The sequence below is a fragment of the Pituophis catenifer genome, unplaced genomic scaffold (genome assembly GCF_029215685.1).
Source record: "Pituophis catenifer annectens isolate HBS135680 unplaced genomic scaffold, rPitCat1.0.hap2 SCAF_2, whole genome shotgun sequence".
In the NCBI taxonomy this organism is placed as follows: Eukaryota; Metazoa; Chordata; class Lepidosauria; order Squamata; family Colubridae; genus Pituophis; species Pituophis catenifer.
Window position 1 is genome coordinate 44,750,943 of NW_027256882.1, and position 137,091 is coordinate 44,888,033.

The following is a 137,091-nucleotide window of genomic DNA, read 5'->3' on the forward strand; positions in this document are numbered from 1 at the left end:
ATGGGATCCCAGGATGCTGCAACCATTGTAAATACATACCAATTGTCAAGTGCCTGAATTTTAATCATGTGATTGTGGGGATGCTGCAATTGTCATAGGTGTGAGAATTGGTCATCACCTTTTCAGTTCCATTGTAACTCCAAATAGTCACTGAACAAAGGGTTGTAAGGTAAGGACTATCTGTAATGCATAATGGTCCACATTATATTCTCTTTGGTTTATGATTTAACTGTGAACTCTTGCTGGCCTATTTGGAAGAAAGCCTCATTGCATTCAAAGATGTTTACTTCCAGGAAAGCATGCAGGTTATAGCACTTTCTTCATTGTGTCTTTTTTGACAACCCACTTAAATTTTGTGGCCCCACCCAGATTTAGTGTTTTGATCTTGCAACAAAATTAGCTTTACTGAATCATTGGTGAGCTGCATTAGAGGTTACAAATTCAGTCCTAAGAGAATCAGAATCGAGTTGAAAGGGACCTTGGAGATCTTCTAGTCCAGCTCCCTGCTCAAGCAGGAGATCCTATACCATTTCAGACAAGTGACTCTTCAGTCTCTTTTTAAAAAGCTCCAGTGAGGAAGCACCTACACAATGTCTGAAGGCAAGCTGTTCCACTGGTTAATTGTCCTCACTGTTAGGAAGTTTCTCCTCAATTCCACGTTGCTTCTCTCCTTGATTAGTTTCCATCCATTGTTTCTTGTCCTGTCCTCTGTTGCTTTGGAAAATAAGTTGATCCCCAGCCCCTCCTCTTTGTGGCAGCCTCAGAAATGCTGGAATACTGCTATCATGTCCCCCCAGTCCTTCTTTTCTCTAGGCTAGCCAAACCCAAATCCTGCAACTGTTTTTCATGTTTTTGTCTCCAGACATTTATTCATCTTAGCTGCTCTTCTCTGCACTTTTTCCAAAGTTTCAACACCTTTTTTGTAATGTGGTGACCAAAACTGGATGCAATATTCCAGGTAAGGTCTTACTAAGGCTTTATAAAACAATACTAATGCTTCACGACGTTCACGTGATTTTGATTCTATGCTTCGGTTTATACAATTTTACTAGTGTTTATATACTATATTTTGATAGGAATATATATACTTTACAGCATTCTTACAAAGATGATCTGATAAGGCTTTTTTTTTTTTTTTGCATAAGCAGCCCAAACCTTTTACCATTCCTTCCCTCCCACCCACCCAAAAAAAAAAGTTAAACCAAGCCTTGGAATTTTCCAGTCTTACAATAGGGCAGTTCATAACGGAAAAACTTTTTGAATAGCGTGCTGTTAAATCGCGCTATTATAAACATAAGACAAAAAAGACCTGCTGCCTACGTAATTTCTTAGCACAGAAGTTTAAATATATCTTCTCTGATTGATGCAACCTGCTGCAACTATAGCCCCACCTCCTGTCAGGCTGCTTCTCTCCGATTTGTCGGAGGACCCGGGAAGGCGTGCACCTAGGAAAGTGTTTCTCATTGGTCAACGAGGAGGACCGCGGTTTGGGATTGGTTTTGCGTTTTTATCGCAGCGTGGAGAAGCCCGTGCCCTCCTGCGGGCGGAAGTAGGCGTGATGGCAGGGGCAGGCGGCAGCATGGCGGCTGATGAATCGGACCCGCTGCGGCTCTTCGTGAGCATTGGGCTGAGCGAGAGCAAGGCTCGCGAGACCCTTCGGAACGAGGCGCTCACCGCGTTGCTCCGCGAGGCAGTCCTGCAGGTCTCAGTAGCCGCCCTTGTTTTCGTCTGGGTAGCCCCTTCACCGTTTCCCCAGCTGTCCGGGGGTAGCCTTGCCACGTTTTCTGCACCCCTTCCGGTAGTGACCCTGCCCTTTAAGAAGAAATTGAAAGGGCGAAGGCTTTCTTCGTCCTTAAATTTCCAGCTTACGTTTCCTATATGTATATGTATATGTATATGTATATGTATATGTATATGTATATGTATATGTATATGTATATGTATATGAGAGCTGTTTCTGCTCATCAGAAAACTACTTTTTCTGTAAAACCAGGGAAACTCTGTCCCGCTTTTCTCAACCACTTTTGTGCTATTAATTCACTTCCAGATATGGGTCTCTTGCTTTCTTACTCAGCGTTTCAATGGGTCCTACCGAGCAATTCATAGTTGGGTTGGTATAATGTACTAAGCTATCTAATGGCTTGGTTTGTGAGACTAACGTGGTGATTTTATTTTGCTTTATAGAACCAGCCTTCTCACATAACGTGACTCTCTGGTTTACATTAGAATAGATTAATAAAATGTATAATATAATATAAAATTAAAAAGAATATCAATTTAATATGGGAATCTCGCCAACTGTGGTTTTATACCATGAGTGAGCAAAATACAGCTTGGCGTATTGTGTGAACACAGCCATTGGGTGGCAAGGATAGATTTAATCAAAAAACTGCCAAAAAGATGTGTTGATTTTAAGCAAAAGGTATTGCACTGGATTTTAGGAGATCGTACCAGATATGGCTTCTGCTTTTACAACATTATGTAATTAGAGGTTGAATTAGCATGATAGTTTTCATACAAACCTATCCATGGGTGTAAATTCCATTGGAATAAAGAAACTGCTACTGTGTAGATAGGTACTTGGAAATCTGTTCCTTGCTTTCCCTAATGTATTTTGCTGTCCATTTCTATCTTGTTCTGTGTAGATTCTGCTCAGTTTATTCTTCCAGTGAATGTTGAAACTAGTTATACCTGTAATTTAAACAATCCTAAAATGTGTCAGTGGGCTGGATTAGTCATGTTGAGATCAATGGAACCGGTTAATCATGCTGCCTTAAATTTAAAATAATTTAAATGGGTCATTTATAAGTATAATTAAGTTCCCAAGCTATGTCTAACACTTACCATATGTTGAGTAAGGAATTGTTTTTTTGGCCCTACCGGTACCATCATTCTAGGAATGCCAATGGTTAATGGAGGTGATTCTTGGGATGCTAAACTGAAAGAGACTCAGATATAAGATCCCCTGAAATCTTCATAGAGATAGATCGGTGTCTCTTGTAGACTGCTTGCAAATTTTATTTGATTCCTGTCTTCTGTTCTAGTATAAATACAAATAGTAAAGATTTAAAGGGTTGGGTTTTTTTGCTGTTCAGTAAAGCTGCAATTTGTGATAATGTCTGCAGGAATGCTAACAGTGTGTTTGATTCACATTGAAGATGTTCACTGAATAGCCATTTCAGTGCTGACATTAGCTGAGTTCAAACACATTAAAGTGGTCCAAGTTTCAATACTGCTGTCATAAAAAAGCCTGTAGAAATGTCTCTAAGATATTAGATAGATAGATAGATAGATAGATAGATAGATAGATAGATAGATCTAGGAATTTGTCTTAGTGCATACGCTCTTAGTGTACATAAAAGATACATTCGTCAAGAATCATAAGGTACAACACTTAATGATAGTCATAGGGAACAAATAAGCAATCAAATCATATTAGGAAACAGTCTATATAAATCGTAAGGATACCAGCAAAAAGGTTACAGTCATACAGTCATAAGTGGGAGGAGATAGGTGATAGGAACAATGAGAAGATTAATAGTATTGCAGATTTAGTAACTAGTTTGACAGTGTTGAGGGAATTATTTGTTTAGCAGAGTGATGGCGTTTGGGAAAAAATGTTCTTGAAGCTCATATCTTAATGCAGGCAACTACTGTATCTCCCAAACCATTTTTCTGCATTGGAATTTCCTTCCTTTGTGTATCTCTCTAGAAGTGAAAGTGTGACTCTATAGAGAATATAAACAGCAAATGAAAAAGAAATCAGACAATTGTTTTTCAGTGTATGTTTTGCTTTTTTTTTTAAGAGGGTGAAGTCATAGGGTGGGACAGATTTAAGATGTATTCTTCTATTGTTAAGAAAGAGGCCTTTGACATTATAATTCCCCCAAATCATGTGATTAGCCCAGCTTAATAGTAAACAAATCTAAAAGTTGTTTTATAGATTTAAAGAATAACAATTGAATTGACTAAGGTTCTTGTGTAGATGCAATAATAATAGTAATCATTATTTAGCCATTATTTATATTCATACATGCAAATACAACAGCTAAAATGAATTAGAAGGACTCCTTGACTTACCACCAATCACTTAGCAACTATTCAAAGTTCCAATGGACCCGTCCCCAAAGATACTTACACTTGGGTTCAAAGTTCTGACAGCAGTCTTCTCTCCCCCACCCCCACCCCCATGGCGACGTTTTGGGCACTCAGCAAACAGCCTGCATTTGTGGCCATTTGTCACATGACTGTGATTTACATGTTTTTTGCCGAAAACTGGAGTTTACTTCTGCTTTTCTGCAAAAAAGCCCTCATAGCAAACAATAGGTTTGCTTAATGAGCTCAGTGTTGTTTTACAGCCACCCCAAAACAGAAATTGACCCATGTTATGACCATAACAACTTATGACTTTACGACATAACAATTTACGAATGGGAAGGCTCCGTTACAGTTGTAAGTTGAGGATTACCTGTATGGATGCTAGTCATTGGATTGTTGGATTGGAACAATTCTGTGACGTTTGTTCTCCAGTTGGAAATATCGGGGTGGAAAATCTGGATTTACCTGGTAGTGACGTGGCTTTCTGTTGTATGAGAGAGAGAAGCTAGAAAAGGCTCTCAATTTTTAAGAGATTTATCGCCTCTTCCTAATATGCACTCTTGCTGTTATCCTGACTTACAATTTCCCCTTTTGACTCCTCTTATTCTTTAGGCACAAGGTATCCTGGGTCCAGTGATTGACAAGACAGTCGGCACCCTGTTGTATAATGTGGCTTCCCGGCTTAAGGACTCAAAGCGTCTTGGTGACCTTGTTGAGTATATTGCTACCAAAAAGATCATCACGGATCTGCAGCTCAATGGTAAAATACTTGGGAATTTCACGGGCTGGAGCCAAGAACCCCCCTGCTATTTTTGATCACTGATGATTGGATTTGGCCCTAAAGGCCTTGTTGCATGTCCTCTTACACCACAATGGACCGGATCAGGGGTGGGTTCTACTTACCTTTACTACCGTTTCGTAATGGGACAGCGCGCGCATGCGCAGAAGCTTCCTGATGACATCAGGGTTGGTGGGCGGAGCCTCCCCCTGGTTTTACTACCGGTTCTTGCAAACCGGTCCAAACCAGGAGCAACCCACCACTGGACCAGATGAAATAAATGATCAGAGCTTGAGAAACAGGAAGCTTTTCCGCTATAGGAATCTTCCTGCTCAAGGTTGTCTCTGTGGTAAGGGAGGCATTTAGGGTGGGTGGAATATATCAAGATTGACACTTATTCCTTGCCATTTTGAATTCTTAAACATTATATGGGATATATGAGTTGGCAATGATATGATAATGGAAGAGCCTTTTTTGAGCAGAGGACGTTTTGACCATGCCTTTGAGAGGAATAATATCTTTCAGGGACCACAAAAGGAAATGGCATATAAAGAATCACCCAGATAATGGTTACAGGAGGGTCACACGTGTTGTGAGTTTTCATGGCAAGTGGTTAGTACAGCACAGTTCAGCTCCATGGTAACAACTGGGAAGATTTATCCTGAGACATCCGGAAAATGCCATGGGTTCTGCTCTGAAAGCTTTACAGGAGCATGGCCTATTTGTTTTTGAAATTTCCCTCTGTCATCGCTCTGATTTATTTTTATCGTCCCATTCTTCATGGTGTATCAAATGGCTTATGAGTGTTTCTCACCCTTGACAGTTTGAAGATGTGTGGACTTCAACTCCCCAAATTCCCCAGGCAGCATAACTGGCAGAGGAACTCTGGGAGTTGGAGTCCACATATCTTCAAACTGCCAAGAGTGAGAAGCACAGATGTAGATTATGCCTCTTTCAATTTGTAAAGGAAGCGAGAATGTAAAATAATGACAGTTGTAGGCTCATTGGCTAGATTTATAGCTGGGTGAAGATTTGAATCGAAATCATCCAGATCCTGATCAAACACATCACCCACTGAAGCACACCACCCTTTCTAATCCATCTGTATTCTTTATACCTGCAGCTGCTCTGGAATACCTTAAAAGTCACCCTGTGGATCCCATTAATGCAGCAGACTTTGACAGAGAGTGTGGCATTGGTGTGGTCGTCACCCCGGAACAGATTGAAGAGGCAGTAAGTTTCAGTCCTATAGGGAGGCCAAAAATAAAACAATCTCCAGGTGAATTATTCCACAGAGCCGCGGTGGCACAGCGATTAGAATGCAGACTACTTCTGCTGACTGCTGGTTGCCAGCAGTTTGGCAGTTCGATTCTCACCGGCTCAAGGTTGACTCAGCCTTCCATCCTTCCGAGGTCGGTAAACTGAGGACCCAGATTGTGGGGGCAATAGGTTTGTTTATGTATGTATGTATGTATGTATGTATGTATGTATGTATTTATTTATTTATTTATTTATTTATTTATTTATTTGTTCCATTTATATGCCGCCCTTCTCCGGAGACTCAGGGCGGCTTACAATGCGTTAAGCAATAGCCTTCATACTTTTGTATATACCTGCTTAGTAGGGCTTTTGCCCCCCACCCCCCAAGCGGTGTTCTTTTTTATACAAAGTCAGCTTATTGCCCTCACAAACCGGGTCCTCATTTTACCTACCTTGGAAGGATGGAAGGCTGAGTCAACCTTGAGCCTGGTGAGATTTGAACTTGCAGTAATTGCAGGCAGTTGGTGCTACTTAATAGCACTTTAGTCTGCTGCGCCACCAACTGCTTAGAGAGGGCTGTAAAGCACTGTGAAGCAGTATATAAGTGCTATTGCTATTCCTAACAAGGCCATTCCTAACAAACCCTACCCAATGCTTCTGACATGGCAAGAGACGAATAAGCCAAGGCTCCTGGTGTAAGGTACAGATAATCCTCGACTTACAACCATTCATTTGGTGGCCGTTCAAAATTACAATGGCACTGAAGAAAGTGACTTAAATCCGGTCCTTGCAGTTATGGCTCTCACAGCATCCCCATGGTCACCTGATCAACATTTGGGCACTTGGCAACCAGCATATATTTACAACAGTTGCAGCATCTGTGGGGGGGGGGGGCACTTAATCTTCATTTGCAGCCTTCCCAGCTGGCTTCTGTCAAGCAAAGTCAATGATGGAAGCCAGATTCACTTAACAGCTGTGTGATTCACTTAACAACTGCCTTGTGTAGCAATGGAAATTCTGGCCTCAATTCTGTTTGTTAGTCAAGGACTGCCTGTAATGCTAAACATATCAATGGACCCTGGAAAGAGCAACTTAATAGACATGCTCTTTTCATGCTATGCAAAAATTCTGGTTTGCAAGTAATAATTGAAAATAGATCCATTTAATATTTCCTTTTCAATGAACACCTGGCTGTTTTAGGCCCTTAAAAATAACCACATTGAATACGATAGTTGTCTGTGTATATAGTTCCCTACTAGCTCATTTCTCCACATTGCCATCGTTTAAATTGATGACAATGCATATATAATACCGCAAGGGAATTTTATAAAACAAAGAATGCTGAATCTTGTCTCTTTCTCTCCTTACACACACACACACACACACACACACACACACACACACACAAAAAGTTTTGCACCTATCTGTTAGTCTTGTAATTTTCTACATCGAAGTGCTTATAGCATCTTATGTTCAGCTTTGTCTGGAAGTCATTTTGAATCCTTCCTCCTTTTCTTAAACGAGAATTTTTTCTTCCTTTCTTTATGTCTAGGTGGAAGCTGCCATCTGCAAACACAGAGTTCGGCTCCTTTCAGAGCGCTATCATTTTAATATGGGGGTTCTGATGGGTGAGTGGAATATGGCATATGTGGATTGTAAAAGAGATAAGGTTACGGTCCATCGAGGCCCCCTCCATCACACATATTCCAAGGAGGCTTCACATTCATTGCAGCAGTGGAACCTCTCCTTAATGTTGGAGGCACTAGTCTTGTCCTGTCATGTGCCCTTTTCAAACTTGGCTCTTTTCTCCTTGTTTCCTGCCCCTGAAAATGTCACCAGCAAATTCAGTGGAGAAATAAATGTGAAGCATAAGAAGAGCTCTGCCTTCTCCTGTGTTTTGTTTCATACCGTAAAGTGGAACGGAGGAAGTAAATCAGTTTTCCTGGGAGCTTTCACTTATAATCCACACAACTTTTTTTAAAAAATGGTTTTTAAAAAGCCAGACTCTCACCAATGTTTGCACAATTATACCATTCTTGCATGATATCAGATGGACTTCAGATGAAGGTGTAAAAGGGATGTTTGGAATTCGCAGAGTTTTGAAATTGATAAGACTTGTGGTTGAAACAATCTGTCCCAACTGTTCGAGCTTGAAATTGATGTGTTTTGAGTTTGAAACAGTTATTCTAAAGTCGAAGAGGTTGCTTCAAGCCCAGAGCACTGCTGGGATGATCAGAACTGCGTATTTCAATTGAAGAGGGATTTTTTTAGATTCAAAATATTTTGCTACTCCTGATCCTGGGGTAAACTCACTGAAATCTTGAAAACCTTGTGAAGTTTTTGTTCAATTTTACATAAAAATGGGTACCCAGTACCTGAAAAATCTGATGAAGCTGAGCATTGCAGTAAGATAGTCCTTGACTTACAGCCCAATTGAACCCAATATTTCTCTTGTTAAATGAGGTGTTTGTTAAGTGAGTTTTGCCCCATTTTATAACCTTTCTTGCCACAGGTCATTACGTGAATCATTGCAGTTGCTAAGTGAGTAACAAGCTTGTTAAGTGAAACTGGCTTTCCCCATTGATTTTTTTTTTGTCAGAAGGTCCCAAAAGCTGATCACATGACTCCAGGACACTGCAACTGTCATAAATATGAACCAGTTGCCAATCTGAATTTTGATCACGTGACTATGGGGATGCTGCAACAGTTGTAAGTGAAAAACTGTCAGAAGTCACTTTTTTTCACTTTGGTCACTAAATGAACTGTTGTAAGTCAAAGACTACCTGTAATTCTTTTCTGCTGCCTTTTCCACGGAATTAGTGGCACATTATCTCTAATGGTGTAGGTAGCATAAATTCACATACTTCAGGTGCTCATGTCAGAGCTTGTCACACATATCACATCCTTCCCCACTCCATTTATAGTAAGAGTCCCAGATAGCTGTCTGTCTTAAGTACCAATTCTAAAAAAAGGCCTCGGCAGTCCTTAAATTCTTTATTTTCTTGCAGGTGAGGCCCGGAGCAAGTTGAAATGGGCAGATGGCAAAATAATTAAAAACGAAGTGGACCTACAGGTACATAGTTGGATCTACCATTTTGGATCATGTACTTGAACATGTCATATGCAAAAATATATACATGGGAATTGACTAAAAATGAAGGATATGCATTTAAAAGGCCCTACTAATTCCAAATGGGAGCTGTTCTTGCAGATTTATTAATCAAATTTATTTATTAATCAAATTTCTATACCGCCCTACTCCCGAAGGACTCAGGGCGGTGAACAGCCAAGATAAAATACAGACAATACAAATATTAAAAATCCCTTAAAATTATTAAATATTTCGGCCGAAACACAGATTAAAACACCCAATTTATAAAATCACGAATTAAAAAATTTAAAATTTAAGAATTTAAAAGAGGGGAGTTAGGCCAGGCCAGATAATTTTGATTGTCATTTCATTTGCCACTTCTGTGGTCCAGTTCCGAATGGGTCAAGGCTGGGAATGGGGCCACGGCCCAGGAGTTGGGGACCCCTGTTCTTGTGTCAGAAGAACCCTTCCTTGATGCAGCTGAAAATAGGAGTTTTGTCTGTTGGCTGAAGAAATAAAGTTTCAACTTGCTATAAGCCATCCAGTACCTCTTCCTATTCTAACATAATTTCTGTCTTTCTCATGCAGGTTCTAAACTTATTAGGCCCAAAGACAGAAGCTGACCTGGAAAAGAAATCCAAGGTAGATTATCTGACTGTTTCCTCCCCTTAGCACACATATATTGGTGTGCTTACATTTCTGATCCATGTACATTTGTCATGTCTGTAGGGATGAGGGATTGGATAGAGGGATGATTTGCCATAGATGGGCACAGAGCTTTTTAGAGGTTGTCCCTAGGGAGGCAGGAACAGTTGCTAGGGAGGGAGGGTATGATGCTACCTCTTTATTGAGGTATACTTATTATTTAGGTATTAATAAATATGCCTAATAAATGTTAATATTAATTTATCATTTAGGACAATCAATCCAAAGACTCTAGGCAGCGTGCAGAGTTAGAACTGTGTTAAAAATATGCAAAACCACGTAGGCAAATACAGAACAATATACATTAAAAATATACATAATTACCAGTCATCCATCCTCCACCAGTTGAGATCATAAATCGCCCTGGCCTTGGGCATATTTGAAAAGCTGGGCTTTTAGAACTTCTCCAAAGGTTAGTAAGGTTCTGGGGGCCAGGCAATCCTGTGGAGGCATATGCATAAATGCTTTGATCATGCCCTTGTTAAAGCGCTTAGGGATGGATCCAAAGGGCCAGTGAAACATCTCTGAATGCTTAAAAAGCCTTTGATTGCTGGAGCCTGTCAGAATGCCATCCTCCCTTAGCTGGGAGTGTAGCTATCTTTCCCTCCCCCTGTTTGTTTCCTGCCAGGAGGCAGGAAAGTTTTCCCAGCATCCTCTCCTTATTCCAGGAGAAAACTTTAGCTGCTAGATTTCTGCTTGTAGTGATCCTGTTCGGAGCTTGTCTTCTGTTAACTATTGAGGCCAGATTGGATGACACCCAGTGGTTATTGTTTGTCTTGTCAGACCCCGAAGGCCCGTAATATTGAGCCAGAGCAGGGGAAATCAGCGGTGATGGAAAATGGTAAGCCCTTTTTTGAAAGGGTGCTTTGCTTTGTATATATCTGGCTGTAAACCAAAGGTAGGCTTCAGCAGGTTCTGACTAGTTCTGGAGAACCGGTAGTGGAAATTTTGAGTAGTTCGGAGAACCAGTAAATACCACCTCTGACTGGCCCCGCCCCCATCTATTCTCTGCCTCCCGAATCCCAGCTGATCAGGAGGAAATGGGGATTTTGCAGTAACCTTCCCCTGGAGTGGGGTGGGAATGGAGATTTTACAGTATCCTTCCCCTGATATGCCCACCAAGCCACACCCACCAAGCCTTGCCACACCCACCAAGCCACGCCACGCCCACCAAGCCCGCCCACAGAACAGGTAGTAAAAAATTTTGAAATCCACCACTGCTATAAACTGCAATTAAGTTCTGTAGTGCTCTATATCCATGATGGCCTCTTTCTGGCCCTTGTAGCCACAGGAATTTGCAGCCTTTCAACATCCACTTGCCCTCTCAGTAAAGGACAGAAAGAATTAACACAGTAGACATCCACAGCGCTTGCTTTTTTCTTTTTTTTTTTAATTCTGCCTTGGAAAATTATTTCTGCCAGTTAAGAAGTCTTCGGCTTCTGATGAAATCAGGGCTGCCCTCTAGTGCACTCTTGGAGAGCAATGGTCTCCCAATTAACCATTGAGAATCTCTTCTAATTTGGAGTTCTCCAGAAGTATCTGGAACTCCACCTTCCAAAATTCCTATCCTAACCCAACACTGGATGGGAATTCTGGGAGTTTTCATCCAACATCTGTGAAGGAAACTGAGCCACCACCAACATCTGAGGCTGTGCAGCTGTGCACAGTACAAAGGATTTTCTCAGGAAAAGCTGCCACTCAGAATTATGTACATTCTTGTTACATAGGAGATTCTAGATTCAGCCTTTAGCCTACTTCTATGAAGATTAGGAAGGGATGCAGTCCGAAATCCTGGAGAATTGCATCCAGTTTGAATAGTACCAGCTAGTTTTTTTTTTTTAATTTGATTTATATGCCGCCCTTCTCCAGAGACTCAAGGCGGCTTACAATGCATTAAGCAATAGCCTTCATACTTTTGTAGATTTATACAAGGTCAGCTTATTGCCCCCACAAACTGGGTCCTCAATTTACCTACCTTAGAAAGGATGGAAGGCTGAGTCATCCTTGAGCCTGGTGAGATTCAAACTTACAGTAATTGCAGACAGCTGGTGTTAATCACAGTGCTTTTAGTCTGCTGAGCCACCAGGCCCAATAGTTAGACTATTGCCAGGACTTTTATAGGGCAGCTTCCCATGCAGTGAGGTCTATTCTATTTGAACCTGAAGACAATTCAACTGATATTAACAATTTAATGACTTGTACCCTGTTTCCCCGAAAATAAGACATCCCCTGATAATAAGCCCAATCGGGCTTTTGAGCATATGTGCTAAAATAAGCCTCCCCCCGAAAATAAGCCTCCCCCTGAAAATAAGCCCACCCCAAAAATATTTAAACGCAGAGCTGGAAATCAGGTAAGATGGCAAGAGGAGCCCCATCTTGCTCCACGCGCCCCAAAATAATAAGACCTCCTCGAAAATAAGGCCAAGCAATTATTTTGGGGTTTAAAAAAATATAAGACAGGGTCTTATTTTGGGGGAAACACGGTATATCTTCAAAATTCCAGTCTAAGACAGGAGTACATAATATCTGGTCTCCAAATAGTGCTGATCTACTGTTGGTTGCATTATAACCAGGGGTGGGTTCTACTTACCTTTACTACCGGCGTGCGCGCCTTCTGCACATGTGCAAATCGCTGATGATGAGATCCGGGCCGGTGGGTGGGGCCTTCCACCAGTTTTACTACCGGTTCCTGTGAACCAGTCCGAACCGGGGGCAACCTACCACTGATTATAACTGTTGGCCATGTTGGCTAGGGCTGCCAAGCATTTGGATTCTTGAAAATAGAGACTATATCAGTTTATGGCTTGTAATAGTGACCAGAAAACTGGGCTTTCAGTCTCCCATTCCCACTAGAAGTTCTTTAGTTCTAGAGCTTCTTCTTGTGATGAATATTCTGCAATGTTTAATATTGCTTCTTCTGTTACTCCTATCCATACTAACAGTATGTCATAATGGTAGACAGCCCTTCGTGTTACAAATAAAATACAAGTAAGAAGAAATCCTGATTTAGGCTAGATATAGGGGGAAAAAAATAGAAGGGCAACTGGGAAAGAAGGTCTGTCAGCTTTGGAAGCCATATTAGGCCGGAAAATTCCATGCTGCCACCTTCTCATGTGTTTTTTCTGGAATGCTGACAAGGTCACCATTAAAGGTAGTGGATGGGGGAGAATATCTATAGTGGCTGTTATAGATGGGAATGCTTCGGAATGCCTGATATTTAATTCTCCGGCTTTTATGCCAGGGTTGCTTCGGATAATGAGATGTGTGGCATAACAATTTAATAAATAAATAAACAATATCCAAATCAATGCTTTTTAGGAGAACCACACCAAGAGACAAAATCACTCCTGGAGCAGCTGAGAGGGGAAGCACTCAAATTCCACAAGCCAGGTAAGCTGCCATGGAGTTCTTGCAATCTTACATTTGGATAAATTACAGATCAGAGAAGGCTCTGCATTTCATCCTTGATGGCCTAAATGTTAGCATTTAGCACACCTGATAGGCAACCAAGAAATCACAGAGAACTTCCATCATTTCAGTTAAGTGCTCAGTAGAATTGTTTGCCAACAAAGTGCATGTTGAGTCCATTTACATGGACTCTAAATTCTCAGTGCTGATGCCTTAAAGGCATCTAATACACCCCCTTAAAATCATCCAAACCCTGACAAAACCAAGCAACTTTTCCCTGTTTGGGGACCAATTTAAGGACCAGGACTTACAGCACTGTTACTGTTGCATACCCATTAACATACACCCCCTTTGAATTTTTTTTTTAAAGAGCTCTACCTGTACATTTTGCTGATGTCATAGATTGGGCACTAAATCACTCTGTGGGCCATAGGATGGGAAAGATTGCCCAAGCCATCAGATACTGATGCTATTTTGTACGCTGAGTTCACTCCTGCTGCTACTAGATAGCCTCTTGTAACAGAGAGCTCCATCAAACAGGATGTGGGAAAAGCTGATTTAAGATGCCCTGATGTAATGGGCTGTGAGAATAACCTTGGGAGACAGGAGGAAGAGCCACAGCCTAGACAACACTCTGATAGGAGAAATCTGAGTCCAGAGGAGGGATGGACTGGAGAAAGTCTCAAAAGAGACCCTCCCTAGTTCTTTGGAAAGTAAAGACAGGAAAGGGGGAAGTGCTTACAGAACTTGGCAAGATTTTGTTACTCTAATCTTACAATACAAGTAGTGTTGGTATTTATGGTTTTGGTTTCCTGCCTGGACTACCTTGAAAGGTTGACATTTAGTCACTGTCAAGCAGTCAGCCAAGAATTTGAGTGGATTAAATCCGGACATTGGACAGGTAGTTTAGTAGAAAATTGTCCCAGCTGTATTTATTAGGGCACAGTTGCATTTATTGCAAAGAAATCCTGCATTCACTGACCATGTTTTACTCTTTTGAGTTCAAGTGTGTTCTCTGCTTTCCAGGTGAGAACTATAAAACTGAAGGCTACATCGTCACACCTAACACCATGAATCTACTGAAGAAACATTTAGAGATCACAGGTGGACAGGTGAGTGATAGGCAGACAGAGATCCTCTAAACTGGAGACTGATTTTGTGCAATCATTGACCTGTGCAATTTAAACTCACAGTCTAAAAATGGAAGCTTAAAAAAAAGAAGCTAAACTTTTTAACATGTAAAAAGTGTTAATTCTAAGTGCTAAAAAGTAAAACCATATTAAAATGTCAATTAAATAGTTCTGTTGCAGATAATGAATTATATATTAATAAACCTAAAAGAAAGCCTTTTCCGGATTTAAGATGAATTCTCTTCCCCTAAGATGATTGGACAGAGAAAACTAAAAGGAATAAACATACTGGTGTACTTCTCGAATTGAGCTTTTGGGAGGAGGGAGGAGGGCAACACCCTTCCATGTCTCAGCATGGTGTGGGGGGGAAGCAGCTGGATTGATTGTTAGCTTTGGAGAGGAAGGATGATTGTGAAAGAGCGTTCCTTCAAATATTGTGACACCAAATTGTGAAGATTCCCCAGCTAAAGAGCCACTTTGGTGTAGTGGTTAAGACATCAGGCTCTGGGAGACTGAGAGTTCTAGTCCCACCTTAGGCACAAAGCCAACTGGGTGACCTAAGGCCAGTCATTCACTCTCAGCCCTATAGAGTAATGCCAAGAGTTTATTAAGGTGGGATTCATGTTCACTGAACCCTCTAGAGCAGGGGTGGGCAAATGTGGCTCTTTTACAACCTGTGGACTTCAACTCCCAGAATTCCTGAGACAGCTGGCTCAGGAATTCTGGGAGTTGAAGTCCACAGGTTGTAAAAGAGCCACATTTGCCCACCCCTGCTCTAGAACATGTTCTTATGAATATGTATATATGAGCACTGCTGATTTATTCCGTTACGCTCTCACCTGTAGAAAGAATCAGTATAAGTTGCCTGGAACAGTTCAGTTGTACATTATTATTGAGGATCTTTAACCTAAAGAGATTCTGTAGTTATAAATAAATTTGGCATAGTAAGCAGGCATGGGATCTGTTGAAGAGAATCTTTGTTGACATAATCTAAATGTGTTTGCCTAGGTCCGTACACGATTCCCTCCTGAACCCAATGGCATTCTGCACATCGGTCACGCCAAAGCAATCAATTTCAATTTTGGCTTTGCCAAGGTGAGAGACTTGAGCCTCTTTCCACTCTCTGAACTGCTGGTGTGTTTGAATATTCCTCTTCTTCTTGAGTGGGAGGGCGGGATGTATCCTGACAGATGCTCATGACCACCTCATTGATGTAATGTACCTCTCCCAGAAGTGTGAGCAAATCATAGCTCAATAGTACCGTGTTTCCCCAAAAATAAGACATCCCCTGATAATAAGCCCAATCGGGCGTTTGAGCGCATGTGCTCAAATAAGCCCTCCCCAAAAATATTTAAATGCATGCGCAACCGGTCCCTGCCATTTCCTCTGGTTAGGGTTAGGGAGACAGAGCTGAAATTAGGTAAGGCGGCAAGAGGAGCCCCGTCTTGTTCCATGTGCCCCAAAATAATAAGACCTCCCCGAAAATAAGGCCAAGCGCTTACCTTTTTTCCAGTCCCGTTTCAAATGCTAATGAAAAATCCTGGATTGTTTTGCTTGTGTGTTTAAACCTTAAGACTTTCTAATTCATAATTAACAATTACATAACCACAATGAAAGAAACGTAAAACAAAGGTTGGATGTTGGGTAACTTTTTTCCCAACCGTGCGGGAGAGGTGGGGCTGGGGGGGGGGGAAGAGATGAATTTACTTTCTTTGGGCTCACAAAAGTTCATCTGCAGGGCAGTAAAATGCCTAGGAAGATAGCTTGAAGAAATAGTGGTTGGTGGTTTTCCCGGAAGATTGAATGGATTTTAATTTTATGTTTTTGACTACTGGGAAAGTAGCCCCATATTTTACGGCAAATTCATTTGTTTGCTGATTTTATTGAGGTACTGTTTTTCTGATGCTGCTCTGTCTGGAACCCGCACTGCCTATCGGACATGAATACAATTGAGCGTGTCCAGAAATATTTCACAAGAAGAGTCCTCCACTCCTCTGCTCATAACAAAATGCCCTATGCCACCAGACTTGAAATTCTGGGTTTAGAAAATTTAGAACGACGCCACCTTCGGTATGACCTAAGCATAGCTCATAAAATCATCTGCTACAATGTCCTACCTGTCAATGACTACTTCAGCTTCAACCACAACAATACAAGAGCACACAATAGATACAAACTTAAAGTGAACCGCTCCAAACTCGATTGCAGAAAATATGACTTCAGTAACAGAGTGGTCAATGCCTGGAATGCACTACCAGACTCTGTGGTCTCATCCCAAAACCCCCAAATCCTTAACTTAAAACTGTCTACTGTTGACCTCACCCCATTCCTAAGAGGTCTGTAAGGGGCGTGCATAAGAGCACCAGCGTGCGTGCGTGCCTACCGTCCCTGTCCTAATATATTACATTTACATTTATATATAAATACATTTATATATAAATGTTCCCTTTAATTGTACTCATTTTATGTACTCAATTCATGCTTATACTTATATATATTATCTAATATGTACTTGACAAAATAAATAAATAAATTTGGGAAGAAAAATAAGTTTTTTGATGAATTGGGGGATTGGTTGACTGTGTGTTGTTTAATTCCTCTCTCCCTGCACCCCCCCCAAAACCAGGCAAACGATGGAATATGCTTCCTGCGTTATGATGACACAAACCCTGAAAAAGAAGAGGAGAAGTATTTTACGGGCATCCTAGATATAGTGGAGTGGCTAGGTATGCGTGCTCGGGACAAGGGAGGTGGAGGTGCTCAGCGGGAGGAAAAGCTTTATTTGCTGGATGGGCCTAAAGTTGAAATGGCAAGGAAACCTCTTGGCTTTTTCAGAGTCTATGGAAGGCTGCCATGTTTTACACCAGAGGTGGGGAACTATGGCCCCTTGCTGGTTCAGGAATTCTGGGAGTTGAAGTCCACAAGTCATAAAAGGGCCATAGTTCCCTACCCGTTTTACACCAGGCCTTCTGGCTTTTGTGCTGCAATTGAGGGGTGACTACTTTTATGCTGGTGTCTTTTTATGGGAGTCCTTTAGTGGGGAGGGTTTAGCAATTTCTTGAAAAGCCTTGAATTTTCCTTTTCTATGATAATGGGACTGATCAAATATGGCCTTATCACATTTTAGTAGTGTTTTTCCTTTAGGATACACTCCATATGCAGTGACGCATGCCTCTGACTACTTTGATGAGTTATATGCCTTGGCAGTGGATCTCATTAAAAGGTGAGGAGGCCCAAGTAGCATCAAAAATGCTGGAAAAGTGCCCATCCCAACTTGTTCATGTACTTCCCCAAAGTGTCCTTGGTTCTAATCTTCCTTTTTTTTACAGAGGGGATTATGGAAAGTCTTACTGTAACGCATGGCCATTCCTTCATACTCCTTGTCTCTGTAGTTGATGTCTTTTTTTCCCCCTTCCCAGGGGCCATGCTTATGTTTGCCACCAGAAGGTGGAAGAAATCAAAGGACACAATCCACCTCCTTCTCCATGGCGAGACCGGCTGATTGAAGAGTCTCTCCTTCTTTTTGAGGTATGGTGTCTGTATCCACTAAGACGGCCTGTCCAGCAAGAAAAAGCATGGGTCTCCTGCTTGAGCAGGGGGTTGGACTAGATGACCTACAAGGTGCCTTCCAACTCTGTTATTCTAAATCCAGCATCCTGAATCTCCAGGGCTTCTCAGAATGGGTCTAAGGCGGGTCGATATTGTTTGCAGGAGTTAGGGTTGTGTTATCAACTTCTTTATTATTCATGTTTTATAACTTCCTGTTTCTGACCCTCCTGTTTATTTATTATCCTGCCTTTATTATTTTTTTATAAATAACTCAAGACAGCGAATATACCTATTACTTCTTCCTCCTATTTTCCCCACAACAACACCTCTGTTAGTTGAGTTGTGCTAAGAGGGAAGGACTGACCGAAAATCACTCAGCCAGCTTTCATGCCTAAGGCAGGACTAGAACTCGCAGTCTCCTAGTGATTGGCCCAAAGTCACCCAGTCAACTTTCATGCCTAAGGCAGGACTAGAACTCTTGGTCTCCTGGTTTGTAGCCTGGTGCCTCAACCAGCAAACCAAACTGGCTCTTAGTTGGGGAATCTTCACAGTTTGGAGCTACAGTATTTGAAGGAACACTGCTTTACAACTATTTTTCACAACCATTGTCCTGTACTATCTGATGAAGACTCAGAAAAAAATCTAGCAGTGCTTTCAGAAATCAATAGCATTGCTATGTACATGTTCTTCTCTCCTTTCAGTGGTCGAATTCACTGCCCTGCTATTTTAAGTGGCCCCCTTTTTCATGTTTCCTTCTGCCAGCCCTCTTTCCTTGCCCCAAAGTGTCATATTCTTTGAAGCAACTCTTTCTAGCACTGCAATCAAACATATCAACTTGTATTCATTTTGGTTGTTGCATGATACTGATTCTATTCACAGAAGTGTGGTGTATTATTTTGGAAACTGATTACATAGATCAGATCAGAGAAATTATACTTCGTGACATTTGATGACAAATTACTATCTTATTTATCTATCTATCTATCTATCCATCCATCCATCCATCCATCCATCCATCCATCCATCTTACCATAGGATAACTCTGGGCGGGGCTATGAGTTACTTTAAAAAAAAAAAAAACTAAAATGTAAAATATTTTGCCCAACCTCCTGTTTTGTGCCATCTTTGTCACCCTCATTAGACATCTGTCTATCGTAGCTTCTTCTAAAGAAGTAGGAATGGTCTTAGTAAAAGCTTGCAATACTGCTCTATAGGAGGTTTTCCTGTCTGAGTGATTTGAAACTGGTATGCATTATGTTTCTTCAGGACATGCGCAAAGGAAAGTTTGGAGAGGGAGAGGCCACGTTGCGCATGAAAATGGTGATGGAGGATGGAAAAATGGATCCTGTTGCTTATCGCATTAAATATACACCACACCACCGCAGTGGTGACAAATGGTATGTGGGGATAGATGTCTAGTGTGGTCATTTTGGGGACTGGGATTGGATAGTGTGGAAGTTTTCTTTCTGATTAGCGAAGTGAGGTAGTTGTCCTTGTTCTCATTGGGTTGGATGTACTCCGGTGCTTAATCTTGGACTCTGGCTTCAGAGGTATTAAGCCTTTGGTGTTATTGCTGAAGTTTGGAATTTGTGGAACAAGTTGCCCCCTCCTCCCAACATCTTTGGGACTCCTCTGATGGGAGCATTGCCTCCCACCACTTCCAGGATAAGTACAATTTTTGCACATAAAAAATTAAATTAAAACTGTAGAAAAGAAAGTACTATGAAAGCATTTTAAGGGATAATACAGGTAGTCCTCAAATTACGATCACAATTGGTGGCGCGGCAGACTAAAGCACTGTTATTAACATCAGCTGCCTGCAATTACTGCAAGTTCAAATCTCACCAGGCTCAAGGTTGACTCAGCTTTCCATCCTTTCTAAGGTAGGTAAAATGAGGACCCAGACTGTGGGGGCAATAAGCTGACTTTGTATAAATATACAAAAGTATGAAGGCTATTGCTTAACGCATTGTAAGCCGCCCTGAGTCTCCGGAGAAGGGCGGCATATAAATCTAACCAAAAAAAAAATTGAGCTAAAAATGTATGTTGCTAATGTTGTTAAATGGGTTTCCCCCATTTTACAACTTTTCTTGCCACAGTTGCTAAATGAATCACTGTAGTTGTTCAATTAGTAACACGGTTGTTAAGTCAGTCTGGCTTCCCCATTGACTTTGCTTGTCAAAAGGTCGCAAAAGGTGATGATATCACCCCGGGACAGTGTAACCGTCATAAATATGAACCCATTGCCAAGCTTCCTAATTTTGATCGTGTGACTGTGGGGATGCTTGCAAAGGTCGTAAGTGTGAAAAACGGCCATAAGTCACTTTTGTGTTGTAATTTTGAACGGTCACTAAACAAATGGCCGTCAGTCGAAATGGCAGATTTGGGTTTTCCCAGATGTGCCAATATGTCATCTCTAATAAAATGGAACTTTGAGGAAACTCAATCCTTGGAGTTTTCTTTTGTTGGGGGTGTTACTTGGAACCCTGACATGAGGACTATCTGTAATGACCAACAATGCTAAAAAAGTATCCCTAGGAGGATAGGATGATTGTTTGCGGAAGCCACTAAGAGCTTTGGAGGTGAGCTTTTGGTTTTCTCTGGCATCACAGGTGCATTTATCCCACCTATGACTACACGCACTGCCTCTGTGATTCACTGGAGAACATTACTCACTCACTCTGCACCAAAGAATTTCAAGCCAGGTAAGACTATGCTCTTTAAAAGGATCCCTTATCTCAAGGGTTGGGGGAATCTAATTCCCTTCAAATATTGTTCATCTTCTATCAGATGGTAACATGGCTCATGGTGAAGGACATAAAGAGTTGTGGTCCTTCAGTCACTTCTCTTCTTTCCTGCCTTTTCCTATAGACAGAAGTACTGCCAAAAATTTAGGAGGTTTCCACCTTATGCATATAGATTCTTTGAGTTCCCTGAACAGAAGTAGAATTTACCATTTAATGTTCCTTATCCAGAGAATTCTATTTCTTAGCTTTAATGAGCCTTAAACAATTGACTAGGTCTCAACTTCCCTCGTTCGGGTTCTTGCTCCTGGGCTCCTCAAAACAAAGAGCTCTTGCTTGAAAACATATGCAGACAGTCCCCAGGTTAAGAATGAGTTCCAGTCCTAAATCTCTTTAACTCGGATTCGTATGTAAGTTGGAACTTGTAAATACGAATGCAGTGCCAATTACTAAAAATGGTGGACGATGTTTTCCTTCCTCGAGTCAACAAATTACTCAGTGTTTCCATGAACCACTGAAAACAGGCTGCATATTAAATATGTATGGTTTCAGCAGTTCGTGAAAACATTGTGTAGCTTCAGCAGTTCACTGGCTTAAGGAAGGACAGCACCATCCACCATTTTTAACAACTGGCAGCATGTTTGTAAGTAGGGGTTGTCCGAGTAGGTAGGTAGGTAGTAAGTAGGAGTTAATTTTCTTAACCCGGGAAGTGTCTCTACCATAGAAGCCCAGGCAAAATTCACAGATTGAAATCACAAAATTTCATTGCTCATGTTAGCCTGAAAATGGAATCAATTCTACTTCTTGAATGTGACCTCATATATGTCATTTTCCTCTATCCTGTTAGACGGTCTTCCTATTTCTGGCTCTGCAATGCCTTGGATGTGTACTGCCCAGTGCAGTGGGAATACGGACGACTCAATCTCGTTTACACGGTGGTCTCGAAACGTAAAATCATCCGCCTGGTTGAGGCAGGGGCTGTCAGGTGAGAGGGCAGGTTTGATCATGTGCGTGTGGTGGTGTGGTGTGGGCAAAGTTCAGCAGAATTAAGAAGGTTCAATCATTACATTCGTTGCTGATGTTGACATTGCAGGGACTGGGATGACCCAAGACTTTTTACTTTGACTGCTCTTCGCCGCCGAGGCTTTCCACCGGAGGCAATCAACAACTTCTGTGCAAAGGTAAAAGATCCTATGTTCAGCCAGTGGTCTGTCAGATGTCTTATCTATGGGCTGGGATATTAACACAGAGAGAGACCCTGATCTCAATCCTTACAGTTCAGTTGTACATTTGCTTCATGAACTTAATTCATTTGCCTCATGATTTAATGGGCATCATTTCAATCTGGATTATCTCTCACTAACTGTTGAGTTCTTGAAGGCCCACAACTATGTTATCAGTGATAGTATTTAGCATATTTGTCTTTTGTAGACCCCTTCTTTAATTGCCTTCTAGGGACCCAGTTGTACTGGGATACAGTGTGAACAACAGGATGCATTGAAAATGTTCCTACTTTTAGATGTCACAAAAGTGGCATTGGAACGGGGGGCAGGGAGGGCATTCTGTAGTCTGATTGCTAGATTCTTCTGCAAGCAGCTGGTCTGAATTGAAGAGAAAATTCTTCTGACAATAGAACTGTGTGCCTTTTCTGGGTGTTCTCCTTGGAGAAGAAAAGAGGGAAGCGATGTCCATGCTCACTGTAAACTATGATTTCACATCCCCACCTTCAACAAATTCTGTCTATAAACAGCCTTTTCCAACTAGTGCAGGGCTGTCAAACTCGCGACCTGCAGGCCAGATGCGCCACAAGCTGGCCATGCCCACACCCAGTTTAGTGAAGAGGGAAAAAGTCTCGATATGTCATGTGATGCCGCCGTGACGTCATGAGTTTGACACCCCTGAACTAGTGCATGCCAGATCTTCTAGAATATTATTCCTTCAACCATGGCCAGCATAGAGAATGATACTAGGTTAGGAACAATTGCCCAAAGGAGTGTGATCTTAGAGAGAGGGAGGGAAAGAGAGAGAGGGGGGGGGGAGAGAGAGAGAGAACCTGCTTTAGAAGTTGGAACTGATTAATAGAATTACTAAGCAACCACAAGGGGCACTTTTTCTTGATTTTTTTTTCTGTCCCACTTCAGTCAGCCTCAGTCATAAATTTTGACTCTCCAGACACTGAATCACATACTCGGGAATTTACTTCCAGCAGACAGATATGATATGGACAGATTAGTTGCTTTATTGCGGAGAAAATAGAAGCCATATCTACTTACACATTCTCTCACCTGAAGAACTTGGAAATCAGGCTGTTTCGAGATATGTTTGCTTTCGTGACTAAATCCTAGGCCGTTTTCTCTCACTGTTTTAAAACAATGGAAATCTGGCCGTGCTGTTTCCAGCTTGAAATCGGGGAACATCTGCTTTGGATTTATAAAAACAGTTCTGTCTGGCCTGAGAAACACTGGCTGTCTCCTCATCAGTGTCAATCCTTATATCCTCTTCCCAATTGTCCTGAAATAAGGGCAAGGGTGATACTCCACAGCAACACCATGACAAGAACATGTTGTAAATGTAGCTCCTGAAAACCTCCTCCAAGCTGCTTGTTGGTACATTTCCTGAACCTAACATAAAGCTCCTGAAGCTTCTTTGGCTGATTCCGTATTTTTTTTTTTAATTTATTTTACTTCAAATTTATATACCGCCCTTCTCCCTAGGGACTCAGGGCGGTGTACAGCCAGATAAAAACACATAATACAAACATTAAGAACAGATTAAAAGGAAATATCTCAATTTGGCCCAAAATTTAAAAGACATACGAATTTAAAATCATTTAAAAGGATTTGTTAGGCCAGCCTGGCTTGTTGGAAAAGGAAAGTTTTAAGGGCATGGCGGAAGGCATGGAGGTCTTGGATTCTCCTTATCTCTGGGGGCAGCTGATTCCAGAGGGTGGGTGCCCCCACAGAGAAGGCCCTCCCCCTGGGGGTCACCAGCCTGCATTGCTTGGCTGATGGCACCCCGAGGAGGCCCTCTCTGTGGGAGCGCACAGGTCGATGGGAGGTCGTCGGTGGCAGAAGGCGGTCTCGAAGATAACTATTCCCAACCTGTTGTATTCCCAACAGGTGGGTGTAACGGTTGCCCAGTGCACCACGGAGCCTCATATGCTGGAAGCTTGTGTACGGGAAGTACTGAACGAACAGGCGCCTCGTGTCATGGCTGTCCTGGAACCACTACGGGTGACCATCACTAATTTTCCAGCACCACACAAAGTAAGCCAAAGTGATCCAATGGGGTGGGATTGGGGGGGGGGACAAAAGAAAAGATGGGCCATCTATCCTGCTCACCTCTTGGGAGGAGTCTGGGGTTTTCCTCATGGCTATGGAACCCACCCCAGTGCCTCTGTCTTCCTTCTAGACCTTAATCATCCTTGTGCCCAATTTCCCTGCTGACGAGACCAAAGGCTTCCATGAAGTCCCATTCCAGCCAACCCTCTATATTGAGCAAAGTGACTTCCGAGAGGTGAGCCCAATAGAAAGACACTGCAAGTTATGGAAGAGGAGGATGTTTGAGTTTAATGTGTAATTGGGAACGGGGAGCTACTGCAAAATGGAAGGCATGTTCACCAGCTCAGCACCTATTACTTGGCTAGAAGTTGGATTTGATCAATGGCTTACTTTAATCCTGCCTAATTCCGTATCTTATCCACTCTTACTTTAGGAATGGCTCTTGACATGCCACCTGAAAGCCAAAAAAAAAAGCAATGTGCCATATTTTAAGTAGAATAAAATAGAATAGAATAGAATTCTTTATTGGCCAAAAGTGATTGGACACACAAGGAATTCGTCTTTGGTGCATATGCTCTCAGTGTACATAAAAAGAAAAGATACATTCGTCAAGAACGGGCCTGGTGGCTCAGCAGACTGATAGCATTGTGATTAACACCAGCTGTCTACAATTACTGTAAATTCGAATCTTGCCAGGCTCAAGGTTGACTCAGCCTTCCATCCTTTCTAAGGTAGGTAAATTGAGGACCCGGTTTGTGGAGGCAATAAGCTGACTTTGTATAAAATAAACAAAAGTATGAAGGCTATTGCTTAACGCATTGTAAGCCACCCTGAGTCTCCGGAGAAGGGCGGCATATAAATCAAATTTAAAAAAAAAAGAATCATAAGGTACAACACTTAATGATAGTCATAAGGTACAAATAAGCAATCAAATCATGCTAGGAAACAATATAAAGCGTAAGGATACAAGCAACAAAGTTACAGTCATGTAGTCGTAAGTGGGAGGAGATGGATGATAGGAACGATGAGAAGATTAATAGTAATGCAGACTTAGTGAATAGTTTGACAAGTGTTGAGGGAATTATTTGTTTAGCAGAGTGATGGCGTTTGGGAAAAAAACTGTTCTTGTGTCTAGTTGTCTTGGTGTGCAGTGCTTTATAGTGTGGTTTTGAATGTAGGAGTTGAAATAATTTGAGGAATCATAATTCACAGTTTATCCATAGCTTCTGAAGCCCTCTTTGTGCAGGCATCTTGGAGGTCCTAAGGATTCAAAGGAGAGAGGACTCTGCTTAAATGCCTCATCTGTGTGCTTTCATTTTACAAGCCTTGCTCTGTTTAAGCAACAGAGTCTCAAAGGAATTTCAAATGGCATTCAGCTGAATATAGGTTCTTCTTCCCACATAACCACAGACACAGTTTTATATGAGGAACATGAGTAGAATTTCATTCTGATCTCGAAGACCGAAATGGTGTGTCAGGAGGGGGATGCTTGGAGAATGCAGGGGACAGTACTAGCACTCATAGTCCCTTCTGAATTCTGAAGAACGTCTAAAAAGCCATTTATCTGCTGTTTGCAATCCCCTTTGTTGTTTCTTGCTTGATATTGTATGTAGTTTGCGCAGTACCTGGATAAGAGCCATGCCCGCACTGCGGATTAATTCAATTCTCCTTGATGAAATGTTGGCTCTTATGATTTGCAGTGTACTTTGTTCTGGCCCTGGCGGTTCCCATTTTCAGATATTTGAAAGAGACTCGTGATTGTATTTATGATGCCAGAACAGCAAGATTATATTTGAATGACAGAATCGTAGAGTTGGAAGAGGCCTTGTTGGGTTGCTTCCTGCTTGATGCAAGATTTCAGATCTAGAGCATCATCAACAGATGGTTCTCCTGCCTGGTTTAAGCCTCGGGGGAAATCTATTCTATTGTTTAACTGCTCTGACTCAATTTATTCTCACTTTTATTTATTTGCCTTTTAGTGAGAAGTATGCACATAACCACAACAAAAAAGTCTGCTGAATATGACCCAAATGTACTGTAGCTCCTTTGGGTTTTCTTCTCTCAAAGTCATACTAGAACAGGTGTGTCGTACTCAAGGCCTGCGGGCCTGATCTGGCCCACGGGTGCTTAGATCTGGCCCGCAGGCCGCCCTGTAAACAGCAAAGGAGCAGCCCACGGTGCCTCTGACAGCAAAAATGGAGCTTGGGAGGGCCCCGAGCTCTGTTTTCGCTGGCAGAGGGCTGCAGGAGGCCGTCCCAGCCGAAAACAGAGATTGGGAGCCTGTTTTCACTGGCAGAGTGCTCGGGCCTCCACAGGTGCCCCCTGACACAAGTGACGTCAAGCTGGCCATGCATACCCTGGCCTTGCCCACCCCCAGGTCAAACACATCCCTGATGCGGCCCTCAGTGAAATTGAGATTGACACCCTTGTGCTAGACTGTTAATGAACTGCAGAATAAATTGGGGTCTTACATATTCTTATTTTAAAAGTGGCTTGGCACCCTCTTTATGGATGTGACTTTAGTATAAGTACATATTTAAAAAGAGGCTTTCCCCATTTCTCATGCCCTTCTCTTTTAGGCTTCTTTCTCTGGAAATTTTTTCCCATTCTTTCTAACTTCCATTCAAAAAGGAAAAAAAACACAATATAAATGTATCTGTCTACCTTCGAAACTGAAGGCAACTGCATGCTGTATTAGCTGGAGTACAGACTTGTTTAAGTTCTTAATCACTGCTGAGGGAACATCCAGCTATTCTGCCATCACATTAACCGTATTCACTTCCGTCAGATGCTATCATAAATCATAACTTTTCTGGGTTTCCAAGATGGGGCAAATCCTGAGCTGAGACAATATTTGCCTTTTCAAAGCATTGGAAGTTCTGGTGGTTGAATAGGTTAAACCATCAGCTCTCCTCTGGGTAATTGAAGTGAACTGGGAGGCTTTCTTGTGGCCCACAGATCTTCATTTGATCCCTGCTAATGTTAATATTTCCTCTCTGACAGGTTCCAGATAAAGGCTACAAGCGGTTAGCACTGGGTCAGCCAGTGGGTTTGAGGCACACTGGCTATGTCATTGCTGTTCAGAATATCATTAAGGTGAGTAGAGGTCACAGCATCTTCTAAGACCATTAGTTCCATTTGTAGACTAAGATGGAGTGGCCAGTTTTTCCTGACCTGAAGGCCATTAATATGGATCAGAGGGTGCATATCCATGTGAATTGCATAAACTAAGCCTGGGTGCCTAATATGTGGATTTCTGGCAGGGTGGATTTGATTTAAATCACTAGTAAAAAGGCTTGATTTAAATCAACTCGATTTAAATCATAATTTTTAAAGAGCAACTGTCATCTCTGCTACTCCTTTGACCCACTGTTGACTCACCGATAGTCCCAGTGTTGCAGAATATACAGCCTCATGCTACATAACTAAGCTCCATTTCATGCTGAATAAACTAAATTATTTATGTATCTTAAATAGGAAACTATCTTACGATAGATTTTTACCCCAAAAGTTTTTTATTAAAATAAATTCGATAAAAATCAAAAAAATCCGATTTAAATTAAAAAAATCTGATTCTTTTGATTTTTTTAAAAAAATCATTGATTTTTATCCACCCTGGTTTCTGGATGCTTAGATGCTTTTTACAGGTAATTCTTTACTTATGACCGATCCTTTAATGACTGTTCAAAGTTGTGATGGGTTGACCCCCTTCCCCAAAGGTACTTACGACCCTTTTCCCATCCCCACCCTCATGGTCACATGACTATATCTCAGCTGCTGAATAACCTGCATTTACAGCCATTCGCAACATCCTGTCACATGATCACAATTTACAATGTTTTTGCTGAAAACCAGCATTTACTTCGTTTTTGGCAAAAACACCTCATAACAGAGGTGGGTTTCAGCAGATTCTGACCAGTTCTGGAGAACCGGTAGCGGAAATTATGAGTAGTTCGGAGAACCGGTAATAAAAATTCTGACTAGCCCTGCCCCCATCTATTCTCTGCCTCCCAAGTCCCAGCTGATCAGGAGAAAATGGGGATTCTGCAGTAACCTTCCCCTGGATTGGGGAGGGAATGGAGATTTTACAATATCCTTCCGCTGGAGTGGGGTTGGAATGGAGATTTTGCAGTATCCTTCCCCTGGAGTGGGGTGGGAATGGAGATTTTACAGTATCCTTGCCATGCCATGCCCACCAAGCCACACCCACAGAACCGGTAGTAAAAAATTTTGAAACCCACCACTGCCTCATAATGAATAATTAATTCACTTAAAGATTTTGGCATTCACTTAATGACCACAGCTTAATTTAACAGCCATGGTGATATGTGTAATGACTGCCACAAAAAAGGTTTATCAAATCGGGTCGGTCACATTATGATTATGATTTATGACTGTCATCAGTTATGACCATAATGGGCAAGGCTCCATTAAAGATTACCTGTATTGTTTGGAAAATTTAGGTGCAAACTGCTTAGAATAATTCTAGAGTTGGGCAGTTTAAATCTGTGAAATAAATGAATTGGTGCGCACATTGGCACATTATTGTGTTATAATGTATTATTACACATTATAATGTTAATAATAGAGTCAGTGACAATTCCTGTTGTTTTACTAAACAGAGTATTCATTCGCAGGGCTTGAGGGGCTATTGAATAATGACAACTCTAGATGTTTACAGTTCTGGATAACTCCCCACTTGCGTTCTGTTCCATGTTCCTTCCTTCAGCTGAATATTTTATCCCTGAGTTTAAGATGGAAAAAAAGAAAACGGATGTTGCCACTGCTTTCTCAAATACATAAAAAGATCTTACATAATACATTAATCCTAGGAAAATAGTAGGGCTTTCTTGATGGTAACTGCAGTCCGATAAATGAAATACTGTTGAGGCCGAGTTTATAATTTCTTTAGAACAGTGTTTCTCAACCTTGGAAGCTTGAAGATGGGTGGACTTCAACTCCCAGAATCCCCCAGCCAGCACTGCTGGCTGGGGGATTCTGGGAGTTGAAGTCCACCCATCTTCAAGCTACCAAGGCTGAGAAACACTGCTTTAGAACATCCTCTCTTTACTCAGATATTCCTGATGCGATGATTGGGATTTTAGTGGTCCTAAAATCTATTTCATTTGTTCTCCGTCAGAAAGGATGCTTCAAGTCAAACAATAATATTTATGTCTGTCAGGTCATCTCACAAGTAATTTTGGGGTTATCCTGAAATTAGCCACCAGAGTTCTTTTTCTGCGATTCCAAAGAACAAAATGTTGCCTTGGGGAGAAATGTGGAATGAGGGAAAAATAAAGATAGTCCTCAAGTTACAACCACAATTGGGACTGGAATTTCCATGATAAGGCAATGCGGTCGTTAAGTCAAGATGGACCCGATTTTATGACAATTTTTACGGTGGTCCTTAAGCAAATCGCCACAACATTAAGTGAATCATGCAATTATTAAGAAAATCCAGTTCCCCAATAGGTGATTTATGCCCGAAATTATGGTAGCAAAAAAGGTTGTAAATGGTGATCACGTGATGTCAGGAACCTGCATCCGATTGTAAATGTGAGCTGGTTGTCAAATCCCCAAATTACAATCGTGTGACTACCGGCAGTGGTAGGATTCTACTGATTCAGACCGGTTCAGGTGAACCATTAGCTCTGACTTTCAGCCGTGAGTGAACTGGTTCTCTCTTTGAAATGGGCCTGCCCGCCTGCCCCTGCGTTATACTCACCTATATTTCTGCTTCTGAAGCCCAGCTGATCGGGGCGGCAGAGTGGATTGCTGCTCCTCAGCTGTTTTCCTTGCTCTCAGCAATGCGGAAGTTCAATTTTTTGCAAATTGTGCACATGCGTGTAGCGCGCGTCTGGCGCACGCACTCAGTGAACCGGTTGTTAAACCGGTAGGATCCCACCACTGACTACGGGGGTGGTGTGACAGTCGTAAAGGTGAGTTCAGGCCTTAGGTCACTCTTTCCCAGTTGTAGTACCTTTGAAGAATTGTTAAAATTAACAAGAGCCTTGGTAGTACAGTGGTCTAAAGCACCCTGTTATTAAGACCAGCTGCCTGCAATTACTGCAGGTTCGAATCTTGCCAGACTCAAGGTTGACTCAGCCTTCCATCCTTTCTAAGGTAGGTAAATTGAGGACCCAGTTGTGGGGGCAATAAGCTGACTTTGTATAAATATACAAAAAGGATGAAGGCTATTGCTTAGCGCATTGTAAGCCGCCCTGAGTCTCCGGAGAAGGGTGGCATATAAATCAAATTAAAAAAAATAATGAATGGGTAAGTTGAGGTCTACCAGTAAGGAGAATGCCGAACGATAGATATATGGCTGTATAAAGTCAAGAAATGTAACTTCTAAATCAGAGTAAAAACAGGCAGAGCTGAATGTAGCAAAGGCATAGGGCAGAAGTAGGGAACGATTACCCTTGTTTATTATGATTATGACTTGTGGACTTCAACTCCCAGAATTCCTAAGCCAGCATGGCTGACTTAGGAATTCTGGGAGTTGAAGTCCAAAAGTCATAAAAAGGCCATTGTTTCCCCCCAGCATAGGGAAAGAAGAGAGATTGTGAAGCCCGAGATGGAAACAAGAATATCACAACTTTCATGTTTATGCCCAGGATACCAATGGACAGGTCAAAGAGCTAGAAGTGACTTGCACGAAGTCAGAGGCAGCAGAGAAGCCCAAGGCCTTTATCCACTGGGTGTCAGATCCTCTTGTGTGTGAGGTGCGCCAGTATGAACAGCTGTGAGTATTACAGTAGAGGATTGTTAAATTGTTCTTATTGTATGGGGGAGGCGGGAGACGTCATATTAAACTCAGCCTCTTCCTTATGCTGTGGAAATTCTATCTGAATTTTGCCCTTGAAGAGACTTAATGACACAGGAATTAATTTTTCTGTCTCAATTCTGGTCTTTCTCTTTCCCAAATTAACTACATATATTCCCCGGTTGTTCTCCAGAAATTTAGGATTGTCACATTCAAGAGGTAGTCACTTAGAAGTCTCTTAGCTTCTTTTTTTATTATTATTATTTTTATTTATTTGTATATTGTCTTTATTATTTTCACAAATAAGGTGGCGAACATATCCAACACACATTCCTCCTCCTTTTCCCCACAACAACAACAACCCTGTGAGGTGGGTTGGACCAGGGGTGAAATGTAAAATTTGTTACTACTGGTTCTGTGGGTATGGCTTGGTGTGTGTGTGTGTGGGGGGGTGTTAATGTGACTGGGTGGGCGTGGCCAACTTTTTTTTTTTAACTTTTCAAAGCATTTTTTCTAATGCTTTGAAAAGCCTCTGCCGATCAGGCAACTCAGCTGGGATCGTCAGAGACTTTTCAAAGCATTTTTTTTACCACCTCTTCGGCCAAGAGGTTGCATAAAAAAGACACTGACGATCCCAGCTGAGCCGCGCGATCATCAGAGGCTTTTTTTTTACTTTTAAAAGCATTTTTTCGTCGGAAGAGGTTGTAGAAAAAAATGCTTTTAAAAGCATTTTATGCTTTTTGATGATCGTGCGGCTCAGCTGGACATGGGGGGGAGGGGCCTGCAGGGATTTTTGCTACTGGTTCTCCAAACCACCCGCCATCATTGCTACCGGATCAGGTGATCCAGTCAGAACCGGGAGCATTTCACCCCTGGGTTGGACTGAGAAAGAGTGACTAGCCCAAAGTCACCCAGCTGGATTTCATGGCTAAGAGTGGACTTGAACTCACAGTCTCTTAGTTTCTAGCCTGGTGCTTTCACTACTAAACCAAACTGGCTCTCTTTTCCTATCTCCATTGTAACAGTGATCTAACTTTTTGACTTACAGGTTCCTGCATAAGAATCCTGAAGACTCCACAGAAGTGCCAGGAGGGTTCCTGAGTGACATCAATCCTGTGAGTTCTGATTGAACAAGAACAATTGTTAACACACAGGACTGGAGTGGGCAGACTTAAGATAAAGCTAGACTGCTGTTCCTCAGTGTGAGGAAGATAGTAAGCTGCAATTGAGGAAGTATGGTTTTTGTCATTCAAAAGTAAAACATTGCAACAATTAAAAAAACAAGGGATTCTATGTTTGTAATAAACAAGTTTCAAGTGTAAAAGTAGAGACAAAAAGTTGATTACAAAAAAATAATACTCAAGAACCCAGATTGTGGGGGCAATAAGCTGACTTTGTATAAATATACAAAAGTATGAAGGCTATTGCTTAACGCATTGTAAGCCGCCCTGAGTCTTCGGAGAAGGGCGGCATATAAATTAAAGCAAAAAAAAAAAAAAAAGAAAAGAAAAGAAAATTCCAAAGAATGCAGGCTCCAATCAGGAGAGAAGAAAAATTCAATTTTGAATCTTACTGAGTGCCAGCAACCATTCTAGGAATATACTGTAGAGTTTGGAAATATTTATGAAGTGTGCTAATCAAAACGAGTCTGCTTACTCCTACACCTGTCCTAATTTAAAGTGTATTTCTTGAGAAGTCAGACACACCAATACTAGTGAAGACATATCAGAATATTGATATGAAGCAGGGGTGAAATCCAGCAGGTTCTGGAGAACCGGTAGCGAAAATTTTGAGCAGTTCGGAGAACCGGCAAATACCACCTCTGGCTGGCCCCAGAGTGGGGTGGGAATGGAGATTTTGCAGTATCCTTCTCCTGTCATGCTCACCAAGCCACACCATGCCCACCAAGCCACACCCACAGAACCAGTAGTAAAACAATTTGGATTTCACCACTGGTATGAAGAATTAAGACTTTAGAGAAGTTGCAAATTTTATACTGTAGGGATGAAGAACATTAAGCAAATCTGCCAGGGAAGAAAAAGAAATTATTTTAACTTCAGCTTTGTCTTCCTTTTTCCTTCCACTCCAGGACTCCCTTCATGTGATTGAAGAGGCTCTGGTGGATCGATCTGTACATGGAGCCAAGCCGTTCACCAAATTCCAATTTGAGCGGCTGGGGTACTTTTCACTAGATCCTGACAGCACAAATGCAAAGGTAGGTTTCACGAAGTTGCAAGAGCTGGAGGAGACTTTTCTTATAAAGCAGAGATTGGCAACTTTCGTCTGTGTAGAAGCCAGAAACTAGAACTAGAATTAGAACTAGAATTCTTTATTGGCCAAGTGTAATTAGACACACAAGGAATTTGTTTCCGATGCATAAGCTCTCAATGTACATACAACAATAGTGATAAGCAACAAAGTTATAGTCATAAGAAGATAAGGAAATAGGTAATAGAGAAGATGAGAATAATGATGGTAATACTGCCTTTTTAGATAGTTTGACAGTGTTGTGGGAATTAGTTGTTTAGCAGAGTGATGGCATGGGGGGGAACTGTCCTTGTGTCTAGTTTTTCTGACGTGCAGTGCTCTATAGCCTTGTTTTGAGGTAGGAGTTGAAACAGTTTATGTCCAAGATGCGTGGGATTTGTAGATATTTTCACAGCCCTTTTTATGGCTTGTGGAGAATACAGGCCCTCAACGGAAGGCAGATTGGTAGCAATTGTTTTTTCTGCAGTTCTAATTATCTGTTGAAGTCTGTGTTTGTCTTGATTGGTTGCAGTGCAAAACCAGACAGATATAGAGGTGCAGATGACAGATTCAATAATGTAGAACTGAATTAGCAGCTCTTTGGGCAGCCTGAGCTTTCTGAGTTGGCGCAGGAAGAACATTCTTTGTTGTGCTTTTTTGATGACATATTTGATGTTAGGTGTCCATTTTAAGTCTTGAGATGTAATAGAATCTAGAAACTTGAAGGTCTCTACAGTTGCTATTGTGTTGTCTAGTATTGTGAGTGGTGGTAGTGTAGGAGAGCTTCTCCTAAAATCTACTATCATTTCTACAGTTTTAAACCATGCTCCCACTGCCATTTTTATCTGGGCCTAATGGCCCACTCCCACCAGTACCAGGCAGGGCACTTGTTCCACCACGCTGAGGCAGCCAGTGTAGCAACCTCTCCCTCATTCTTGGGGTCAGATGATTACAGTACATTTCTTTTTGGGGCCATGGACCAGTTTGATATGGGTTATAGGCCACTTTTGGCCCATGGGCTGTAGGTTGCTGACCCGTTTATGAAGTTTTAGGAACAGGAAGCAAGGGTCATTCTCTAAAATGGACATGAAGATGGAGGAGAGGATACTGATGGCCTTTGTTTCTTCTACAGCTGGTGTTCAATCGGACAGTGACCTTGAAGGAGGATCCAGGGAAAGCATGATGGTGTTTCCCTAGCAATTTCTCAACATAGATAAAATTGCTCGGATATTATTTCTCCTTCTTTCTCTGGAGGGAGAGGGTGGAATACAGCCCAAACACAGTTTTCTACTATAATGCTACTGTTGCCTTAATGCACATCCTGAATACACAATCGATTGCACCAATAATCATCATAATAAAAATGAGTTTGGAGAAATTCTGTGTTAACAATGACGGGATGGGAGATTGTGGGTGCAATGGGATAGCAGTCAAGATTGTTCAGACATCCTTTGATGTTCGCCTTTGCCTGGTTAACTTCCACATGACAGAAATCAAAAAAGAGTATTTACACTATACAGGTGTCTGGCAAAAAAGAAGTTTGTTCTTACCTTCAGGTAAGAAAGAAACCACCCACCTCTTGCAAAGCTGCCAGCCAGTTTTAACAGCCCATTTGATTAATCCCATTCTCACATTTTCTATAATCTATTTTACATGCTTTTTATTAAAAATAGTTTTCATATAGTATAGGGGTGCCAAATACAAGGCTGGTGGGCTGGGTTGGATATGGCCTATGGGGCCATCCTGGAAAATGTAAGGGGCTGGCCCATGTCTCTTTGGCCTGGTCTACCCGCATTGCTTTGGCCCGGTCTACCCAATGCGAAGAGGAAACATGCCAGCAGTTTGGGAAGTGGTGTCAAGCTTGGCCACACCCACCCAGTTGGCCACGCCTCCCCCCAAGTCAACCACAGCCCTGATGCGGCCATCAATGAAATTGAGTTTGACTCCCCTGATATAGTATAATGTGATATATTATCCTCTTTCTTTCAATATTCTGTCTTCTCTCTCTGCCCACTTTCTCACCATACAGGATCAGCTACTTCAAGAAGAAACCATTCATTTCTTTCTTCAATGTCTTAAAGTTTGTAATGTTGAATAGAATAGAATAGAATAGAATAGAATAGAATAGAATAGAATAGAATAGAATAGAATAGAATAGAATAGAATAGAATAGAATAGCAGAGTTGGAAGGGATCTTGGAGGTCTTCTAGTCCAACCCCCTGCTCAGGTAGAAACCCTGTACCATGTCAGACAAATGGTTTTCCAATCTCTTCTTGAAAACTTCCAGTGTTGGAGCATTTACAATTTCTGGAGGCAAGTTATTCCTCTGATTAATTGTTCTGTCAGGAAATTTCTCCTTAGTTCTAGGTTGCTTCTCTCCTTTTCTTCCTCCTAGGGAAGCTAGATTCACTTAACCGGGTTACCAACTTATCAACTGATTCACTTAACAACTGAGGCAAGATTATAAAATAGGGCAAATTTAACTCAGTTAACAACAGAAATTTTGAGCTTAATTGTAGTCATAAGGACTACCTGTATCTGTTCTTCTAAATCAATTGACAGCTCTTGTGCGACCACGATGTTATACCAAAAAAAAAAAAAAGCCCTTGATACAATGAAAGGATTCCAATAGTCTGTAGTTCACGCTTAGGATTGTTGCGGCGTCCCCGCAGTCACATGATCAAACTGGGTGCTTGGCAACCGACGTATTTACGATGGTTGCAGTGTCCTGGATTGTCATTTGGAACCTTGGGAGCTTCTGAGAAGCAGAGTCAATGGGTGGGGAGGGGAGTCAGATTCATTTAACAACTACATCATTCAGTTAATAACTAGTGATTTGCTTAACTGTGGGAAAAGGTTAAAATGGGGCACGGCTCATTTAACAACTGTCTTGCTTAGCAAAAAAAAAAAAAAGAAAAATTGGGCTCAATTGTGGTCATAATTCAACGTCTACCTGCTTCCTGATAATACCTATCCCTGAACTAATGGATAACCTTCCCATGGCCTCAAATAGATGTTAAAGAGGAGTGTCAGCAGAGGTCTTCAAACTTGGCAGCTTTAAGACTTGTGGACTTCAACTTCCAGAATTCTCCAGCCAGCATAGCATAGCATAGCTGGCTGGAGAATTCTGGGAGTTGAAGTCCACAAGTCTTAAAGCTGCCAAGTTTGAAGACCTCTGGACTATCAGAACCCAGAGGTTCTGAGTTGGACTTCTCTCCTATCAACATTGATCTGAACCATCTGCCCAGAAAGGAAGAGAACTATCACAACTATCACCCCACTTCTGTACCCTACAGCCAATTCAAAAGGATATCCCAATCAGTGATGAAACCATCAAAGCATCTGGGAGGATCAGAGCAATTGCACCACTCCCTTTCCCCTGGCTCTTAACAAAAGATAATTGACAATGTGATCTGTCTGAAATCAGTAAGAGAGTTGGAAGAGACCTTGGAGGTCATCTAGTCCAACCCCCTGCTCATGCAGGAGACCTGTACTAGGGATTTGACCCGCCGACCTTTCTGATCTACAAGCTCAGCGTCTTAGCCACTAAGCCACCTAGTCAATAAAATACATTGTTTTTAAAAAAAAAACACACAACCAACAAACCTGGTCTAGTGTAAAAATAGTGGGGGGGAGGGGAATTCTCATCTATTGTAGCTACTACCAAGAGAGACAAAAAGACTACTGCTGTGTATGTACATCTTATAAACAAAGCCACGATCCCCCAAGGGGCCGAGCAGATCGGGAAACCTGCCCAAGCTAATGAAACGAGGACGGTGGGAAGTTAAGGGAGGTGGAGGTGTAAGTAAGGTCGTGCGGACAAAACAAAAGCACCTCCAACCAGCGCGCAATGCACAAGCAACGATAGTAGGCCTATATCCTACTCGCATTATGAACAAGCATAACCGATGTCCGGATGCCCCAAATTTCGCTCTCCTTTCCTCTTTCCTTTTGTGTAGTCAAGCAGGCGCGATCAGGTGCGCGGCTCCCCCCCGGGAGGAACACCGAGTGACCTTTTTCCTCCGACAGAGAAGGGGGTGGAAGTGAGCGACAACACCCGGCGGCTCATCTGCACGTCTTTCCAGGCTGGATTGCCGCTTGGATCGTCTTTCCGCCGCTAACCTTTTACCCTTTCGCGAAGCGGCGGGGCCCAGAGTTGGACTTGCTCTTGGCTCGTTTGCGCTCCTCTCCCCCGCCCGCCCTCCTTCTCTTCTCCCAGGAATGCTCGGGTCACTGCACCTTTAACGCCTTGCACATTTTCTGCTGTGTACAAACACCAAAGTCTAGACGGAAAGTTAGTAACTCTGGGCCCTATTTAAGGTGGACTGGACAGGGTTGTTAGCCAGCAGGGTGAAAGTACCGGGCCGAATGGTACTGGCTAAAGTAGACTCGGGATCTCTGGCAAAATCTCACTCTGGCTCCCGTGGTGCTGTAGTCAGAGGACTGAAGCAGAGTCTTTGGGTGGTGCGACCTGTGAAGCATCACCTGTTAAGGATGGCATGGGCCACCTTAAGGAGCAGTTGTTGGTGCTGTGAAGTGGGAGGTTGTTAGCGAGCACATGGGGATTTTAAAGCAGCCTGGTGTTGCCTTTAGCTAGGCTGGTCTCTTGGGGACAAGAGACGTGGGACCCTTTCCTTGAAGAGGTTTTCCTCACTAGCATTCCTCACTCTGGTTGTATACAATGAACATCTGCTGCCAAAGGGCAAATGTATAGCTGGCATACCTCCGCTTTTGTCCTGAAGAAATCTGGTGGGTCAGGATAGTGAAACATCTAAGAATTCCTGCCAGAGATATCAGCCTGTGCCAGTATCACCTCCCACAGTATTTGAACGTGTGCTGCACAGCAGGTACCCATTCTTTTTAAAAAACCATTTTGTCTTTAAGAGTAGAATCTGCAGTATGCGGATAACTTTATTGTGTCTTCTCCTAACAGCACTGAGACGATATTCATAGCGAAGTCAGGGAAAGAGCTGAATGCAGAATGCAGCATGCATGAAAAGTAATTTTGAGTATTTGCCATCCATCCAAAATACCTTATTATCCATCTCCCTTTAATGTTCTGTCCGATAGGCTAATAAATTAATCCCAAGAAAAAAAGGGGGGAGTTTGCATTCTCTGGCTAAACAATTTTTGTTTTTAAATGGAAAGGCCACCCTTTGGTCAGGCTTATTAATTTCTCAGTGCTGGTATTAGATCTCTTTTCTGTGGTCAATCACTGGATTTTGCTTCGGGAAGACACTTCCAGAAAGACAGCTGTGGTGCAATTATGTATCTGAACTGCAGCTTTTGGGATATGAAATATATGCACCTCTTAATAAGGCTGTGTTCCTGCACTTGACAGCTTGAGTCTTTTGGGGATTATTAATGATTTGATTTTCTGCAGAATAGTCTCTAAGCCTTGATAAATTTGGGCCTGTCTGTTTCCAAAAGTTGGTTCTTTAAAGCTCTTTACAAAGCCCCCATTGCTGCCCAAATTTATCAGATTAAAAAAAAATGTTACAATTTAGTAACACAAATGGCTCAATTAGGCTGACATGGGAGATACCCTGAGGTAAGTTTGCTGAGGGGAAGTTTTTCTCTGCAAGAAAAAAGGGAGAGGAAATGCTTAGAAATTCTGTGCTAATTTCTCCTTTGTGGTGTAGAATTTATTTTGCTACCTTGCAAAGTTCTCCATTCCCCTGTATTAAGGCTGTTAGAAATGGTACTATGCTAAGACTGTAATCCTACCTATCCCCTTTCCAGATGTTTTGTAAATAGTATTTTGTATTTAATATGAGCTGTATCCTACATCTGGATGTTTTTTTTTATTTGCATGCATTTCAAATGAGCAAGCAGGCTTCCTGTAATTGCTAATATTGGAAAAAGTGAGGAACATTTTAAATTGTATGTAAACAAAGATGAACCCACACTCTTTTAACCTATTAATTGGTATATTTTGTTGAGCCTGAGGACAGGTTTTCACTTAGGAGAAATGTAATATTATAAAGATTCCCAGAAAAGACTGTAAAATAAAGTTTTCCTTTTTTGGTACAGGTATCCTTTCATTTCTGAGTCAGTTGCAATGTGGCCTAGTGAGATGCTTCTATATGTTGCTCCAATTAGTAACTAATGGACTGTTTCTCAAACATGAGAACTATATTTCTAAATCTTTTGACAAGGCTGTTCCTTTTTTGCCTACTAGAAAGTTTTTCCTCCCTCTCTACTCCCAGTGAGTTTCATGCACCTATCAATGATGTCCATTTATTCTGGTTTACTTTTTTTTTTCTTGATAAATGGGTTAGGCCTGATGGTTACCTCTGTGAATGTAGGTACCCACATTATAATTGCAACAAAGGTATCACATCAATTATGTCTGAGGCAAGCACAAACATTTGGATTATCAGATTTTAGCACTATAGGGAAAAAAAGGAATAAGAACTTCTGACAATGTGTACATTTTCCTAAGCAGAACTTCTCTTTGAACTCCTGTAGATTATTTTCTTAGTGCTGCTGAAATCCAATACCTTCAGTATAATGCTTCAGAACAGACACAACTTCAGTGAAAATTGCTGATTGGAAGGTAATTTGCCAGAGTGGAAACAGCAGACTTTAATTCCTTACTATTTCCTTCACTCCCAAATTGGAATTCATCTTAAGAGGGCAGAAAGAAAGCACCACTCTGCTCTGCAATTGCATTACCAATATTAATATGCATATGGTATCTTGCTCATGGATTACAAATTGTGGGGCTTTTCTTGGATGGCAAATGAATAGAAATATTCTAAGTATTGAGTATGACACAGATAAAATGTATGAGCTCTGTTAAGCCTTTAGATGTGTTAGAACTTAACTCCAGAAATTGTAAATTGCTGGAACAGGATGCCGAGGCCATCATAAGAAATAAATCCAATTCCATGATTAAATTGTAATAGGCTGTGTACAGTATTTAGCCCCTCCAAGAGGGGAGCAGTTCTTTCTATGATTCTTCCAATCCCTCGACTTTAAACATGTTATAGAATTTTTATTATTAATTTCCATGGTGGCGAATGTGTATTTGAGAAAGTGCTTTTTGCAGAAACTTTCTGCAAAATTCTTAGTATTACAATTTGATGTTCCATGGACTGGAAAAAGGGAAAACTCGTGTGATCTCTCTCCCCTGCCCCCATTTTAGTTCCCAGGGCGCTTTAAATTCTCTTTGCCCGAGGCTCACACTTATAATACGGGTGGAGTTTCTTGTGCGAGAGGTAGTATTTTATTTTTAGGAGTGGTTCACAATGTATACGAGAAAATGTTGTAATATATGGAGTAATCACTGGGAGAAGAGGACACCTGTCTAGGGCAGAATAGAATGACCACATCAAGAAGTAAAATACTCGCAAATCTAGAGGAGGAAGCGAGAGGGACCAATAAGCCTAACGAAAGAGAGAGAGAGAGAGAGAGAGAGAAGGGGGGGGGCTACAATCACCTTCCCGCAAGCTCGTTTTGTTCTTTAAACTTACTCCTAAAGCGCTCCTCGTTGCGCGTCCCCCCTCAAATTACCCCCCCCCTCCCCGCTCCCAACGCAGGCGCTCGTCCACTTTAAGGCAAGGGGCGTGGCTCGGTTTGTAGGTCTCGCGCGGCTTGGAGGCGGCGCTGTCGCGAGCTTCAAGGCGGGCGCCGATTGGTTGCGGCGGGTTGAATGTAAGATGGCGCCCAGGGATCTGTGAGGGGGAAAAAAGACGCGGGGCCTGAGGTGGTGACGGCGCGAGGCGACAGAGGGGCCGGGGTGAGGCGGAGCTGAACTCAGTTGGGGGGATGCCGAGCCGCCTTTAAACGGGAACGTGAGGCGCGGTATTCCGGAGGGAGGCGCAACATTTGGTTTGGTGAAGTGTTGTATGTGTGTGTGGGGGGGGGGCGGGAGAACGGCGACGGGAGGAGGTGGCGGTAGCGGCATAGAAGTGGAGGGAGGGAGGGAGGGGGGAGGAGGCACGGGAGCGCGCTCCCGCGAGCCCGGCCCTGGCTGTTGTGTGGCGCCGCCGCCGCCGCCAGCGCGTGCACGCGTGGAGAGATTGGCGGCTGACAGGGCGGGATCCACTCGAGGCCTGCGCCGTTTCCCCGGGCAGGGCCCCGCCTTGCGTTCCCAAGCCTTCCTCCGCGCCCCCGCCCACTGGCACCCAAGGTGGGGAGGAGGGCCTTCTCGCCGCCTGTTAACGCGTCGTCGGGGTGGGGGGGGGGAGGAAGGAAGCCGAGGTGGAGAATTTATCGACGCGTGAGTGGGGGCGCGATTTCTCTCGCCCGGGCGCCGACACTCCGGAGCAGCGGCCAGGAGTAGGCGAAATTCCAGGATGAGGCCGGTAGGCCCTGGTGCGGCAGAACCCCGGGGAGAGGCGCGTGTGTGGAGGGGGAGGGGGCGGTGAGCCTCATGGTGCCGTGCCGGCTGCAGCCAAATTTCCTTGCCGCCGGTCATCGCGCTGGCTGTGGTGCTTACCTCCACCCTCGGCCTGGAGGCTGCAATAACGAAGGCAAGGCGGGGCCCTTGAGGTCCGGGCCTTGTTCAAGAACCAATAGTATTTGTCAGGAGCTTTAAACTGTTGTATTAAATATTATACAGTGAGCTAATTTGTATTATGGAAGAAAGCTTCGAATAAGCAAGTGGGATTCTCAACATGTAATTAACTTTTATCTCTACCTCCCCCCCCCTCAAAAAAACACCTCCAACTATTTGTTCCAGGTTTCAAGTATTATTTATTTATTTATTGCTTCGATTTATATGCCGCCTTTCTCCGGAGACTCAGGGCGGCATACAATGCGTTAAGCAGTAGCCTTCATACTTTTTGTATATATCTGCTTAGTAGGGCTTTCGGGGCCCCCCCATAAACGGTGTTCTTTTTTTTATACAAAGTTAGCTTATTGCCCCCACAATCCGGGTCCTCATTTTACCTACCTTCGAAAGGATGGAAGGTTGAGTCAACCTTGAGCCTGGTGAGATTCGAACTCACAGTAATTGCAGGCAGCTGGTGCTACTTTAACAGCACTTTAGTCTGCTGCGCCACCAAGGCTCTTATGGTCTCCTTTAATTCACTATAACCTACTAGTTATTACAGTATTTTCAGTAACTTAACTATTTCAGTCCCGGAGAGGATATATAAAGTCGCTGAGAGTGGTAGCCAACTCCTCAACATATTTAAACGTATTTTGTTTATTATGGGCAATGATAATAGACATGCAAAAGAACCTGCTGAACTTTTTTTTTTTTTTTGCTTCCTTGCTTTCAGTCTGTGAGCCTGTATCTTTGGCATTGCTCCCTCTTGTGTAACTTTGAAAAGGAAATAGATGTGTTGGTTGCTCAGTTTTATAAACTGGTGCCAACTTAATGGACTTTTATCCTGTCAGCCCTTTGGTTAGAGGGTAAGATATATACGATACACAATGCACTATAGTATGCAAACACTGTACCAGCTTGCCTTGCGCTTTGTTTCACAAAATGACTTGATTAATGAATTCAATAAGGAGTTGGCTCAGATGGATCTGTGTCCTGTTTTAGTTATCTAATTAGGTACCTAGAAGAGCAGTACTGTAGAAAGTACTATGGTATATTATTGTTGGCTTATTCAAAGTTCCAGAAATCTTGCAATCTAGTGTATAAATGTGTAAAGTAATATAGCCATATAATATTTTCTACTATTGAAGTAAAATCATATTGCATAGGTTTCTCAAGCTTTGGGAACTCATCCAAAAATTGAATGGACCCATTTACTTATCAGAAACATGTACAGTGTGCTGTCTGGTTAGACTACATTGCCCATATACTTAATGTGTGTGTGACTTTATTAATGTCTAAAATTTTCTGATTTAACTGCTTACTAATCTACTTTTTCTACCCACCCTAATGTTATATATCTAGTTCCTCAGCCAGCCATGCTGACTGGGGAATTCTGGGAGTTAAAATCCACAAGTCTTAAAGGTTAATGTTTGGAGAATGCTGAATAGACCTCCAGATATGTTGGGGTTTTCATTTTTATCTGTGATAGTTAGAAATGCTGATAAATGTAACATTTATCTAGATACAATACAGGTAGTCCTCAATTTACAACAATTGATTTAGTGACCATTCAAAGTTACAATGGCACTGAAAAGTGACATATGACGGTTTTTTATAATTACAGTCTTTGCAGCATCCCCATGATCATGTGATCAAAATTCAGATGCTTGGCAACTGGTTCATACTTATAACCATTGCAGTGTCCCAGGGTCATGTGATCACTTTTTGCAACCTTCTGACTAGCAAAGTCAATGGGGAAGCCAGATTCATTTAACAACCAGGTTACTAACTTAATAACTGCAGTGATTCACTTAACAATTGTGGCAAGAAATATCATAAAATCTTAACAAATTCTCACAACATAAATTTTGGGCTCAATTGTGGTAAGTTAGGACTACCTGTAGTATCAGAAATGTAACATATATCTAGATACAATAGTACCAGATTGGGATAGGGTGAAATAGGCTGCCTTCACTTTCTATTATCTGAAGGCTTTAATGGATAAAAGATAAATGGACAATTTCAAGAAGTTAAAATTGCTTAGGTTAGATAATCTTGAATTATCAGATGGATATGTTTCTAAAAAAATGTCCTAGCAGAACTTGATCATACAGTTTAATCTAACTTAAACTACTACTCTCCTTATTTCCTGTTTCAGCACTGCAATAATTTGCTTCAAAATAGTTTATTTTTAAAATTTCTGTTCTTAATGTAAGAATGTATAATTGCATGTGCAAAAAACTTCTACAGGATTATAGAAGGTAATATTAACATGAATGTTAGTTATTAGCTAGCAGATAACTTGAAAAAATGTAAAATTGTCAAAATGCTCCCTATTTAATATTGTTATATGATAGTTCAAGCCATGATGTGGTCTTAATTCTTTGCTATGATGGATCATAAACTAGTGATTGGAGATGTGATGGCTCTCCTCATACTAAATCACAAATCTTAGCACTTCTGAGGAATATAAGCAAGCTGACTGCAATTGCTAGAATTCAGTTAAGTACAAAAATTCTATATCTTGGTTATAAATTAGTTACTAATAGTTTAAACCTGCATTAAAATATATTAATAGTTTTGTTAACTAAATTATAGATTTTTGATTGGAGGGAGAAAAAGATAGTAACAATGTGGGGAGATTTGTATGAGGGAAGAGAGAACTTAAGAGTTGTATTTCTGTGTAGTGTGTTTCATTGTATATGACTTGTCTTTGTTTTACTTCCTTTGTATTTTAAAGGAAGCATGTGAAATGTTAAAAGTTCTTTTCTTGGATAGTGTTTTTATTTATAAGTGATCCTAGTACAATAATTTTATTTGGATTTCCCATGTTTTCATATAACCTTTAAGTAATCATTAAGTTTATTCCCTAGAAATACAGCACTATGTTTTATTTTCTCCCAATTCTGCAGTTTATTCTTGATTTCTTTTGATTTTTCAGAATTAAGACTAAGTGGCACAGTTTTCAAGGACAGAATACTATCCCAATACTTACTACTTTTTCTCAGTTCCACAGTGATTTGTTTATTCGCACAAGTAAGGTATATTAAAAGTCCCCTGGGCAATAATATGAAGGCTGTATACAAGCCCTTACAGTACGTGTATTGACAAATATTCACAGTCTTCTTTTGGATAATCATATGCTTCTTATTTCTTCAACTTGCAGTTCAAGTAAACTTACAAAAACCAAACGTTTCCTTTTTCCCAAAACTCATATTTATTACATGAAATTTACTCGATTTTAAAATAATTAGTAAATAGATTTGAAGGCATGGCCCTTATAACTCATACATATTAAGGGAAGATGGATAAATGTTAAGTTTCTCCAAAACTATACCTATGCTTGAAATATGTATTGGTAATATTTATTTACTATATTTGCTCCTGCTTTTTTACTAAACTAAAATTAACTTTAACATTAGAGTGACTAAATAGATTAACAGAATTGGAAGAGATCTTGTAGGTCATCTAGTCTAACACACACACACACACACACACACACCCCACTCAAGCAGGAGACCCTACACAATTACATTCAGATTCTGTGCTTATAGGGGGAAAACTTTAATAGTACTTTAGATTCCAATCTTTGCCGGCTCTAGGAATAAATAGGTTAAATAATTTATGGCAAACAGTTTTAACCCAAGCCAGACTTTTCTACCTAGCCATATCTTTTATAATTTGCCTTGGGGGCATGTGGAGATTTTTTTTTTTTAATTTGATTTATATGCCGCCCTTCTCCGGAGACTCAGGGCGGCTTACAATGCGTTAAGCAATAGCCTTCATACTTTTGTATATTTTTATACAAAGTCAGCTTATTGCCCCCACAAACTGGGTCCTCATTTAACCTACCTTAGAAAGGATGGAAGGCTGAGTCAACCTTGAGCCTGGTAAGATTCGAACCTGCAGTAATTGCAGGCAGCTGTGTTAATAACAGGGTGCTTTAAACCACTGTACTACCAAGGCTCTTTGAAACATTGTGAATAAAATACTAAGACATATTTGTAAGTGGGATTCCATATGTAGGGGTAGAATTAGCATCACGATACAACTTTATCCATATTATTTTAAGACAGTCTCAGTTTGGTGTGAGCATCTGTGTAAATCCTACTAAACTTCTATTTTATTCAAATTTATATAGCCACCTAACTCACAAAAAAGTAACTCTGGACAGCATACAATAACTATTCATATTCATAACTATTCCAATTCAAAATATAGCTTTCTTCTAAACTTACATTTTTATTTGGAAGAACCATCATACATTTGTCAAAATATATTTAAAAAACTATTAGTTCATTGATTTTTAGTTAGGGTTGCCAACTCTTCCCTTTGACACACTATTTATTTCTAAGCAAAAGTGTAGATGATACACTTAATCTTCATTCCTCTTGGGAAATTGTGCTTACTGGGTCAGCAGCTAGGGGAATAGAATCATTAGTTTTGGCTTGCAAGAGAAAGCTTTATCAACTGAAAATGTCATTGGAAGATTTTTTTTTAAATTAAGAATTTTAATTTTAATATGTGCAGCTGAAATATAGAAGTGGTATTTGATTTACTGCTTTATAGAGTGAATCAGTTATATGAGTTACCTATAAAGTAACATTTCAATCTGATGATTCATTCATTACATCTACATATGAAATATAGCAATATTCAGTAATGCCTTAATACATTAAAAATGGTATTGTATCAGAAACAAATTATGTTAAGTATTGTTGTAGATTGTTAATGTATATAGTAGGAGTAGGCTGTAATAGGAGATTACTAAATTTAATGTAATGGGTTAGATCCAGATGTGTATGTGTACATGTTTGATGATCACTTCTGCACACTAATGATTGTAACCTTTCTATCCTTTTTATTACCTGGTTATTGCCAAAGTCAGAGAAGAAACATAGTATTACATGCATTAGAATTTTCAGAAAAGGCTATATTTACTATAACTTTGTTTTGATTGACAGTGGCCAAGCAATGTCTTGCATGTAATTGCATTTTTAAGGCCTGGATGTAATCCATATTGAAGAATATTCAATGGTTTAAACAGTGTAGGTTAATTAATTTGCCTTAATTTAACTTTCTCCAGTTCTACTAATCATAATGAGGAAGATGAAACTAGATAGAACAGTGAATCCTACTCATCCCCTAAAGGAGCTTTTCTGGGTGCTCCCTTTCCTGTTCTTTCAAAGGATTAAATGGTGTGTTCGTATATATTTTAATAGAAACTTAAATATCAGAAAAATGAATTCTTGCACAGAAGTCATATAAATGGCTGTCAAACATTTTTAATTGTGCGGTTAATATATATGTATGGTTAGTCTTGTCCCCTGGGGTGAGGCAAACCCTCATTCTTCTCGGGGTCTTCTGACTCTGTCAACTAGCCTGGAGATCCAGTGGTGGTGTATGATCCAGGGGGTGGTTTATTTATTTATTTATTCAATTTCTATGGCTACTCCTCTCAGTCAATGACTGGGTGATTTACAATTCAGAAAATATATTATGATTAAAACATTTAAAACAAAAACAATAAAATCAGGGAAAACATTAAAAAAACATCCAATTCAACACACACAAGAGCAAGATATTTGGCCAGTTAATAATATAGATAGGAAATGGAGACTTTGGCACAATCGTTGCCCCAGGCTCAGATACATAGCCAGATTTTTAGGACCTTACGAAAGGCTAACAGAGTTGGGGCCATTCTGATTTCCAAAGGGAGGATGTTCTGTAGAACAGGGCCACTGCAGAAAGCTCACCTTCTGGGCCTCATCAGCCAACATTCTTTGGCTAATGGGATCTGCAGCACGGCCGTTCTGTTTGACTAGTTGGACAAGTAGAGACTCTTGGGAAAGGGGATCACTTAGGTAATCCAGTCCCAAGCCATATTGGGCTTGTAGTAACCACCACCACCTTGAATTGCATCAAAACACACCAGTAACCATTGCAGTGCAGTTTGGTTGGTTGAGTGTGTTCCCTTCATCTTTTTAAGTTTGTCTGTTTAACTGTCTATATTTGTATGAATTTCTTTATTTGTAAATCACTCAATCATTTAGTGTGATGGGCGATGTATAAATTTGAATAATAAATAAAAGTCAATGACTCGCTTCTAGAAATTCCCATAAATAAAATCCCTTGATTTAAGTAATGTTTTATACTTTTTCTGTTTTCTGAATCAGAATTGCATTGACAGTCAAGAACATTTATCCTTTTGAATTTGGAATAATTAAAATATGAAAGAAATATAGCAAGTTCCTTTTACATCCATTTACCATTGTTTTCCAAGGCATTTAACGCTGAGGTGCTATTTTGCTGTAGTTATTAAAATTAGTTAATTACTTGTGCAGCTTTTTTGAAGTTTTAAAGAGACCTCAAATAGTTGCAATTTTTTTTAATTGCTTGATTTGATTTGCTTTAGTTTTATTCAGTTTTGAAAAGAGGCAATAGAGTGATGACAGATTTCAGGTTATGGTGAACTTCATATATTATTCATAATTATTTCAATAGGTTTCTTGATAGTTAATAGTGAATAGCTGTATGGAACTGATCTGAAGAAAGATTCTGGTTTATAAGGACGACAGATATGAAGCCAGTGGTCTAGAGTTTAAACTCAGAATTAATAAATTATTGGCTTTTTCTTCTAAGGAACCCTGAGGACTTTGCAATATGAATAATTCTTTGGAGAACACAATTTCCTTTGAAGAATACATCCGTGTGAAAGCACGAACAATCCCCCAACATAGGATGAAGGAATTCCTGGACTCCCTTGCCTCCAAGGGCCCTGAAGCCCTACAGGAATTTCAGCAGACAGCTGCTACCACAACCATGGTATATCAGCAAGGAGGCAACTGCATTTATACAGATAGCACGGAAGTGGCTGGATCTTTGCTTGAACTTGCTTGTCCTGTTACAACTAGTGTCCAGCAACAAACCCAACAAGAGCAACAAATACAAGTGCAACAACCCCAACAAGTCCAGGTAATGTTAACATTGCATGTCTTTGGAGATTCTCAGTCATCCAGGTCACGGTTTTCTCAAAGATGCTTTTCAAAAGGAAACTGAACCAGAGCTGTGGAGTCGGGAGATAAATGTTCCGACTCCGACTCCTCAGTTTTTTGTACTTCCGACTCCGACTCCGACTCCCCGACTCCGACTCCTCTGTATTAATATGCGAATGTATTTTATACATTCCTTGAAGGAAAGAAAGGCAACATACATGTCATTACCACAGGACTACTGGCTGGGAAGCCAACAGTCTACTGTATTGAACAGTTTAAGCAAAAGACAAACACAATGAAAACAACAAAGTTTTATTAATTTTTTTTTATTAATTTAATTAATCAAGTTGCTGGATAGTAGCAGCAGGCATAAACATCAGGAACAGGAACTTTACCAGTTCAAAAATACAAACCACATTATTTGGTTGTTTTAGAACAAAAACAAAGCTTATCTATATGAACCAAAAACAAAATCTGTAAAACCTAGAAATGGTTTATATTAATCTTGAAATGTAGTTATAGGCTTAGCAAATGCAAATCAATTCAATGTAGAGTTCTAAGGAAGAGAATTGCCTCTGCCAGATCCTCTTTCATAGAGGCTTTTAAGTCAGACTTTATTATTTTTAGGGCTGAAAATAATCTTTCGACACTGACTTGGGTGGGTGGCATTGCAGTAACTATTCTGGCCACATCACTAACGATCTCTGGATAAACAAGGATTGCTTCTTCAACAGTAAGTTTTGATGAGCGATCATACTTTTCAACTTCTTTTAGTGCTTTATAAAACTCCTGTTGGAATTTTTTTATTTGGACATTTACTGGTTCTGTAACGCTTATGCGACGTCGCTTTCCTTTAGCAACTTCCATTTTGTCTAAGAAGGAATCAAAGTCTAATTCTTCGTTTGAAGAAGATGATTCTGAGTTACCACTATTGCTTAAAAGAACTCCATCCTCCTGTGGAGGTATTTCAGGTCGTAATCCCTTCATGCGAACTGCTACATCATAGAGGGCCTTTTTCCCAGTAGCAATCTGTTTACTGTTCAATAAAAGTCGGCTCATTGGGTCGACATAAATAGCCGCTAACAAGATTTCATTTTCCAGCAAAAGACTCTCTCTTTTCATCATTGAAGATGCAATGCCCTCAGCTATTAACCCTCCATTTTTGTTCAGGCGATATAACAGGCTCTTCCATTCCAAGAGGAATTTACCCGGGGTTAGATCATCACATTGCAACCTCTTGGTGACAGTGAAGGGGTGAGAAAGAAGGTTCTCCAGCTCTTTTGTTTGTGTCCACTGGCTTGCAGTTAATGCAAGATTTTCATTGTCCATTTCTTCTATGAAGTCTTTAAGTTCAAGCAAACGCTTCACCATTAAATAAGTGCTTCCCCAGCGAGTTGTTTGATCCAAAATGGCTCCTTTTCCTGCACGTCTTTTCAAAATTGCATCTGTTTTTGGGGCCCTGGCTGCAACAGTTACTTGCCGTAATTTGCCAATTAATGTAGCTGCATGGCGATCTTTTAATCCATCTCTTATGGCAAGTTGCAGTGTATGAACAGCACATCGCATATGATGAATAGTAGCAAGCTTCAATGCTTCTTCAACAAAGTTGTCTAAAAAAATGTCAGCATTCTCTTCAGTTTCTAAACTTTCTCTAATACTTGCAGAGCTGTCTTCCTCTAAGTCTAATATCTGTTTGATACCTTCTTCATCTGCCTTCATCTTCTCAATTGTGCTCAACATGTTAGAAGCGTTATCTGTCACAACACATAAAATCTGTTCCTTTTTAATTTCAAAATCTTCTAGAACACCCTCCACTAACTTCTGAAGGTAATCACTGGTGTGATGTGCCTGAGTGTCCTTTACTCCGAGGGTCCGTGTTATTGTTTTGTTATTTTCATCCACAAATCTAACATTAATAGCGAAATAATTGACTCTGTGACGTGTGCATGCATCCATTTTAAGGAAGACAAAACGTCCTTTCATAACTTTCTGTAGTTCTTCCTTTTTACATTTGGCCTCCTCAATTATAAGTTTCCTTATACTTTCTCTTTCCAGAGAAACACCAAGTTTTTTTGCCATTTCTCCATTTAGGCCTAAAAAGGCTGTCTGTGAAAAGAAGGATAGTGGTACACTATTCTTTACTACCATTTCAATAATGTGGTGTTTGAATTTTTCTGGTGTCATCCTTATGGTAACTTTGTCAGATATAAAGAATTTTCTTATTTGTGATTGTTCTCCAGTAGATTTCTGAACGTTTTTTGTCACAGAAGTAGATGCAATGTTTTCATTGCTATCTTTCTCATTCACGGCTTCTAACACTTTGGGATGAAAACGCTGTAAGTGTCTTTTCAAATTTGATGCTCTTGTAGGTGCATTTTTATTAGGCCCACTGAAACTGCTAATTTTTGCATCACATTGTTTTTCACCATCATCATCTTTTCTAATACATTGGCACACGTAATGTTTTCCATCACTTGATAATGCAAAGTGCTCATAAACAGTAGACTTTGTTGTGTTTGTTGTTAGCAGTCTTTTTGCCATTGTTTAGGATGCCTCTTTCCCTAAAATATAAAATATGTTATACTAACTGGCATATAATTAGATTTTTAATATCAACATACACAGTCTTGTAAGTTGTACGTACATGGCTTTATACAAACAAATAAGCTATATATCCCAGCACTAAACCTAGACATGATTTGTCCTATACAATATAAACACTTACAGTTGAATCCAAGAAGCTGTTCCACCAAGTTCTTCTAAGCCAGTGGTTCTCAACCTTCCTAATGCCGCGACCCTTTAATACAGTTCCTCATGTTGTGGTGACCCCCAACCAGGGGTGGGTTCTAAATTTTTTTACTACCGGTTCTGTGGGCGTGGCTTATTTTGTGGGCATGGCTTGGAGGTTATGTGACTGGGTGGGTGTGGCTAGCTGGTCATGTGACCGGGTGGCCATGGCTATGTGTATAGAGGGCTGAAAAAAGTCATTTCTGACAGGTCCTCGCACTTTTGACTGGTCCTCACACTTATGACCATCCTCACATTTATGCCCGTGCAGCATTTTTAACAACCATGTCACTCATTTCACAACTGCTTCTCTTCACCATGGTGACAAGATAGGGCAAAAACGTAAAATGTGAGGACAGTCGTAAGTTCGAGGACTGGTCAAAAGGGAGAGGACCAGTCAGAAATAACTTTTTCAGCCCTCTGAGTAGTCCATATACATAAAAGGATACAGCAATAGAGAGGGATGAAGGAAGGGAAGGGAAATTAGAGTAGGAGTGAGGGTAAGAGAGGGAGGAAGAGAGGAGGAGAAGGAGAAAGGAAGAGGAAGTAGGGAGGAGAAGAAGAGGGTGAGGAAGAGAAAGTAAGAAGGAAAGAAAAGAGAGAGGTGGTAGGTTTGAGGAGAAAGATTGCTGTACAATAAAAAAGATGAAAGGGAAGAAAGCCAACCCCAAACAAATATAAAGATATTAAGATAAAGAATGAATTGTTAAACTTTAAAGAATAAAAGAGAACAAATATGAATAAATAACAATAATTAGAAACACACATACAAACATACAATGTATTTTCTTTGAACAGAGTATTTGGCCGGTTCATAAATTTAAACAGTGTTTAGTCATGTTTAAAGTTTAAGCTAACAATCAGAGTTACAAGTTTTTATAGCCTTAGCTGAATGACAGCAGTTTTTCCAATGGTTTACAGCTTCAGTCTTGAACTATTGACCCTCCATTCCCTTCACTTATGCAAGTGTCTCTAGTCCTGCAAAAAACATATTTACTTAATCCCTTATCAGTGAGAGGCTAGGTTACCCATGGGCGCTGCGTTCCCTGTAACAGCAGAACACAACACTATGGAAAGTATAAGTATTGCCACTCCTAATTGTGCGTTGCGTGCCTTATAGTGAAGCACATGAAAAGCATGCTTCTTCACGGTCACTTAACGTGTTCATTTTGCGGTTACGTGAGGCACTGCATGCATTGGTCTTTATTCTTACAGTAGAGAAGTCATTAATTATAACTTTTTGTGAATTGGGACATTTAAACTTGCTTTTTTTAAAATTCCAATCTAAATTTAGTAGGAGTCGGAGTCGGAGTCGGTGCATTGTTTGCCGACGCCGACTCCGACTCCGACTCCAGGTACCCAAAATTTCCTCCGACTCCGACTCCTCGACTCCGACTCCGACTCCGACTCCACAGCACTGAACTGAACTTCCTTGTTTTTTTTTTCCTTAACATTTCACTTCTCATCCAAGATGCTTCTTCAGTTCTTCAGAGAGAAAGAAGTACAGAAATATAAGGCAATATTTTGTAATCTAAACTCTGATGGTTTTTAAATTGTAAGATTCCAGTTGCATTGTTTATAGATCATATGAATAAGTTGAACAATATTCTGTTTGCTAATGATAAGAATTGTAATGAGAAAATATGTTCTGCCCAAATAATGTTAGAACTTCTTTCATTTAATTTGCTTCAAAGGGCATTTACAATAGAAATCGCAAAGGGCATTTACAATAGAAATAGAAATCACAGAATATGTAGGTGCCCTTGACATTTACTTAAAACCAACAATAACTAGGCATAGCACTGCGTATTCTTACAATACTACAGAGAATTCTGATTTTAGTTGTGCTGCCTTGTTTGGATACTACTTAATTACCAGAAAAGTAGCTTCTATGTAGCATTTATAATAGTATTGTAAGTTTTTTGCTGTACAATACTGTATAATACAGTACAAAGAAAAGTAGTAAAAATTGTATTTGCAGGCAATGGCAAACTGGATATAAGGATGATCCATATAGGTTGATTGTTGCCAGCTGGCTTTTGTTGTCAGTGGCCATAGATCAGGGGTCCCCAACCCCTGGGCTGCAGCCCACTACCAGACCGAGGCCTATTTGGAATTGGGCCATGTGAGTGGCTGGCATGTGCACACGCACACAACTTACACAAGCGGCAGGCTTGCGGGCACTCATGCACATACACGCCAGTCCACTGCTCTTGTAAGTTGTGCACACAGGCTGGCCCACCATTCATGCAGCACAGTTCCCCTCTTCACACACCCCCGGCGGGGCCACCAAGCTGCAAAGATTGGGAACCCCTGCCATAGATTGCACACCTAACAGTTTAATTTGTGATTTATTTAATATTTATGTAAATGAAGACTGTTGGCTTGTTTTTTTAAGGAAGTTACAGTCCTCAGCCATACTTCTTTTTCGTTTATGACTATCTTATTAAGACAAGTCAAAGTATATTGATTTAGCGATGCCTATGGATGACTTCACTTTGAGGTTTTCTTCTTTCAGATGAAAGGGCTTTAATAAAGCTAGAAATAAATTTCTTTTGATTAAAAAGTTTATATTCTATTAGAATTTATAGTTCATATAAATACATTTAAATATGCATAAATTTTAATTATATAAAGCTATATACATTATATTAAATTATATAATGTATTTGTAGATATATAATTTATATATACATTTCTCATTGCTTATAGATTGCAGGATTCAAAAACAAAAGCTGTCAAGTTTTTTGAACAGTATTCACAATTAAAGTAAAAGAAGCTGCAATAATGTTTTTCCTTTATGGCATAGACTTGTGGAAAACATTTTAACTGACTTATAAAATAGTTCATATGAACAAATAAATAGCATGCTCTCCTTGCTTGATTATTAAGCATGGACTAAATTAATGCAAAAGAAAATATTTGAATTTCTACAAAACTTCCAGTGTCCTGTAACAATGCATTTGTGAATGCCAGCTTTCTTAAATGTTGCCATCGAGGAGTACAAATTTAGATATGAACAATTCTTATCCCTAGCTTCCTCTTCTTACATTTAGGTTTGAGTTATACATTGGAGGCTTCTTGTGTCATCAGTTTTTCCATCTGTTCTATCATGTACAGCAGGATAACTTTACTTCATATGTTGATGCAGTCTAATATCCATGTGAGAGAGGGAGTTTAATTGTTGCTAAATTGTTTTTGCTTGAACGCTGAAGTGGCTGAAAGCTAATTGGGCAAGAACAGCTTAATGTTATATAAAATATATAAATATATTTATATATATAAAACAAATATGAAAAACAAAAATTAAAATGATCAACTTAATTCCCTGCCCCAAAAAAAGCCAAAGGGGAAAATGATACCACATATTCATCAAATGTCAGTGTGTTCCTAAATTACATTTTTTTTAAAAAAAAAAATGAATTTCTAACATTACAAAATGCCATTTTTTGGATTAGTAATAAAATTGCCTTTAAAAAATACAAATAAGTTATCCAAGAGTATTACTATTTTTCCAGTTTCTCTAAGCAAAACGCATGCCTGACTTAACCGTAACCCCTCAAAGAAAGTTAGATTTCAAAGTCTGTGAACATGACGTTAACATCTTTTAATAAAATCTCCATAAATCTACATTAAAATATTCAAAATTGCTAGTGATTTATAAGATCAAATCAGTAATCTTCCAAACTTTTTACATTGCCAAAAACAATTCTAATATAATTATGTTTATGCACATCCAATTAGGTGTTTTTGGCGTATTTCTAAACAGAGGTTTTCTGCTCCAGAGTGCTTGCTGTTTTTAAGGTCCTCAGAGGAATGTTCGAAGAAGAAAATATTTTTTGGTGATACCTTAAATGTTAAGGATCGAATTGACTATTTTTGAGTAGTGATTCTTGGTCAGTGAGATGCTGATCTTGTATTGGGGTTGCGTGGTGGTCGTATACTTGTAATGCATTTTTTTTTCCTTTGTGATTCTACCAAGATGTATTAACCATTTTTTTTTCCTTTATGGATACTCACATGTAGTTGCTCAGCTGATTGGATGCCTATTATATTTAAGTCCTAATCCTGGTTTATTCATTTATTTGATAAGCTTCCAACCCTCAAAACGTCTCAGGGATTTTGGAGTTGATATACTAACTGCTCATGTGTTGCTTTTGCAGGTGCAGGTTCAAGTTCAGCAGTCCCCTCAACCAGTGTCCACCCAGCAGCTCTCTCCTCAGCTCACTGTTCACCAAGCCTCAGAGCAGCCAATACAAGTCCAGGTGCAGATCCAAGGCCAAACACAGCAGCAAGCATCCCAGACAATACAGGGTCAGGCCCTTCAGAGCCCCAGCCCTTCTCAGTTACAGGCGGCTCAGATCCAGGTGCAGCACGTGCAGACTGCTCAGCAAATCCAGGCTGCAGAAATACAGGAGGAGCACATACAGCATCAGCAGATCCAGGCCCAGCTTGTGGCAGGGCAGGCGATTGCTGGAGGACAGCAAATCCAAATCCAGACAGTTGGGGCACTTTCTCCTCCTCCATCTCAGCAAGGCTCACCACGGGAAGGCGAACGTAGGATCAGCACCGCCAGCGTCCTTCAGCCAGTAAAGAAGCGCAAAGTGGATATGCCTATTACTGTGTCCTATGCTATTTCAGGGCAGCCGGTGGCTACAGTTCTGACCATCCCCCAGGGCCAGCAGCAGAGTTATGTGTCCTTAAGGCCGGACTTGTTAACGGTGGATAGTGCCCACCTGTACAGTGCCACCGGGACCATAACTAGTCCCACTGGGGAGACTTGGACAATCCCTGTTTATTCTGCCCAACCACGCGGTGACCTACAGCAGCAAAACATTACCCATATTGCCATTCCTCAGGAGGCCTACAATGCCGTCCATGTTAGTGGCTCCCCAACAACTTTGGCCACCGTGAAGCTAGAAGATGACAAGGATAAGATGGTGGGAGGTGCCTCAGTAGTGAAAAACTCTCATGAGGAAGTAGTGCAAACTCTTGCCAATTCCCTTTTCCCAGCACAGTTTATGAATGGCAATATCCACATTCCAGTGGCAGTGCAAGCAGTGGCAGGGACCTACCAGAATACAGCACAAACGGTTCATATATGGGACCCACAACAGCAGCAGTCCACGTCACAAGAGCAGGCACAGCAGCAGCAGCAGCAACAACAATTGCAAGTTACTTGCTCTGTAAGTAAGCTATCTTTATGAGGCAAGCCTCTGCAGGGTTGAATAATTGAATACGGGCAGGATTGTCTGTCATCTCTGTAAAAGATAACAGTTTTAAAGCGAAGACTTGTCTACTTAATGTGTTCTGAATACTTAAATTCTGTGCTTTTTAATATATTTTTATCCACGTTTTAAATGCTGTTCTTCAAAAAAATCAATGGGAATATAATTATTGAAATGCTTTTGTCCAAATTGTTAGTGCAGCCATGCTTGGAGTACTGCAGGAAGAAAATAACATCAAAATTAATAAGGAGTCCAATGGAAAGGTTGCAATAATTGAGAATCTTTGCCTTGGGAAAATGAGGAAAAATTTCTGAAGCATATACCATTTTACATGATTTGAAGGAAATGGATGCGGGGGGGGGGAATTGCCCCCTTATAATGATACATTTAAAATACAAATATATTTTAAAGTGGTTGGATTTCTCCAGCTTTTTCAATGCAGTGGTATTCTACCTTTGCTAGAAAGAAAAGTTTAGTATGGCTTATATGGCTTTCCTAAGTAGAACTATTACCAATCTACAGAATTGTAGAAACATTTTGGTGACATATTTCATAAATTACACTAGGTAGAATTTTTAAACCAAATTTTCTTGAACAACCATGGTAGGCACATAAACCACACTAAGCCATTGATATGTGTGCTAACTACAATTTGTTGAAGGAAACATACTGGTAGTTAAAATTTTTGGCTAGTATTAATTTTTGTAAACGTATTCCCTTATTTACCTTCAGAATGTTCCTACAGTGACTATAACCAAAATCATAGAATCCTCATGCAGAAAAATTACACACCTACACTTTGTTTTAGATTTAGAGAAGCTTCCTGGATTGAGCAGAATAATCTCAAAAGTTTTTTGAACTACTATTTGGTTGTTTGTATGTCTGACTTTTAGAAGGCCACATTCTATATGCCCATGATGTTGAACCTATGACACACGTGCCAGAGGTGGCACACAGAGCTCTCTCTGCCATTGCCCCAGGTCAGATCTCTGTGACGTTTCTTTCGTGAGCTTCTGTTTCCCTACAAACGATAAAACAAGAAATTCATGAAAGAAAAAGATCTTGCCTCTTGCTGTGCTGCTGGTGTTGGATGCCCTGCCTCCCGCTGGCCAGCTGGTCTTCAGGTCTCTGCTGCACGTGTGCACATGCCCATGCATGCATGCACTCATGACCATGCATGCGTGCATTCGCACGTGTACCTTTCAGTTTGGGCATGTGCACGGACTTTGGGGACTCAGTGTCTAAAACGTTGGCCATCACTGCTATATGCTGTCTGCCCTTGCTAATACTTAACATTTGAAAAGTTTCTACATTACAATAATGGTTGAGAACTTGTAGTCACCCACAAACTACTGGGTTATAGCCTTTTTGTGTATTTTTCATAATTTAGATTCTTTCTGATTTAGTAGGTTTCTTCATAGTGCTTACTGTACTATTAATTCTAAGTTGGTCCGTTTTAATAAAGGGTAGGTAAGTAAAAGGCAAGTATTCTATAGTTTTTTTCTAATGATGAATGTATATATGATCATTGATAGAGAACTCCTGTAGTTTGATAAATCTCTGCCTTATTTGGCAACCTGGAATGGCAGATTATGATGCTTATAGAAAATGTTGATTATTTTTAATACAAAGTTAAATAAATTTACAAAGAATTTTAATTTGAAGTATGAATGTTATGAAATGGTATAGGGCACCTTTTAGACACTTGAGTGGCCAAACTGCGTGCGCACACATGCCCAAACTGAAAGGTGCGTACATGCATGTGTGGGCATACGTGGGCATGCGTAGCAGAAACCCGAAGTCCAGCTGGCCGGTGGGAGGCATAGTATCCCAACACCAGTAGTGCCACAAGAGGCAGGATCTTTTTCTTTTCTGAGTTTCTGTTTCGTTGTTTGCAGGAAAACAGAAACTCACGAAAGAAACGCCACAGAGATCTGACCTGGGGCAACAGCGTGCCACCTCTGGCATGCGTACCATAGGTTCGCCATCACGGGTATAGGGTTTCCTTCCTGAGTACGGGATTGGACTAGTAGACCTCCCAAGGTTCATTCCAATTCTGTTGTTCTGTTATGATTTGTAAAAGGAAACCATTCCTCTTGTTTTGGGGCCATATATGGATACTTACAAAGTGCCTTTTAATATGTTAGTATTCAGCCAGGCAATAAAGTTCTTTTTGCTTGTTACATGTTACATAAATGTTCATTACAATATATCTTGGTAAAATTTTTCATAAATAGGCATTATAAAAGGCAAACTTATTCATGAGGGGCCCTTGGTATTCTTTGAGCTTGGTTGTTTTCTTGCAGATGTTTCATTACCCAAACTAGGTAACATCATCAATGCTAGTAGGAGGGGGGGTTGCTCTCCGTTTATATTCTAGTCAGTGACATGCCTTGTCTTATTAATGTTAGAACTGAGGTCTTCTTTTGGCAGTGAGGAATCCTTAAATTCCCTAGCTTTTCTTCTTCTGTAGCTTTTGATCTAAAAAAAGTAGTTACTTAAAATGAATAATTAAACAATGTAAATTGTAGTGGAATAGATACAGGCCTTTTTATCTTTTAAAAAAAGGCCTGTATCCCAAGTTTGAGACACAACCTATTGCCAATAGGTGAACAGATAGTTTAGGAGGAAGTGACAATGCAGAGGTCATTGTGGCTTGAAAAACATTTTGTCACTTTAGTTGAAAGGCCAACCCTTCCCCACTCCCAAGTTCAACCGTTATTGATTTACCCCGCCACCCCCAAACACTACTATTTCTGGAATTAAAATTTTAAGAGCCGAAAGGGACATTGAATTTTTCCAGGCCAGATCCTTTATGCATCTAAACTTTTATAGAGAAAGAAGGTTAATGGAAAATGGAATATTGCTTTCCATCTGATAGAATTGCTTTCCATCTGATAGAATTTTAAAAGTATTTTTGCTGAAAGTTAATTCATATGCAGGAAAGATGGGAAATTGCTGTGTGTACGAGCTTTCAGTCCTCAATTTTGAGTCATTCCAGAGCATCCATCCAACTGAGGAATAGATATAACTGTTAAAAAAAAACTACAGTACAATGAAAAAGTTGATTACTAAGGCCTAAGACAATAACTTTCTTAGAGAAAAATCTCTGTAGTCACTAAGAATCAATACCAATATGATGGACATAATCAAAGACAACTTTAGTAGTCTAGACACATTTATATAAATAATAGGCCAAATTCTTGCTGAAACCTAAACCTTGCTGGTAGTAATATCTGCTCTGGGAAATTGCAGATAGTATTATGAGAGGAGGAGGAAGTCATGCTTATTGTATCCACCAATAGCACTCAGCAGCTCTTTTTAGGCAGAGCCACTGTGAAGAATATTATGGTTACTTGGTCACTTAGATCCATTCCTAATTGTAGTTGAGTGGGAGGTCTGACCAAGATATTTGAGACTCAGTATTGTAGTATGAGTTAGGATACGTTTGAGCCAGTGATTCCTGAGGAGATGGATAGGTTTCTGTACCCTGTTAGTTCAGCCACCTCTTAATTGGGCCCAAATCCCTCTTGGGTGTTAAGGTGGTCAGGAAGCTAACTAATTGGCCTTGGAGGGGGACATGCTTTTGGTCTTGTAGGAAGTCCTCAAGAGGACCAGTCTTGGACCGAACAGTTTTAGACAACTATGGTCCTACCTGCAATCTTCTCTTTTTAGGGAAGGTTATTAAGATTGTGGTCAGCTTGCAGAGAAACGGAAGGAAGCAAATTATTAAGACTCATTTCAGTTGGGTTTCAGCTTTAATAGTGCTTACTGATAACCTGTGTGAAATTGGGCTGGAGATGGTGCATGGGCTTCAATATTGCAGCAACCTTCAGTTCTATTGTTCACAATATAGATAGTTCTCAACTTACTACAGTTCATTTAATGACCATTCAAAGTTACAACAGCACTGAAAAAAGTATCTTATGACCATTTTTCACAGTTATAACCTTTGCAGCATCTACATGATGTGATCAAAATTCAGATGCAATTGGTTCATACTTATGACCATTGCAGCATCCCGGGTCATGTGATCCCTTTTGCAACCTTCTGACAGGCAAAGTCAATGGGGAAGCCAGATATACTTAGCAGCCAGGTTACCAACTTATCAACTGCAGTGATTCACTTAACAATTATGGCAAGAAATGTTGTAAAAGGGGACAAAATTCACTTACCAAATCTCTCCCTTAACAACAGAAATTTGGAGCTCAATTGTGGTTGTAAGTTGAGGACTATCTGTATTTTTAAACCAGTAGTGGGAATTGGGGGCAATTTTTTTATGGTGGTTCTCTTCGTTTCATGGCTATTTCCAATCAGTGTTATCAGAGACGAAAGGTCACCCTTCACTTGTCCTATATGGGCTGCCATAGGGTTCACTGCTCACTCCTCTCTAGTAACAGCCACATGAAGTTGTTCTGGTGAATCTGATCATCTGTTTAGGGTTTAATATCAGTATGTCGCTGATGAATTATATATTTCATCCCCAGGCTACTAAGAATCTACCCTAGTGTCTGGAGGCTATGTAGGCCTGGGTGAGGAGTAATCAACTCCACTCAATCCTATCAGGACTGAATGGCTGTGAATATTAGGGCCTCCTGGAGCCAAATATTTTTCACCCATATTCTTGGATGGAGTAGTGCTTCCCCGTTAAAAAACCATGCACAATCCTTGTGTAATCCCAACTCCTGTTTAAAGCTTAAAAAAGCAGCTGATGTTGAGATAAACTTGTCTAATATGAAATGTGTAAAATTAAAGGTAAATTGTTAAAGCTTAAGATTCAGAAATTTATTTATTTATAAATTATAAATTTATAATTTATAAATTTATAATTGAATTTATAAATGGATATAAAAATGAATTAAGGTTTTCTTCTTTAGGAAATTAAATTGGTGGTGATATAATAGAATAGTTCTGATCAAGATACTAGAATTTATGTTTAAAAAGTTTTTTTATGTTCTGATTTTTAATTTTAAAAGATGTAATGGGAAATTGTGAATGGAGTTTCTTTTTTTTCCTTTAAAAAATGTAAGCAATTGTACCTATCTGTGACCAGATCGAGACTTCGCTCTTGAAAGATATATTTTATGTTTATGGTGGGGAAAAAAAAATACTTTTCAAAAAAAAAAAAAATCAGTTGTGACCAAGGGAACCTTTACACACACAGTTCTACCAGTAGCCTTGACTATAGCAATGTGTTCTAAATGGGGCTGTCCTTGAAAGACACTTGGAAGCTTCAACTGGTTAAAAATGCAGTTAACATCGGCAACAGCGGGCATTCCTTGTATGTTTATGTGACATCTCTGCTTCATGAATTGTGCAGTATGCCTCCAAGTGTGATTTATGCTGTTGGTCATTGCTTGTTAAAGCTCTGTATGTCCTAAGGCCAAATCATCTGAGATACTGCCTATTTTAAGTAGTTTCTATCTGCCTGGCACATGCTGCTAGAGTTGGTGCACTCCAGGGTCCTTTGATTAAATAGTGGCATCTGTTGGAAGCCAGGAAAAATCCCCTCTGAAATTTGTGACCACTACACTGTTAGGGTTCTGTAAAGGCCTTGAAAACATGATTGTTTCTCAAGTCTTGAGTTAAGATGGATAGGGCCCCTTGTGAATTTGGTTTTTTTTCTATGCCTTTGCATAGTAACATGTAACAGAATAACACAGTTGGAAAGTGCCTTGGAGGTCTTCTAGTCCAACCCCCTGCTCAAGCAGGAAATCCTATATCATTTCAGACAAATGGTTATCCAACATCTTCTTAAAAACTTCCAGTGTTGGGGTATTCACAACTTCTGGAGGCAAATCATTCCACTAATTAATTGTTCTAACTGTCAGGAAATTTCTCTTTAGTTCTAGGTTGTTTCTCTCCTTGATTAGTTTCCATCTTGCCTTCAGATGCTTTGGAGAATAGGTTGACCCACTCTTCTATATTGGAACACTGTTATCATGTCACTCCTAGTCCTTCTTTTCATTAAATTAGACATAGCCAATTCCAGCAACCTGTCTTCATATGTTTTAGCCTCCAGTTCCCTAATCATCTTTGTTGCTGCTCTTTCCATGTCATCTTGCTTTATACTTTATACTTTATACTGTTTTTATTGTTTATTAGATTATTTATCATATTGTCAGCTGGCCAGAGTAATTTTGGAGTTAGCTGGCACCTAAATTGAAGTAAAATTTATATTAATGGAACTGGAAATCAATTTTACTTTGGAGTATGATTATGTCTCTGTGTTGGAATTGAAAATACTTTGAATACCTCTTGCAATAAAGTTTACTGCATTTTAATTTTTTTGATTATAGAGCAAATAAGAGTTTCTCAGTGAAATCTGCCTAATAATTTGTGGAAGTAAGAAATTCTTTGCAGACATTACAAATGTGTTCGTAAGCAAAACCATATAAAACTGAGACCAAACTTGCGAAAAAATTTTTTTTGCTTTAAAGAAACTCCAGCAGGAATTGCTAAAATGATTTTCTTCCACAGGCACAAACTGTTCAGGTAGCTGAAGTGGAACAGCAACCACAGCCTCAGCCTTCCCCTGAACTTCTCCTTCCGCAGTCTCTCAAGCCAGAGGAAGGACTAGAAGTATGGAAGAGCTGGGCACAGACTAAAAATGCAGAGATGGAAAAAGAATCACAGAACCGGCTTGCACCCATTGGTAGTAAGTGCTTAGGCTTTCCAGTTGACCATGTCCTCAATTGCATTGCATTGATTTTGGTAATGTTTTTTTAATGCACAATAAACCTTCATTATATTGGTTAGACTTGCATTGTAAAATGAGCCTTACCGCCTTAAAAAAAAACCCTAAATGCTGTTTCAAAAAACTATTATGGGTGTATTTTTGGATGACGGCCATACTGGGTGTTTTATGTAAGATACAGGTAGTCCTTGATTTACAACTATTCATTCTAGGACCAGTTGACAGCAGCAGCGCAAAAAGTAATTTACAGCCAATCCTCCCACTTAAAACGATTGCATTTTCCCCACAGTCACGTGATCAAAATTCAGGTGCTTGGCAACTGGCATGTATTTACAACAGTTGCAGCTTTGTGGAATCATGTGGTCACCATTTGCAATCTTCCCATGGGGTTTCAACAAGCATAGTCAATGGAGGAAGCCGGATTTACTTAACATGGTGTAATTCATTTAGTGACCACATCAAAAAAGGTTGTAAAATTGGATGCAACTCACTTAACAACTGCATTGCTTAGTGACAGATGTTCTGGTCCCAGTTGTGGTTGTAAGTAAAGGATTACCTGCCTTGGCCTATATTCCAAAACTTGATGGGGGTAAGACAAAAACTAAATTTGGTAACTTAATGTTATCATACATTTTTATATTGTGTCAGACTAAAAGTTACAATTGGCAGCAAATTTTGGAAGGGTTCTGGATGGCTCCTCAAAAAGTTTGATGAGTACAGGCTGTATATTCAGTATCAAGATTTAAAATATGTATTGGTTACTTATTCACTAGTAAGTATACTGAAGGAGGAAGAGGTTATGATTTTGTAGCAGAGTGGGTTGATTTAAACGGTCAAGAAAAATGAGATTTAAATAGGGATTTTAAATGCCATTTGATGATCTTATCTTCTCGTTTGCAGGACGCCAGTTATTGAGATTCCAAGAAGATCTCATATCTTCAGCTGTAGCAGAATTAAATTACGGATTGTGCTTAATGACTCGTGAAGCTCGCAATAGTGAAGGCGAGCCCTATGATCCAGATGTTCTTTACTATATCTTTCTGTGCATTCAAAAGGTGTGCCATCATGGAAAGTCTTGCTACAAATAGTTTTAATACCGCAAATAGTTTTAGACATGTTTGGAGTGGAAAAACTAAGACTTACACAAAAATTACTCCAAAGCAATAAAACCAAATATATACCTTGTATTATTTTCAAAAAAAAAAAAAATACAATTACAAAATCCTTACCTAACATCTAATTTTGCTAGTAAGGTTTACTAGGAAAAAACTCCCTTAATACCATTTTTATTAAGCTGAAGACTTCAAATCTTTCTTGAATGACTCCAATGATTGTGTGGTGCTGAAGGGGAGGAGTTGGGGGGGAAGAAAAAGAATTCCATAATCCAGTTTTTGAAATGCATGCAAATGAGATAAGCAAGAAAAAGAAACAAAGTTTCTTTCTAGATGTATGCCTTATAAAGAAGCATTTTAAACATACCTAGGTTTTAGAAGTGAAATAGTATTTGTTATACCAGAATTTAGTTCTTCTGAAATTTTATGTCAGTATTTTACAACTTGTTCTTCTGTACTTTTATAGTTAAGAGGGTACTGATATTTCAAACAGTGTTCAGAGAAACCCATAAAACATTGCAAAATCACTATGCATGTATTGTCTGATTTACTTAACCACATGATTCATTTAACGACTATGATAAAAATGGTTGTAAATTAGTCTGTTCACATGATGACTCGCTTTACTGATTTATGATGAAATTTCATTCCGAATTGTGGTTGTAAATTGAGGACTCCCTGTATATTTGAGTGAATACCAAATGTTGCAATGTTCATTACTACAACTGCTGGTTTTAATAGCTGTGAATGTAATTTTAGAAATTTAGCTGAATTAACTATTAACCCTGTTTAATTCAAGCTTGAGACAAATAATGTCTAAGACTTGCCGGCTGCTTGGGTTAATGTGAGGATAATACTCTTGATTTCATAGAAATATATTTTTTTTTAGATTTTTAAAACCCTGGTTAAAATTATATTAAACATAAATCTTTGGAAGTCTGAGGAAAGTAAAGGGCATGTATTTGTTGAGTCCATTTTTCTGAAATTAACTTACTTGAACCTGAACTGAAATGCTTTCACTTAAAAGCACTTTTTACTCCAGACTGATAGGGATTTTGAATATAAAATTAAACATGCAGCCTGTCATTTCATTTCATTAATGAACATCAGGGTAATTTTTTTTTCCTCCCCTGTGTTATTGTTTCTTGCAGTACTTATTTGAAAATGGGCGAGTTGATGACATTTTCTCAGATCTCTATTACATACGGTTCACTGAATGGTTACATGAAGTTCTCAAGGATGTGCAGCCTAGGATCACTTCTTTAGGTAAGAGAATCTTCAAACAGACAGTTGAGTGAAGTATGTAAATATTTAACAATAATTAAACAATTGGTTGAATTTGCTATCACAAGAAACATTATTTTTTGCTCTCTTAATGTTACAATATTGAGAAATGCAATGTTTGTATCTTTTCTTAGGAGGAGCATCAGTTTGGTATCTCTGTATTGATGCTTTTTTTTTTATCTGCACAGGATATGTTCTTCCCAGCCATGTGACAGAAGAGATGTTATGGGAGTGTAAACAGCTGGGAGCTCACTCTCCTGCTACCTTGTTAACCACTCTCATGTTTTTTAATACAAAGTATGTACCAATGGAAGCATTACCTATTTATTTTATTTATTTTTTATTTTATTTTATTAAATTTCTATACCGCCCTTCTCCCGAAAGACTCAGGGCGGTGAACAGCCAAAAGATAAAACACAGAGATACAAAATTTAAAATAGATTAAAACAGATTAAACAATTTGGCTAAATTTTAAAAATATCCCATAATTAAACAAATTAAAATTAGTGTTTAAAATTTAAATTTTAAAATTTTAAAAGGGAGAAGATTTAGGCCAGGCCTAAATCTTTAGACCTAAATAAAACCATTCCAATTATTTTAAAATAGGCAGACTTGCAGCAAAATGTGGAAGAGTCATCTTGTAGGAGAGGGGTGGCATAAAATTTTGATAAGCAAACAAGCAAGTAGACTAAACATAAATCCACAGCTGGTATAGTACATTTACAAAGAAATTATGGACCAATAATTTTGTAGTTCAAATTCTGCTTTCGTCATTAACCATAAGTGGTTTTAAGTCAATCCTCTGTCTGCAGAATGATCAGCCTGTAGTGAGTAGACTTAAGAAATGCAAGTTTGCTCTTTATGGCAACTGGCTTCACATGTTTCAGAAATGTTGGCTGCAGTCCAGCCTTCTGTTTTCTGAAAAGGCCATCCTAATACTTTATAAGAATACATTTTTTTTGCTATAGTGTTTCTATATCATTTGGAGGGCACTTTATTTTTTATTTTGAACATGGACACGGAGCTCCCTCTAGTTGTTGAAGCAAATTGCTCTGATAAATGAATATTTTTCTCTGAAAATGATTTTATCTAGATACAATAGTAAGGCAGCAATCTTTTATAAACTTTGTATAAAAAAATTTAACCAAGTTTTTATACACACATACGCGTGCGCGCGCACCCTCCCCCCTCCTTGATTGTTGAAATCTAGATACTCCATGCCTAGGTCAATAGTCCATAAATGTTTGACCATTGATGGATATGGGGGACATTGGGTTTTTTTTCCAGATTTGGGATGGAGAATATAATTCAATGGGCACTTTTCCTGTGTCTACAGATATTTCCTGTTGAAAACAGTAGATCAACATATGAAACTGGCCTTTTCAAAAGTCTTGAGGCAGACTAAGAAGAACCCTTCTAATCCTAAAGATAAGAGTACAAGCATCCGGTATCTGAAGGCTCTTGGCATCCACCAGGCAGGCCAGAAAGGTAGAAAGAATTTCTGAGGGGGGCGGTGGGGGGGTGGAATTAAAATTTCTAACACTTTCATTTTGCAGAGCTTTTTTAGGTCTATTACATAGACTTCGTGCAATAAATAGAACATAAATTGTCTTGTAAAGACCACATCAATGTGATCTTTTGGAAGTCTGAATATCCCCCTTGCTGTGTGTAAAGTTGCTGCTTTCTGGTAGTCATTCATCAAGCCTTTCATAAATTACATTTCTCCTACATGCAATGTCTTATTAAGAAGGCTCCTATTTATTTTCAAGAACTGTTTGGAAGATAGTATTTGGTAGTATATGCAATAACGAAGATAGCAGAGATTACAAAAAACGTGTTCCATTGATAACATTGACATTAATTTGTTCATCTGCTATAAGTAAGTATTTCATGGTTCTGTATCTCTTGGGGTTGATTTGCAGTTACAGATGACATGTATGCAGAGCAGACAGAGAATCCTGAAAACCCATTGAGGTGTCCTATAAAACTCTATGACTTCTACCTCTTCAAATGGTGAGTTTTCCCATCACAATTGTCCATTGAACATTATCTTCAAAGGCTTTCAGTCTATAGGTAGTTTGGTACAGGTTGTCTTGCAGCATCCAGATAAATGTGGCTATCATTTTTTTTTGCCACCTTCCTAAAAGAAAAGTAAGTGGGGAAGTTGGCAAAAGGTCACAAGTAGTGACACCTGATAGCCTTACTTAATGACACATAGCTATTCACTTAACAATGACAATTGGGAATGTCAGAATTTCTATTGCTAAGCAGTGCAGTCCTGTGACATCAGACTTAGGATTGTGTCACTTAGTTGCAGAAATTCCAGTACCACTTGTCATTAAGTGAGAACAACCTGGAGTCACAGAAATGCTTGATTCATACATTTTATTATGTGGCTGAAGAAAAGTCAGGCAGGGAAAGCATGTTGCAAATCCTGTTAGTTAAAGAATTCCAACTTGAAGAAGCAAGATAGCCTTCTCTGTTGTTGCTCTCACCCTTTGGAACACTCTCCACCTAGGTGAGGTGGGCCCCTAATCTCCTGGCCTTTGGAAAATGCTATAGAACTGGGTCTGCCATCTTGTTTGAGTCTGATAGAAGAGCATGCAGCTGTGGGACTGGTTAGCACTCTGAAGGCCTATTTTATTTGTACACTCAAGACAAGCATTTTCTAAATATAATGAACAAATAAAATAAACAGTCTTTGAACAAGCTTCATTAAATCATACATTAAAGGCTTTGCAAATAGGAATCTCAAGCCTGTAATCTAAATTATTTTCTTGGTTTAATTTATATCCTGAAATAGTTAGTGCAGGCTTAATTCAGTACTAAACCATGGGTTGTTTTTTTTTTGTTTTTTTGTTTTTGGCTTTAATTTATATGCTGCCCTTCTCCGGAGATTCAGGGCGGCTTACAATGCATTAAGCAATAGCCTTCATACTTTTGTATATTTATACAAAGTCAGCTTATTGCCCCCACAATCTGGGTCCTCATTTCACCTACCTTTGAAAGGATGGAAGGCTGAGTCAACCTTGAGCCTGGTGAGATTTGAACTTGCAGTAATTGCAAGCAGCAGATGTTAATCTGTTAATAACAGTGCTTTAGTCCACTGTACTACAGGCTGTAGTACATCCTGTTTCCCACACAAGATGTGTGGGAAACATCCTGATTTATATAGATCTTTTGTTAATCAACTAATTGGGAGTGATTGAACAATATATACTATAGATTTTTACTTGTTTGGAATTGTATCCAGAATAACTATTATCCTATTGCAGCTCAAGCAATTTGAGCTAATAATTTCAGCAGGTAAAAGTCTCTCTTTGACCTTACAGTCTTACTGGCTCTGAGCTGTTGCTGAACAAAGTTGCTGAATATCTTTAAGCAGTTACTTGTAGTGGGGAAGGTTTCTTAAGCAAGCTTCATTTGAAAGTCCTGTGAAATCACCAAGCTAACTGGCAGTCTTCCAATTACTAAAACAGGATTTTTTGACACCATGATACAAAGGAAACATAGGCAATTGATTATATCAAATATGGTGTATGTATTCTATATCCATATTTTTTCAAATTCTTTTAAGTGAATCAACAGAGACGGGGAGAAAAAAAGAAAAATTAGAGTAAGAAAGATGTAGCATATGCTTAAAGTTTCTATTGATAAGAATTATTCTTACTTTTATTCTAATTACAGATGACCTTTAATCTGATTTCATAATCTACAACAAACCAGATTAATTTGCGCTTTTCAAATTTCATTTTGCATATGAATTTCATAGGAAGAGGAAACAGCTCTTGTTCCTAATATAATGTTAATAGCATTTCCAAAACAAACACTAATGTTTCTTCTCTCTTTGTAGCCCGCAAACTGTGAAAGGCAGAAATGATACATTCTATTTGACTCCTGAACCAGTGGTGGCTCCCAATAGTCCTATCTGGTATTCCATCCAGCCAATCAGTCGAGAGCAAATGGAGCAAATGCTTACCCGGATTCTGGTGATACGAGAAATTCAAGAAGCTATTGCGGTGGCCAATGTCAGCACCATGCACTAAAGGCATCCCTCCCAGTTCAGAAAAAGGGTGCAGGGTGGAACTGGGCCGGGTGGAGTGGCAGCGAGGCCAGGATCAATTGTACAGCCTTTTACACTAAAGGAGATGCCTAAGTTTTTTTTTTAAATTGGTGTAGTTAAGAAGCCCTTTTAGGCTTCTTCTGGTTAATAAGAGACCCTTTCCATTGTGTATCTGACCCTTTTGCATCAGCTTTCTGGACACATTGAAGGCTGCATTCTTTCTTTAGGAGCTCTGAGGTTCCGTAGGTTGACTTTGGGGTTTTTTATGATGTGAAGAAAACAAATTTAATTGGTGGACTTGGCCTGGGTGGGCCACTACATTCAAGCTCATGAACTTGGAAGCAGAAAACGGTGGATATCTGCTTGACCTTTAAAAAAAAAAGGTGGTTTGCAGTTTCCTTGTGCTTGGACACTAACATGTCCTAGAGGGGGATGTCCTGCAATTATGATTTATAAGGAGAAGAAAATCAATTTCTATTAAGACCTTAAAAGTGACATTTTTAGATGTTAAGTACAAACTACCACACTTCCTTCTCTCTTTTTTTTTTCCTTTCTCTCTCTCTTTCTTTCTCTCTCATTTGGCCTGATGTTGAGGCCTTAAATCCTTGAGGCTCATGTGCCTAATGAAATTCTTGTAACATACACTTGTGTATCATATAAAGATACCACCCTGTTTCTCTTATGTATTCTTATGCTAGTTGTTTATTAAGAATGACAAGCACGTCTTTTGAACATGCTGTTGAATAATGTGTCTTTATTGGGGGAGCAAAAGACATAATTAGTAACATACAGAATGTCTTACTATACTATATTCCTCTACAAATTTGCTAGCCTATTTAAACAAGGTTTGGTTTTTTTCCTGGTTACCTGATTCTATGGGATTTGTGCAGGAAATTGTTTATTAGCATACTAACTTGTTGCTTTTGTTGTAATTTTTAATTAAATGAATCTGGAATTGGGATAGCAGGTATCTAAGGCCAGGACTTTTCTTTTTAATTTTTTCAGGTAACCTACTTACCTGAAAGTCTGAGATTTAGTGCAGATGTTTATTAGTACTGGGATTTAGAGAGCATAGAATCCCTTTCTTCTTGAACATAGCGTTATCATAACTTTATGACAACTGATTTTAATCCATCAGAATTTAAGAACATTCCCTCATCATTATTTCAGCTGTCAGCAGTTGTGTGTAACATTGGTTGTAGAAAGAGGAAAAGCAAAAACATGCAGTCCTTATAGCTTTCTAAGTTGTATTTTTGCATCCATTTGACATCTGTTTTATTTTAATTGACAAGTTTTTTTATTGAAGAACTGAACTATAAGAACTATGTTTTGCTGGGACCAAGCCCAGTATTTTGTTTTTCTGCATTACTTATTATATTTTGGCCGTTGTCTACTTAAAGATATTGTGATGACGACTTCAGATTTTCCATCATATTTTACCAGTTAGAACTTAATACTGGTGTGATTGTTCAGTTCAGCATTAATGTTACAGGTTTTCCCCCCTTTCTCATAAAGCAACTTGATTGAGATTGGAATTAAAGTCTGTGTAATTCTGATTGGTTTTCTGAAAAACACATTTTTCTGCATTTAAGCATACTGTTGCAGCTACATTATAGAAGAGGACAAGTAATTTAGATATCTATGAAAAATTACCTGTTGCTTTCCTGAAAACTGCATGAGAAAAGAGTGCTATTTGGATTTTTTTTAAAAAAAGCTACAATCAATACACATCCCTATTCAGGAAGAAAAGTAGCTCTGCATAGAAAGAAAGAAGCAGAATTGCAGGAAAAGTTGTGCTCTCCCTCAGGCAAGGAAACGTAACACTGCTCCAGATAATAATCTGCAACTGTATTCCAAATAGGTACTTGGGTATTCCTTACATGAATGTGTGTGTGCACAGACATATGCCTACATATTATACAATCATGTGAAAAAATAAGTACACCCCATATAAAGTTTTTTCTTTTTTAACATTTGTGGACATACCGGTGTTTTATCTTCATTCAAACAATACATAAAGATAAATGGTGATGTAATGGAACAAAAACATGAAAAATTGACTTTATTTTTATTAATCAAATTTATATAGCAGCCTTTCTCACAGAAAGTGTCTGGGCAGCTTACAACAATCCAGTAAAACAAAGGTGGTAAAACTTGGCAATTATTTAAATAAATAAGACATGCCATTTCTTTCTCGGGAAAAACAACCAACAGTTTTGGTTCTTATCCCAGGTATTGCCTCCTTTGGCAGAAACAACCTCAAGTGTGTTTCTTATAACCATTTCCCAGTTTCTGACATCCACTGAGTGTAATTTTAGAGTAATTTTTCCCACTCTTTCATGGAGAATTTTTTTCCAGCTTTTCAGACTTTGCCTAGGTGTTTGAGGTGCTTGAGGAGTTTCTTGCATACATAGCCTGTTCTAAAATCACTTGACAGCATCTTGATGGGACTTAGACCCCAGATTTGAGTTGGCCGTTCTAGAAAACTCCATTAATTTATTTTCTCAGCCATTCTTCAGTTAATTTACTGGAATGTTTAGGGTCATCGTGTTGTGAGGTCCATTTTCTGTTCAGCTTAAGTTTTCTGACAGATGGCCTCGCATTATCTCAAGAACTGTCTAATAAAACAAAGAACCCATAGTACCTTCTGTGATGATGAGCTGTCAGGCTTCCCACGCAGCAAGGCAGCCCAAACCATAACATTTCCACCAACCTGGTTTATAGTTGGTATCAGGTTCTTTGGTTTTTATAAAACGTGTCTTCTGGTCCTGTTGCCAAATGATTCTATCATTGCCTCATCTGTCCAAAGCATATTGTACCAAAAGTTTTGGACTTTGCCTAAGTATTCAACAGTTTCATCCTGGTATACCGCCTGTGTAGATATAATTTGTGCAACTGCTTTGTAACAATAGGCTCACGCACTTCAACATCAATAGTGGTAAGAGCGACCTGATGGTCATGTGAAATTTTGGAGTCCCTAGAGACGTCTTTCAACAACTTGCATTCTGCTCTTTGGCTGAACTTAATGGGATAGCCTGGCCTGGGCAAGTTAGCAGTTGTTTGAAATCTCTATTGTAGATCTTACAAGCAGTGGAATAATTGATGTCTAATTATTTGGCAATTTTTTAAAAATCTCTTCCCATGCTCTAAAGCATCTTTCTGAAGGCCTTAGCTTTATCAATTTAGGCAAGGTGGCAGTACGCACTTCAACAAAGAGCAAACCATCTCTGAGGCAAATATAGTTTGATACTTCCAATAAGACATGTTCCAACCAGATTCTCACTTAACGATGGTCTAATCATTTGCCACCTGATTTAGTGCACTTGATTTTAGCTTTACCTTTAGTTTTAGCTTCGAATAGTGATAAATGTAGGGATGCATTTGCTTTTCTATACATGAAATTTGAATTTGTTTACAGGTAGTCTTTGACTTATGATTGCAATTGGGACCAGAATTTGTTACTAAACAAAGCACTTTCTAAAAGAGTTGCGCCTGGTTTTACAACCTTGCTTGTGACAGTTAAATGAATCACATGGTATAAGTGGACCCAGCTTCCCCCATTGACTTTGCTTATTGGAAGCAAGCTGGGAAGGTTGCAAATGGTGATCACATAACCCTCGGATGCTACAACTATCATACATACAGGTAATCCTCAAGTTACGAATGTAATGGAGCCTGCCAAATACATTCTTAACTCAAAGATTCATAGGAGTGAATCACCTAACTTGAACGTGATCACTTCCTACTTTCACCCATGAATTCGCTAATCAAATGTGCGGGTCATTAAGTGCACGAGGTAACTCAGGGTGGGGAAGGCCATGGGGGGTGTCTAGTGATGGAACAGGCCACCCAAGGCCTCCCTGACCCACAGATACTTCATGCTTCCCCCTTCCCATCCTGCTGTACCGGACTCACCACCTCTGCTGTGGTTTCTTTGCCTTTGAGGGAGAGGAGAGCAGGACAATTTCCCTTCCAGTGTCCCGTCAGTTTGCAAATGCTTTTCGTGCTGAGAGTGAAATATTCTGGAGGCCGTGATCTCACATGACTTCAAGCACCCATTCTCTGCAAAAGCAGATGGGTGCCTGAAGTTGCACAAGATCAGAGCCCCCATAACATTTCACTCTCAGCGCGAAAAGCATTTGCAAGCTGATCAGATGCTGGAAGGAAAGTAGTCCTGCTCTCCTCTCCCTCAAAGGCAAAGAAACAGCAGCAGAGAAGAGACAGATCTTCTCTGGAAGAATAGGGGAGAAGCAGCTGTAGGGAACAGGGAAGGGAATAGGGTGAACATTGCAGTTCCTCTGGTGGTTCATAAGGGCTAATGACTGCTATGGTGCTGCAACATTCGTAATTTCGGGACTTTGTTGTAAACACTTGGGATTATCACATAACTTTGAACGGTCACTAAGTGAACTGTCACCTCAAGGATTACCTGTACTTGCCAGGCACATGAATTCTCATGTGACCCTATGGTTATCATGTGACCCTATGGATGCTGGAGTAGTTGTGTGAGTCAATTGTAAGTCACCTTTTTCAGTGCCATTGTAACTGAATAGTCAATAGTCGGGGACTACTTATATTTAAATTACACAATGGATTACAAAATGTAAATGGTTATGTTAACATATCCTCTAACAATATTGTTAGAGCTAGCTATATGTTGAAATATGTTGAAAAACATTTCATCAGGTGTACACTTTTTCACATATCCATACATGCATCTTAACATATGTATGTATGTATGTATATGTTTTTGTAGATTTTCACGGGTACAGGTATGCAAGTCTTGGTGTGTTCGGGTCTTCTCCCGTATAAGATTGAGAGCACTTCGGCAACGTTTCGACAGAATCTCATCTGCCATCATCAGGCTTGTGCAAGGGATCATACATGGTCAACCTTGGTATCAATGCCATTTCTATGTTTAATAGGTTAATATTTTCAGTTACTCAAAAATGTCCTCCCAGTTCTTTTGTAAATTATTTATGAAAGTTTATCTAAATTCTCTTTAAGATACAAAATATGAGGGATCTAAGTACTTTTGAGTCATACACAGAATATTCCTTACTTCTAAGACAATGATTATTAAACCGTTTGACCTAATTTCTCTTTTTCCTAGCCTGGAATAATGTCATTTGTTGTTAGTCATGAAGTCATTTCTGACCCATCGCAACCTCATGGACAATGTTTCTCCAGGCCTTCCTTTCATCTCCCGGAGTCCATTTAAGCTCTCACCAACTGCTTCAGTGACTTCATCCAGCCACCTCATTCTCTGTCGTCCCCTTCTTTTGCCCTCGATCTTTCCCAGCATTAGGCTCTTCTCCAGTGAGTCCTTCCTTCTCATTAGGTGGCCAAAGTATTTGATTTTCATCTTCAGGATCTGGCCTTCTAAAGAGCAATCAGGGTTGATCTCTAGGACTGACTGGTTTAATCGCCTTGCAGTCCAAGGGACTCTCAGGAGATAATGTCATTATCTCCACAAAAACTGTTTTGCTCAAATATTTTGGCAACAGCCATCCCAAATGGGATCTTTAACTCTACAAACACAAAATTACAAATGGCTATATCATTTTCAGTTTAATAATCACTGCTCTAAGGCCTTAAAGTATTCTTGTTTCTCTCCCGCAAATGTCACTGGCCAGAAAAATTGTGTTTTTGAAAGGCAAATTGAACTTTCAACACACTACTTATATATTTAACAAAATTTCATGTATTCCAGCATTTCTTGTGCAAAATTTTTCAAAGTTAATAAATTTTGTGACGTAGGGAAGAAGTATGTGAAAGGTAGATTCTTTCCACTTATGGAATGAAATACAAATCCAATTTTAGACCACACTCAGGTGCAGATGTACCATTTGCATTTCAATAAGTTGAAAATACCTAGCTGTTTTTTAAGATGCAAATATTTGAATCTGGATGACTATACAGTTCTAATACTTTACATCCTGTGTTCATTTGGCAATGCGCTAACTGGTTGGAGAATTAAAAAGCAAAACATGAACAATATAAATTTTCCAAAATAAATAATCAAATTGCTTAGGAAGCAGCTTTTGAAATAGAAACACACTCTGGTTTATCAAAACGTTGATAAGGATAAGCACTTGAATCATCGGCTATAAAGCTGAAGTAATGGCTTGATTTCCCCTTTCAACTGAAAGTAGTCCAGGGTTACGATCTTTTTAAAGTGCTGCAGTAAAGTTATAATAAAACACTCCTTTCGTAGTAGGTTTGACTCGGAAGCCCTCTTCTGGCTCTAAATGAGGGAGACAGAAACTACACTAAACCGTATCTTTAAACGGTGTTGATTTCACCGGTTGAACGGGACCTTAAAGTTTTGGAAACGATACCATCAACGGAGGGTGGAGGAGCGAATCACATACAATACTACCTTGCCAGTCACCCTAAAGGAAAAGTCGATGAGAGCCTAAGACTGGTACCGGCAATTTCACGCATATTACCTCGTTGCTATTTCTGCGCACCCCCCCCCCAAGCCTCAGAAGCCCTTCTCTGAGCCTAGCTTCTTTGGCACTTCTATAAGTGGGGCAAAGGTCTATCAACAAATTGTGACTATGGGGCTGAAAAATAAACTCCCAATACAATAGTGACTGTCAAAACACAGCCTATAAATGGACATTTTGCCGATTTCCTGGCTGCCACAAATGAAGTAAAAAGTTATATTTGCAACTTAAATATAACCTTCCCGTCAAGATTTCAGATTTTATATTCTATGTTTTATATTTTGCCCGTGTTTATTGCAAGTGAGTGTGCTAGCTGTAGGATAAATAAACCGAACTAGTCCACTCATGGGATACACGAGTTTGGTTCTCGGGAGACTTTTTCTACTTTTAAGCCCAGAGGATTCCCTTGCTCAGGACAAGTCACGTCGATGGGTGTCCTGCAGCTCATCTAAAGAATGAGGGTCCCAAAGGTGCTTTTTTCAAGAGGCAACCGGACTTTCTGGTTTTTCTTTGAAGATGTTTCGCTTCTCATCCAAGAAGCTTCTTCAGCTCTGACTGGATGGGGGGAATGGAAGGATTTACAGTATATTCCTTGCAGTCATCTTGGTCATTAGCACTCGTTAGCACCAGATGACTGCAAGGAATATAAATCCTTCCATTCCCCACCATCCAGTCAGAGCTGAAGAAGCTTCTTGGATGAGAAGCGAAAAACGCCTTCAAAGAAAACCCAGAAAGTCCGGTTGCCTCTTGAAAAAAAGCACCTTTGGGACAACCATGACCTGGATGACTGAGAATCTCCATAGACGTTTAAAGAACGAGAGAAGAGCGCCTCTCCAAAGCGCTCCTAGCTTATTTCGGCACATGAAAAGAAAGAGAGAGAGAGAGAGAGAGAGAGAGAGAGAGAGAGAGAGAGAGAGAGAGAACAAGAAAGAAAAAGAAAAGAGAAAAAGAAAAAGAGAAAAAGAAAAGGAGAGGATGAGAAAGAAAGAGAAAGAGAGAGAGAAAGAAAAAAAGAAAGAAAGGATGAGAAAGAAAAAGAAAGAGAAAGAAAGAAAAAGAAAGAAAAAGAAACGGGATGAGAAAGAAAGAAATAGAGAAAAAAAGAAAGAGAAAGAGAGAAAGAGAGGATGAGAAAGAGAAAGAGAGAGAGAGAAAAAGAAAGAATGAGAAAGAAAGAAAAAGGGAAGGGGAGGTACAATGCAAGGACACGCCCCCTTCTCACTTTTTCAGCTCGGCTCCAAATAAGAGCTGGGGGGGAGGGAGGGGAAGAGCAGCCCCGCCTCCAGGGAGCTTGAGAAAAAGCCGCTGACGTCACCGGGCCTACGTCGGCGGCGGAGGGGCGGGGCTCCTCGCGCGCTCCTTTCTTTTCTGTCTCGCGTCGGTGACGTCCCGGTCTTTCTGAGTCCAGGAGGCGCGGGAATCTCTCCAGCGCGCTCAGCAGTCGGACGGCCCCGACCGGCTATGGCCGATTACCTGATTAGCGGCGGCACCGGCTACGTGCCGGACGACGGGCTGACGGCGCAGCAGATGCTGAACTGTGGCGACGGGCTGACTTACAAGTGAGCAGGAGGAGGAGGAGGAGAAGGGAAGGCGGGCGAGCGAGCGTGGCAGAGACGGGGCAGCCGATCTGCCATGCGGTGCCCGGGGAGGCGGGTGATAAGTGATGGTGACGGAACGGCGCTTAATGGGGTGGGGTGGGAAGCGGGGGGGGGATCCCGAGCCGGAGTTTCTCCAACGGCCCCGACGGCGATCACCGCTCACACGCCGTCCCGAGGTAGCGTGGCCGTCGCAAAGGGCGAGGAAGAGGATGGACGGGGCGAGCGTCCAAGGCGGTCGGCTTGGCGGGACGGGTGGGTGGGTGGGTTGGCTGGGTCTCTGCGGACCAGCTGCTCCGATCCTCGTGCCAGGACCAACGTCTGGGACAATCTGCTCCTCCAGTTGCCAAACATTTGCAACAACTGGGATGATGCCAGCTGGAGGGAGAGTGGGAGGACCCAAAGGGAAGCTTAGGAGCCCCTCGGAGGTTTTAATGTCAAATCCGCGGGGGGAAAAAAAAACCTTAAAGATCGCCGCCGTGCGTGATTATAAGTGCCCTCCCGGTTACTCTGATTTTCTTATAGCCGTCTGTGAAGGGATGTCCAAAAAGCTTCCCCTCCTGGTGGAGGGTTTTTATACCTAAGCGCAATTATAGCGTAGAATAAAATAAATGCAATAAAATCCTAATAGCAAGCAATTTTTCTCAACAAGCATACATATTCCTGTTTAGCACTACTCATTGTATTGCGTTTTAATGCAGAAAGTAAATTGCATATTTACACATTTTAGTGTCCCAGTCATCACAAAAGTTTGTACAGAGATAGTTAAGGCAGGTTCCGGTTAGGTTCAGAAATTCATACAAATGTTATATGTAAAAAATGGCAACATTATAAAACTGTTATTCGTAAGCATTAATAGTACAGAAGGTAGGTTGGGATTGCAAAAGTGTGTAGAGGTACTTACTGTACTGTCAGTACTCTCAGTACGTATTGTGTGTTTACAGCATAACTCTAGATATCTGTGTGTATAAGAAGTTCAATGGAAGGTTTTTTTAGGACTGGAAGATTTTCAGGACGATGTTACGAAATAAGGAGCCTTTTTCAACTCAAAAATGTTCCTGATGTAATATAAATCTAATAATCTAGTAATAATAACTTCACTGCCATGAGTGCCTGAGAACATAGGCTTTGCTTCTTTCCCTACCCAGTAGTGAAAGAGATCTCTTCCAGCTATATAGCTCTACTTTCATTGGGTGGTTAGAACTTGTTTCAGAACAAAATGAACACTTGTGGAATCATTCTTCTTTTACATTGCATATTTATTGATGGTCAAGGAGGAATATCTTTTGGTCATTTTTTTTTAGCTATCCTTTCTGTTTCTGACATTCCTAATGTTTAAATTTTGACATATATTCTGCATACCTCAACATTTCTACACTTTGCAGGCTTATAAGGTAATGGTGTCTCTTAAATGTTGTGGTCACAAATGTGAAATATACATGTCACTCTCTGTGCCACTGGACTGGTTGCTTTCCTTTTTTTTTTTTGGTAGTTCCACCCTAGAGAATCATTTAATATAGTTTCTCAGGTTACAAGTATTTCTACAGAGTTTGGACACAGCATATGCATTACTTAGCCACCTGTTGGTTCATGTGACCAATTTTAGTCCTTAGGTCATAATCTTTATATAAGAAACTGCAAGGGACAGTGAATGCACTCCAACCATGTTCTGAGCATTTTGTGCTGATGGTTAATAAGCCTCTATTACAGCCCTATTTATTTAGATAGTTTATGTCTTACCTTTCACACTCAGGGAAGTTACCAGTAAAAACATGATAATCAGTTGTTAAAATTCAGGAGAATAGCTGAAATCATTGTTAAGGAAGTTTACATGATAAGGCATGGCTATCAGAAAGTTTGAGATTATTTTCCAAAAAACAAAAATAATAAGGACTTGTACATCAACTTATATGGCAGAAACTCCAACTACTAGATTTTTTTTTTCCAATTCACTGTCTTCTTCTACACTCACCCCTTCATTAGAAAATGGAGTTTCATGTGATTCCAATTCTCTTGGCAGTAGGGCATATTTACATAAGTTCTTCGTAAGTTTCTCTGTCTAGGAAGTCATTTGAGAAAGTGCTTTCAAAATAACTCCTATCCTGTAAGTTGATTGACTTTTCTTACCAGCAATACTCCCATAGCAACCTGCCTTATAAAACTGCTATCTATAAATAATTGTTATCTATGTGCAATACACTTTGCAGTTGAAACACCGGATTCTTTATAAGCAATAGGTGTCACCTGCTATCTACTGATAAATGCAGTAAAATCCTAATAGCAAGCAATTTTTCTCATCAAGCATACGTATGTTAGCACTACTCATTGTATTGCATTTTAATGCAGAAACTGAATTGTATATTACACATTTTAGTGTCAGAGTCATCACAACGTTTGTACAGAGATAGTTAAGACAGGTTCCGGTCAGATTCAGAAATTCATACAAATGTTATATGTAAAAATGGCAACATTATAAAACTGTTATTCGTAAGCATTAATGGTACAGAAGATAGGTTGGGATTGTAAAAGTGTGTAGAGGTACTTATTGTACTCTCAGTAATCTCTGTGTGTTTTCAGCATAACCCTAGATATCTGTGTGTATAAGAAGTTCAATGGAAGTTTTTTTTAGGACTGGAAGATTTTCAAGTTTGAGTCATAGTTTGGTTAAACATCAGCTAGCATTTCCTCTTGAATGTCTGTGGAGATTCTCAATCATCCAGGCCATGGTTGTCCCAATGGTGCTTTTCAAAAGGCAACTGGACTTTCTTGCTTTTTTTTTTTCCTGAAAACGTTTTGCTGCTTCTCCAGGAAGCTTCATCAGTTCTGACTAATTAGTGGGGAATAGAAAGATTAGAAGGAAACTCCAATAGATACATGTATGATAGGGTGCTTACAAAATTCAATTGCCTGATATCCATACTTTTCTGAAAGTGTTTCCCTATAACTGGAAAATCTTGATTATATTTCCTGTCACAACTGGTGTATCTAGTTGAGTACTTTCACTTTAATTGGTAGTAGTGAGTGAGGTCAGCTCCAACCCTCCTGACCTTCCGTGAGGACATAAAAACCTGGTTCTGCCAGTTAGCTTGAGGCTCCAGTGGGGGGACATCATGGTGGAGATGGAGGTGACTGATAGATTAATAACAAATCCCACCTCCCACTGATCCTGCTCCCACTCTCTCCATCTTTTAATTAGGCCTTGGTATTTGGTTCTTCATAGTATTTTATTTATGGCTTTTAGCTTTGCATAGTTTTTACCTTTTTAAGATTAAAAGTTGGCCTGGTATCCTGTGGTAAGATGGACAGCCAATACATTTTATAAATAAATCAGGGTGGATAAAAATCAATGATTTTTTTTAAAAAAATCAAAAAAATAAAAAAATTTTTATTTAAATCGGATTTTTTTTATTTTTATCGAATTTATTTTAATAAAAAACTTTTGGGGTAAAAATCTATCGTAAGATAGTTTTCTATTTAAGATACATAAATAATTTAGTTTATTCAGCATGAAATGGAGCTTAGTTATGTAGCACAAGGCTATATATTCTGCAACACTGGGACTATCGGTGAGTCAACAGTGGATCAAAGGAGTAGCAGAGATGACAGTTGCTCTTTAAAAATTATGATTTAAATTGAGTTGATTTAAATCAAGCCTTTTTACTAGTGATTTAAATCATGATTTAAATTGTGATTTAAATCAAATCCACCCTGAAATAAATATAGTAATTTTCAGGGTTTCGAGATGAAATCTTGGTTAGCACTGCTCTCCTCAAGAAAGCAAGAACTGACATCCATATATACGCGCTCGTTATAATTACAGACTCTCTCCTTTGAAAAGGCAAAAACAAAAACAAAAGTTCTGGAAACAGCAGTTGGAGTTAATGAAGGTAGCCTATTGTGTCTTAACAGGCTTTGAAACCATCCCAAGTCTATAGTAATTGGACATGTGTATTTTTAAAGAGGTTTTAGTTATGTAACAATTCTGTGGGCTGAACTCTACTGTTGAAAATAAGTTCTAAAAAAACCAATCCCATATTTGAATCACAGAGAGATTTTCTTGGAAAATATATTGCTCCTGATTTCCTTAGAATCTGTGGCTTAAGGGTAAATTTTTGCTTTTGCTAATTATTTTTAATCCTTATAAATTTTTCAATTTTTTTGTTCTTGCATTTTTCCTTCTCTTTTGAGACCAGTGTTAGAGTAGGAGCATGGCCTGAGTGTTATGGTTGCATAGGTGTGCCTGAAATTTGATGAAACCTGCTTTGACCATTAACATGTTTTGGATCTGGCAGTTTTGGCCTTGCATGCACATGCGAATTTCTTAGGCTCAAGCTACATATTATGTTGAAGTTCTGTGACTACAATTAGTGACATAATTATCTTCTTTGAAAATCAGCCAAAAAAAAAAGAAAAAAACAACTCTCTTGGGATTGAAGAGGAAAATGAGCTTCACAAGTTGTCAGGAAATAATTTTCGAGGGGATGGAATTAAATTCTGTAATTATTAAGAGGGTTAGATGGTTCTTATTAAGCAATAACCTTTCTAGTTGAAGCATTTTGAGTCTGGAACTTAGCATCAGAGTTTCTGGGATATGAATTATAGTAAGTAATTTCTCAAACATGCTACAAAGATTCACAAAATAGAAGCTATATTTACATGTTAACAAGAACTGTATTTATGTCACAAACAAGCTCAATAACATTTTTCTTCCTTCTTCATTATTCAGTGACTTTCTTATTCTCCCTGGCTACATAGATTTTACTGCAGACCAAGTGGTGAGTATGGAATTGGCTTTTGTGTTGCATATTAAAAGAATGTTCTGAATTAACTGCTTTCTTCTTTAATAATACTAATGTAGCGTTTCATAGCCATAGAAGCTTTTTTTTAAAAAAGAATATTTTTAAATGGTCTAGTACCCATGTTAGCAAAATCGGAATCTTGAAATATCTTGAAATGATGTAACATTTTCTTACCGAATAATTCTGTTTATTTTAAGGACTTGACTTCTGCTCTAACCAAAAAGATAAGCTTGAAAACCCCCTTGGTATCCTCCCCTATGGACACTGTAACAGAGGCCAGCATGGCTATTGCAATGGCGGTAAGTAAATAGAAGTGGAGAGCAGGAAGGATTGACGTAATCTGAAGTGGGGTTGTTTACGTTTGGGAAACGCAGAGGGTTATCCTGATAGGTTACTGCAAAGTATTTTCTTTTTTGTCATTTGAACTGCTGTCCTAAATGCTGCTCTTTAGGATTTGTGTAATGAAGTAGAATTCGGTTTTGATGAAAGATACAAGAGATGGCGCTAGCAATCCTATTAGTGGAGAGAAACTTTAGAATTACTGCTATATAAATCTTAATGGCAGAATGAGGCTGACTATCAAGTTCTTCTAGGTATCACATTCCTTTGCTGCTCCCCAATTGTCCAGGTTTCATGCCACTTTTCTTGTATCAAGCTGCTCCTGGTTTTTTGAGAACGTATTCAAAGGCAGTTCAATATTCAGGACACAAAGGTCCTAAGGAAAGAGAGGAAGCAACTGTAGAGTATTTAGTAACACAATTAAAAATTAAATGCCCTCTTTTTTAAAAAACAAAAACAACACATGATTTCATTAATGCTATAGACCTGAACTTTTCTTCCCTCCCGTTTTTCATATATATAAAACTAAAATGCTGAGTTTTACACATATTCTTCAAAGTATGTATTTCTGTAATATCAATCTTTAACACGATGTCCTTCCAAAACGGAGTCTTCTCCTTAAAAAACTGCATCAGTCTGGGAAGCATTCCTGCTAAACTTGTTGTCTCTTGGCAGAGGGCAGTGAAGGAACTTATTCTAGTTTTAGCATGGTTTTTTTTTTTTCTGTATTTGTTCAGCTCACAGGAGGAATAGGATTCATCCATCATAACTGTACCCCGGAATTCCAGGCCAACGAAGTACGGAAAGTTAAGGTAAAACCACAAAAATATCTATGCAAGTTATTATAGCTGAAATGAAAGATCAGGTGACAAGTTGAATTGATAAGTGATTGCATGCTTCCTCTTCTCTTCTTCCCAAATTCCTTGTCTTATGACAGTTAATGTCTTATAATAGTTAGTACTTTCATTTAATTAAAGCTAATTAAAGTCTTCTGATCAGCAACTTGTGGGCCCTAAAGCAGGATATATTTAACTGATTCTAATTATGTTGGCATTACAATTACTAACTTATACAGTGCAGTACACTACTATCATTCTACAGCAGGGGTGTCAAACTCAAGGCGGCCCACGCATTGCTTAAATTTGGCCTGCGGGGCTGCCCTGGGAACAGTGAAGGACTGGCCTGTAGTGCTTCTGCCAGTGAAAAAGGAGCTCGGGAGGGGTGCACGCAGCCGTCCCAAGCTCCATTTTTGCTGGCAGAGTGCTCCGGCCGCCACAGGCGCCTCCCGACATGAGTGACGTTGAGCTGGCCAATCCCACTCCTCTGAGGTCAAACACAACCCTAATGCAGCCCTCAATGAAATCGAGTTTGACACTCCTGTCCTACAGTAACTTTTTAGCTGTAAACTGCCCAGAATCAATTTCAGAGTAAGATGCATGGTAAACCAGGAGATTGTGAGTTATAGTCCCTTTTTAGGCATGAAAGCTGGCTGGGTGAATCTGGGTCAGTCACATTCTCTCAACCCAATCTACCTCGCAGGGTGGTTGTTGTGGGGGGAAAAGAGGAGGAAGGAGTATTAGATATGTCTACCTCCTTGAGCCACTTATGAAGTAATAAAGGCAGGATAAACATCTAATAAATAAAGAATCTCAGAGGATCTGGCAAAGATAGAGAACACCTTACTAGGAGTGATACGACTCTTCTTTTCATGTCTCAGTCTCTCATTCTCCTTTTTCAATGTGTCCTATTCCAGAAATATGAACAAGGATTTATCACAGATCCGGTGGTGCTGAGCCCTAATGATCGGGTCCGAGATGTATTTGAAGCGAAAGCCCGTCATGGATTCTGTGGCATCCCCATAACAGACAATGGGAAGATGGGTAGCCGGCTCATGGGGATTATCTCCTCTCGAGACATTGATTTCCTGAAAGAGGAAGAGCATGAACTGCCACTTAGTGAGGTTGGTGCGGGGATTCCCTGAAAGAAAAGAAAGGACTTCGGTCCTCATTATTGTACACCGACCAGAGTCAGAAAGAGATTTGATTAAGGATGTATTGATCAGAAAAAAACAGCATCGACTATATAAAACGGGGGTCTCCAACCTTGGTAACTTTAAGGCTTGTGGACTTCAGCTCCCAGAGTTCTGGAGGTTGAAGTCCACAAGACTTAAAGTTGCCAAGGTTGAAGACCCCTGATATAAAAGATAGACTTTGTTGTCTTTATTGATACCAAGCTACAGTATGTTTTGTGACAATTGCTTTTGAGGAAGACTTACATTTGAGCTAAGGCCCCAAGCTCACTATTAAATATTGTGTATTTTTAGTTTTGCAGTATTTTTTTTTTCCCTCAGCAACCTCTTTCTAAAAACATATTCCAAGATCTGCTCCTGTTTTCCAGAGAGCATGCAGCATAGCGTTTGTTTTTGCAAGTTACTATTTCCCTGTTCGGCCAGCTGACTTTCTTCCCATTGCCTTCTGATGAAAAACCCTTCTGGAATTAGCATTCATGTAACTACTGTAACTGGATGTGAGGGTTTTAGCACTGCAGCATTCCAACCTGTCTTGCGCTTGGCTCTTGATTCCCTTGCTATTTTTGGATTTGTGCTGACAAAAATCAGCAAATAGCATGATTTAAAGTTCAGACAGAAGTGGCCTGTAACACATTTCTAAAGGATTCCTGATAAACGTTGGAAACGGGAAAAGGAAAAGCTACATTTGGTTACCTTGAAAAGCTATTTGGTTACCAAACAGAATTTCTGTCAGGTCAGACATCTTAATCCTTCAGTCTTCGACATTGTATCTGTAGGCAAATGAGAATGCGCCCGTGTCTAGGCTACACTGCTTCAGTTTGTGGCTAGAAGCACTTGTGATTAAACTTTCTCCATTTAACACACTAATACATACAGCCCATCTAAAATAATTAGATTCCAAGTTCTAGCACTTTCTCTACATAGTGTTCCAAGCTATAAGATTTGCAAGCGATTAATACAGAATAGCATTAGTTTCACTTTTCCTAACGTTGTTGATATTGTTTATAATGGAATCATAAGGTTGGGAGGGAGATTGGAGGTGAAAAATAATACTGATGTATTTTCTTTTATTTTTAAGAATTATTTCACTTGTGGTTTTGAAACTGAACTGTTAAATCTGAAGTTATGTCTGAAATGGATCTTTAAAAACTGATTGTTAACACTAATTGAGAAGCCAGATGGAGACAATTACTTTGAGTTGTGTAATTCCTGATTTGGGGACAGTAATAATGTCTGGCATTAAGTTACTTTCCTTCCATTATGGTAAATTGTTCTTTTCCGCATTAAGCTAATTATATCAAGTCTGACTGAAACGTCTTTCTTCTTCCATAATAATAATTAAATTAGATTACTCTGGACTGACAAATATTTCTCTGTTAGACAGTGCTGCTTTTCTCAGCCAAAATGGAAAAGACATTTGTCTTACTTCAGTTTTTTTATTTTTCGTAGATCATGACCAAACGGGAAGATCTTGTTGTAGCTCCTGCAGGAGTTACATTAAAAGAAGCGAATGAAATCTTGCAGAGGAGTAAAAAAGGTATGTGAGAATAGCTATAAAGTAGTTTATGTATTGAATATTACACTATTACATTTTTTATGTATTTAAGTATTTAATGTACATTTAAGAGCCACGGTGGTGCAGTACTACAGGCTACTTCTGGTGACTGCCTGCTGCCTGCAGTTTGGCAGTTCGAATCCCAACAGGCTCAAGGTTGATTCAGCCTTCCATCCTTCCGAAGTGGGTAAAATGAGGACCCAGATTGTTGGAAGCAATAGGCTGACTCTGTAAACCAGTTAGAGAGGGCTGTAAAAGCACTGTGAAGCGGTATATAAATCTAAGTGCTATTGCTTAACTTTAAGGCTTTGTTAATTTTAGGATTCGTTACTGTGATGTCACTCTAATAATCATGAATCCTGCTAACCTCTTAAGTAAATATGCTACATTGTGCAGTATCAGCATTGTCTAGTGTAGTTCTAGATTGTTAGACTAGGACCATATTGTTTAAAATGAGATAATTCAGTCATTCAAATATATTGTCTGGTGACATACAAACCCCATTATCCATTGAGGGGGAAAAAAACATTTAGCTTCTGTACTCAAATCCTAGTTAAATCCTCATTTTTAGTAGGTGGATACCCTTGGCTAAGCCAGATTTGAATAAGCCATCATGAATTGTTTCCATTGTAAGGTAATGTCTTTAAACCGTAACAGTTGGGTTCATGTAGGTCAAAATAAAGGGACGCAATGGCTCAGTGGCTAAGACAGCTTGTTGATTGAAAGGTCAGCAGTTCAGCGGTTTGAATCTCTAGTACCGTGTAATGGGGTGAGCTCCCGTTACTTGTCCCAGCTTCTGCCAAGCTAGCAGTTTGAAAGCACATAAAAATGCAAGTAGAAAACTAGAGACCACCTTTGGTGAGAAGGTAACAGCATTCCGTGAGCCTTTGGCGTTTAGTCATGCCGGCCACATGACCACGGAGACATCTTTGGACAGCGCTGGCTCTTCGGCTTTGAAACAATGAGCACCGCCCCCTAGAGTTGGGAACGACTAGCACATATGTGCGAGGAGAACCTTTACCTTTAAGTCAAAATAAAGCAAAAGCATACTGAATAAATGATGGTGTTACACTGTAAAAAAAAAAAGAAATATTTTTAACCTCATCTTCCAATAGATATCCTATTTTCTTTTTTTTCCCTTGGTTAATTAGTCATCTTCTGTAGCCTTAGCTGAGTTAAGTATCAGATGCTTTGGAATCATTTCTATTTAATGAAGGTACTAGACTGTGCAACTTTAGTTGCCTTGTTATCAAAAATATTAATATAGACAATTAAACCAAAAAGGAAACTGAATTTTCCATCTATATAATGAGGGGGAAAAAACCCAAAATTGTTCTTTGGAAATAACAGCAGGGGTTTTTTTTGTTTTTTTTTTTAATTTCAAGGAAAATTGCCAATTGTTAATGAAAAGGGAGAGTTGGTGGCCATAATTGCTCGCACAGATCTGAAGAAGAATCGGGACTATCCCCTGGCTTCAAAGGATGCCAAGAAACAGTTACTCTGTGGGGCAGCCATTGGGACTCACGAAGATGATAGGTACCGTCTTGATCTGCTGGCACAAGCTGGAGTTGATGTCATCGTATTGGTAAGTGTAGAGACAATGGGAGTCCCATGAAGAGTAGCAAGGGAGATAATGGTTGAACTTCATGCTAGACACACTTGGATAATTAGGTGAAATTATTGTAATTGTTGTAGGTGTTCTGAGGGATTAGGACTTGTATTGTTGAAAGTTGCTGGTCGATTCAATTAGGCCAGAGGTCTTCAAACTTGGCAGCTTTAAGACTTGTGGACTTCAACTCCCAGAATTCTCCAGCCAGCATAGTTGAAGTCCACAAGTCTTAAAGCTGCCAAGTTTGAAGGCCTCTGAATTAGATCATATGCTGAGTTGCTTCAGTTTAAATTCAGTACTAACGAGTAGCTGGAAAGAAAAAAAATTGGCTAGTCCTTGTACAGAATGTTAGATTCCAACTCAAATGGCTTTATTTTTATTTTTTTTAAGGAGCAGTACAGGAAACTCTTTTTCTTCTTTTTCTTCTTTAGGATTCATCTCAGGGGAACTCCATTTTTCAAATCAACATGATCAAATACATCAAGGAGAAATATCCTCATCTGCAAGTCATTGGAGGCAATGGTAACTATTTTGTTTCAGTTTCTAATGAAGCCGGTATGTGTTTGATGAGAATTTTTGCTGAGTTCATAAAATGTGCTGTGGATGAGGAGACAGGTGCATTGATACCTTTATATCCTAAAATTACTCAAATGTGATAAATGAAAGATAGAAATGAGAAGTACCTTGAAGGATAACTGTAACAAAGATCTTCATTAGTGTACAGGCAGTCCTACACTTACAACCAGTTGTTTAACTGACCATTCAAAGTGACAACCGATTTTTAAAAAGCTACTTACGACCAGTTCTCAAAATTACAACTGCTACCCCCTCCATGGTCATGTGATCGCATTTCAGGTCCTTGATTACCGGCTTCATTTATAAATGGTTGCAAGGTCCCACCGTCATGTGACCATGGTTTCCTATGGTTTTTTGCCAGTTTCTAGAAGGATGGCTTTACTTAATGACACGCAGGTTGCTTTACAATGGCAATAATTCACTTTATGACCATTGTAGAATCATGTTTGGTCACATGGTACCTCAAATTGCGACCCCAATGACTGATGACCAAAATTCTTGGCTCTGCTGTAGTTCTCTGCCCTAGTAACAATCATCCCAATTTTCAAACGTTAAAGCAGATTTGTCCAACACAAGTCCAGCAAGAATTGGAATTTCAGTCCATATTTCCAGCTGATGATATAATGGCTTCCTCTGTACAGGTAGGTCTTAACTTATGCCCACAATTGAGACCGGAATTTCCATGTAAGTCGCTGCAGTTGTAAATTGAGCCAGGCTTGATTCTATGACAATTTTATGTCAGTTGTTAAGCAAACCACCATGGTTGTTAAGTGAATCCAGCTATCCCAGTGGATGGTGTTTTTTTGCTGGAAATTGGCAAAAAAAGGTTGCAGATAGCATGACCGCAGGATGTGACAACCAGTCATAGATGTAAGCCGGTTGCCAAGCACCTCATTTGCAATCTTGTAACCACTGAAGAGCTGTAAAAGTTGTAAGTGAAAGCCCACAAGTTGTAAATCTGTGGTGGGTTGCCCCTGGTTCGCACTGGTTCTATAGAATTGGTAGTAAAACCAGTGGGAGGCTCCACCCACCAATCCCGACATCATCAAAATGCTTCTGCACGCGTGCGGCCCCGTTGCGAACCGGTAGCAAAGGTAAGTAGAACCCATCCCTGTTGTAAATCACGATTTCTGAAGCTGTCGTAACTTTGAAGTGTCATTAAACGAGCTGTCATAAGTCGAGGAACCACTTGTAATCTGACAAACAGCCTTGTACAAAACTGTCCTGTTTGTTTGGAAGGAGGTGCCATGTCTTGCGACGGAGTGACGATAGCCACTACGTTAATGGAGTCCAATTTCCTAATACGTCTTTTCTCCCTTTTTCCTCAGTGGTGACAGCGGCCCAAGCAAAGAACCTGATTGACGCAGGGGCTGATGCCCTGAGGGTTGGCATGGGCAGCGGGTCTATCTGCATCACACAAGAAGGTAAAGGGAAGCGTTGCAGGCCATCAATCTGATTTGACCCTGTGGATTGCTGGACAAAAATACATACAGTGTTTTGGGAAGGGAGTGTGTGTGTGGGGGGTAGCCTAATGGGCGATTAGTTCCCTTTTGATCTGTCCAAATTCTGAGGGGACTGGCTGAGATATTACTCTTGAGCAACTGAGGTTAAAAGAGCCCGTGAACATGTTGCAGTTGAATTGTGTGTCAAATCAGCACCAAAACAACAAAGAAGAGGCTTGTGGGTTCCTAAAGTCAGGGCAGTTTCATACATGGAGGCGTTTCCTCCCCTCACCCGCTTCCTGCAGGGATTGAAGTGTGGCCTGGCTGCACAGTGTCACTGTTCAGGAGGGTATTGCTTGTTCCTCCCTCTTTATCTCTAAACTGTTGTGTGTTTTTGTCTTGTTCAGCTGCTCCAAAGGTCCCTCCGGACCTAAAGTCCCACAGCCCCAAATGCCCTTCCGCGGTCACTGGCACCTATAGTAAGTCATTGCCCCCTTCCCTGCCCCTTAATTTTGTGGCTTGGAGGAAGGCTCTGATTGGCTGCCCATTATCTCCTCCTACCCTTCTGCTTGTTTGAGAATAATCTGGTTAGAGACACACTTGAGGTCTTATGGCTTTGGACACTGGGTGTTAAAGCTGAGTTGTTTTTTTTTTTTCCCCCCTGAGTTTTTCCAAAAGCAGGGTTCTAATGTTGTTGCTATCAAATGAAGGTTTCCTTCCTTAAATCCGTAACTGAAATTTTAAAAGGCTCCTTTGCTCTCTTCTTTTTCTTCTTTATAGACGCAAATTCTGTGATAACTTGCACACTGTTAAGCTCTAATTTGAATCTCTTTTTAACACCAAAAGTTAAATTGGTTAAATTTTCATTGTATGAAATGCAAAATAGGTAATGTGCTTTTTCTTTCTGATGTTAAATTTGGCTATGGTATGAGTTGGTCTAAATTCTCCAGCTACTAAGGTGTATGTTTTAAATGTGATTTATGGACATACTATTAGGATTATTGGATACGTATTAAGTTATGCAGGCCAGTTCCTAAGAGAAAAAGTGACCCCCATCGTTGTGTTTTCTTTTAGAGCTATACAGGTGGTTCTTTATGCCTGCCAGGAAGAGTATTTGTGCTCCGATGAATGATTGCTCTAGGCAGTCATTTAAATGTTTTAATTAAAATCTCTACCTCTGTAATTTAAAATGAACCCTTATTCAGTTAAGTAATCCTTTGTAGGCAGTGTCTTCAGTATTTGAAATGCTGTAAACATAATTTGTGTTGCCCATTCAGGATACTTTTTTCCTCTAAGAAATTATTTTCCGGTATGAAAGAAGGTTTCAGCATATTTTGCTGTGGAACTGTATCATGTCATCGATGTTTCTTATTGATCAATAAGAGATTTCTTGAAGGAAGAAGTAATCACTTCTCTTCTGGAACCTTCCTTTTGTCTGAGTTAGCTGTTTGCTAGATATTCCCCAGATAAATATGGCATTTTTCTTCTGATTGACAAACGTGACTGAATCTACTAACTCGTGTAATTTTTCTAAACAAAAATCTAGTCCAGTGTTTCTCAACCTAGGCCACTTGAGCATATGTGGGCTTCCAACTCCCAGAATTCCCCAGCCTGTTTGTAGATTTAAAAAAAAAAACATGTAGAAAGATTGTGATGTTGTTTTGAGTGATGACAGCTGAAATTACGGGTTCTCTGAAACCCTGGCATCCTATTTTCTTCCGATTTTGGAAATCTACCCTGAAGAATGCTAGTATTGTGGAAATAATTCAAGGAGGGAAGAACTCTCAAATTACTGAATTATGTATCTTCCCCTTGTTCAGTTGTTTTTAATGTTGTAGATTCTTGTGAGGTAAAATAGGTGCAGTAGATTTTTTTTTAAGTTGGCCCTGCATTTTTTTTTTTTTTTAGTTTTAAATTTAATGTCAGATGTATATTAAGCCAGGGGTCTCCAACCTTGGCAACTTTAAGACTTGTGGACTTCAACTCCCAGAATTCCTCAGCCAGCAAAGTTGAAGTCCACAAGTCTTAAAGTTGCCAAGGTTGGAGACCCCTGTATTAAGCCAATTGATAGGTGTTTGGTTTAAGAATTTTCAGGCAGGTGCTACATTTTCTCCCACCCATCCCCATACTTCAAAGCTCTATTTAATAGTATCTAAAGATCCCACAAAGTATGACTCCGCTATCTCCCATTGAATTACGTGCACATATTACACTCATTTACAAAACTGCTGATTTAAACTGAGTGAATGTGTTCTTCATGTGAAGGCCATTGGCTCCTTCTCCGAATGGGTGAAGAGACAGTTTCCGAACTTCTAACCATGCTTTGACAATAGTTAAATGGGAATAGAGGAAGCAGGCCACAAATCATAAGTTGTTCTGGTTTGAAACAGCTTTGTTTTACATGATGTGATATCATCTTGGGTTCCGATTACATATTTAATCATTGCCAAACCACAAAGCGGGATGTGCAAAAAGCTTGCGCGGGAGAAACTGGAGGCCACGCGAATGACACATGCGTAACATGTTTGCCACTTAATTATTTTATGGTTCAGCATGATCTGTGGATAGGCCTAAATGTTACGAGAGTGGAAAAAAACGTTTTTCCTGAATTCCTGGCCAATCACTGCCAGTCTCTATTGGACAATCAAGGGGTTCACTTGGGTAGCAGTACCTCGCTTGGTGTCAGAAAGTGCTTCCATCCTTAGATATTATTAAAAATTCTGACCCCAAATAAACTATTTTTATCGTCTTGGCATGGTTGTTACCAGTATTTTGGAGATGTCAAAATTAAAACAGGGCATTATAAATGGACTACTTCCAGAACAGTTGGAGCAACTCTTATTACAAGATTGGAATGTTATGGGATGAAATATCTGCACACCCATTATTAGAATGGCTAAAGGTCCAGCAAGGGGTTGAGTGTAGACCCAAGAACACAATAATGTTGTGCTTAAACCATTGTTTTCCCAATTAAGCAATTAAGTTCTATTTACATATTGCTGTGCCTCACGTTTAGAGGAGATTGCTGTAGCCTTTCAGACAAGGCTGTCTGTTCAATACGTATGTTCAATAAAAGACTACATCTACCTATTTTGTATCTCTTATTTTTGGAAATGTAAACGGTTATGAACAGTTTCATATCAAATTGCTGTAGCAAATTCCAAACCCTGCTTTGAACCCAATGCCACCTGTGTGAATCATGAAGCTGAGAACGGAATTCTCTCACTCCATGGTACCAAATGCTAATTTTTAAAGGGTTGGTCTCAGTGTACAACTGCATAGACATCAGCTTGCAAAACTCAACTCCTCGGAGATTGCTTTTCTATTTTAGAGCATAACTGCATGCTTTAAAAATTATTTGGAAAAAATAATGTTTTGGGCCATGCATGACCTGATATCTCTCTGCTATTTATTCAAGCAGTTGGGTCATTTTTCATGCTCTTATGGGCTTCAAGTATGGGCTGCTTGAAAGAATAGCAGAAGTGTGCTGAACTCAAGCAAGATCCAAAGCAATTTTTCCAAACCATTTTTGAAGTGTGAGTTTGTGTACATCGCTTGATAGGTTTTAAAGTTCTTAACATAGGAAAAAAATCCTTTTGTAACATTTTCTTTTTTAGCTTTGATGTTTTTCTTTGCAGACATGAGACCATCTCTTTAGGACTAACGCTGTTTTGATTTCGCTGGCAGCCCATTTCACGGTTGATTTGAATTCCAGTTCAATGCAGTTGCTGTTAGTTAAATTCAAACTGGTTGGGTTGCCTGTACTTGGCCCTAGAAATTGAGAGGAAACACAACAGCTGAGTTGGTGTAAAAGTGATTTGTGTGGGAACCAGTTTCTTGGAGAAGCACTGAGTTGACTTTGGCAGTGCAGACAGTACTGAAACTCTGCATTTAACAGGAAGTTTGTACTCTAATTTTGCACGGTTCTGAACGAATCTGAATCACTATTCTGACTAATGGTGAAAAAGATTTTTGAATTAAAAGTCCACTGGGGAGATTGTCCTATTTAGTGGGAGGGAGGGGTATTATTGATGTTGATCTCTGTGCATGGCCTAGGCTATCCATGATGTATCAATTACAATCTGGGCATAATGGAAAGTCTAGGCCACACAATTTGATGAAAAGCATAAAAGAGCCCTCGCTGATATATTTTGGAGGGGTTTTTTTTCTGTTCCCGACTCATTATGAGCTCTAAGCAGATGATATTTTGCTTTGGTTTCAGTCACCCTGTGTTCCAGGAGTAGCTACCGTGTTTCCCTGAAAATAAGACCTATCCCAAAAATAAGACCTATATTGATTTTACATGTGCACCCAGTATAACCTACCCCCCCAAATAAGCCCCACTTAAGACCCCACCCAGGCTGTTGCACCTGCTTGCATGAGGTTGGGGCAAGGCGCCAGGGTGGATAAAAATCAATGATTTTTTTTAAAAAAAATCAGATTTTTTTTATTTAAATTGGATTTTTTTTTATTTAAATCAGATTTTTTGATTTAAATCGAATTTATTTTAATAAAAAACTTTTGGGGTAAAAATCTATCGTAAGATAGTTTTCTATTTAAGATACATAAATAATTTAGTTTATTCAGCATGAAATGGAGCTTAGTTATGTAGCATGAGGCTGTATATTCTGCAACACTGGGACTATCGGTGAGTCAACAGTGGGTCAAAGGAGTAGCAGAGATGACTGTTGCTCTTTAACAATTATGATTTAAATCGAGTTGATTTAAATCAAGCCTTTTTACTAGTGATTTAAATCATGTTTTAAATTGTGATTTAAATCAACTCGATTTAAATCAAATCCACCCTGCAAGGCGCATAGGTAAAAATCAAGTTAGGGTGGTGATGGATGGATCTGCCCCCTTGTGCCCTGCACCCGCTTACCTTAGGACAGTTGCAGCCAGGCCACTCATGCCCTGACATCTGCCTCTGAAGGCGAAACAGAGTCTAGGAGCGCCATGCATGAGTGGCGGCAAGTCGCCACAGAAGAAGTGAACCGGCAGCAGCCACATGGGCTCCTGCTGGGTGGGGCTATCGGTGCCACTGCCGTGAGGTGAGACAATGGAAAAGACACCCCCCCCAAAATAAGACCTAATGCCACTTTGGGAGGCAACCCCCCCTCCCTCCCAAGACTGGGTCTTATTTTCAGGGAAACACGGTAGCTTGATGAAAACTTCAGTGTGAGATCCTGGATTCTGATCATCCAGTAAAAACCAAGTTTTTAATTACAGCTAGTGACTGTTACTGTGGCTGGAGAATGCTACCTGCAAGTAGGTTGACTGGAACCAACTACTAAATCATCAGACTTGCATGGATTTATATCTGCCTCTGGGAAGATACCCTCTGAGGTTTGCCAGAATTGGAAAGACATACAACTCCCTTGATACACTCTGGGAAGAAACAGTGAAAAGGATGCCTATTCTGAAAATTGATTTGCTTTATTTGGGGTGGGGGGCGGGGGGGTTGGAGGCTCATGCTGAAAATGCCATGCGCTTTGAGGACCCTTCTATGTTAGGAGCTCTGCCGTAGAATAAAATTGACTACTTATTTTGCTTCTTGTTATCTTCATGTGTCCCGTTTAGTCTTAGCGTGTGGCAGGCCCCAAGCCACAGCAGTCTACAAAGTGTCTGAGTACGCTCGAAGATTTGGGGTGCCAGTGATTGCAGATGGAGGCATCCAGACTGTTGGACACATTGCCAAGGCCCTTGCCCTGGGCGCTTCCACGGGTGAGACTAGAACTACAAATGACTTACTAACATGTACTTTCAGCCCATGGGATCGTGATAATTTCCAGGCACAGCCTTCAGGAGGGAATGGAGTTGTGTGCGATCGTAAGACCATAAGAGAGATCTTGTATTGTACTATATATCATGTTTGTGGCTCAAATGCATGCCTGGAAACCATGCCTACATTGGGGAACTTGTCAGGAAGTTAAGATACAGACAGACAGACAGACAGACAGACAGACAGACAGACAGACAGACAGTACTTGTGTGTAATTATAGCTTCAGAATAACAAGAGTTCGAAGGGACTTTGGAGGTCTTCTAGTCCAACCCCCTGTTCAGGTAAGAAACCCTATACCCATGATGGCGAACCAGAGGTGGCACACAGGACCCTCTCTGATGGCATGCGAGCTGTTGCCCCAGTTCAGCTCCGCTGCGCATGCGCACGCGGCTCCTACTGGCCAGCTGGTCTTCGGGTCTCTGCCACACATGCGGGGGGGGGGGGTGCATGGGGAGGGAGGCGTGCACATGCGCGGGGATACAGCACATGCAGGGGGGGTGCACATCGCATTTTGGGGGTTCAGGCACGCACGCGCGCATTTGGGCGTGCACTTTGGGCACTCGATCCGGAAAAGGTTAGCTATCACTGCCCTATAACATTTCAGACAAATGGTTGTCCAATCTCTTCTTAAAAATTTCCACTGTTGGAACATTCACAACTTCTGGAGGCGGGTTGTTCCACTGATTAATGGTTCTAACTGTCAGGAAATTCCTCCTTAGTTCTAAATTGCTTCTCTCCTTCATTAGTTTATGTGCATATACAGCACATGAATGCAATTAGCTTCATGCAAGTAGCTGATATCAAAGTTAACCTGCTTCCCCAAATTCGTCCTATTTCCTGTTTGTTTCTTTCCACATCCCCTCACACACTGTTGCTTGCCTTTGTTTTTCCTGGTTCTAGTGATGATGGGGTCCCTTCTAGCTGCTACCTCAGAAGCCCCTGGGGAGTATTTTTTCTCTGATGGGATCAGGCTGAAGAAATACCGTGGCATGGGATCTCTTGATGCAATGGACAAGAACCTGGGTAGCCAGAACAGATATTTCAGGTAAGAGGAATAGTTAGATTAATGTGCAAACAAACAAATCCATGCAAAAAAGGGAACGTTTGTGTAAAGCTTCAGGGCTGTTTCACCTTAATAAGATTGCCTTCCTCCAAAAGGTTGCCAGAATGCATTTCTGAATAGATTAATACCGTTGGACAGGTACCGTATTTTTTGGAGTATCAGACGCACCTTTCCCCCCCCCTAAAAGTGGGTGAAAATTTAGGTGCGTCTTCTAGACTGAATACAGGCGTTCTTGGCCTCTTGAACCCTCTGCGTGTTGCATTTTCACCCTCCCCGGCCCCCAGAGGCACTCTGCAGGCCAAAAATGGGCCCGTTTTTGGCAAAAACAGGCGGTGTGGAGCACTGCAGAGTGCTTCTGGGGGCCTAGGAGGGCGAAAATCCGATGTGTGGAGGCCAAAAACTATTTTTTTCTTGTTTTCCTTCTGTAAATTTAGGTGCGTCTTATAGTCCGAAAAATACGGTAGTAAATATTTTTTCTCCTTTCAAATATTTCTTTTCTCCTCTTTTCCGTGATAATTAGTGGATTGAACAGTCACAGTTCTGCAGTTCTCACGGGCTTCTCTGTTGTTTGTTCTTCTCAGTGAGACGGATAAAATTAAAGTGGCCCAGGGGGTCTCTGGGGCTGTGCAAGACAAGGGCTCCATCCATAAATTCGTGCCGTACCTGATTGCTGGCATCCAGCATTCCTGCCAAGATATCGGCTCAAAGAGTTTAACCCAGCTGAGGTGAGAGCAGTAGCAGCTTCTCCGTCATTCCCCTGATCTGTAGCTGAGTACCCTTTTGGAGCTGTTGTGGCATTGGCTGTACGCCTGTGATGGAACAGGGGTGTTTGGAAATCTATGAAGCAAGACTTCAATTCCTGGTAAAAGATTGATTTGGGTCGGTCGTACAACTCCGTTAGTTGTAGTGCCTGTGTGCCGTGAAGATTTTTGTGGCTGATTGGGAATGTTGCTTTTTCTTCCCTTTGACGGCTATAGGGCCATGATGTATTCTGGAGAGCTGAAATTCGAGAAGAGAACAACATCTGCTCAGGTGGAAGGAGGAGTTCACGGCCTTCACTCGTAAGCTTGTTTTGTGCACCTTTCATTTTGAATAAGTGGAGAATTCAAAGGTCCTACGGTGGAGGCAGGGCTTTCTACACCAGCTCTCTCCCTTCCGATTGTCCTGAAGCAGCACTTAGAAAAGTCCTTGCATTGCTTTCTGTGGCAGACAATAACACCTTTCCCTATTCTGGCCCTGTCTTCTTCCAGTGAGCAAGCAAGCCTGCCCATCCACTCTGCCAAGGGCTCTCTTAATTATGGCAGATCCCCAAGTTTTCTTTTTGTTATTGGTTTATTTGCTACGTCTTTGTATTATATAAACTCAGTGGGTTTTCTTGTGTGACTCACAAGCTGACAGCAGCAATGCACTGCTATAAATGAATCAGAAGCCTTCTCCAATCGTCTGAGGCTTAAGCCAGTTTACCTTTTTGAGTCCCCATTCTGAGATAGCCATTGCTGTTTCTCTGGGGCATGTAGTAGACACCAGTACTGTAGGTAATGGAAGCCAGCTTCTATTCAGTACGATCTCCTTGGCTGGCTCCACAGGGAATCCCTTCTCTCCCCCCACCCCTCTCTCCTGGCCTTCCACTCCCCAGAAACCTCCAGGGAAATCCATAGGAATCCCAGTCAGTCCACACCTTGTTTGGATTCAGGCCCAAGATTAGTGAACACCCATCCCACAGGGGCCAAACTTGATGGAACCACCATTATGGGGCAACCTAGCTGCATCTATTACTAGTAGTCACCTTCTACAGCACTCTCCTCAGTCTTACCAGCCACTCTTCAGCCCATCCTCCCCTCCCAAAAGGAGGTGGCACCCTACTAAGACTATCCACTCTCCATCGTCATGGGAGATTTTAACCTAACCCTAACCCAAGTTTTGTTTGAACTCTAGTGCAAGTTAGCTTTAGAGCTTCTGGTGTGGAAAATTGCATTCTTAATAACTGTATCTTCTACCACGCAAGTATCCGAAAAGGGGGATTCTGTCAAGAAAGAATTTGCCATTAGCCAGCCAGACACCATCACTATCTGAAGTTAGCTTTCATCATTGAGATGAATTTGGATTTTTACTGGGGCCAGAATATGGTCTTCCTGATGCCCAAGGCTCAGTTAGAAAGCTTAGTATAAACTGGATGTGAAATAATGAGAATAAGAGATAGATGATTTCCAAGTAGCCAGGTATCACCTCATTTCCTACTTTCATTTCCTTCTTTCATTTCCTTCCTTCCTTCCCTCCCTCCTTCCCATCTTCAGCCACATTTTGCTGTTGCTTAACACAATTCCTTTCATTTCTTAGATATGAGAAGCGTCTTTTCTGATGATGGGTCCCTTGTACATTTCCAGAGCCTCTTTTGTCACGTGGGGCTCATGCAGCCACGATCATGAACTGCTCCCTTCACAGAAGTGCCATTGTGCTAAAGACGCAGAGCTACATGCCATTTCCCAAATCATCAGCTGCTCTGACCAAGGCTGAAGAGAACTTATTCCAGAGATGGTGCTGTATGCTGACAGAAGCCTTGCAGATTTGTGTTCTTGCACTATTTTTACAATAAAACGTGAGGAACGAGTCTTCACTTTTTTCAGAGCATCTGGGGATCAGTTCAGCTTGTCTTTTCTGTTGGCAGCTTCTAAAGGAGAATTTGATCAGCTACGCTCCAACCTACATCAACAAAACCTTTCACATATGCATACAGCCATCCATTTTACCTCCTAAAAATGATTTTCACCCATCCCCGGGGCAAATTTTGCAACATGCACACTCCCTGTCACATTTTTTTTAAAAGTCATTTCTAGCTGTTGCTTTACTCCATATGAGAGATTATTTTTTGGAAGCAAGAGTTTCCAGCTTCCAGAGATTGTTTTATCCCCCCAAACTATGGTATGTCTAAAATTTACTCTTAGTGGATACTTAGAATTGCATGAAAAAAGGCATCTGATGGTGCTCCAGCCCAATGTTCAGGTTTGAAGGAGAACACATTCTTTTCTAGTTTCAAAACACAGATTTACCATCATCCAAGATCAATGTTAGTAGGAGGATTGTTGATTATGCTACATTCATAGGTCTAGTTATCTGCTTGTGTGGGTAAGATCTCACACTTTTATGTAACTTCAAACATGCATACTGGCAGGTATAAATAAACAAAAAAGCATTAGCAAAATTACAAATTTACATAACTAGAAATCGTGAAACAAAGGGGCACGAATCCTTTGTAGGGAAAAGTGATGTTTACACCTTAAAATGCATTTTATGCAGATCATTGCTGTTATACAGGACAGCATTCCATTACATTGTGTGAATATGGTATTTTTTACATATTTATTATGAAATATGGACTAAACAGGTTCAAGTCTCAAAATCTTAGAATGATGTTTTTCTTCTCTGGTCAGGTCCTTTATTCTTCACAGTTGGAGCTGTATTTTTTTAATGGTTTTACAAAACAGTAGAGCAAGATATGCACAGACAACTGGCTGCTTTCACAGTATCCCCTATAACTCTTGCAATCTAACTTTAGGAACTCTTCTTTTGTTAAAAATCACAAATTTCTCAAATTCAGTCTGTTCTTGTTTTGATTGGCCTGGGAAAGCTAATAGTGAAATGGTTCTAGAGCAGGGGTGTCAAACTCGCGGCATCATGTGGTTGTCACGTGATGTATGATGACTTCCCCCCCCCTCTGCTAAACCCCGTGGTGGTGTGGCCAGCACGTTACGCATCTGGCCTGCGGGCCGCGAGTTTGACACCCCTGTTCTAGAGGATCAGAAGGAAGAATGGACAAATGTTTATTTGGTGGCCTATGGAACATCTGTTGCTCATGCAAATTGAAGAGCCAGTTTGGTGTAGCGGTTAAAGATTGAAAACTGGGAGCCTCGAGTTCTAGTCCTGCCTTAGGCACAAGGCCAGCCAGGACCCAAGTCAGCCTTTCCAAACCACTTCCCCAAAAAAAGGTCAACCCAGCTATGTGAGTTATCTCTGTAGTCTCAGAGATCACTCAAATAGACAATCAATCAATCAAACCTTCAGTTTTGCATGTCAATGGTTTATGCCATATCATAGTGAAGCGTTCTGTAAAAATATTTTGGGGAAAAATGCATTAGTTACTTGTACAGATTCCTTGATTTGATACACAAAATGCCTATTAACACAGGACTTAACTTACTTTAAATTCAAAGGCAATTAGCTGCCCAGTCACTTGCAAGGGCCCTTGTGCAGCAACAGCACCTGTCCCCAACTCCCTAAAGCAGGTATTCTGGTATCACATGACTGCCCTCTGCTGGGCATTCCTATAAAAACATGCATTTAGTTTAAACAGTTGCAGTTTGTGCATCTAAGTGCAGCCATTTTTTTGTCTCGAATCAAATTACTAAACTGTTCCACTAAAAACTTATTTCCTATCTTTTCTCATGGGAAATAAACACAGGTTCATAGTAACAAGGCTATGAAATATGTTTAAAAGACCAGTTAGTTTTGCTGGAGCCCCTTAAATGTGAGAACCAAAATGGCTTTCCATTACTGTAAAATATTTGGGATCCGCTTAGATAGATTGTGACTTGTCTGTTGACTGTTTCATAAGTCCTGGCAAAGGGCAGCCCTGTTCTTGGTGCATTTGTTTAAATAATACCTCCTCAAAGTTCAGAGTTCGCTCAGCTTTGCCAGAGGCACACGTGTGCAATACAGGTAGTCCTCAACGTACGACCGTGAGCCCAAAATTTCTGTTGCTAACTGAAACGTTTGTTCAGTGAATTTTGCCCCATTTTACAACCTTTCTTGCCACATTTGTTAAGTAAATCACTGCAGTTTATTAACTTAGTAACCCGGTTGTTAAGTTAATCTGGATTTTCCCCTTGACTTTTCTTGTCAGGTCACAAAAGCGGATCATGTGACCCCGGGACACTGCAACGGTCATAAACATGAATCAGTTGTCAAGCATCCGAATCATGATCCTGTGACCATGGAGATGCTGCAACAGTTGTATGAAAAACTGTCATAAGACACTTATTTCAGTGCCATTGCAACTTTGAGTGGTCACTAAATGAACTGTTGTAAGCCGAGGACTACCTGTATAATGTGTTCCTTAAAACTATGGGGGCTGGGATATGCTTCAGCTAAGCAAAATGATAAACCAGAGCTTTGTTCTGCAGGATGGCAGAATGACAGAATGCATGTTTCCTAAACAAACTATTTATTATTATTTTATTAATCATATTTCTATGCCGCCCACTCTCCGAGGACTCTGGGCGTCTTACAACAATCGACAGTATACTAAATAGCATATTGCCCCCAACAATCTGGGTCCTCATTTTACCCACCTCAGAAGGATGGAAGGCTGAGTCAACCTTGAGCCGGTGAGATTTGATTCGCTGATCTGCTGAACTAGCAGTCAGCTGAAGTAGCTGCAGTACAGCACTCTAACCACTGCGCCACCTTGGCTCTATTATCTCTCGGAACTATTCCAGCTTCAAGAGGGCTTAGATTATAGTCTGAGCTTTCATTGACAGGAGACAGTCCTTTAGGAGCAGTGATGGCGCAGTGGTTAGAATGCAGTATTGTGGGCTAACTCTGCTCACAGGCTGGAGTTCGATCCTGACTGGCTCAAGGTTGACTTCTACCTTTCCAAGATTGGTAAAATGAGGACCCAGTTTGTGGGGGCCATATGCTGACTCTGTAAACCGCTTAGAGAGGGCTGTAAAAGTACTGTGAAGTGGTATATAAGTCTAAGTGATGACTAACCTTTTCCGGACCAAGTGCCCCCCGCACATGCGCAGCAGAGACCCGAAGACCAGCTGGCCGGTGGAAGGCACGCACGCATGCACAGCGGAGCTGAACTGGGGCAACAGATTGCGTACCATCAGAGAGGGTGCTGTGCGCCACCTCTGGCACACATGCCATAGGTTCGCCATCACGAGTCTTAAGTGCTGTTGCTATTGATGAACCACCCACCCAGACATACAACAGATGCCAAAACAGATACTGCTACACTTGTTCCAGAGGGTTACATTTTAAGCAGATTCGCACATGGTCTGCCATATAGGCCTTTTAAATGAGATCTTGCTCAAAAGACAGTTTACAGCTCAATGGTAGACAACAAGCCTCACATCAATGCTGAGCTACGAGCAATAAGCTAACCATGAGGCACATCCCTCTCGCTTCCTAAACCATGAGCTTGGCATTGTCCTCTTAACTCTACAAACCCAGAACTCCCCTCCCTCTCATTGCAGCTACCATGTGCAGGCCCACAACACATGTGGAACACTGAAAAAACTTGTCTCTGGCATAGGCTATGAATATTGCTAATAAGGTGAGATTAGGTATCTTCCTTATATGTTTCCACATGTTCCTTTTATGATTTTTTTTGTTGTGCTGCTTAAATAAAAACTTAAATTGCAGTTCACTGAAAATGCATGATATCCTAAACAGGGTTAACCCACATTAAAAACTTCATCTCAAAGACTATAAATCAATTTTGGACAAATAATTTTATTTCAGTCTACCCGACAGATTTCCTCCGAGGACAGAAATTCACTAGCAGCCTGCAATTGTTTCAGATAACAACTAGATACAAGACACAAACAGTGGTGCATGGTAATCGCTTTCAGGCCTTCTTTTCCACGCTGGGCTCATGCTGCAAAGAAGAGCGGCCTGCCTCGGATCTAGCTGTAAGCCTGGGGAAAAAATCCAGCTCTTTTGGCAACAGACATCTTACAGCAGATGCTTGTCTGTGACTGGAAGAAGCAGCTGACAGATCCCTGAAGGGGAAGGCAGCCATCCCAGTAGAGTCTCTTTCTCTAGCCTGCTTAGAACGCTTCTCGTCTCGTCTTACCCTTAAAGGCTTATTCAAACATGGCAGCAGGAGGAGGAGGTATGAGTCCAGCAGCTGTCACACGTCGTTCGCTTACCAGGAAGTTGAAAGTGGCACAAGCATTAGACTGTGGAGCCAAAGAGATGAGAAAGAATAAAAGAACAGCCCAGTTGGAAAGAACCTTGGAGGTCTTCTACTCCAACCCCCTGCTCAAATAGGAAACCCTATATGGTTGTCCAATCTCTTCTTCAAAACCTCCAGTGTTGGAGCACCCACAACTTCTGGAGGCAACTCCTTCCACTGATTAATTGTTCTAACTCTCGGGAACTTTCTCCTTAGTTCTAGGTTGGTTCTCTCCTTGATTAGTGTCCATCCATAAGGAGGTATGTACAGCTGGGCACCTGGGTCCAAGTTCAAAGCCAACCAAAGGAATCAATGTGGAAAAAAAAATGAGTGTATTTTTATTGCTAGTTCATGCTTTAGCGAATCACTATACCAATGCATACAGAATAGAATAGAATAGAATAGAATAGAATAGAATAGAATAGAATAATAGAATAGAATAGAATAGAATAGAATAGAATAGAATAGAATAGAATAGAATAGAATAGAATAGAATAGAATAGAATAGAATAGAATAACAGAGTTATTCTTTTAATCCAACCCCCTGCTTAGGCAGGAAACCCTATACTATTTCAGACAAATGGTTATCCAATCTCATCTTAAAAACTTCCCATGTTGGAGCATTTACAACTTCAGGAGGCAAATTGTTCCACGGATTAATTGTCCTAATTGTCAGAGGAAAGAAAAGAGCAATACAAATTCCATTGCAAAATGCCAAAGGCATCACTGCCAAATTTTTCTGGAGCATACAATCCAAGCAAAGACTTCTGGAGATAAAAAATAAGCTCCATGTGCATTTCTGTGCACTTTAAAGAAACAAATCATGAGGACTAGAAGTATGCAACCTAAATAAGAATGCTAAGCATGCCGAACACTGCAGCAGGCAGCAAGGTTTCAAGCTGCCTGTGCCACCCAGCTTTTTATATTTTGAGGTTTCATGAAATCCTAGACCAGAAGAAGAAGAAAATTCTACTGCGTTGCTTTCTCCCCTAATCTTTCTTGCTATCTGCTTCTTCTGTCCTTACCACACCATCTCTTACCGTGCTTTGTATTTCCACAGCAATCCCACGTTGCTGCAAACATTTCAGGACATCAGGATCCAGCCTCTCTACTTTGGCCCCCGTTCCCAGGACCACAATTTCTAGGACAACCAACAGGGGAATGCAGGGAAGGATTGTGAGATGATCTTTCCTCCTTAAGGCAGAAACTTACAAAACCCTCTTAAAACCCAGCCCAGGATTCACAGTTATTTTGTACCTATTTTAGGCTCCAGCATATGGAACAGAGCAAGACTGCCTGGAATAATATCTTTATACGTGCCAACCTGGAATTTGAAACAAAATAATAAAAGACAAACTCTTCCAATAGTGAATACACAGCATAACAAAAAAGCAGCGTTTTTCAACCTTGACCAGTTGAAGATGTTTGGACTTTAATGACCAAAATTCTCCAGCCGACATGTTGAAGTCCACACATCTCCAGTGACCAAGATTGAGAAACACAGTTTTATTTATTTTTTAAGTTTATTTATACATTTTCTCTTTACATACATAAGTGCTTTGTGAACAGCGTATTGTCTGGATCAATTTGCTTACATAACAGTACTTTTCCAGTCCCTAATCTCTACCTCTATTATCCAATGAGAAACACTGTTTTAGATGGACTACATGATCTCCGAAGGTGAACGGGAGTTTTATGCATTAAAATACCATATTTTTCGGAGTGTAAGACACACCAGAGTATAAGACGCACCTTAGTTTTTCAGGAGGAAAATAAGAAAAAGGCTGATTGGGCAGGTGGATCGGCTTCCCGGAATAACCCCAATCAGCTGTTCCCAGAGGTGAATTTTAGCAACAGGTTCCTTGGTTGTGAGATCTGTGCCTTGCTTTTTTTTTTTGCTTTTTTTTTCTGCCTCTGAAAGCCTCCGAAACAGCTTCAGAAAAAAAACCTCTGAAGTTCTGTTTGGGGGCTTCTTTTCTGAAGCTTTGTTTCTGATGCTTTTTTCAGCCTCTGAAACCTCCGTTTGAGAAGCTGGGCGGGGCTACATTCGGAGTATAAGACGCACCCAGATTTTCACCCTGTTTTTTGAGGAAAAAAGGTACGTCTTATACTCCGAAAAATATGGTACATAGTTTCCATTAAAAACATAATTCTACGTGAATCACAAACTGGCATGTACTGGTGGTTCTTATTAAATGACACTCGTTCAGCAACTCTTCAAACCTCTGATGGCATTAAATGAGTGGTAGTTATGACTGATCTTAGAAAATCTCATTGTTGCAGTGACCTCATGGTCACATGATCACAATCCAGGTGTTCAGCAACCAGCCCAGATTTCTGACTGTCACAGCGTCCCGCTATCACATGAACATACTTGGCAGCTTCTCACAAGCAAAGTCATTGGGGAAGCTGGCAGGAAGTCAGCTCATGCGGTTCTTGCTTAATGACAGAACTGCTGGAACTGCCATCGCTAAGCGTCATGTACATTGCAGTTTACAAAAGTATTGCTTAGTAATGGAAATTCCCATCATTAAGCAAGGGCTCACTGTAAATGGATTTAAGGAAAAATATATTAAAATTAGAAAATACATATCCTGAACTGAAGAGATTCATGCATCTCTATAAAGGAACTGAAAAACTTACATTCCACTGCAAGATGGCTTGTGGCAAAATAGCGCAAGGGCCTATCACTGTGTTCCCATTGATGGAGAAACCATAATTAGTGTAATTTTCAATAAACATGATGTTTGGTGATTCTTTTTCCAAACGATGGAGTGTTGTTTTCTGGAGAAGCTCATCATCGGAAGGCGTGAGGCGATGATTTCGCTGAGGCTGCCTGAAACTGAAGAGAGAACATGAGATAATGGCAGTCGGCCTGACCAGTAAGTCAAAATGCCAGTTAACCAACTACAAATTTGCTGGATGTTACATGAATCACTCTTAACTAAATGGAAACCTGAGGGGCTGCCATCTGGGGTTGACCATATCCAAAAAGGACAGACAGAACAGTAACCTTGAACATTGGTTAAAGATCTGTGCATCAGAGGTGAGTTTCAGCAGGTTCTGATCAATTCTGGAGAACTGGTAGCGGAAATTTTGAGTAGTCCGGAGAACTGATAGTAAAAATTCTGATTGGCCCTGCCCCCATCTATTTTCTGCCTCCCAAGTCCCAGCTGATCGGGAAGAAATGGGAATTTTACAGTATCCTTCCCCTGCCACACCCACCAAGCCACACCCACAGAACCGGTAGTAAAAATTTTTGAAACCCATCACTGCTGTGCATGATAGGGGAGTAAAATTGTGGTCCAGTTACAAGTAGTCCTCAACTTACAACCACAATTGAGCCCAAAGTTTCTGTTGCTAAGTGTGACCTTTATTGAGGTTTTGCACCATTTTACGACCTTTCTTATCATAGTTGTTAAGTGAACCACTAAAGCTGTTAAGTTAGTAATATGGTTGTTAAGTGAATCAGGCTTCCCCATTGACTTTCCTTGTCAGGCGGTTGCAAAAGGGGATCACGTGACCCCGGGACACTAGAACCGTCATAAATATGAGTCAGTTGCCAAGCGTTGGAATTTTTATCATGTGACCATAGGGGATGCTGCAATGGTCGTAAGTGTGAAAAATGGTCATAAGTCACTTTTTTTAGTGTCATTGTAACTTCAAATGGTCACTAATCGAACTGCTGTAAGTCGAGGACTATCTGTACTTCTAACTACATTGTGAAAAAACAGCATTTAAATTACAGTAGGCAGAAGGCCCTTCCCCTCGTATTTTAATCCAGAATAATTTACATCCCTTTATTGTAATTTTCCCAACCTCAGCCATTTTAAGACGCATGGACTTCAACTGCCAGAATACTCCAGCCAGCAATACAATTTTTATGAGGTAAATGCTCTAGACAGAATGGCATAATTAAATAATTTTGGCACTCTCCCTTCTGTAAGGTTCAACTGCCCTATTGATACTGCTAGTTTCTCAGTGGGTTTAAACAAGTGGTGAAATCCAAATTTTTTTACTACCGGTTCTGTGGGCGTGGCTGGGTGGGCATGGTGTGGTGTGGCTTGGTAGGCGTGGCAGGGGAAGGATACTGCAAAATGTCCATTCCCTCCCCACTCTTGGGGGAAGGATACTGCAAAATCTCCATTCCCACCCCACCCTGGGGCCAGCCAGAGGTGGTATTTGGCAGTTCTCCGAACTACTCAAAATTTCCGCTAATGATTCTCCAGAATCTGTCAGAACCTGCTGGATTTCACCCCTGGTTTAAACCTCTTCAAACAAGTACACTAAGGACCTCTCAAACAAGGTTTTAGCTTTTCAAGGTACAGATAGTGCTCGACTTTCAACAGTTCATTTAGTGACTGTTCAAAATTACAGCGCTGAAAAAAGTGACTTATGTGGCTTATGACCGTTTTATCACACTTGCGACCATGACAGCATCCCCAGGATCACGTGATCAAAATTCAGATGCTTGGCAACTGGTTCATAATTTATAACAACTGCAGTGGAGGGGGGGGAGGGTTCAAGTGATCTCCTTTTACGACCTTAATTTACCAATGCCAGTGATTCACTTAACAACCGTGGCAAGAGAAGTCATAAAATGGGCCAAAACTCCTTTAAAAACGGTTCCGCTTAGCAAAAGAAATTTGGGGCCCCAATTGTGGCCACAAGTTGAGGACTACCTGTAATTACATATGGTTTTGAAAAGTGTGTGGATATAAAACAATGTAAACCCCCCACACCCATAACTCCCAACTGAATGGGCGAGGAAAGCCCCTTTCCTTTCCCAGAGGATTCCTCTGCATCCCGACAGGCAGCAGATCTCCCAACATCAAATCCATTTAAATTCAGACTCCCAACATAATTTACAAACCCAACCAGACCCTTTGCCGTGCAACTTTCTAAGCCACAACTAAGCCAAGCACGTTATTTTTTTCCCCTGCATTTCCTCACAGGAAAAAAAAAAGAGTTTTAATACCCCCTGCAAGGCAAGCTTCTACTATGGGATTTCACAGCCACACGTGCAAAGAGTTTGCTCAGCCGCCAAGAACGGAAAGGTGCCCTCCCGCTTTCTCTGGACAGGGGTCCTTCCACCCTTCCCCAGGATCGAACCGGCGTTTCCTGAGCGCCCCTATCGAAATCCGGCTTGTTGAGCTTCAGCCAAGGTCAATTGGGAGCTTTAGTCCCCCGGAGACACACATACACACACACACACAGAGCCCCGAGCATTTCTTTCACGGGGAGGCGAGGAGAGGAGTCTCCGCAGCGCGAGCCGAAATGCAGCTGCAGCAGCAGCTCGAGCCCTTTCCCGGGTGCAAAGGGGCGACGGGCGCTTTTCGGCTGCAACCCCAGGGCTACACTGACCTGCGGGCGAAAGCCGGCCTTGCTCTCCAGATGAGAGCCGAGCCCAGCAACCGGAGGGCAGCCATGAGAGAGGGCGGGAAGAGCGGGCGGGGCCTTGCCGACGACCCCCCTCTAGCGGCCGTGGGAGTGAGGACGCTCAGCTATCCATACCGTCGTGCTCAACTTGTCCAATCCATCAGTCAGTCAGTCAATCAGAATAGAGCTGGAAGGGACCTTGGAGGTCTTCTAGTCCAACCTCCTGCTTAGGCAGGAAACCCTACACCATTTCAGACAAATGGTTATCTAATCTCTTCTTAAAAACTTCCAGTGTTGGAGCATTCACAGCTTCTGGAGGCACCTTGTTCCACGGATTAATTGTTCTGTCAGGAAATTTTCAGTGTCTTAATTCCTAATATAAGTAGTCCTCAATGTACGATTAATACTGGTAACCAGAATTTCTGTTGCTAAGTAAGGGTTGTTGTTAAGAGTTGCACACATTTTTTTAAACCTTTTTTGCCATAGCTGTTAAGCAAATCATATCAGTTGTTAAGTTAAGAGAGCCTTGGTACTACAGTGGTTTAAAGCACCCTGTTATTAACACAGCTGCCTGCAATTTACTGCTGGTTCGAATCTCTCCAAGGCTCAAGGTTGACTCAGCCTTCCATCCTTTCTAAGGTAGGTTAAATGAGGACCCAGTTTGTGGGGGCAATAAGCTGACTTTGTATAAATATACAAAAGTATGAAGGCTATTGCTGAGCACATTGTAAGCCGCCCTGAGTCTCCGGAGAAGGGCGGCATATAAATCAAATAAAAAAAAAAAAAAGAATAATGTGGGCTTCAAATGAATCCAGGTTCCCCCATTGACTTTGCTTGTTGGAAGCCACCTGGGAAGGTCATCAAATGGCAATCACATGACCCAGGGATGCTGTGACAGTCATAAGAGCAAGTCACTTTTTTCAGTGCCATTGTAACAGTCACTAAACGAATGGTTATAAATCAAGGGCTACCTGTATACTAAGGCAGAAATGTCTCCCTCAGGTGTCTAAATTAATTCTCGTCCAAGGTTTTTTTCTTGTGCTACCACCAGATGGAGCTGAGTTTTATGGATAAGGAAACATTAAATGTTGATAGTCCTGCATTTAAAATGAAAGAAAACAAAAGAGTAATTTTAGATGTGTTTGGACTGGTTTTACAGCTATTGAAGTGCTGAAAACTTAACAACTAATGGTACCACTTCAATGTCTGGAAAACACGGACAATGCACTTCTCCCAAATGACAGCCACTGTAAAAACTTTCACTTAGTTGAATCTCTTATTTATATCACGAAAAGGCCAAGTAGTATAGTAGTATAATTTGCCTTTTAATCCCTCAAACCCTTCTCCATCATGCCAATTAATTAAAAACAGGGGCCCTTGCCAGCTACCTATGAATTTATTTTTAAAATACGCCAAGGCGTTTTCCAGTGCTTTCAGAATAGACTGAAACCATAAAGGCTGTGCTTTTAAATACAGCAATAGAATGAATTAAATATAAAATCCAACTAACCAAGAAAAAAAATCCAATCAACCAAAGGGAAACCCATGCACAGATGAAAAACAAAAGAGAAGCAATTTTTTCACTTGTAAATGGAAGCCAATTTGGTGTAGTGGTTCAGGTGATGGCCTACAAACCAAGAGATGGTGAGTTCCAGTCCTGCCTGAGGTATGAAAGTCATCTGGCTGACTTTGGGCCACTCACTCTCAATCCTATTCACCTCACAGGGTTGTTGTGGGGAAAATAGGAGGAGGAAGTAATATTAAATACATTTAACACCTTGAGTTACTTATAAAGTAATAAAGGGGGGGATAAAAATCTAAAAAAATCACTGTTTCATCATACTGTTCATTTTACTTATTTATGAAACATACTTATTATTTTGCACTAAGAAATTGAGGTATATACATACTGTAGCTTGCTGCTCTGCTGTGTAATCCTTACAGTGGACCTCAAAAATCTGTTAGGTTGAGAAATAGTAATTGACAGGTTTTCCTATTTCCATCATTCTAGCCCAAATTTCCTCCAAATGGGGATCCCCTGGATAAGTGGCACCCAGAATTTTCCTACATCTTAAAGGCACTAGCTTGCAGAAGGCTGTTTTAACTAGGATACCATGCCACTAAATGTCTGTCTATATTGCTTATTGCCAAATATCTGCCTATTTTATTTTGATATAGACACTAACTTCACACGGATGGTGAATGCATGATGTATGCTGTACTCTTAATACTGCTTTTGCTTCTCCAGTTCCAGAATTTGTTATGGGTTGTTAGTCCTCGACTTACAACCCATTCATTTAGTGACCATTCAAAGTTACGACAGCACTGAAAAAAGTGACTTATGACCGGTTTTTCACAACTACGATCATTGCAGCATTCACATGGTCACATGATCAAAATCCAGGCGCTTGGCAACTGGCATGTATTTATGACAGTGGCACAGTCCCAAGGTCACATGATCACCATTTGTGACCTTCCCAGCCAGCTTCTGACAAGCCAAGTCAATGGGGGGGAAACCAAATTCGCTTAATGACTGCATGATTCAATTAACTGCAATGATTCGCTTAACAACCGTGGCAAAAAAAATTATAAAATGGGACACAACTCACTGAACAACTTGCCTTGCTTAGCAACGGAAATTCTGGGCTCAATTGTGTTCGTAAATCAAGGACTACCTATATGTTACATTTTTCAAATTATATGCTTTGTTCAATCCTCATGAGACAAACTGTCAGGCTGTAACTTGAAAATCTCTCCCCCCCCCTTTTTTTTTTTTGGAGAAAGAGACATTGACAAACTGACTATTTTGTCTCAGCACCACCATGTTTCTAGATACACTGGGAAAACACTAATCCTATATTGTGATAAACAACAGCCTGAGTTCAAAATGTTGGATTTTTCTCCGAAAAGGTTTAGGTTCTGCCTATCTGATGGAACAACTTACATTATGATGATGCACTGGTGATATTATCTAGTTTGGGTAAAGAAACCTCTGCAAGAAAACAACCAAAATCAAGAGAGCTCCAAGGCCCCCTCAACTTCCATTTTTTTTCATACACCCCACTCAATCTAAGCTGCCATCACTAATGAAGTCTCATGTAAATCAAACCCTTATTTAAAAGCAAGCCTGCTTTTAAATGAAGTTTTCCCGTTTGCACATCATGCCCAGTTTAATCCTTACTAATTTTAAGTGAGTTTAGTTAATTGTCCCCAGAACAGACTCTCTTAATTGTTGTAGCGTCACATTACATATATTCCTGAGAAGGTGGATTGGGAGCAATTTATTCTTTCCTTTTTTTTTTAACCCTTCTTTTTTTTAATAGTCCTATCTTATTATTTAAAAATAAATGGGGGAAAAAAGCTGAAAGATAACCAGTAATTAAAGTATCTCTACTCCTCTGGGGGTAATTAAGAAGCTATACATCAGTAATCTTCCAGCTATAAACAATGAGATGAAATCCAAGGGCTGGATTTAATGATGGAAAGGCGCTTCGCTGAATGTATTTTCAAATAAACATTAGACAAGTCCTGGCCATGGGGACAGATACAGCGGGATAACATAGCATTATATTAAGTGCTCTTTAAAATATTCATTTCAATTTGGTCTCTGGAGAACAGAACTGGACTGATTTGTCATCAGTTCCTGATGTGGAAATCACCTTCTTCACACCAAAATAGTGAGAGTCAGACAGGAATGGCCAATAGTACCACACATAATGACTGGCGGGGGGCAGAACTGGATGAAGTCTGCAATGACCTGGTTTGTGGTTCGGGGAATTTTAATCCAAATTACAAGGGGAAATTGGGTGCTTCCTTTTTTGTGACTCACTTTTAGATCGTATACGATGGTTTTCCTTGCAAAAATCTGTTCGGCAATGCTCAAATCCAGTGATGCTGTCAGAAGAAGCCCTGAGACCTACAACAACAACAACAACCGAATCAGAGGTGGGTTTCAGCAGGTTCTGACCAGTTCTGGAGAACTGGTAGCGGAAATTTTGAGTAGTTTGGAGAACCTGTAAATAATACCTCTGACTGGCCCCGCCCCCATTTATTCTCTGCCTCCCACTGATTGGGAGGGAATGGAGATTTTGCAATAACCTTCCCCTGGAGTGGGGAGGGAATGGAAATTTTACAGTATCCTTCCCCTGCCACGCCCACAAAGCCACGCCCACAAAGCCACACCCACAGAACCGGTAGTAAAAAATTTTGAAACCCACCACTGAACAGAATAGTTGGCAGAAGTTGCCACCTGCCATGGAAAGAGTTGAAGAAAAGAGCCTTGACCTTAATCTATGCCAGGGCTTAGTGAAACTCCAGAGGAAGATCCTAGATTGCTTTTGAGGTCGGGGTTTCCCCAGCTGTGGAATCAGTGGAGGTAAAGAGTTAAATTCACATTAAAAATTATTTTTCTTTTATGTGGTGAATCAGGCAAACATGCCGACTTGAATTTCAGGTCTTTATGTCTCCTGCGGATACTCGGCACTCCGGCTTCTTTCCTCCCTATACTTTTCACACCTGCTCTGCATCCCCCATCAATCTAAACCAGAAGGGGTGGAAAACACCAAACCTTGGGGACGCTGGGGTATTTCCACCAGCAGTAGTGGCAGCACCTGTATGTTAATTGAGAACACAGATACTAATAAATTTCACTCTAACCAACAACAGATGGGTAAGCATGTCATAATATTGTATGGCGTTACAGTTGGCTGAGTTTGGGCTGCAAAATTCTGAATGAGCACCGGGTGAGAATGAAGAAATACAAAAGCCTTAATTTTTTTTAAATATCATTTACTGGTTATCGAGACTTTTGCAACCTAGATCTGGAAGCTGCTTATAGCAAAGCAGACTCTGGCAAAATAGTTCATATGTACCCATAATTCAAATGTTGGGTGTGATGTTTAATGAGAGACTGCTAAACCAGTGCCAGATGGTTGCCAACCAGAGAAGACAACTAACTCCCTACTACGCAAGCAACAGCCCAGAGGGACTTTCTATTCAGAATCAGATAGCTTGGGAGGTTTCTTTTAACATTTTTTTTTTTTAATTCTGCTTTGTATCCATCACTAGTTAATAGAACAATGCTGCTAACATGGGAAACAGATCTTACAACAAAGCTGAGTGTGTACTTTGCCCTCACATTTGCACCAACTTAGGCCCCAACGAGTATGCACACAATGTTAGAGACACTTTCATCTAGTGTGATATCAGCCATCTTCTGCCGGCAATGTCCATTTGGAAATTATTTACTTGTTTATATATTTATATGCTACCCATCTCACCAATAAGACAATATTTTAATCTTGCAAAGGTACTCAAAAATAGCTGTTTTGGAACAAGGAAATTTTACCACACACGGTGGTGTGCTGAAGCGCACACGGTGGTCTTCCATGTGCGCTTCAAGGTCTTGGTTACCACCTTTAGAGCGCTCCATGGCTTAGGACCTGGTTATCTACGAGACCGCCTGCTGCCACCAGTAGCCTCCTACTGGCTGGTACGCTCTCATAGAGAGGGGCTCCTCCGGGTGCCATCAGCCAAACAATGTCGACTGGCGGCCCCCAGGAGGAGAGGCTTCTCTGGGGGGGCACCTACTATCTGGAATGAGCTTCCCCTGGAGATACGGAGGATCCCGGATCTACGCACCTTCCGCCGCACTCTTAAAACCTTTTTATTCCATCAGGCTGGCCTGGACTAATTTTTCCCTTTTTCCCTTTTAAAACACAAATTTTAATTGGTTTTAATTTATTTGGGTGTTTTAAATTGTCTTCGGCCAATTGTTTAATTCGGTTTTATTCTGTTTTTAAATTTTGTATTTATGTGTTTTTATCTTGTGGCTGTTCACCGCCCTGAGTCCTTCGGGAGTAGGGCGGTATACAAATTAAACAAACAAACAATTGAGCATGAGACGTATCAACAGATTTCTGACAATCTCAAAAGGTCTCAATAAACACAATGGGTTTTTAACTTGTTCTTGACGAACGTATCTTTTCCTTTATGTACACTGAGAGCGTATGCACCAAGACAAATTCCTTGTGTGTCCAATCACACTTGGCCAATAAGAATTCTATTCTGTTCTGTTCTGTTCTATTCTATTCTATTCTACAATTGCTAATTGATAAAGAGCAATTGGGTAACGAACTGCAAGAAAATTATCAAGATCAGAGAGCGCCAAGGATTATACAGTTCTATTCCGAGCTGCAAATGTTCTCTTCTGTTGAAAACAACCCAGCCTGGTGGCTATCTTTAAAACCTTGCAAAATTCCACTTGTTTCTTAGCAGGGAGGCCAAGAATATTTTGACAAGACTGGGTAAGGAATTCAAAATTTGTGCAGTGGCAATAATGATCTACATCGTTGTTGTGATAATGTTTCTCTCAAGTTTGCTGTCTTGCCTCAGTTAGGAGGTTTAGGAGATTAGAGAGAGATGGATGCCCTGCACACCTGTACGTTGGATCACAGCCATGCCTGAAACCCAATTCCCCTAAGCTGCTTGGTGAGGGTCTTGTGTTCCCTGATTTGCTGCATTAATAGGCTGGGAGGCAGACATAGCCCCTCTGTTGCCTCCCCTCCTTCCTACTGACATCACTTGAAGCCATCTGCGATCATCTGGACGCTGAAGCCACTTTGGCGCCTTGCATTTCTGTTTCTTCTCGCTTTCTCTCTCAGACATGCACCCATATGCACCTTGGTTAAGACAAAAGCTGTAATTAAACAAAGCCTTTCTCCTCCCAGTTAATTTTATTTGGGTTCTGATATATTCAGCTGGGAGAGGCATGAGTATGTGTAAGGCAGAAAGGTGACTTGATTGTACCTACTTGGATTTTCTGCAGCTGCAGTGTCTGGAACAAGATCGTCAACAAGGGTTTGAAGAATAAGGACCCTATTATTTGAAATAAAAATGACACGTAAACTAGGAAGGACCGATGGACGTAGGAAGCCTACCTAGGAAGTAGGCTAAAGCTGAGACAAGTGCAGCTCCCTACAACAGAATCCAGTCTAATATCAGGCAGAGACAAATTTATCCTGCTTCATTTGCTACAAAATGTGTGTATATAAATTAAAGGAAAAAAAAAAAAACCCTTAGCCCAGCTGCTTTTTGAGATTAGCCTCAAACCTGGACTTGAACCAGAAAGTTGTCAATTTGATCTCACATACAAACATAGATTCTTTAAAACTAAATTCTCTCTCAAAAGAAAGTTTTTCAAACAGCACCAGAAATATCCTTCTAAAATACAGGACTGATCGAGGAAGACCCCACCCCAAAAAAAGGAAAAATGGTTGGTCTGCAAATTGGTGCAGCAGCACAAATTCAGCAGGATTCCACACAAAGAAAACGTGTTTTGAAGGAAAGGACAGTAATATATTTTCCTGTATATTTACAATTCCAGCCTGAAGAATTACACAACAGATTCATCTAAAATGTAAAAAGAATTGTTAACATAATCATGGCACTGGAACTGTTTTCCCTCTTTAAAGGTTCTGTAGATAGCTGATCAGCTAAAATAATTTGTTTAACCCAGTGGTTCTCAAAACTGTGGTCCGGGGACCCCTGGATGGGATCTCTATGTTGTCACAGGGGATCCACGAAGGCGTGAAAAAATGTTATGATTTAAATCGGGGTGAAATCCAGTAGGTTCTGACAGGTTCTGGAGAACCGGTAGCGGAAATTTTGAGCAGCTTGGAGAACCAGTAGCGGAAATTATGAGTAGTTCGGGAAACCGGTAGTGGAAATTTTGAGTAGTTCGGAAAACCGGCAAATACCACCTCTGGCTGGCCCAAGAGTGGGGTGGGAATGGAGATTTTGCAATATCCTTCCCCTGCCATGCCCACCAAACCATGCCCACCAAGCCATACCATGCCCATCAAGCCATGCCCACAGAACCATAGTAAAAAATTTGGATTTTACCACTGATTTAAATCTTGAGTTAAGTCTTGGGGGTCGATGGCTGTGATATGTGGCCACAAAAGTTGTTTAAAGGCAGTCCATGATGAAGAAAAGGTTGACAACCACTGGTTTAATCCATTAAATCTCACCCTCCAAAGCCTAATGCAAGTGATTCTCTTTCTATGAACGATTTAAATCAGCCACCCTGGAAGTTGGTCTCATTGGACTCTATTCTCACCAAATAATGAGGTTACCCATTCATAAAATGGCCACCGCAAGTGCTTATCCAGAGCCCAAATGCCCATTTCTCAGGAATCCAATAATTGATAGCTTCATCACCATATCATACCTGTGACTTTTTCCCCCCTGTACAGGTGGACCAGTTTCCAAACCAAAGAATGCGCTTTAATCACCTTTTTTTTTTTTTTTTTTTTTTGGTAAAGGACTTTTTTGGGGCCTACAGGTACTTTCTTGAAAATAAGGATGATTTATTTTATTTATTCATTTTATTTGTTTGTCAAACATGTACAAAGTAGCAAGTATAAGTATGAACATAAACATGAACAAAGGAATAAATGGGGACAGTAGGACAGGGACGGTAGGCTTATGCACACCCCCTTTACGGACCTCATAGGAATGGGGTAAGGTCCATGGGTAGACAGTTTAAGGTTGAAGCTGTGAGGGTTTGAGCATGTAACAACTGAGTTGGATAGAGCATTCCAGGAATTGACCACTCTGTTGCTGAAGTCCTATTTTCTGCAATCAAGTTTGGAGCTGTTTACCTTGCTTTTGTATCGATTGTTTGCCTGTGTATTATTGAGGTTGAAACTGAAAAAGTCATTGACAGGTAAGACTTGCAGCAGACAATTTTGTGTACTGTGCTTAGATCAGACCTAATGATGTCAGAAGCCGGCAGTTTGCAGCTTGTCTACGTTCTATTCTTCTTCTAAGTTAAAACTAATAAGGTGGGGCAGAGAATTTGGCAAGCACCGAGGGAGATGTCTCGTGTATGTGGTCCAACCTTGGACTAAAGGGGGACTGCTTTGACGGGCACACAAGTATCTTGTTCAAATCTGCTTCTTCTTATTCACCAGCCCCACTTGGCCTTTCAGTTGGAAAAAGACATCACAAAACTCACTTAGTGGCTATATTCAAATGTGCTCCATTTAGTCACACTTTACTTAAATTACAGTATATGGAATTAACTGATCCATATACCAAACTCTTGGGTGGGGTTCACATGACACCCTTTGCTAAAACATGATTGGCTAGTTCATGATTGAATATGCTATGTAAATACATACTCTGGGTTTACATCAAAGGCTTTGTGGGTATGTAACAGAATTAAGCCGGTTTTCCTAATTCACACAATGCCCTGAAATATCAGAGCTAAGCAACCAGGTTTCCACACCATTTTAGAAGAACCAAGTTTGGAAAAAAAGCACTATTTAAGGAAGTTAGTAATAAGTTTGGAAAATGCAGTCTTGAATGTTGTAGGAAGTTTGAAAAAAAAAAAAGGAGTACTTAATAGTCTGAAAAAGCAAGAATCTGATAGTTTGGGGAAAAAAGTATTTAATAAAGTGAGTAGTAAAATTGTGTGTGGGGGGGAAGCAGTATTTAATGAAGTTAATAGGTATTAAATTTGGAAAATGCACTCTTTTAATGTTGTAGGGGGAAAAAAGCAGTACTTAATAGCAAGTCTGAAAAAGCAAGAACCTGACAGTTTGGGTGGAAAAATATTTAATAAAGTGAGTAGTAAATTTGTGTGTGTGTGTGTGTGGGGGGAAACAGTACTTAATGAAGTTAATAGGTATTCAATTTGGAAAATGCACTCTAATGTTGTAGTAAGTTTGGGGGGGAAAAGCAGTACTTGATAGCAAGTCTGAAAAAGCAAGTTTGGGTGGAAAAATATTTAATAATGTGAGTAGTAAGTTTTTTTGGGGAGGGGGGAGGGAAAGCAGTACTTAATGAAGTGAGTTTTGGCACGTTGCATGGCAGCTGCTACCTAGAGCATAAACTGTGTACAGAGACGGGAAGGCCACGCAACCCCAGGGCTGCCAGCAGGGCAATTCCTTCCGAAAACCTGTCACCTCCGCCGACTCCAGAGGGCCTGTTCTTGCCAACCGACCCGTCCAAAGAAGCTAGAAAGCCGCGATCCGCTCCAGGAGATCCTTTCACTGAAGCTTGAGGCATCAGACGCTCGGTCGGAGAAAGGGGGGAAAAAAAACCCGGGGGCCGTTGATGAGTTTGTAATCGGAGACAAGCGTCGGTGACTGCCGAGCCCAGCAGCTGGGCGGGCACAGCCCTGGAGCGACTTGTTGGCTAGAAGTAATAGCAAAAGCGAAAGTAGCCGGGCGGGCTTGGCGGCAAACGGGCAGCACCGACGGCAGCTGCTTAGCGAAAAGCAGAAGTTAGTTTGGGCTTGAGGGGGGGGGGGGAAACCCACAATAGAGGGGGGGTGGATTCCGGCCTGCCCCAAACAGCCCTGATTGGTCGAGATAGGCTTCCCAGGAGAGGGAAACGCGTTGATCCTCTCAGCATAAAATACCCGGGAAGGAGCGCGGAGCAGAATGGTCCGGAGCGCAGCTTTTTTTTGGGCGCGCGCGCGGGTCGACGGGCCGGTCAGACGGCATTGCAAACGCGAGGACTCCGCCCGGCCCCTGCTGGACTTTTTGGGACCGTCCAGCAGAGCCAAGCGAGACCACCTGTCCGGCGAGGTGAGAGAAGGAGAGAGGGAGGGAGGGAAGGAAGGAAGGAAGGAAAGGAGAGGGGTCTGCAAACGGGGCAGCGGGAGAGCCGCACGTGCTCCTGGCAGGCGGGCGCGGGAGAAGCGAGACCCGCCGAAAGCCCCGATTCCTCTTCCAGCGTTTCCACCCGTGACTTTTCTACGGGAGAGTTCAAAGCCGTTTCCAAGGGTGGACTCTTGCGCGGCTGAGCCGGGAGGAGGCGGAAAGGATTTGCCTTGCCGCTCCCCACCCCACCCCACCCCACCCCCGGCCCTGCGGCCCGGGTGTGGCCGGGTGAAGGAAACGGAGCGTGGCCTTGAAGCAGCCAGCGCCTTCCTTGCCACCAGGGTAGGTTATTTGCCCCCCGCTCCCTCATCTTCTTCAGGATAGCCTCTTCTCTCCTTTTGGCCGTGGGAACCCTTTAGTTAAGTGCAACGCGTGGGGAACTTGCACCTGATGGCTGCGTCTTGATCAGGCGAGGAAAAATTCCTTCTGGGCTGTGAGGGCAGGTGGTTTTTCCTGGTGCATCTGGGGCAGGGCCACGAGAGAAGGAGGACAGAAGTGTGGGGTCTGTTTATTTCTAGTTTACTCCCCATCTCGGGGAGAACCGGCCACGATTCGTCCCACCCTGCGCAAGTATAGCGTTATTCCCTTTGTCTTGCCAGAAATTAGTAGGGTGGCCTCAGGCAACCAATCTGCAAAATGGGAGTAATAGCAGTGGCCTTGGGAGGTTGGCTGCCCTTAAATGAAGCTCATAGCATCTCCTAATTCCCAGGGCTAAAAGTATTCTAGATACAGATGTGCTTCTCAATAAGTAATAGCATTGTGCAGGAAAGCAAATCTTAACTAAAATGAGCGTACATATGATTGTAGCTTGAATTAAAAGGAAACAAATTGATTCAACTCAGTTTATTGGAACTGAATATACAAATTCTTCTAAAAGTCCTCACTTTTGCTGGTTGCCTTCCATATTAAAAAAATAGGAAGCTGTTATTTTGACTCTCTCCTATCTCTTATTTATGTATCTATTTTTTAAGAAAAATGTATTTGGGGAGAAATAGAAGCGGGACAATGCCTCTGCTGCTAATGTAAATTACTTCCCCCTACACTAGGGGAAATTATCTTTTTTTGATGGATAGAAAGTTTGTGCTGTTCAAGAGATGAAGTTTTCCCCCTTCTTGCATTTCCGTTCCAGAAAAAGCTGCTACTGGTGGTTTCATCTGTTGAAATTATGCAACTTTTAAAGACACAGCTCCTTTCAGAAATAGACTCCCATAGATCGGATTTCCCCTCTTGTAGTAAACTTTCCTGATCTCACATTGAGAATTTTGATTTTTAAAAACAACAACACAGTGGTTTAGCTGGAACCTCATTTTCAGCATCTCTGCTGGAGAAAACTCAGTTTTAAAAAGGTGTGAAATTGCTGTCTTTTGGCATCTAGTTGGTAGGAGGTATTCACTTGTATTCTTCATAGTCAGTGGCAGCAAATTATTGCCTCCATCTGCACTAAATAATGTCGTTCTATTACGTTGCTGGTTGAGGTTGTCCAGTGATCTGAATTCTAAAGAAGATTGGATTTCTGCTTTTTCCCCCCCATTATCTAGGAAAAGGAATTTCATTAGATACAAGTGGATGATTTTTCCTCTAGTAAACATCTTCTCTTTTGCATATGGCTGAACCTGTATGGATCCTGTTGAAAAAAGAATAGTCTTCTGTAGAACTAATGCCAATTCCAAGCATTTGGTGTGTAGGTTTCAGTAACCCCTCACTGAATTAAAGAGCTTTTCAGTACAAAATTACTTAGTTTAAGATTAAGCAGAAAAAAATGTCCAAATGGGCTGAGGTTTTACAGGTTTAAGAATAAGGTATTGGTTCCAGATTTAGTCATAACCTGGAAAGAAGCTATTGAAATCGGCAGCTTGTAAATTAGTCATGAATGACTTGCGCCCCATTGATTTCAATAGATTTACTCTTGTTATGATTATGCCTGGATCCAGACCAACAGCCACAGGTTGAATAATGATCCAGAATGATTTGTGTGCAGATTGTTTTCAGGAGTTCAGAAATAGCTTGGAGAAAATTTGGCACGAAACTGTTCCTCTTTTTAAAAAGAGGAAATTGAAGAGGTGGGTAGGAATTGTGTATGTGCATGTTCTGTTGATACTTGTCTTTTGGTGTCTGTTTAAAAAAAAAGCTTTTATGCACCACCTCCTTAAATGGCGTGGGTTGGCTTTGTGAAAATTTAAAGTGCAGTTTAGAAAATCTAAGATTGCGGCTATAATCTAAATTGGGAATAGTGAGAAAGAAAACTATAGGGCATTAAGTAAGACTATTTATTCTGTTCTGTTCTGTTCTGTTCTGTTCTATTGGGCTTGTTCATATAGGTGTTGGTTTGACTTCACTGAAACATGATGCAGAGCTCTGTTCTTTATAAAGGGATGTGGTTTTGATGTAAGTTGTGGCTTCTTAGGTAGCTGTACATATCAGAGTTCAGTAAATTGTCACCATATCCTTTTGAGTGGGTTACTTTCAAACTAAAAACCTTTTTAGTTTTTTTCAATTGGACTTTTAAGAAGAGAGAACAGCATTTTCTGGTTTTCTTCTTAAAACTGAAAAATGTGCATTACATACAGCATGTGCAAATCTCCACCCATATTACCAAAGGAATATATGCAAAAAGTACCTAGGTTGAACTTCTGCGACAGTGATTGGAAACAGTCCTACTTAATGTTACTGAACTACAGTTCCCAGCATGCCTCATTCTTGATCGTACCGCTTAGAACACCTGTAGGGTCACTGCTTCCCATCTCTGCCATATAATCCTATATTGCCATTCCAAAGCAGTACTACAGTATTAGTGCTTTACATCATAAACCCTGCTACTCCAGTGTTTTTAATCCCACATGCCTCCATTATCTACCTAATATGCTAAAATAGACTAAACTAAAATGAATATGGAGTGCTATGGAAGACTATACTTATAGCCATTGCAATAAGCTTTCAGACTTCTTTTAAAAAGTGGGCATCTTCGAAGAGTGTATTCTAAGCTCAGCAACTTTAAGATGCATGGAACTCCCAGAATTTCCTAGCCAATGTGCTGGCTGGGGAATTCTGGGCATCAATGTACATGCAATTTAAAGTTGCTAAGGTTGAGATATACTGCTTTGGGCAGTTTAATACTGGAAGCAGTGCTGAGAAATGAAGGATGACTAATCTGAATGTCTCTGCCTCCCAGTACAGGTAGTTCTTGACTTATGTTCGTTTAGTTGACCATTCAAAATTACAACAGCACTAAAAAAAGTGATTTATGACTTTTACAACCATATAGAGCCGAGGTGGCGCAGTGGTTAGAGTGCAGTACTGCAGGCTACCTCAGCTAACTGCTAGCTGCAGTTTGGCAGTTCAGATCTCACTGGCTCAAGGTTGACTCAGCCTTCCAAGGATGAGGACCCAGATTGTTGGGGGCATTAGGCTGACTCTGTAAACCACTTAGAGAGGGCTGTAAAAGCACTGTGAAGCGGTATAGAAGTCTAAGGATTATTGCAGCATCCCTGTGCTCATGTGATCAAAATTTGGACACTTAACAACTGGCATGTATTTATGAAGGTTGCAGTGTCCTGGGGTCATGTGATCACACCCTTTTGCAACCTTCTGAGAAGCAAAGTCAATATGGAAGCCAGATTCACTTAAGAACCGTGTTACTAACATACCAATTGCAGTGATTCACTTAATAACTGCGGCAAGAAAGATCATAAAATGGGCCAAACTCACTTAATAATTGTCTTGCTTAACAACAGCTCAATTTTGGTCGTAGGTGGAGGACTACCTGTAAAATGTGAGAAACTGAACATGCTTTCCTCAATAATGCTTTTCTGTAAGAAGTCCCAAAAATGTTAGATTAGGACCTTTAACAGTTTTCTGAGATTGGGTGAGTTTGCGAGATTTTGGCCCTAAGTGTCTGTGGAGATTGTCAATCATCCAGGTCATGGTTGTCCCAAAGGTGCTTTTTCAAGAGGCAACTGGACTTTCTGGTTTTTCTTTGGAGATGTTTCACTTTTCATCCAAGATGCTTCTTCAGCTCTGAAAAAGGTGCCAGATTCATCCAGAGCTGGAAAAACTTCTTGGATGAGAAGCAAAACGTCTTCAAAGAAAAACCAGACAGTCCAGCTGTCTCTTGAAAAAACACCTTTGGGACAAACATGACCTGGATGACTGAGAATCTCCATAGACACTTTCTGTAAGAAGCTCGTGGATTTGGGGAGAGGGGTAGATGGAATGGGAATATCTTTTTGTATTTATGTTCTCCACGGTATTCAGTAAGGCTTATTTACCTGGACATTCCGTATCTGGCGGCAGAGGTCCTTATGGCCTTCCAGGGGGTTTACCTGGCAACTGAGAAAGAAGGGCTCGAAAGTAGTAGAAGGTTGGTTGTATTATCCATCATACTTCTGAAATTAGAAGGGGCCTGAGAATCCTGTAACAACTCTACTGCCAAAAACAGTTAGGAATGTCACTCATTGTTTGTGCCGTTGATACAGCTGCCAAGCAAGTAGCGTGAAGCATGTCGCAGTCAGTCCAGGGCTTGTTTTATAGCACAATCTCAGGTGGAACCACCTTATCATAGTTTGGAGTGAAGGGTCAGGACAGGACAGGACAGGACAGGACAGGATAGAATAACAGAGTTGGAAGGGACCTTGGAGGTCTTCTAGTCCAACCCCCTGCTTAGGCAGGAAACCCTACACCACTTCAGGCAAATGGTTACCCAATCTCTTCTTAAAAACTTCCAGTGTTGGAGCATTCACAACTTCTGGAGGCAAGTTGTTCCTTTGATTAATTGTTCTAACTGTCAGGAAATTCCTCCTTAGTTCTAAGCTGCTTCTCCTTGATTAGTTTCTACCCATTGCTTCTTGTTCCTGCACTCCGGTGCTTTGGAGAATAGCTTGACTCCCTCTTCTTTGTGGCAGCCCCTGAGATATTGGATCACTGCTATCATGTCTCCCCGAGTCCTTCTTTTCATTAAACTAGACATACCCAGTTCCTGCAATTGTTCTTCATATGTTTTAGCTTCCAGTCCCCTAATCATCTTTGTTGCTCTTCTCTGCACTCTCCACATCTTTTTTACATTTTTTACATTGTGTTGACCAAAACTGGATTGAGTCTACGGATTGGAGGGATGGGTGGAAATAACCAGGCAGAGGTGGAAAACTATGACCATCCAGAAATTAATGAAATATTGGGCCCATGCTGGCTTGTGTGGTTAGTAATTCAGCAATATATACAGTTTCCCTAATCCTGGTGGTACTTAGATCCTTTCAACGGTGTTGTGCCTTTAAGTTACTCAGAAAAATCATGGCATCAGCTTTGACTCTTAGTTACTGGAGCTTCAGGAATTTGTGGAATACGTGTATTTATTGGAGCCAAGGATTTGGCTGCTGTTAGTGGTCCATTCCCCCAAAGCCAATATTTTTTCCTTCATTGAAGTCCTTCTCCCTGGTCCTCCATGTCAACCCTTCTCATTGTTCCCATGGGAGCCTCTTCCCCTGTAGGTTCTCTTCGTTTCTTATTTCCTGGCTACTAATAATACAATGGGTACATCTGCTCTGCAAGAGAAAGGGTTACAAGGAAGTTGAATAGCAATAAAAGATTTGAAATATGACCCAGGTAAATCCACTTGGCTGCACCCCAGAGAATATAATAGCTCTGGGGAACTTGGTGGCAACAGGCAGGAGGAAGATCATGGATACAAGGGAAGACTCCCCCTCCCACTTCCAAGTTCGATCTTTTTTCTTTTCTTTTTGTTTAACATTTTTATTGGGTTATAAAATAAAATAAGATACAAAATACAAAAGTAAATAGGAAAACAATGGGGAGGAAGAGAGGGAAGAGAAGTGAGGAAGGATAAGAAAAAAAGAAAGAAACATTGACCTCCGACTCTCTCTGTTGCAGTAAAATAAGGCGTTAACATCAAATCACAGCTTTTTGTTTTTTCATAATTGTATGAACAAGCCATTTCCATAAAGATCTATCAATCTAATCAGTAAAACGCAAAATCAAAGTTTCATTCTTTTCCACTTCAAGTACAAAGTTGAGAAGTGGTCTCCATGTGGAAACAAAAGTACTTCTTTCCTTTGGTCAAAAATTCAAAATACTCAATTTTGCCATTTGTACCAACTCTTTATCAACTTCTGCAACCATTCAAATCGAAGTGTCCTTGCATACAATATATAGTCGTGCTGTTGTCAACATATATAGTAACAAAGTTCAAATTTTTTTTTCTCCTGGTCTTTTTTCCATTAGACTCAAAAGGAAAAGTTCTGGTTTCATCTTTATCTCCATTTTCAAAATTTTCTGTATTAAAATATGAATCATACTCCATTTTTTTTCCCTTTATCACATGTCCACTATAGATGTTAAATAGTCCTTTCTTTACTTTTACACTTCCAACATTCATTTGACATATCTTTATACATCTTAGATAACTTATCTGGTGTTAAATACAAATGATAGATCATCTTATAGAAATTTTCTTTTAGATTATAATTTACATTAAATTATAATTTACATTAAATTTTAAACCCTTCGTCCACATATTTTCAAGCATCACGTTATATCCAAAATTCCTTGCCCACTGAATCATACAATGTTCTACATTCTAACATCAATGTAAAAAAGAGATTGGGGGGTGGGGGGGGGAGAAATAATCGGTCCAAAAAAGGTTTTGCAGCAGGAATGGATTGTGGCCATGGAAAAGGCCTGTTCCGCTTGCAGAGCAGTTATCAATTTGCTTGTGCAAATGATGTTGAAATAGATCTCTGATTTGCAAACATTTCTCTCCCGCCATTAAATATTAGCAACATTTCCAAACAAGTCTTGTGGGCTGAAAGGTGTTCTTGGTACGCTTTCAGGCAGAAACCCTTCTGCACACCTGGTGCTTTCAATCTACAGGTGGCTTGGGCATCTTATAACAACACCTGAAAGGGAATATGTTATACCATGCTGTTTAATTAGCTGGTGAAAATCATTGCAACAGGATGCAGTTATAGTCAGTTGGCTCGGATAGCTTTGGAAGATTTGACCAATGTATGGCTCAGATCTACCAGAGCCTGTTTGCCATTGTCCTAATAACTTTCTTGATCAGAGATAGCAATAGCACTTATATACTGCTTCACAGTGCTTTACAACCCTCTCTAAGCGGTTTACAGAGTCAGCCTATTGCCCCCAACAATCTGGGTTCTCATTTTACCGACCTTGGAAGGAAGGCTGAGTCAACCTTGAGCCTGGTGAGATTTGAACTGCCAAATTGCAGCCAGCTGGCAGTCAGCAGAAGTAGCCTGCAGTACTGCATTCTAACCACTGCGTCATTGCGGCTCAGAGATAACCAATTTTGAAATAGCAGCAGAAGTCTATGGCTTTCCCAACCCATTTTCTGGTTCCTGGATTTCCAGCGATAACACTTTTCGATGGTACCAGAGCATACCTACCATTCCTAATTTACTTAATCCAAATCAACTAGCAGTGACAGTGGAAATGATCCCAGCCATCTTGTTTTGACGATGATGAGATGGATGGCCGATGTGAAAAGGGGACAAAGCTTCAGTCGTGTAGTTGTGGCTCCCTTATTAGCTTTTTCAATTCAGCCAAGATCTTAATCCAGCATTTTGTTTCCTACAGAGGCCAACGACCTGCCTCGGGCTCCCATCCAGGAGGTGTGAAGGCATAGACCTCTCCTGATATGGCTCTTGGCAACTGGAATTTAGAGGCAAGCTGCCCCCAACCGGAAAGTAACACTGAGTCCTCAAGATTAACAGACCTTATGAAATGTGTCTGTCATGAATTTGTCCTACTTCTTATGTGGCCATCCATGTTGCCGGTCATCATCACATCTTGTGGTAATGAATCCATGACGCACTATGTGAAGATAAAGGTCTGAACCTTGAAAAGCAAGATAAGAGTCTTCAGAGGGACGCGAATCCAGCTGCTGAGACTTTGAGATGGGTTTATTGTCCTTCATTGGGGTTTATCTACTTGCAGAATTTAAGTCTGCAGCGTTACTGTCACTGAAATGATCTTCCCACCTTTACTGTGTCATGCGCATTGCTGTCCTCTGTGGGGTGCTGTCCTCTGTGCGGCCGTGTCTCTCCAGCCACAGAATTTACCACCTTCTATTTTGCTTTCGGTCAGTTACCAGCTTCTGCGAAGGTTTAAGAATGGGCAACGGAATCCCAAAAGCAGCTGTTTTGCTCTGTTTTCCAGCTGCACTTGGATTCCGTTCCTTGCTCTTTTGCCCACTTCTCCAGGATTTCATTCATTCTCTTATGGTGTAGCAAACTGTTTGGGAACCACTGGAAGACACAAGAACTTAAAAAATAGTAATTCTGTTCAATAATGAGAACTAAAAACTTGTTATTTTTTAAAATGAAAGGCAATAAATTCAACATACACCAAAAAAGTTTGAGCTGGCTACCCACCAAGAATAACGGATGCCATAGGATTATTTGTTCAGTGGTAACAAATTAGACCTTGATTTAAAGAGAGTGATAGTTCTTAATCCAGGAGGAAGTAAATGTTAGGTACAAGCGTGAAACAACAACAACAATGGTAGTAGTAGTAGTAATAAAATATGTTTTCCTCCTGGTTGATTCAATCTTGGGAATAATCTGAAAGGTGAATTTTGCAGCTGTTCCTTCATGAGATGTGCAGTCAATTTAAGGAATTAATCTCAAAGCTGTTGCTGTTGAGGGTGGCCTTCCCTACATGTGTTAGGACTGCAATTCTTAGCTATTTGGAGAGAAGATAATCTTTGCCATATAACCAAATAGTGGACAATTAGCCTCTCAGTGGTAATTCCCCAGGATGGAGAACTTATTTAAAAGCCAAAGCCTCGCTTGATTGGGGATGGCTATCCTGTTGCACAGGGCCTTGTGGACTTCCAGATAGGACACCACAGTATGTTGTTGAGGACACATGACATTTAGTCTAAAGACTGCTTTGTTTAGCAACAACAATCCCGGTCCCAATTAGGGTCATTAAATGAGGACTACCTGTACTTCCGGTGGAGTATTAGTGAAAGAATGTCCTTTCTGTTGAAGGTGGGAGCTTTGATAGGAGGTGAAAGGGAGCAGGCTGAATATGGTACTGTTGATAACTTTTAAGTTATAGCATTGTGCGTGTTTGTGGAGGAGGAACTCCTTCGGGTTTCCTCATACTTTTCTGTGCAGTGGTGATAAAAAGCTACTTCCTGGACAGAAGTTGGTAGAGCTGGGCCTGCAGATGTTGCAGTAGGCCAGAGTTTCCCTTTACAGAATGGTAAGGCAAAATGAGCAGGATGTACTGAAGCAGGCGTGAATTTTCCCAAGTTCAGACAAAGCAGAATAATGAGTTTGGAAATGGCCTAGCCGAGTGACTGGGAGGATAGTATTTATTTTATTTGTCTTTTCTTGGCCTTAGAAACTGAGCCAGATCAGATCTGGTTACTCTAAAGAATAGCTGGACAAGGCTAGACTCTGAAGCGGGAGGAAAAAATTCTCCAAAGAAGGTAGTGGTAAACCACTTCCACATTGCTGCCAGGAAAACAATGTGAATGTGATCGCATAATCAAGGGATTGGGGGTTATTGATTAATTATTTCTAGGTAATCTCAAGAATAATCTGAAAGGTGGTTTTTGCTGCATCAGGAGAGGTCAATCTGGATTTGGATACCTCAGAAGAGGCCCTATGCTTATGGGGAGGTGAAAGGAGTTTCTTCAACATGTCTTTGTTTTATTTATTTGTCCAATTTCTATAGCCTCCCTTCACACCAAATAAGTGACAACAAAGCTAATCAGTCAATTAATACCTAAAACCATTACCATTATTAACAACACATTAAATCCATAAAAAAAACCTACAAAAAGAGAACAGCTCTACTCTCACTAACAAAATATAACACACTACCCTTGGAGGAAGAGAGGCGCAAAACTAGGAGATGGGAAGGTGCTTTCGATCGTGCCAATTTGTTGTACAAAAGTGTCCTCATCAAAGTGTGTTTTACTCAGAGGTGGGATTCAACCGATTTTGTCCGGTTCGGGCAAACTATGGGAGGCTCCGCCCACCCACTCTGACATAATGCACGAGTACTGCAGGGGTGAAATGTTCCTGGTTCGGACCGGATCACCCAATCCAGTAGCGATGACGGCAGGAGGTTCAGAGAACTGGTAGCAAAAATCCCTGTGCGCCCCCCAATGCCCAGTTGAGCCATGCAATCATCAGAGGCTTTTTTTTACTCTTAAAAGCATTTTTTTCTACAACCTCTTCGGCTGAAAAAATGCTTTTAAAAGTAAAAAAAAAAAAAAAAAACCTCTGATGATCAGGCAACTCAGCTGGGATCGTCAGAGGCTTTTAAAAGCATTTTTTCCTACAGCCTCTTCGGCTGAAGAGGTTGTAAAAAAAATGCTTTTAAAAGTAAAAAAAAGTTGGCCACGCCCACCCAGTCACATTACCCCCCCCACTAAGCCACGCCCACAGAACCAGTAGTAACAAATTTTACATTTCACCATTGGAGTACTGCGCATGCCCAGAAGGCCGTGCGCATGCCCAGAGCACATGCGTGCGCTCACATTTGCAAACCGGTAGGGAAGTGAATCCCACCTCTGTCTTTACAAAAATAAAAATTGTGTAGGGATACATTTATTTTCCTTCATGATCAGAAATGCAGCCAGATGCCTCTACTCTGCCAAAAGACTAACCACCACTTCTTCCACCATCCTGAGCCTCATGTCCAAATCTGAGCCCTGCTGGGATACATTTAATTTTTCAACAAAGGGGGTTATATCCTTAAAAGTGCTACCGTTTCCTGCATCCTTATAAAGGAAGAAAAGCTCTTGCACCCAATAGCCTCATGTTAACAGAAACTTGAAGAGAGTTCTGTAACAAGGTAGTCCTTGACTTGCGACTGGTCACTTAGTGATCATTCAAAGTTATAATGGCCCTCCGCAGGGCTATTTACAGCCCAGTTTCAAAATTCTGACTCCCAGTCATGTGATCATATTTTGGGTTGCTTGGTAACTGGGCAAAATTTAGAGCTGTTTGCAGGGCCCTGTCGTGATGATTTACAATGTTTTGTAAGAACTGGTGTTTATTTCTGCTTTCCAGCAAAAAAAAAAAAAAAGTCCATTGGGTGCAAAGAGTTTGCTTAATGGGTCCCAGGTTCACTTAACAGCTGTCACGAAAGAGGTTGTAAAATCAGGCGTAGTCACGTGGTGACACAACTACCAGCATGAGTTATGATCGTAATTCTGGGTTCAATTACGATCATAAGTCCAGGGCTACCTGTATGTCTACCTACCTGTATTTCCTCTCTCTAGCTTGCATCATAAATAGTTATGGATTCTTGTTCTGGAATAAAAGAGATGTTGACGCCTATAGATTTTGCTGAACAACAATTCTCCATGAGGTTGATAGGGAAGGCTAAGGCTGTTGTGAGAACTGACATCTTTCTACTCCTTTTACAGAGTCAGGAGGAGAATGGCTGAAACTTCTTACCAAAATGGGGGAAACCCAGTGCTTGTTCCTAACGTTTTGTGACGAGAAGGAATCCCGAGTGTAGAAATTACTTCAGGGTTGCACACCATGATTTATTTCTTCTTCATGGATGGCATTTGAACATTTTTTTTTTCTTCCCCAAACAAATTGAGATGATCCTAAAGAAAAAGAAAGTTAAGTCCAGTTGCCTCTTGAAAAAGCACCTTTGGGACAACCATGACCTGGATGACTGAGAATCTCCATAGACAAATTGAGATGACGTGAGATAAAATTGTAACCCCCCAAAATGGAAGGCATTTCTGTCCATGTGGGGTGGGGGATCAGAAGGTATAGACCCCGCTGGTTAAACTCAAGGCCCGGGGGCCATATCTGGCCCATGGGGCTGCCCTGGAAACAGCAAAGGTGAAACAGCCTGTGGTGAAAATTTCCATTTTTGCTGGCAGAGGTTTCAGGAGGCCATTGCAGCTGAAAATGGAGCTCAGGAGCCCATTTTTGTTGGCAGAGTGTTCGGGCCCCCACAGGCACCCCCAAGACGAGTAATGTCGAGCTGGCCATGTCCACCCTGGCCCCCCAAGGTCAAACACAACCCTGATGTGGCCCTCAAATGAAATTGAGTTTTGACACCCCTGGTATAGATTAAAAGGCCCCTTGGGCAAATTAGCCCAATGGGAACTGGGAGGAGGGTTGTTGTTTTTTTAATTCAAACTTTGATTAATGACAAGATATGTGCTTCAGATTAGCCTTGTTGAGTTTGGTGTTCTCCAAATGGATTGAATGCTATCTTCCTGGCTGTAAAATGAGGTCTGATACCTCTGGAGGACATTAAATTGGGGTAAGTAGCCTCAAAGCCCACTTTTTTTTTTTTTTGAATGGATGATTTGTTGGGCTTGTCTAGTCAATTTACACGAGACATCATTGCAACAGATCCAGAATGGTTTTTCAGTGTCTGCCTCTTCATTTGACATATTTCACTAGTGTTGCTTCTCTTCTTAGGAATAGGTAGACAAGGCAAAAAGCAGGAAGAGGGATGCATGCATGTGGGAACACCTCCATCGTGGATCAGATACCTAGATGCTCAGGTCTGGAGGAAGATTTCGGGAGGAGAAATTGCCAAGGAATGACACGATCACTCCCGCTGAGCGAGTGGACACATAGCCACGGGGCTGTCGTGTCTGTCCTGAGCTTTTTCTAATATCCCAGATGATCCCACGAAAGGGGCTGGAAGCATCTGCAGTTGTGTGATGCTATTTGTGTCTGGTCTCTTGTTTACAGTAGAATAACTGGGAGGAAAGAGGTTGTGTTCAGACGACACTCGGTTAGTTAATCCAGTTGCTTGTTTGTATACTACCCTGAACCATACACCAATAAATTGCATTTTAGCCTAATGTGTGAACAGAGTCGTCATAACCATCTAGATACAATTTTCCCTACAGTTGTTTTCATATTGGTGATTTTTAGCATCTTGCAGTGTTACAGGTAGTCCTTGACTTATGTTCATTGAAAAATCATTTGAAATTAAAATGGTGTTGAAAAAAGAAACTTAGAACCCATTCTCAAAGTTACAACCATCGCTTCACCCCTGTGGTCACAACTGCAATTTGGATGTTTGGCACCCACTGTGCTTTTATGATAGATGCAGCATCCAGTGGTCATGTTATGATTGGTGACCTTCCCAACCAACTTCCAATAAGCAAGATCAATGGGGGAAGCTGGATTTGCTTAATGACCACATGAGTTACTTAACAATCACATGGTTTGCTTAATGACTGCCATGAAACATGGTGGTAAAATCAGGTCTGGTAATACAACTTGCTTAGCAATTGATGATAATATAATGCTTGTATTTTTATAATTGATACGTCACAATAGCACTAAATGCTATAAAGAGGCATAAATCACTATTTTTGAAGAGCTTCAAATTGCATAATGTTACACAATAAGGAAAAGAGAAGCAAAAACCTTTAAGAGTTTTACCACTTTGGATATCATGCCCAAGGCAAATTTCTAGTTCCTTTCATCAGAAAATATAATTGCAGTCTACCCAATATTTCATTGATTTAAAAACAAAAATATTATAAACAATTAAGTGGGTGGGGGAATAAAGTGGTTAAATATTTGATCAAATATATCCAAGTTTTCCAACTTATCCTGACTGGCTTATATACAGGCCAAAATGGGAATTATCTTGTAACATTATTGTTTGCTAATAAAATATTTGTCTTAAAGGGTAAGCATTGATTTTTTAGGTTTACATATGGGAGTGGGAAATCAAAACATTTTTCTAAATGGCAGGCGATGGACACCTGTAAATAAATAAAATGGTCCAGATCCTCCATGTTTCTGAAATCACAAAGAAAAATTATAAACAGAAATTTCTGTTCTGCAATCTTCAAGATGCATTGAATGTCAACATCCATCAGGTTCATATTTTGACCATGCCGGACAAATGGTAAGTAACCATGCAATGCTGTCTTTTACCCAATTAAGAGTATTGGTAAAATTACCCCAAAATTATTTGCTTTAATGGTTTCCCAGACAGGATTCCAGTTTGAGGCTATTATCCTGCCTTGTCTTTTAACTGGAAAAATTGGCAGAGTGAGTTTTGTGGATAAAATAATATGCACGCTTATTATTGGCTGCCACATTCCCATAACAACTATTTATATCAGTACCTCCAATCTTAAACTCTGACTTAGAACCCATTTTTATGGGACCAGATTTGGCTATGAACCAATTGCATTTTTGCCCAGGGTGTCATAGTCCTGGTGAATCAGCCCTTCCATTGTGTAAAGTAACAGTAGCTAAGGAGGCAGATGCTGAAGATGGAATAAAGAATGGTAGTGATTGGGCAAATGAGAGAAGCAACATCACATTGAAAGAATCTTGACTTGTCAGTCTGCTGCCATCTTCCATTAGTGGTTGTTTTTATCTATCCAATGGTTCAGATTGTAATGAAATACATGGGAAAAGGCCATTCTGTACCTTATGTTACCTCTCCAGTTGAAGCAAAAGGAACTCAAGATGGCGCTAATTTTTACTGTTTCTGGATTGAAGACAAGCCAATTTCCTTTGTGCATTTATATTCAGCAACAGACATGTCCCACTAAGTTTACAAATCACACATAGGATTGTAGCAGCAATGGGATTTCAACAGCAACCATCAATAATAGAATAGTGCAATATTGTTAATACAATAAAGTTCTTTTGTTAATTGCATCTTAGATGCACAATTATCCATTTTAAAAATGTAAGACAAAACTTGGCATTTTTAAAAGGTGAGAAAAATCCAATTATCTGTACTAGGCCTCAGATGGCAGCATTATGTCAGTAGACTAACGGTTCTACTAGAGACGGGATAGCTTTCATTACTGCAACTGTCCTCATGCCTCCCCCTCCAAAAGGATGCAAATTATGAGCATGCAGAGAAGGACTGAACACTCAACATCTTCCACCACTGCTGACAGTCAGTAGTTGGTCTGGGGTAAGCAGGAAATCTCAGATCATCTCTTGACTGTGGATGGTGTAGGGGAATTTCTTCCCCTTTTCTGACAACCAAGAGAAAAATAGTGAAATGAGAAATGGAAAATTAGAATGAAGTTATCTGTGAACTTGCTGCTAAAAAAAATAATAAAATCTGTATTGCTGCACAAAATAAACCCCTGAAATTTGTGATCTCTCTCTTTTCAAATGAATCAGAACTCTGCTTCCTGATTTGTAATAATTTTTTTTGCTTCTGCTATTTATGGAGGGAAAGTAGCACACAGAATTTTCCACAGTGGAAAATCCTCCTCATTGACTTGTATTTCCCAGCACTGCACACATATGTGCATGTGTACGCACAGAAATACACATATACTCCCTTCTGGTGTTAACTTGTAAACTTTAAATTTATTTGCATTCCTAAAGGTTAAAAATACAAAAAGGAAGAACTTGTAATGCTGAACTTACAGAAAGTGCAAATCAGGCCAAAAACTTTGGGGATGACTCTCATATTCTTTCCAAATGTTGCTGCTAATTTTTAATCTCTCATAGTCCCAGTAAGAAAGCACTGGCAAGCCATTTCTAAAATCTTGCTACTGCGGGGACTTGTTCAGACAATTGCCAGAAGTCAACACTGACTCAAAGGAACCAAAAAGAGAAAGAAAAATTATTAAATACGTAAGAAGCAATCCTATTTAATCAAATGTTGGTTCTGTTTTAGGCCTACCTACTTTTAGGTGTGCATTCCTGGGATATTATTCAATGGCCAAATGCATTCATCCACCAGAAATGTATTGCTTTCACTTAATCATTCTAATTCTGCCAGTTCTGAAGAGCTGAATGCCAAGCAAGACTCAAATATGGTGGGAAAAACCCTTCACACATTCAGTGAATTTGGTGTTTGAAATATTTAGCAATATATACAGAACATCCTTTCAATTGACAAGGAAGAGCTAATCACATGGAGAAAATAAGATGAGCACCCTATTCTCTCAACCTTGTGTCAAAGAAAGAAGGAATTCTGGCTTTCAGGAACCACCTACTAAAGCAATAATTCACTTGGTGAATTTTGAAAGGTGTGCAAGAAAGGATAATTTAAGGTTTTATTTGATATCTGGATTTGAAACTATGCTTTTGGAATTGAGGCAGAGGTTGGCTTCACATAATTTAACAACTGGTTTACCTAGTGTAGAATTGAAAATGTGTGAGAGAGAGCGTGCACCTTCCACAATTGTGCGCAGCTTCAAACACAGTGATTTCATGTGCGTGGCTTCCAGCACACCTGGGGCAGCCGCGGTGAGTAGAGTGGGTGAGGCACGGAAATCAGCTGGGTTGCGTGGACGAGGCGAGCGAGCCAGAGAGATATATATAGGACAGGATAGTACCATGGCGGGTGGGTGGGCCCAGCTCGTGGTCGGAACTACTGGTACGGGCAAACCGGTCTGAACCGGCAAGAGCCCACCTCTGAATTGAGGCCACTGGAGAAAAGTAGAAAATGAGAGAAGAGGGTTAGATCCCTTAGATCCAGAAATTTTTAGTTTGGCCTCAATAGTTGAAGAGTGTTTTTAGAGGATTATTTTAATCAAAAAGAAATCCTAAAAAAACAGCATAAAGTGCCAACTATATATATAGAAATTTATTTTGCACGTACGGTTTTAAAAAGGAAGCGGCCAAGGCCATGCAAGAGGCAAAACAAAATAAGATTGCTGTTGAGACCAAGGAAGCTCAGCAAGTACAATCTTTCTTCCCTCTGTGTGGTCGATAAGCTGTAACTAAGAAAAATATTAAAAGCAATATGCATCTTCTTTTTCTGCTGATAAATAAGTAGAAAGAAATATGGATGCTAATCCAAATAATGGCTCTGTCTTCATGTGGCATGCTCCTTCAAATATTCTGGATAGTTCATGCTTTGCCTTGCTTCGCTGGCCAAATGTTGCTAAAGCCTCGGTTTCCTTCAATCAATAAATGATGTTTCCTACATCAATAAACCAATGTTGTTTTCTCAAGAACAAAATAGAAGTGGTTTGTCATGATCTGGAAAATACAATTTTGGATTTGCCAGCCAACTAATAATCCAAATTCTATCTGACCAAGCTGAACTTTCTTCAAAATTATTCAAGGCCAGCTAGGTGCTGTCCTAGATCACTCCCATAAATATGTCTCATTTTATGCACGTGGTGTTT

General features: G+C 40.5%; 4 protein-coding genes and 1 long non-coding RNA gene across 10 annotated transcripts; 3 read left to right on the plus strand and 2 right to left on the minus strand.

Moving 5' to 3' along the window:
* The first annotated feature begins 1,558 nt into the window (after positions 1 to 1,558).
* On the plus strand, positions 1,559 to 34,435 carry QARS1 (glutaminyl-tRNA synthetase 1). Its single transcript, XM_070936791.1, has 24 exons — positions 1,559 to 1,702; positions 4,711 to 4,858; positions 6,000 to 6,109; positions 7,689 to 7,764; positions 9,145 to 9,209; positions 9,816 to 9,869; positions 10,716 to 10,773; positions 13,251 to 13,322; positions 14,367 to 14,452; positions 15,479 to 15,565; positions 17,097 to 17,196; positions 17,615 to 17,693; positions 17,890 to 17,998; positions 19,286 to 19,416; positions 20,632 to 20,724; positions 21,611 to 21,748; positions 21,857 to 21,944; positions 23,883 to 24,029; positions 24,175 to 24,279; positions 27,048 to 27,140; positions 30,662 to 30,789; positions 31,859 to 31,925; positions 32,900 to 33,025; positions 34,190 to 34,435. Exons 1-24 carry the CDS (start codon positions 1,559 to 1,561, stop codon positions 34,238 to 34,240), a joined length of 2,355 nt encoding a protein of 784 aa, XP_070792892.1. The 3' UTR covers positions 34,241 to 34,435.
* A 6,287-nt stretch (positions 34,436 to 40,722) lies between these two features.
* Positions 40,723 to 71,279, plus strand: QRICH1 (glutamine rich 1). Of its 5 annotated transcripts, none has more exons than XM_070936793.1 (10): positions 40,723 to 40,801; positions 48,200 to 48,532; positions 55,503 to 56,525; positions 63,048 to 63,225; positions 64,165 to 64,319; positions 65,528 to 65,642; positions 65,849 to 65,957; positions 66,997 to 67,148; positions 67,583 to 67,673; positions 69,514 to 71,279. In XM_070936793.1, the coding sequence occupies exons 2-10, from the start codon at positions 48,221 to 48,223 to the stop codon at positions 69,704 to 69,706; spliced, it is 2,328 nt and encodes a 775-aa protein (XP_070792894.1). In that variant the 5' UTR covers positions 40,723 to 40,801; positions 48,200 to 48,220; the 3' UTR covers positions 69,707 to 71,279. The 5 variants fall into 5 exon arrangements, with proteins under 5 accessions (XP_070792894.1, XP_070792899.1, XP_070792896.1 ...); XM_070936798.1 differs by having other exon boundaries at positions 67,589 to 67,673; XM_070936795.1 differs by lacking the exon at positions 40,723 to 40,801 and adding an exon at positions 41,304 to 41,369.
* Positions 71,280 to 77,557: 6,278 nt separating this feature from the next.
* On the plus strand, positions 77,558 to 99,416 carry IMPDH2 (inosine monophosphate dehydrogenase 2). Of its 2 annotated transcripts, XM_070936803.1 has the most exons (15): positions 77,558 to 77,734; positions 82,497 to 82,545; positions 82,767 to 82,868; positions 83,646 to 83,720; positions 84,662 to 84,868; positions 86,387 to 86,474; positions 87,878 to 88,077; positions 88,533 to 88,623; positions 90,006 to 90,101; positions 90,527 to 90,598; positions 95,700 to 95,843; positions 96,803 to 96,947; positions 97,547 to 97,690; positions 97,943 to 98,026; positions 99,303 to 99,416. In XM_070936803.1, the coding sequence occupies exons 1-15, from the start codon at positions 77,637 to 77,639 to the stop codon at positions 99,322 to 99,324; spliced, it is 1,617 nt and encodes a 538-aa protein (XP_070792904.1). In that variant the 5' UTR covers positions 77,558 to 77,636; the 3' UTR covers positions 99,325 to 99,416. The 2 variants fall into 2 exon arrangements, with proteins under 2 accessions (XP_070792904.1, XP_070792905.1); XM_070936804.1 differs by lacking the exon at positions 90,527 to 90,598 and having other exon boundaries at positions 77,559 to 77,734.
* Positions 99,417 to 103,458: 4,042 nt separating this feature from the next.
* On the minus strand, positions 103,459 to 109,360 carry NDUFAF3 (NADH:ubiquinone oxidoreductase complex assembly factor 3). Its single transcript, XM_070936819.1, has 5 exons — positions 109,288 to 109,360; positions 106,567 to 106,765; positions 105,181 to 105,247; positions 104,964 to 105,064; positions 103,459 to 103,927 (listed from the first exon to the last, which is right to left on the minus strand). The coding sequence occupies exons 1-5, from the start codon at positions 109,350 to 109,352 to the stop codon at positions 103,832 to 103,834; spliced, it is 528 nt and encodes a 175-aa protein (XP_070792920.1). The 5' UTR covers positions 109,353 to 109,360; the 3' UTR covers positions 103,459 to 103,831.
* Positions 109,361 to 111,211: 1,851 nt separating this feature from the next.
* Positions 111,212 to 116,196, minus strand: LOC139312224 (uncharacterized). Its single transcript, XR_011599980.1, has 3 exons — positions 116,114 to 116,196; positions 113,132 to 113,218; positions 111,212 to 111,260 (listed from the first exon to the last, which is right to left on the minus strand). It is a non-coding gene; the product is annotated as an uncharacterized lncRNA (long non-coding RNA).
* Positions 116,197 to 137,091: the final 20,895 nt, after the last annotated feature.

Excerpts from the sequence above, each read along its gene's own strand:
- NDUFAF3 (XM_070936819.1), bottom strand. The coding sequence starts at position 109,352 with ATGGCTGCCCTCCGGTTGCTGGGCTCGGCTCTCATCTGGAGAGCAAGG. Across the intron at positions 106,766-109,287 it reads AGGCCGGCTTTCGCCCGCAG|TTTCAGGCAGCCTCAGCGAA; the intron begins GTCAGTGTAGCC and ends TTCTCTCTTCAG. Across the intron at positions 105,065-105,180 it reads TATGCTGGAGCCTAAAATAG|AAATTGTGGTCCTGGGAACG; the intron begins GTACAAAATAAC and ends TGGTTGTCCTAG.
- IMPDH2 (XM_070936803.1), top strand. The coding sequence starts at position 77,637 with ATGGCCGATTACCTGATTAGCGGCGGCACCGGCTACGTGCCGGACGAC. Across the intron at positions 84,869-86,386 it reads ATGAACTGCCACTTAGTGAG|ATCATGACCAAACGGGAAGA; the intron begins GTTGGTGCGGGG and ends TATTTTTCGTAG. Across the intron at positions 88,624-90,005 it reads GCAAGTCATTGGAGGCAATG|TGGTGACAGCGGCCCAAGCA; the intron begins GTAACTATTTTG and ends CTTTTTCCTCAG.
- QRICH1 (XM_070936793.1), top strand. The coding sequence starts at position 48,221 with ATGAATAATTCTTTGGAGAACACAATTTCCTTTGAAGAATACATCCGT. Across the intron at positions 56,526-63,047 it reads AATTGCAAGTTACTTGCTCT|GCACAAACTGTTCAGGTAGC; the intron begins GTAAGTAAGCTA and ends TTTCTTCCACAG. Across the intron at positions 65,958-66,996 it reads CTCATGTTTTTTAATACAAA|ATATTTCCTGTTGAAAACAG; the intron begins GTATGTACCAAT and ends CTGTGTCTACAG.
- QARS1 (XM_070936791.1), top strand. The coding sequence starts at position 1,559 with ATGGCAGGGGCAGGCGGCAGCATGGCGGCTGATGAATCGGACCCGCTG. Across the intron at positions 9,210-9,815 it reads AAAACGAAGTGGACCTACAG|GTTCTAAACTTATTAGGCCC; the intron begins GTACATAGTTGG and ends TTTCTCATGCAG. Across the intron at positions 17,999-19,285 it reads AGTCTCTCCTTCTTTTTGAG|GACATGCGCAAAGGAAAGTT; the intron begins GTATGGTGTCTG and ends ATGTTTCTTCAG.